At 42.0% G+C, this 144,179-nt stretch overlaps 1 protein-coding gene and 1 long non-coding RNA gene across 4 annotated transcripts; both read right to left on the bottom strand.

The window, feature by feature from the left end:
* Positions 1-13,806: 13,806 nt before the first annotated feature.
* serpinh2 (serine (or cysteine) peptidase inhibitor, clade H, member 2) lies at positions 13,807-31,993 on the bottom strand. Of its 3 annotated transcripts, XR_005446166.1 has the most exons (6): positions 31,415-31,509; positions 30,537-31,180; positions 23,614-23,706; positions 22,883-23,115; positions 21,909-22,173; positions 15,621-15,753 (listed from the first exon to the last, which is right to left on the bottom strand). XR_005446166.1 is itself a non-coding variant. In XM_038731692.1 (5 exons), the coding sequence occupies exons 2-5, from the start codon at positions 31,171-31,173 to the stop codon at positions 15,448-15,450; spliced, it is 1,269 nt and encodes a 422-aa protein (XP_038587620.1). In that variant the 5' UTR covers positions 31,174-31,180; positions 31,757-31,993; the 3' UTR covers positions 13,807-15,447. The 3 variants fall into 3 exon arrangements, 2 of the variants coding, with proteins under 2 accessions (XP_038587620.1, XP_038587619.1); XM_038731692.1 differs by lacking the exons at positions 21,909-22,173; positions 31,415-31,509 and adding an exon at positions 31,757-31,993 and having other exon boundaries at positions 13,807-15,753; XM_038731691.1 differs by lacking the exon at positions 21,909-22,173 and having other exon boundaries at positions 13,807-15,753.
* Positions 31,994-40,068: 8,075 nt separating this feature from the next.
* LOC119911579 lies at positions 40,069-120,993 on the bottom strand. Its single transcript, XR_005445915.1, has 3 exons — positions 120,931-120,993; positions 120,694-120,813; positions 40,069-40,345 (listed from the first exon to the last, which is right to left on the bottom strand). It is a non-coding gene; the product is annotated as an uncharacterized LOC119911579 (long non-coding RNA).
* Positions 120,994-144,179: the final 23,186 nt, after the last annotated feature.

Genomic DNA, 144,179 nt, shown 5'->3' with positions numbered 1-144,179 from the left:
GAGAGATGATGGAGGAACAAAGAGCCGAAGACACAAAACGATGAAAAATGTGGAAAGGTGAAGGTGAGAGGTGGCGAGCCCAGTGGCTCATTAAATAAAAACCTCTAAAGAGTCAGAGTCAGGAAGCAGATGCTGGAGCTTCAATGGTGTTTTGAACAGAGAATCACAGATCAAAAGATAAAGTCTGTGTGACCTTTTAGACAGCATCCCCAGAGAGACAAATGGAGAGACAAAAGCACCCTCACAAACACACACACACACACACACACACACACACACACACACACACACACACCCTTAGGCTTCTGTAGTGGCTTCTTGTCCTTGCTGGCCTCCTCAGGGCTGCGCTGTGGGCCTTCCTTTGGGATGTTACACAAACATTATCTGTTCAAAAATAAAAATATACAAAACATGACATATCACACAGGTGAGGCATTCACTGGATTACACTCTGGTATGAGCTAAATCAAATCGTGCAGAAAAAAGGTGTTGTGTTCCTCAAAATACGGCGGATACTGGAAAGTCATACTGTATATATAATCTCAAGAGAGCACTGCTCTCTGAGGTTTTTACAAAGTGCAAGAAAAGGAACTGCATAAAAGAGTGGAGAGTATCAAGAATGGCATGAGGAAAACAGCTGTTAGGTTACATGGAATTAAATATGCAGCTCACTCTTCGCAGATCAAATGGATTTCAATATGCAGCCCTCAGTGAGACAAATCGAAAGTGTTTACAACTCCACCAGCAATGGACAAGAGAAAGGCAAGAAAACACCCCCTTACTCCAGGGTGCAACCACATGTGCAGTATGTACCACTTGGGACTTGAGAAGACGGTGCACAAGGTGAAAAATAACATCATACACTAATATGAATCAAACTATTGGTCATAAATGAAGAACAGTTACATGAATGAAAGCAGAGGGGGACAGTGTGCCAGGTCATAATAATAATAATGAGGGACTTTAAAGGCCAGTGTGTTGGTGAGACCACAGCTTCCTGTTATTAGTTTTCACTAACAGTTAGGATCAGCATAAAGAAGATAGCTGGGCATCATCAAAACACACCAATGCCCAGTGGCAGCAACATACAGCCCTCCATTAGCAATTAAACAGAGGAGCTAAACAAGACAAGAAGTGGAAACGATGGAGGAAAAGAGAGAAATAATGAGCCAACTCAGTGCACAGAAGGTGAGCACAGCAGCTGAGGAGCACATGAAGAAAACCTGTGCGTGAGAGTGTGTTCTTTTGTCGGCCAGTGGGAATTATTTTATTCCCATACTTGTTTGCGCTCTATGTTGCTTCAATTCATATGTGCCTATGTGTATGTTGTATATGGTCACTTAACTTTAGCCTGAAGTGAATGGATGAAGACAAAGTGATTGCAGTGCAGCCTTGCTCAGAGCCAAATAAGTGCTTTGCGTGATTGCTACCACTCAGTCTGACATGGGAGTGGAATCTGTATACCTAGGAAGTATAATATTACCTGTGTTCTCCATTTACATACATATTTATGCTCTGCAGTCACAGGGGGGTAAATCATTGTGACGTCATTGTTATTGGATATGGAACGTTTGGAATGAAGTTTCTAGATAGCAAAAAAAAATTTACCCCACAGGCCTGATTTGGGAGTCTGGGGATTTAAAATCCTTGAAAGGCCTTTGATTGTTGGTGTATTGACTGAAAATGATATTGCAAAATGAGATTTTGCAGCGGGCTGAGGGAATGAAAAGGATTTCTGTCAGGATTATCCAATCTTTGTCTGATTATCCGGGAAACATGGAGCTGTGTCAGGTAGAGGAGGTTGTAATTGTGGGTGTGCAGTTTCTGTTTACTACCAGCGCGGGTGTGTACACGTGTTTGTGTGCCGGTGTACGAGTGTTTGTGGCTTCTTTGAAAAGCAGTGGCGTTTTGTTCGCTGATTGAGACAATTAGCATGAGAATTGAACCATCACAACTTACCAGTGCGCTGTGTGATTACGCCTGCGTTTCTCCCAATTCAACTAGTCCGTCAGCACTTACCTTTCTGGCTTTGTGAATAACAGAGAGCATCTCTTTTGACTGCAACATGAAAGAACAAGTCTATATTGTAGAAGCACTTGTCGTTCCACATGAAGCAGATCAATGGTTGGCTGTCAAACTGACTGACTGAGAGGATTGCACCGTAACCTTTATTGTGATGAACTCTGCTTTCAAGAGGGAATGTTTAGCATATCTGACGGAATTAGGTAGCTTTAGTGAAACTGATAAAAAGTGCTGCCGCTTTGGACATGTTGGTGGTGTTGTTGTCCTTGATGCTCTTTTCCCAGTAGGTGCTGAAGGCGAGCCAAGGGGGCATGCAAACAGGTCATCCTGCACCGCTCTGGGTGGGGTCGCCCTGCACTGTGCCAAACTGTACGGCCGCATCAAACGTCTCCTCTGTGATTACCGCCTCTGACACGTAGTGGGCCAGCTGCTCTGCCACCTGCCCATGTAAAAGAGTGAAGCAGAGGAGAAATGAATCAGAGTGGTGGTGAAGGGAGGAAGAGATATAAAAGGGAACACACGGATAAAAAGGAAGGGGTGAAAGACTAAAAGACAAGACAGTAAGGCAGAGGAAAAAAGTAAAAGGGAAGAATTGGAAATGACCGTTGAGAGAAGGAGAAAGCGCAAGACACACAGGAAAGACAAAGAGCAAGATCATAATGGGGATGCAAAATTTCCAAAAGGCGCAATAAATAGGCCTACATGCCGAGACACCCTGAAACATATAATTAAATTATGGCATTCAGTGATTCTCTTTTGTGATCTCTCGAAAGCAGGAAACCACTGTGGCCATGAAATGGGAGACATTTTTATTAATTCCTGTGGGTCTCTTTAGATGCAGCTCACTTGGTATTCAGGGACATCATTACCAAGATCTACAAAAGCTCTTATCAGTTATAATACCGCATAGCACTGCGGCTGTGTGTGTAGGGGTGTGTATGTGTATTTGACAAGGCTTGGCAGAAATCTCTGCTTCACATCTTTTGGCTTCTGAGAAGAATGGGCAGTCCAGCTTTTCTACAGTGTTTCTGACATTTCCATTAGCCAGGATGAAAGCTAAACAGGTATCAGAGAAGCTGGACAAGGCTGCATAAAGAGCCTGAACAGAGGCATTCAAACACCTCTCTCTGGTGGGGACATGCATACCAAACTAATGACACGCAGCCAATTAAAGAAGTCACAGCTAAACACAGGTTTCGTCCGTCTACTTTCAGCCACCATTTTCTTTATCAAAATGTGTTAGCTACTTGAAACTACTCATAGGAATTAAGCGCCCCCACCCCTGGGGTTTTCAATGTCAGAACATTCATTATAGGGCTCAATGGGGCACAACTCTTTCATTAAGGGCTCCATAACACATGTCTCACTGGGGTTCTGTCATTATCTGTCGGTGTAGCACTCCACTGCAGCAACATTTGGTTAGGGGGACAGGCGTCGGCTGCATCTGCGAGGGCAGGGAGGACTCCAGCTGCCGTAGTTGTGATGGAGGTGTCCTAGATGGAGTTATACAGCTCCCCTTTCTGTCCTTAAGCACCAGGAATGATCCACAGAGTTAATGACAACTTCTGGTGGATGGTGGATCCAAGGACAAGAGAGAAAAAGGTGGCTATTCTGTGTGATAACCAGCGTTATAGTAATATTATTACTTTTCCCAGTAACTAGTAGTGTAACTGAACACGATTTCCAAAACAGTAATATTATTACAGTGACTAATCCAAGTAACGCTGCGTTACTGAATGCTCGACTGCTCAGTAGGCCAGCGGCCATGGCGGATCAAGGTGGTCATGGGCCCCTAGGCTACCTTTTGTGTGGCCCCCTACTAAACATGCTGCAGAAAAAAACTTATTTAGTGCCATGTGTAAAAGGGTTGGCCTATATTACACGCCTCAAGTGCAACACTCAGGTCTACAGCCCAAACACATTCAGACATTAGCCTACTATAAACAGCAATGCCACAGAAAAAAAGCGTTCAAAATGCACCTGGAAGCTGGTAACAGATTTTACCTTTCTAAACCAACAGTTAGGCCAAAAATGTCTGCAGCAGCTCATGTTTAACTGAGGCAAAATCACAACATTTAGAAGTTCTCTTTCCTTGTTTTTCTAACAGAGAAGTCCTTAATGAGGCTGGTAAAATCCAATTTGCGCAGAATGTCACTTTCAATTGACATCAAAGACAGGTGATTCAATCTGTTTTGGCCCATTGTAGATCTCAGTCTATTTTTAACTAGTCCCAGTTTTGAAAAAGAGCGCTCCCCCCTGGCATTGGTTACAGGCAAAGTCATAAATAGTCGGAGTGCTATATCAACGTTTGGAAACACCGTCCTCCTATAAGTTGTAGAAGTGACCTTGCTGAGGCCTTTCTGTGCCTCTGTGTGTTCGCTTTGTAATGTTGGGACAAAGTTAGAGACATGTTTTTGGTTCACTCTCAAAGTTGTCAAAATCATCACGCAGGCTGGCCACATAATGACTCAATGAGCTGATCAAATTAACAGCATTATATAAATCCAGTTAACTGCCCGTAGAGCAGTACTAGTCTTGTGAAAACGTTGCAGTACGTTGTTCCACAAGTTATACAGAATGATATTCTCTAGTTTTTCCATTTTCACGTAGAGCGTCCTGGCTTCATCCCTTGACTTTGGTCTGAGTCATCATCTAACTTTTGCTGTGACTCTTGAATTCTGGCGTAGGCTAACTCTGGTGCACTGCTTTTGTTGCTTGCACGTGTGCTGACCATCTAGTGTCTGAAAGTCTCTATCCTGTGGTTGTCATTAGGCTCTAAACCTGCACTACTTGTCTGCCAAAGGGATGTGGATTTTGAGGAAAAATTAAAAGGTGTCTGTACAAAGTTGAAAAATTCCTCCATCACAAGGCAGCAGTTAACACTGTTCAGCCCCAATAAATTGAGTGTGTGCGCAGCGCACGGTACCCACTCCACCAAAGGGTTAATCTGTTTAATGCGTGTTTTCAGGCCACTGTAAATGCCAGACATTTTGGCTGCGTTATCGTAACAATGGCCTCTGCAGTTATTGATATCAATGCCCAAGAACAGACTGGCAAATTGACTTTCCTGACTCTCAATTGTCAGAAACTTCACAAAACGCTCCGTGATGCTGCCGTCAGGTGACACATATCGCACTATGAATGTGAGCTGGTCTGTGTGTGCAACATCTGGCAGTGGAATCGACACTGATAGAAAAGTACTTTGCCATTTTAATCTGACTTATTATCTCTGTGAGGACCCGCTCTCCCATCAGTTCAATAAACTCCAAACATGTTGCTGATGAGAGGTATGATGGTGTTTCCCCTGCCAGCATTGCCATACTTTTCTATATGCGCTTTCAAAAATGGATCAAACTTGATAACTTCCAGCACACCCATAAAGTACCCATTATCAGGTTGGTCAAAAATGTCACTGTGTCCCCTGAAAGGTAGTCCTCGCTCTGCTAAGAACTTCACCACGGCAACCACCCTCTTCAAAACCTCAGTCCAATATTCACATTCATTGTCAAATTGTTTGTTTAGTTCAGATTTTATACATCCAGCATCAGCACAGCGCATTATATTGGCCATTATAGTGACCATAGCCTTTCTGTGACTCTCTGATCCTTCGTGTTCATTTTTCCAGTCGCTGTAGCCTGCTGTGAGTGCAGACTTGAGATCATTGCCCCCAAATAATGTACATGCAAAATGAAACACAGTGCCCTTTGAAGGGGAATAAAGCAGCCATTCTCTTGGCACAGTTTTGCCATTTGCCAGCTTCCTTTTAAACAGTAAAGAAAAGTACCTCTTTTGGTGTTTATTTTGTCATTATGTTTATATTGTTGTTAAGTTGTTCTCTTGTTCCCTCTTTGCAGCAACAGATGAGGGCATCATGGAGGGATTCGTGGCAGCTGGGATGACACGGCTAATTCCCAGGGTGTTGGTGGTGGTAACACAGCACACCGGTGTTTTGGGTTGAAGTATAGGACCCTCTGTCTGTCTGGGTCCAGGTGACATTGGTTGTGAGGCATGTTCGTGGTCTGCTTGGGAAGTGTCTTTGCCATAAGTAGAGCTAGCTGCGGCTACAGCTGAAGATGCAGTTGTTTCAACCGCACCAAAGTCAGCTGTTAGCTGACAGTCCTCCTGTGCCTGTGGATCTTTACCTGATCGACTAGATGAAGAATCGGCAGCCTCGAAATACCAGTCAATTTTGGGATTTTCTTTAGAAGATCTTGGTCACGGGGTTCTTTCAGCCGTTCTTGTGCTCCACTATCGTGTTTTCTAACGGACATTTTGCCGCTTTGCTGACCTGTAGCACCCAGTGACGGATCATTTGAAGACCAATGATGATGATGTGGCCCACATCTACCCAGTCAGCCTTATTTTTCAATGTTTTATATGAGTAAATGTAAACTGATAAAAAAAATTTAAACTCCATTTAAATGAATATAGATACCCAATGAGTTACTTTTAATACCCAGTATGTAAAGTAATTTTACTTTATTAATATTACTTTAAGGAGTAATAAGTGTAAAGTAACTTATTACAATTTCTGAGGAACTTGCCCAACACTGGTGATAACATCAACATTCAACTGTGCACATCCCAGAAATGGCAGGAAAGGATTTTACACCCAATGATGTATCCCCTGATTATAACGATTGATTTATAACGATATATATTGCATTATTGGAGAATGCTGCATTCTAACTCCATGAAGCCCTCTGCCACCACCACCCCCAACCCCCAACCCACCTGGCCCCATTCCTCACCAGAAATTCAAACATACGAGCAGGTGGTGCCTGAGCTACCTCCAATATTATCCAAATTATATCACTATGCAGATTATACATGGAGCTGTCTTGTCGAATAGTGCTAACAGGCAGGTACAGCAAAATGTGCATGTGCCAGTATGTGATTGTAAGTGTGTGTGTGTGTTTGTGTGGGATCACTGCCCACGCTCAGGAGCTGTTATTTTCAAGGGGAAGGTGCATGTACACACACACAAGCATACATAAACACTGCAGAGAATGGAGTATGGGTCACTGTCAGCAGTGTGTTCCCAGGCAGAGAGTGGTAATTAATTCTATTAATTCCATTGATGAGTGGACATTGACTATGCAGGTTCACTAAGCGCAAACCAGCAATCTCAACCTGCTCTCCATATTCTCCAAACCTGGTATTTTTCTACTTTTTACCGCAATAAAATTTGTTTGCACAATCAAAATATAGACTTAGAGAAAAATACCAGTAAGGTAAGGTAAGTGGAGGTAAGGTATAGGAAAACAACAGGGAAACAGTAAAAAAATAACAAAAATAACATTAACTGGGTTTGGCTGTTAGTGGCTGCTTTGACATGCACTTCATGTAATCAGATTTGTCCTTGCCGTCACTGAATTTCTAAAACAAAAAAAATCTAATTTTGTTCATCTAGTTAAGAGATTAAGAGGAACCCAGTTAGCACAGCTGGAACAGAAACAGAATTATGTGTCCATGTACTTTTTACACAATAAACACTCATGGACAACATTGCTGTAACAGCAGTATAGTGTAATGAGGAAAATTTTGTAGATATGGGCAAAAACAGAACATTACAATATTTATTTTGATTGTTGCAATTTATAATCTCAAACTTTGTTTGATTGTTGTTTTGTTGAAATTAGCCTAATGTACTATGCTGCCGTATTAATTTGGATCTCTCTCTCTCTCTCTCTATATATATATATATATGTATATATTCACATTTGGTTACTAAACCACATGTTGCCTCAAAGTGTCATTTTTTGTTGCTAAGTAAAACATCTATATAACTGAAGCTGACAGAGAAATGTAACAATACTGGTCAACCCTATCCGTAGCATTGTTTTATGCTTACTAACATAATCTAAAATGTGTTAAAAGTGTTAATCTTCCTTTTATAAATTATAGAGTCTAACCATTAAATGAGCTGATTTTCAAGTTGCTTGTATGTGTAAATGCTTCATTCAATTCCCTGCCTTGGCTCAGAACCTGCAGCTGCACAGAAAAAAAAACAAGAACTATGAAATGAATCTCTGATGCAGGAATTTCAATTGAGTGACAAGATTCAACACATATGTTGTTCCTATGCAACAGAAACATTTAGTTTGTATTACTTAATTAACAATGTTAGAACAGGAAAGACTTTCTATTTAATCTCTGAAGTCATGTACAGTACATTTGAGAATCAATTAGGAAGAAAATGCAAAGAATTGGTTTAGAAAGTAGGGACAATATTCAAAGAATAAGGGCATACATTCTAGTTCAGCAATATAGAATAAAACACTCATTTGCTTGTAAATATTTTAACATAGGTTCACAAAAATGCAACTTTTATTCACTGTTTATGTAGCACTTCTGAGACAGTTTGGCAGACACAGCAGGTGAGGCCTTGAAGTCTGTGTTTTTGGCTTAGGATGAGAGTTGTTCATGTTCACAAACATTGATTGGACTGTATAGAACACAAGAATAACATATGGCTTGAACTGAGTGGTATTCCAGTTTAATGTTCATCTGCAATGTAGATAATGTAGCACTGTCGGTGGTCGGGAGACCTTGACCATCAATTCTTTTTGCTGACATGGTGTCCATTAACAAATTGATGGCTTTACCAGATTACTTATGTCTGGCATTTCTTCATCCACTAAAGCCTTCTGCATTCAAGTTTAGTTTTTCTGTGGTTTACAGTGTAAGCAGATACACAGGAATATAGTACTGTATATGTTTCAATAGATCTTTGAAATGGAGTGATATAACAACGGACACCAATTTTCACAATTACATCTGGTTCACATTTTCAGAATAATCTAGCTTCACCATTCTCGTTTTTTTCTTTTGTCATTACTTTTGACAGTAGTCTGGACTTCAGGGTTGATGTAATTGTGCTGAGAAATACGAAAATCTAAACTCACACAATTTCTTCCTCCCAGCGGTAATCACACAATTACATAATTACTTATTGGTACTCTGTTGTGAAGTTTGCGGATGACACCACCATCATCAGCCAGGTTTCAAACAGACTTCATATCAGGAGGAAATTCATAATCTTGTAGAGTGGTGCTCAGAAAACAACCTACTGCTCAACGTCAGCAAAACTAAGGAGCTGATCATTGATTTTAGGAAGAAGGAGATAAAGACACACGCTCCTGTCTACATCAGTGGAGCTGAGGTGGAGCAGATGAGTTTCAGGTTCCTGGGGATCAGTATCACAGAGAATCTGACAGCTTCATCTCACATCTCCATGCTGGTGAAGAAAGCTCAGAAACGACTGTATTTCTTGAGGAAGCTTAAGAAGGCCAAATTCCCGTGCCAAGTTCTTGTCAGCTTTTACAGAGGAGCAACAGATAGCATCCTGACTGGAAACATCACAAACTGGCATGGGATGTGCACAGCCCAGGACCGGAGGGCTCTGCAGCAGGTGATTAAAACTGCTCAGATCATTGGTACATTTCTCCTTAGCATCAGTGATATCGGTGAAGTGATGTGCCTACACAGAGCCCAAAGGATACTAGAGGACAGTACCCACCCAGCCACAGCCTGTTCACCCTGCTGCCGTCTGGGAAGAGATATACTGTAGAAGTTTCTGCTGCCGCACCACCAGACTGCAGAGCAGCTTTTTCCCCCCAAGCTATCAGACTTTTAAACTCTAATTCATCCTCAGGACTGCTCCAGTGATGATAGTTTATTTCTTCTTCTTTACCATTTTTATAATTGATTCTGCATTAATATTGTCTGCTATGCAGCAGAAGGGAGTTCAGAAGGGAGCAGAAACTCAATTCCACTCTATAACTTGTTATATTGTAACAATAAACCTACCCACCTATCTAATTAGACATTCTGGAGGAGAACGATACAGGATAATTATATGGTGCTTTTTAATTTTAAAGATTAGCTGCACACCAAATCTAAAAGAAAAATCCATGGAATCCAGATGTGATCAAGTGTAGGGAAGACACTGAGTTAACCTTGTGTGCATACAATAATAAAATATTCATTCCTTGTCAATACATCAAGAGATTTACTTGTACGTACATATTTGCAATGTGCGTATTATTCAAATCATGAAAAACGCTCTCAATTAATAACTGACTGAAACAGCCAACAACCATTACATGAAATATAGAAAATGAAACATTTACCAAGCTCTCCATCAACACATGGAGTTTATAATGTTCCTGTATGTAGCCATAATTATTATTTACCTTCAGACTGGACTTCCCGCAGGCGTCATGAGAGACTTCAGGCCATTAGAAGGGCTGTAGTCTTCTCGAACCCTCCTGAGTCAGCTTCAAAACAGAGGGGAGATGAAAGGTCAAAGAACTAAAGTGGAAAACATTAAAGGAAGTAAGAAGCGGTCTTGTCTAACTTCAGTCTTCACTGCTGCAGCTTTGTCTTCTTCCAAGTAAAACTGAGATGATTATATGGTACCATGATATATTATAATTTTATCAAGACCCTGGCAAGTATACACCTGAGCTCATGACAAACTTACAACTCCCATCTTCCCTACCAACTCCTAATCCTGGGATTGACAGCTGGGGCCTGCAGGGAGCACGATGAATAATTTGTGGGCAGAAAGAGCTGCAGGCAGGCAGAAAATTCAGAGACAAAAGTAATAAAATGGTGAAGTCAACAGCTTCATGAACTATTTATCTTTCTGGAACTGATATGTCCTCCTTCAGTCTCATTCTGTACTTTTCCACTCCAGCCACCTCACTTGTCAAAGCCCACAGCAGTCCAGGCTTTATTGAAACTTTGATTCAGTTTCCCAAGTTGTCACTTTCTAAGGACTTTGTGCAATAAAGGAGACAGGTTATTGGGGAAAAGAACAGACAACGGGACTAATGAAAAAAGAAACCTTTACTGGAAAGAAAAAAGCCAAGAAACCCCACCCTACAGGAAGCGCAAAAGTTGACAATGATCAATACCATTAATATGGGCTGCTGCAGACAGTCTGCTTCAGGCAGATTAACTATCTGCTGCAGAAAAAGACAATAGACAACAGTGACAGAGCAAAGCTATTGTGTGATATTTAGCCTTCAAAAGTCTTTTGTAGGGTTGTGGTTTTTTTTGAGTGATCCCACTTAAATTAATTAAAGTTACATGCATTTATTCAAAATCATACAGTTGTTCACATTTTGGCACAAGGGAAACCTTTATTCACAGTTGCAAATTCCTCCTGGAAAGTGAGTTGACGGTTAGCCAAACCATTCTGGTCAGGCTAGCCCAGCCTGTCAATGGTATTCATTCATACTGCAATGGGTGTATTATGGTTTCCCACCAAATTAGCAAGCAACACAAAAAGTAGTCGGCACCGTTCACCAAGTCAGGTAACATTAGCTACATGTTTGAAAATAGTTATGTCAAACACTGGGTGTTACCTGGAGTGATGCAAAAACTGAATGCACAGGATTCAATTTTACAGGATTTGCAGTTACTTGTGTCAATGAACAATACGTTGCTGTTTTTTCTGTGAACACAATAAAGTTCTCCCCTGAGGCCGATAATAAATGTTAGCCTTGGAATGACTAAGGGTACTTCCATTATCTGCCTATTTCATACTCAAAGTTTGTTCATGTGAATATTATGTTCTCACCGGAGGGAGACTGAACTTTTGACCAATAAGAAAAAAACAAACCTCTGTCAAGCAGCTGTAAAGTGATGAAACCATAGACCACAGGACTGATGAAACAATACCTTCAACTGTAGATGATTGATTCATTTTTTATTATGGCGCCATCTGTTGGTGGACTACACCAGACCAACACCAATTGGGATTGGGAATGTTCCATTTCTCAACAAACAATAATGCATTTCATCAGAATGCTTTGATAGATGCTATAATCAAATAAAAGTACTAAAGAACAAGCGATAACATTCTATTTCTAATAATGGATCTACCTTAAGATTGGTATCAAGTGCAATGTAAGTGCATGGAGTGTTTTTTTAGGAGGTCCAATTATTAGCAAGGTTTGGTCCCCGCCTCCACATGTGTAAGTGTCCTTGATCAAAACTAAACCACTGAACCCTAAGTTGCTTCCACTGGGCAGGGTGGTTCTCCTATATTACATTAGCATCATCATGCCCACATCGAGTAGGCCTACTACCTTATTTTGTAAATTGTTTGACTAAAAAATAAAACTGACCTGACTATTTTCAATGCTCCCACTATAATACATTTGCATCTTAATTTGTTAATAAATATTTTTCTAAAATTACACCAATTCATTCAAAATTAACTAGGTTTTCCCTGAGGCATCAACAGCACCATGAAGACATATCCCAGCTCTTGAGAGAACCTAGTGTCAACTCTTGCTAAAGCTATGTAAACACTTGTAAGGTTCATTCATCATGTCCGAAGGCCATTTTGATTTCTAAATAGCTAAGGAAGTGCATCTTTATTACACTCTCCCATTCCCCTTGTGGGTGTACAGCTGAAGCAGTTGGCTATCTGTGTGGCTTCTACATAACATATCTTTTCAAAATGCCAGTAAGTTGTCCCTGCGGTTGAACACAAGTATGAAACATCGCTGTTTTCCATGTCTCACATGCCTGCCTCTTACTTTTGACCTATCTCAAGCTTTTAACAAGAGCAGGGGTGAAAATGGAGGGGCCCCCGTAGCATCAGCAACGTTGACCCCCAGTTGACCAGAGCCACTTTTATGATTTCGTCTAAAAGGGTAAGTACAGTAGTGAGTGCTCTTTAGCTGTCTCGCCCTCTTTTCTGTCGCTTGGATTGTCCAAGGGTTGAACCTATCATGGCGCAGCAGGGGCAGGTTCACGGTTGCACTTTTACAACATGTTTTATTTAAAAACAAATTAAACATTAAATTCCTTTCAACCTTTTTTTTTTTTTTCATGTGAGAGAGCATCTCTGTGTAGACGTGTACTGTTGGTGATAGTGTCAAGTCATCACAGAGAGCTCATAAAGCAGTTCAACTCAATTACCTGTCTAAAATTTTGCTGCCAGCTATTACCAAGGAGTGCTCCTGGACACAGTGTGCGCTGACAAGACAAACACACGGTCAACAAATATAAAAAAGGATGTCTCAATAAGCATGATAAACACAACTCTACTGTCTTTCATTAATATATTAAAGCATGGTGTTGTGACAGCTTCCAGGATTGCTTAGTTTGAAAACAAATGTATTTTTTGTTGATAATTACTTTCTACAACCTATGGTCTTGCACAAATAACCTTTTCGTTGTGTGTCAGATTATGTCTGGCTACCTGTGAGCGGATGTGGACATGCATGTGTTTGACAGTGTTCTGAACGGAATGAAATGTGAAGGTGAGTCAGTGGGGAGCTGGTGTTGGAATGAGCAGGATTGATGTGCTCACAGCAGACGGCCTCGGAGCCATCATCGGCTTGTCTAAATTGAGCTCCCGGGTTTATTCAGTGTAGAGTATACCTGCAGTATATGGTGCCCTTTACAAGTCTCTGCTGCACAGGAGGCCACTGCAGAGAGGTCATTGTAGTAGCTTTATTCCCACACGAATGCACACGAGAACAGACAGAACACAAACGCATGCATGCACGCACACACACACACACTCGCGCGCACACACACACACACACACACAGGCATGACACATACTGTTGCTGAGCAGACCTGTGCAGAGGGCTAAATTAGGAAGAAAGCTGTAACCGGGGTTTCTGGAACAGATTTGTTGAATGCTGTCAGATGGACCAGCTGTGTGTCTAGACGCTGTTACTGTAACAGGACAGAACTTTGTGGGTTTTCTTTCTGAACTGGGGCAATGATTACAAGTGACAGGCGGGGGCATTTGTTTTTTCACACATTGCTATTTTTACTGTCAAGAAATACTATATAAGTATAAGTATATAAGTGTTTTGTGTGTAGACGCATGGACAGTCAGTACAACACAAAAGCATCCTGTCTAATTGGAAATGAGCGATATAAAACACTTTAAAGAGGAATGGCAAGCAAGGACTACTTTTTTAATTAACTAATATATTGTGTTTCTATTCATTGGTGGAAATACAAAAAAACATATTTTGCCATTGTCTGTTGGGAGGCAATCGCTGAGTATGTTGACATAGTTGTTGCTGTACTTTCTAGACACTGCGAGCCATTCATGTGTTGTTGCCCCTCCAAAATTCAATAACCGATGCTAGTTCAGGGCTTTAAATCTGCTTCCATAGACCCTTGAGGCTCAATGTCAGCCAACATTCAGTTCAGGGTGGAAGTAAAAAAAAGAAAAAATAGAAAAAGAAAGGGGCCTCCTGTCTTAGCCTGTATCAGTGCTGTCAATGAAGATGGATCTGTGGCAATCCACACATATAATATATTTATAGTACATGTTTTCATGATTGATTGGTTTGTATCAAGATCGGGTTAAGGAAGTGAAAGTGAAAAAAACAGTAAAAACAAGAGCAGACACATTTTTTAAAAAAATGTACCTTATCAAATATCAAACATACACAGTAGCTACTGTAGGTCATTCACATATCTCAACCATCCACTCGTGTGCTTCAAAAAAACAAATGTACAAATGAAAATCAATACCTCTCTAAATTGCTGTAATCACCCTAAATATTAAACTGTTTTAAGATTAAACTCAAGCGATGTCAGTCATGTTTGTTTCTAGCAGCATAACAGTGTCATTGATCCCTGATGGTATTAAGAGATTAAAAGGTTCCCTGTCCTCTCCGTGTTGTTGACAAGCGTTGTGACTCATTACGGCTATTAGCATTAAGCTGGCTCATCAATAAGCACTTGGCTGATCCATCAGTCTTCCTCAGATGTAGCCCAGGGGACACCGCCATAGGCTCCTGCCAGCTCCGAGAGCGACCGCATGGGCACCCTTGATCTGTCGGGTCACCACGCACACACATTCGCCTGCCCTGGTGTTTGCCTGGCAGGGAGGATTCAAGTGTCGCTGCGAGCCTCTGTTCGTTAAAGTTCTTTGTTGACGCTGCTGTAAGTGTTGTGTCAGTTTAACTACTTCTGCTTGTCAGCATGTTAGTGTTTGTCAGTGCACTCTTGTTTGTCATTTTTGGGTTGTTTTTTTTTTTGTTTTTGTTGAGTTGATCATTGAGGCCTTGAATGTGTGTGGGCGTGCACACGCGTGGGCGAGAGAAAATGCAGGGAGTCTCTTCAAGTTAGTGTTTTTGCTGCATCTGTCAACTTTAGTAATGTCTTGTACAGTATTTTCATTATGTATGCCATGTAGGTGTCGTTATGCCTGTGCGACTGTGTAAGTGTCGGGTATGGCAATGTCAGTGTCAGTCAGCGGGAGACTATGCAGTGTCAATGTGTGACAGTCAGCCGTAGTCTGATGTGATAGTGTGTCACAGTGAATGACAATGTCTCGCCTTAGAAACCGGTGTATAGTCTTTGAGGGGGATTGTGTAAGAGAAAGAGACAAAAAAGAAAGGCAAAAAGGATAGATGTTAGAGGGTGCTACAGTTCATCATGGAGGGCCTCTCCCTCTGCATGGTCCAGAGCTCCCATCAGCAGCAGGGCTCCAGTAGCGTTGTCTCTAACAAAGATGATCAAGGGGTGATCAGCGTAGAACAGCTTGGGCTTTTCTATGTTCTCCTCCTCTAGATTTGCGTCTCCTTCCCCAGCTTGAGCAGCCAGCTCCAGGAAAGCCCAATGGAGGACGCCACCCAGATGGAGTTTCCCCTTGCTCTTGTCCGACACCCCAGAGAAATCGGCCACCTTCTGGTCCCAGGCGTCGGTCAAGCCCAGAGCAGACAACTGTTTCTGGAATCGAAAAAAAAACACAGAGTGATGGAATTTATGGACTGCCTTGAATCAATGCTCCCAAAGCGTGAGGCCATCCTACTATAGAGACGTCCTGCAAGTGTATGCGAACAAGCAGCTGCCAGGACACTGATCAATTATGCACGCAAGACCAAACAACAAGCGGGAAGGGGAAAGCACATTTTAAAATTTCATGATGCTGTGACCTTCAGAAGCAGGAGGCATGCACTGCCCTTCCCAAACCTCCCCACATGATCAACGTAAACATAAATGTATCCTCCAAAACAGTCAATCGGTAACTTTTCTAAAAGGAGTTTTTTTTTTTTTAACCATAATGTTTATTTACTTTCTATGCCAAAAAATTTGAGATGAGAAAGAGGCTGACAGTTGCCCTTGTTGTGAGGTGGCAGAACAAAGTGGACGACAGGCAGAGAGGAGACGGAAGGAGGAAGCAGAGGATGAATAATTTAAGAGTGATGCCCCGTGACCTCGGCACCTCCTTTGTTTTGCCTCTGATATGAATTCCACAGAAAGTCGTCGCCATGACAGGTAGTTTATCCTCCCATGGCAGAGGGCCACTCACAGTGACAGGCTTCTCCAGGGGCCAGATGAGAGCATGTGTGGGTGTGAACGTGCGACTGTGTGGACTTGTTTCTGGATGTGCGGAAAGCCACGGCAGGAAGAAAAGTTGCGGCGGAAGGGTGTTTTTTCTAGCACTGTTTAAACTTTAGCCGATTAAACTCTCAATTGGAAATATCTTTTACATGAACAAGAGCACAAACTGATTTGGGTGAGTTGTCTGGGTAAATGGAAATGTTATGTGGGTGCTGCCTTGCTGACTTTGGCTTTCTTTCCAAAACCACAGAGTTACAGCGCCGCTCAGTTCTTGAAACCACATGCTAATAGACAACTGTAATAATCGATGTGTACTGTCTGCTTTTCTTTTTAAATGTTAAGATGTGCATGCAAGAGGTAGTTAAATCTGGATCATGCTGGCTTATGTCTGAACATGAAATAGGTAGATGTGTATACAGTTGTATGCACCTGTCATTCCCATCCCAGTGTTTTTATGCAAAGCTCCTTCTCCACACAGACACGCATGCCACCTCCTCCTCTAATGCACTTCTATTGTCCTCATCCATTATTTCTCCACTCTTCCGCTCTTCTTCAACCCGCTACCACTACATCACTGTCTTCCTCTGCTGCTCTGCCACTTGCCTGGCATCCCCATCCCTCATCTGCCCCGCGTGCCTCTATTTTATCTCCCTCTCTCTCTCTCTCTCTCTCTCTCTCTCTGCTCCCAACTCAGTCTTTTTCCTCCCCGCCTCATCCTTCTCTTTCTGTGACAGGCCAACTCGCTCCGGCATACATCGCTCTCTCAACTTCTCGATCTCCACCGGCAATCATTTCAAGGTTTTCGGCTCCTTATCTAACGAGGAAACAGAAAACAGATTCAAGCCGGTGGATTCCTCACATCGTTTAAGACAAATGTGTGTGTAAAGAGGTGGTTTCTGTGTCTCTCACCCTTCCTCATTCGCTTTACCAGTATTCCTTGACCTACAGTGGAGCAGGTACCACTATGACGCATATAAATAGTACCAACCAACCCCACATGGCCTAGCATTCCTCTCTGACTCTTAATCTGCTTGTAAGGCAAAAGCACTTGGTCAATTTTTTTGAAGCTATAAAGTGTTTAAAAATGTAGGGACCCCGTGGCAGCACACTGGGAAACAGGCCAGGGGTGTCAGAGGAGCCTATAGAGGCCTTGTGCATCGCAGAGGTGTGGCACTGCATTATATGGGGAGAAAAACCTCTGGGAGGTGCTCTTTGGCTGCCCTTTCTCTCTGAAGCACCACATGAATCTTAGATGGAACAGCACTGGGTGGACTGCTGATGCCTCGCACACAGCATCAACGGGCTATTTGTCTGCGAGTGAGAGCCACAGGCATTGTCAGCTGGTGGTTTCCTCTGTGTATGTGTGTGTGTATGGGGGGGGGGGCTTACGTGGCCTACAGTGGTGCGGTCTAACCAGGCCTGAGGTAGCATGGCATCAACCCCCAGGCGTGCAGCACTCTGCATCACATTATTTCAGCTCGATGGTTGAGCCCAGTAAGTAGCTTGTTGGATGTACCTGTGGGGGCTTTAAGGGAATAGGTTGTGGCAGCCAGGACATGTTACAGCTCTTTCTGTGAGGAGTCACTGAGGTTGATGTTAAAAGACAGAGCAGCCTTAATAATGACAATGGGAAAAAATAGAAAGATGAGTAGCAAGGCTGAGATCAAACAGAGAGACGCTCAGCTGCTGCTTTCTAACTATGGGACTTGAACAAATTGGAGCACATGCCAAGCAAGTGAGGTTTATTTAAAGAGATTTATATATGTATATATCTAAACACTATATATATATAAAAACACTAAGTAATCTCCGAAATCCCATGACAAGCCTTGAAGTGTGAGGGAATTTTACTTAGGGGTGGGTCAATGACTGGGCTTCAATAAACAATGCTTTCAAAGACATCCTGAGTTCTCTGAAACCTTGCTCTGAAATAAGAATTGTGTATTTATCATTTTTTATTGCCTTGTGCAACATTTTATGTATGTGTATTGCATATTGCATTTATTGCTTTTGGAAAAGCAGTAGAGCCAAGACTGATTTACCCAAAGGTACAATAAATTGCTTCTATCCCAAAACACCTCGAATATTTGTGTTTCTGTACAAAAACAGCAATGGACATCAATCAAAAATAGTCTTCCTTGCTAATTATTGCTGCAAAAAAACCCCACCACAGTTTAGATGAGATAGTTGATGAAGAGGCAAAGGCAACAAAGACTGTTAAGTCGTCAGAGAGAGCTGAAGGTTAAGTGTTGATTACATTCTGAATGAATCACTTGGTCTATGAAATGACAAAATACAACAAACTATGTCCAATCTGGTCCAATCAATTGTGATGCCTATAATCACGATGTAGGCATCACGATTATAATCAGCCCAAAAATCATAAGAAAGCAGGGCTAAAAACCTGCTTATCTCCACTGCTCCTGCACAATTTACACCTCCTATTTCATCTGGCTTTTACAAATCACACCTGCCAAGGGACTCTTTTAAGCTGTTGCCACCTTAAGCAACTACAGACGTGTTGTGCTTAATTCAATACTGCCCTTAACATCCTGCGTGGGTGGTTTCAAGTATGCAGTATGTGGCACTCTCTTTCTATCAGCTCTCTTGAGGCTTCAAAGCCTCTCCATCTCTTCATTGAGTCTCATCCGCAATGCCAGTATTGGTATTTTATTTCCACGGGCTTTTACCTCTTTTGCATGGTCAATACGCTCTCTGTGTCTCATTCACTTGCTCACATATACACATGAACAGCTTTTTACTCCACAAGGCCATTTTTTTTTTACCACAAATGAAAAAGGAAAAAGAAGCTTTAGCTTTTAGTTAGATATTTAACTAATGTCCATGAAATGCATCTGATTAATTCATATGATGCAAGGTTGCGGTAGCTGTGTTAAAACAGCTGTCCCTCGACACTGTATACTGTGGAGTGTGCTCTTGTAAATATTTGATGGCCTTTTGACCTCATTAGCCATGATTGAGCGAGCTCTCGGCGCACACTCATATGTCTTAGTCACCGACTGGAGATACAACCGGAATGGAGCTCAAGCTCGGCCATTAGTGTGTATGTGTGTGTGGCCTGGCCAGCACTGGATCAGAGACAGAGGAAGGGAGCAATGAGGGTGGTTTATTCAGTGACCTCTGGGCCAGGCTTGTTAAGAGGGTTCTCCATCTCTGGCTACAGACTCCGATACAGTCTGCCCTTCACCAGAGGAGAATGCCACAAATAGGGAGACGTAAAGAGAAAAAAAAGCTGAATTCTGGCACTATTTATAGTTCTCTGTGACACTTTCCACCTTGTCCCCAAGCAATCATTGACCCCCCTCATCCTCCTCCACCTCTCCTGCTCACTTACCAGCGAACGTCACTCCTATTTAGGTCAGCAGAGCCAATGCGCGGTCGCTGAGTGATGGCATATTACCGGCACACGTGAGACCGACAAAAAGGGATTAGATGAGACTGATACGACAGAGAGGACAGAGGTGAAGGAGGGAATGGGTGCGCTTGGATGTGGCAAATCCATGCAACATGACTCAGAGCTGTGCGTTTTTGTTTGTTCGGATTTGCCTCACACAGAGGACACGAGCGTTAGGGTTGACATACACACACACACTACTATGATCTTCTTTGTCCTGATGCCGCCCTCTAATCTTAGGAGTCCATGGCCATCCCAAGCACTGACAGACAGAGTTGTAAACAGTATTAACGCACAGTGATGAGCAATTATTTGCCCGACCCAATTGGAAAAATGATCGTCAGAGAAGACATGGCAGGCTGTCGTTGGCCAGAAGGGTTGGACAGACAGATGAAATGAGAACGGAGGTTACTGAGGGTTTGTTCAGAGCTTTAGCCCTTCCATAATGATTCCTCAAGTGCACTTCTTCTTCTTGAGAGCAAACGGAGGGAGACAACTCTTGACGAGTTGGAGAAACAGAGGCCAAAACATTCAAGTGCTTGTCCAAAATTAAGGCCCATAATGAGAGCAAAGTACATCTACTTTTAGTTGTTTACAAGAGTCAAAGTTTGTTTTTGTTTTTTTTTTTCAGGCAAACTCTCTTGCAGACACAAAGGAGTATTTGTGCAACAGTATGTTTTCTGCTCTTTCCCTGGCAAAGCCATAACCGTGTCAAAAGGAGTTGTTTCAAGCTTTAGTTCTAGATTACTGCCTCCTCCCCAGAGTATCCTGACAATGTTAATGTCAAAAGCTTGTTCTTCAGGGCATGGCTAGCAGAATAACATGGCAGCACAACTCTTCAGAAATGTTTTTTTAACTAGAGAGAGGGCAAAGTGGATTTCATCAGTCAATGATGAGGTTACAATGTACATCTAAAGAGGACATGGTAATAGGTTCCAGTCAGTGTACCCTCCCTGGGGAAATGGGTTTTACTGGCATGCCCTCTGTATCTGTCAGGTTCAACTAACCTCTCACTCGCTCTTTTTCTCTTACTATGTCTTTCTCACTCATTCATAAAGCCATACCACTAACTCCTGTACCTTTCTTTCACCCAAAGTGTGTGCTCAGACTGAACACAATGGCGGTCTGAGCTGTCATATTTACACACAGTGCGTACATTGCTAGCTAGTTACAGCTAGCTAAACGCTGTATAGTCTTTACAGTCAGTACACTCTACACACACACTCTATACATTTATCCAGATAATACAAGGTGATACATGTTTTGCATTCAGTCTGAATGCATCATAGGGTCTGAGTACTAAAGATGTCCTGAGCAGTATCATGGCCAAGAACATTTTAATACATCAGCATCGTCTTAAATGTCTATCCTCTCGTCTCATTTCGAGCCAGCTTGAATGGCAAACACTGCCCTTGGAAGCTCATATCAGCTGTCACTTATTTACATTAATTCCGTAAGTAAGTGATGACAGACCAAAAGTAAACTTGCCTGTTGTCAGTCAAAGGCTGTTATTTACATTTTGAGACATCCCTAGTGAGTGGCTGCAGCTAATATCAGTACAACGAGCTTGACCCACATCAGCAGGAAAATCTCAAAGGTGTGGAGGCCTGTGTGATTCTAGCACTTGTCTAGCAACTTGTCTGTGCCCTTGCCCCTGCTATGGACCCTGTGGCCTGGTCAAATACGCGCTCTTCCACTAGCTTTTCTCTAAACGTCCAGCCTCCGGTTTGGCCTGTATGAACCATAACAACCACCAAGCACTGACATTAGCATCAGAAGCCACTAAGCTGCTGCCTGTCTGCCTGGTGCTCTTCTTGGCTCCCTCTCTTCTAACTCAGGCCAGATACCTGCTGGCTCTGGGGTTAACAGGAGCAGAGATACAAGCAGACCACCAGCTGGGCTGTGGCATGACCATGGGGCTCCTGCAAAAGGAGGTAGTTGGGAGGCTTCAGAAGCCCACTGAGGAGCTACAGATCATGTTCCCTAGGCCCCTCTTAGCCTCCTACCAGCCAGAGTTTGATTCCCTGGTGAAGGCTGTTACACCCCAATGCTGTGTGTGCAGCTGGATGCCCATCACCTCAAGGAAGAGAGGAAAAGTGTGGGAAGGAGTGACATTTGAACTCACCTGAGTCAGAGCATCGGACTGGAAGGGGCAAGCCAGGTCTCTGCTTCAGTTACCAAGAGCACTAAAGAGGCAGAAGAAGAGGAAGGCAGAAAAGTAGGCAAGAAACAGAGGATGTAGGTAAAGAATGTATGGACGAAGAAGCGAAAGAGGAAGAAAAGGCGTGTGAGAAACACCGCACAACACGGAGGCACTAGGCCAGAGAGAGAGGAGGCGACAGAGAAAAGTGAGGAGGAAGAAGAACGACGTATGAATAGAGAAAAGAATACTTTTAAAGGGGAAGAGAAAGAGAACCAAGATAAGCAGAGTGCGAGTCAGGAAGACGAGGTGGCCAAGACAGAAGAAGAGAACAAAGAAGAGACATGGGAAAACCAAAGAAGAGGACAAAGAAGGCAAAGAAACAATGAAAATGATGCGGACACGGGAAATGAATCAAAGATAGAAACTAAAAGAAGAAACTACTGTCCAGGCTGCATGCAGGGCTCTGTCAATCTCCACTACAGTATTAAAAAGCTGAGGAACCACTTCTCCACTGCAAAGACTAAATAAAAACAATCAACCACTATTACTCCCACAGAAACACTTGCAGATCCCACCAGAACACCAGAAACGCAATTGTCAGGGAAGGTGAGGTGACTCTGGAAATTAGGCCAAATCAATAAGGGCTGGTGTCTGGTGGGGATGGAGCACCTGTTTGTTCACACTCACTCCAAGGATTTGCCAGAGCCATCCAAGGCCCTTCGGGAAAACTCTGGAGCTGCAGCCATCTGTGCACCACGGGGGAGGGGAAAAAGGATGCAACCACAAACCTAGAGGATGTACCTCACCTAAAGACCCCCCAAGTTTAAACTTACCTTAACTACACTAACCTTAAAGTTATGATTATAGTTGTGTGTTATTTTTTTTAGAACATATGTTCAAATATTATTCAAATAGTTCACCAAATATGAAAAAAGCAAAAAGTTTGTTGTACTAACCTGCAGACTTAGTGTGCTGGTGATGTTGGCCTTGGGGAGCGAGATGGCCACACTGGTTATATTTGTCTTCTCCAGCCACTTGGACAGCAGCTCAAGGGTCAGAAGCTTGTCCAACCTCGCCAGACTCTCGACATGGAAGGGCATCAAGAGCACCATACTGGCCTTGCCTCCCCATAAAGGCACCTCTAAAACCTGCACCATGTTTGCCATGTCTTCATGGTGACGATACAAACCTGGAGGAAAGGACAGGCAGAGGCATGCACAGAATTAAGCAGGAGCTCTCCACAGCAGCTGGTTCAGACGTGCACTTTCAGCCGTGCAGTTACTCACCTGCCTAAATGAACCGTACAACAGGAGAAAACAATGCAGAGTTGGATTAAATCCAATCAAACATAATGTGAATGCAACTTTAGACAGGATGGCAAAGGATCACTGAAATAATATTTTTCATAAATTGGAAATGGCAATTTAATATAACATTAAATAAAAAACAATGTATCCCTCTAACATCCTTTACTGCTGTCACAGCAAAATTTCACTCTGCTTCGTTGTTGTTTTAAGACAATACATAAAATATGAAAAGCGTGTTAAATAAATCACGAGGTACACAGTGATAAATAGTAGGGAAGCAGATTGAACCTTACAGATGTTCAAGCCATTTTAGAACTCAAATTGCTTTTCGCTGCATTTATTTGCTGGCAAGAGTACGTCAGCGACAGACTGTTATTTACCTGCTCTGTGCATCATCATCACTTTGGTGTATTTCTTCCCCAAAAAGGTACGATGATCTGTGCTCTCCTCGCTGAACTCTCTCTCCCAGAGCCCTGAACAAACAGCCAAACAAACACAAAAAATAGAACCTTTTGGATGCCTGTCGTGGAGAGGCTGTAAGAAAATACTGAATGATTGAAAGGACTTGAAAAGTTGGACACTAGGTTAAACAATGCCATGTTCATAAATACACAGTGACACTGGCTGACACTGCTCATGAATCATATATCATATCTATTACCCATTAAAATCTTCTTAAAGCTGCAGGGTTGACAGTGCTTAACTGAGGCAGTTATGAGGTCCTTAAGGCCACATTGTCCCATTCACTGTTCACTGCATCCCACTTGTCCCTGCTAACCGCCTGACAGTTGTCAATTTAGGAGGGGCTGAGAGTAGTGGAATTACTGTTGTAATAACCCTTTCGCAAAGACACTGGGACATTCAATCAAGCAGGGGACACTGGATGAAGGGAGGAGGTCAGCAGATTATGACTTGCACTCATGTCACTCTTTGTGACTGACACCCGGGGCCAGCTAGGGCTGCAACTAGTGATGATTTTGCGATTGATTAATGATTTGAAGAAATCACCTCAATCACGACACAATAGCAAAGTGCAAGAAGGCCAAAAAAATCAAATGGCTCATTTGCCCCAATGAAGGTCTAGAGACCAGTTGCTTGGCTTTATCATTAAATACTTGGACAAAGAGTGCATGGTCTTCTATTTTTGATATTGTTGATAATAAATTAGTCTTTAAAATATCAGAAAATATCATCTGTTAAGTTCCCAGAGCCCAAGGTCACATCTTTAAATTGCTCGTTTTGTCCGAACAACAGTTCCACACAGTTATAAAATAATCAATTTACAGTGATATAAAGCAGAGTAAAGCAGCAAATCTTCTCAAATGCCAAATACTCTCCTTTGAATGTTTGGCATTTTATGTTTGATAAACAAGTAATTTATCAAGAAAAAATGGCAAACATTTGAAAAGTACTAAGCATTGCACTTCCATCAAGTTGGGGCACTGGCAAGAGGCAGATTAAAACAAGCCTAAGGGTGCTTCTCAAGTCTCTTATTTGTCGTTTCCTTGCTAGTTGCTTGATCCGGAAGTTGTTATGCTCCGTTGCGCTCCGAGGAGCGAAGATCGATCTCTGAGGAGACATGAGCGAGGATACACCAGTGCATCCTTCGTGGAAGTCTTTTACTGACCGACACGCCCCCTTATTTGGTAGTCGTTATATTGACTGGACGCTGCAGCTGATCAGACTGATCTGATACATCAGGACTGATGACATTAAACTGCACTAATATCTCTAATGAAGCAAGCAAAGGAAAATTAAGCCTGCACATCCAGCCATCTCACCTACTGCATGTGATGAAAGCAGCAGGCGGCTCCGTGTGAAAAATCAGCTGATGAAAAAAAAATGCATTGGATTGATATGATGGAACGCAGTGATCGATCAGTGACGAGTGATGTGACTTGCAAATAAAATGTGTGCAGTAGTGTTAAAGGATATCAGAAGAGGAAATAAACGGAGAGCCCAGAACTGAGCGTTGACTTTAATATGAGTTACATCATTTGAATTTCCCTTAAACATTTTATCATATTTTGGGTTATTCAATAACAAATTCAATCAGAATCAATAAATATAAATGCAGATAATATAAGCATTGTGCCAGTAGAAATTATCCTGTGCCTCTGAGCAGGACAGTATAATTATTCATGTGCAGGTGTTTGTTAAACAGGTAACTGAGAATCATGCTGGTCTGCACTGATAACGGAGACTGAGTACCAACACCGTGTACATATGTGTAGACACAAACTCAAAAGTCTCTACAGCTGTTACAGCCGACTGACATCTGATCGAGCTGTGATTAGCTGGCGCCTTCATCAGAAACGGACGTCGCTTCACGTGAGGCTTCGGAGGAAGGGACGTCTCTAAAAACCTATTTCCTCGTTCCTTTTCTCCTGGCTTTGTTTCCTTTCGTCTCTGTCCATGCATCCACGGTGGGCGGGACTAAGACGCAAGGAAAAGACGCAAGTGATGCGCTTAAGAGACTTGAGAAGCACCCTACAGTCATGCTAGCGGCTCTGTCAGTCTGTACTTGCACAACGATGCTTTGAGCTAAATGCTGGACCTATATGAGTCCATTATCGAGGATTGTCAAACAAAGATTGTCCCCTAACATTTGTTATGCTGAGACCATACCAAGATACCCTGACATAATGCAGTTTAAAAAGAAACTTTTTTATTGTTAGGAATAGTACTTTGAACAAAAGGTACAACAAAATATATTTAAGTTTTGATAAACAGTAAAATGTATAAAAGTACAGAAAACATCTTAAAATATCTTATCTGATTTGATAAAAAATTATAGAGTACTACTACTAATGAACATTAAAGTAAATAGCAAATGGAAGATTCAATGCTTCGATGGGCGGAGCCTGATTCGACTGTCAATCTCACAGTCGTAGCTTCGCAGTGAAACAAGGATCACGCCATTTTGGCGACATGGGGGTGTTCAACGTCTGGTTTTACATAGAACTACCAGTTTTCTCCCAATAACTTAATATACAGCTAATTACAAAGAAAAAATTAAAAAGAAAATAACTTTGTAAAGTGCGTGAATAAATCCAAAATTGTAACCCTAACCCTGGGTCATCAGTGCACATGTGTAGGCGTAGCGTGAATGTGGTGGCGGAAGAGGAACACTTGCTGAAGAGATGGAGCCCCAGCTTCACTGGTGTTGTGCCGAGATTTTTATTTTATTGTTTTTAAATAGCCGACTACTTGAAATAGACCCGTGAGGAACCGCGACGTTCATGCAGTTGCCAGTTACCCCCCCCGCGCGCTCGCAATCGTTAGCTGCTGTAAGTGATGTTAAAGAATATTTAGAAGTAATGAATTAGGGAGAATGAGAGGAACAAGAACCGTTTCAGGAATAAATCTACAATCACATCTGTCAACAGCGTAGCCTCCTCCACTCACCTACTGTAACATTAAACGCACTGCTGTGACCCCAGAGAGGGCAGTGAGGGTTAGCAAGTCTAATCACGAATATTTTCAGGAGAGGAGAAGTATTTTTATTATTATTTAAGTCATATAATTGACGTGACAAATGACCAACTCACAGAGAACACTGAGTGTGAGAGCTACCATGAGCTACTCTTTGTAGTTGTTTCCACATGTTCCAGTAGTCTCCAGTCAGCTGATGTTTTGTTCTGTGATGCTGCAGTGCTTTGAACAGAGGAGCTGCAGAGCGCCCTCTGGCAGGCAAACTGTGCAATAAGTAGCTAATATCGGCCGATAATATCTGCAAAACTCGGTTGGCTCTACTAAATGCTTACATCGGCGTGCTGACATGCTCACAATGATAATGCTAACATGCTGATGCTTAGCTGGTATAATGTTTACCATGCTCACCATCATTAGTTTAGCTTGTTAGCATGTATGTGAACATTTCATTATTAGCAGCAAACACACAGAACAACTGAGGTTGATGGGAATGTTGTTAGTTTTTCAGGTATTTAACAAGTACTGATGGCACTAGATGAAAAGGTAAGAGATGAAAATGTCTGTGCTAAATGTCATTGCAATCTATCCGCTAGTTGTCAAAATATCTCCCCTAAAACACAAAAATGTAAGCCTCCCGCTGGAGTTTGATGAAAAGTCAAGGGATCACCAAAGTCAGTCGGATTCATCCTGTGGGGACCACACATGTCTGTCCAAACTCATGACAATCCATCCAGTGGACCAACGTTTGTAATTGTTAAGTTGAAAACTATAAAAACAGACAAAAACAAATTTCAGCAATAATCAGTGTTATTTTCTTCGGAAGCACGTATATAACGGTTTTCACGGGCTGACGGGTACTCCTTATGACAAGTACACAAAAGCTGATTTGTAAAATTGATGTTTAAATTGTTTAACTATTAAAACTGATGCTCAATTAATGGGCAAATTGTTTCAGCACTGGGAGTGGCTTTCCCAAAAACCACAGAGCCTCCATTGGACCCCAGCCAATCCCACATCACAGCAAAATGTCACGTGATTCTGCCTCACAGACATGCTAGTCACTGACATTTGCTCCACGCTCAAGGTTACCTGAAGTGGCAGCCGTGTTGTTGAAATGATGTCATAATGATTAGAGAAGATTTAGAGAAGAATTTCTCCACAGTGTGCGTACATTTGTGTGTGTGTGTAAGTGGTCTTGAGCGGGGATTTGATGGCCACACCAGCCTGCACAGCAGATTCTGTTGATCTCTGCGTGTGCCTGTGTGGGCTTGTGTCCAAGATAATGTACTGCATTGTCTTCTTTTATAAGACAGCACTGCAGTGGAGAGATCGTTTGAAACCTGAATCCATTAATATCCATCAACAATAAACAATGAGACAATTGCACAGCTAAGAAATCCAATTGCTCACAGACTTATCAGTTCATACTGTAAACTTCAGGCAAAAACCAGAGGAGAATCAATGCAACCGACCCACTCCCTCTCCTCCCTTATCAACTTTTGATTACAAATAGTTATGGTATTTGAGAAGCTACTGTATTATTAGAAGATAAATACGTGGGGACGTGTTGTTCTCTCTTGCCTTTTCTTTCCTCTTCTACTTCCCCATGTTGTTGTGTTATCTTGTGTATAAGTCTCTCTACTGTTTTTTTTTCGCTATCTTTTTTTTCTCCTTCCGTCTCCAGTGTTTGTTTGTCTAAAATGGGAACAAAGCCTGAATTAATTAACTAGCGTGGACTGAAACTCCCAAGGTAGGCCCTTTTGCATCCCTCCACTATGTCTGTCAATCTCTTTCGCTCTCTCAGCAGGCCACCCTCTCTTTACTTTTCTCAGTTTTTGCTCTTTACTTTTCCACCCATCTCTTTTACCCTGCATCTCTTTGTCCCCTTCCCACCCAGAAATCTCTCCTCACATTGCTCTTTCTCCGCAGCCCCTTTCCCCATTCTCTTCACTTTTAACATCTCTCTACTATAAGCATGTTCTACTGCTAATTGCCCCTGACCTTCCCTTTCTTTGAATGTTGTGTACTGCCCAGGGAAGGAGGGACAGCAAAGAGCTTTTTTAATTCTCCCCTTCAATAATTAACTAAAGGGAACAAAAGTGAAACAAACAAAAACGGGCAAGGAAGCAGATGCCTGTTCAGTGCCAAAAGAAATTCCGGCACTATCTCTGAAACCATTACATTATCACAGAGAATTGCTTTAAGACCCAGAAATCAAAGACAAATAAAAAAAAAAAGTTGCAACAAACCAGAGGCAGCTAGTAAGAGCAAGAAGCAAATATCGACCACTTTTAAATTATGAATCAAAACTAAAGGAATCCAATTTTCTGTAATCTAATTTGTGTTCTGCAATCTGCTGTATAATCTAATTTGTATATTTCCTCCACAAAATTAATGAACCGACCAAACGAGGGTCGGTTCACGGAAAAACTCATTTCGTAATGAAGTCAAAACATCAAACAAAGAAAATTAATTAAATTGCTTATCAATGTATAGTCTGTCAGGGAATGTTATTTTCAAAAGGCTGTCTATCTGTTGGCAACCTGTTTTCACTTGCCTTTACAGCAATGCCTCCTTTGCACCTAATAAAAAGAATACCTGCAGGAGGAAACAGAAGGAATGGAGGCAGATAGAAGCAGATAAGGATGTGAACAGGAGACACGTGGGAAGAAGAGGGAGAGAAGACAGGGGTAGATTAGACACGCGATAAACAATGACAAAAGCACAAAAACAGAGACAAACGCCACAAAAAGAACAAGTGAAACAGAAGGGTATATTTAACGCATCGTCATCTTTTGTGAAGACTGCAAACAAAAATGAGATTCTACGTAAGCAGGCACACGAATGTTGGCTGTGCTCTGAGAAAGAGAGAGATGGTAGATTACATTCCTGAAAAGTTCTCATGAAAACGAAAAATAACTCATTTGCTACTTCTTGACATTTTTGTACTAAAAGTCTAGCTGTGCAAACACAGACACCCTTTAACAGTTTAACTAATCTACTTTTTAAACGGGCACAATGATGAACGATCAACTTCAGATAAGGATTATGTGGATATGTTTTAGAGATGCAACTGTTAAATCACAGATGGGGCTTCTAACTGACTGCATTTGTACCAAAACATTGACTGGTTTCCACCACTGCAGCCCGTCACAAAGAACAGATCTGAGCCAAGCTGTGCCGGCGCAGACTTGGAGCGCTCCAAGCACAGATGTTAGGCATGACACCGAGGGAGAGAGTCTGGACACTTGTTACTCAATTATTTAAGATGACACATCACCCCCCAATGGAAGATGAATAAGCTCTCAGTGATAGACCCCAGAATCATCCTTTATCTGCTGTGTCCACCAGCTGGAGTCCACCGCATGCACGCACACAGACACACACACGGACATGCACACTGCACACGGGTGGGCACGCTGGCACACACAGTGTGGTGGGCAAACTGGCGTGCAGGCTCTCAGTGCTGTCTGAACACTGAAAATGGTACATGTGCAAGCCATATTAATATTCTAAAACTTCACTTCAGAGACACTGCATAATTACAAATGACTCAACAATTAAAAAGCACACAAGTGTGTTTCAGCATTACTCGGTCAGGGCTCGCTGCTATGTTACGTGTCTACATCCAACCAGTTATGTCCTTAGGTGCTCACCATAATGAAATATTAAGTCACCTCCATCTAATGTCACACCCAGGACTGTTTTGGACACACTGACAAATGAGGACATGTTTGCACACTATTACAACTATAATTTCCCATTACCCAACCAACGTCATATTTCATTGTCACCACAGACCAATGGTAGCATGGTGAACTGAGTACAGACCCACGTGTAAAACTACTTGTGTATTTACTGTGCTCACCTTTAAAGCGCATGGCATTGGCCAGTATCATGGCTCCAGCCTTAGCCTGGACTTCAGCTGCTAAAGGAGCTCCCTCCAGGCCACCAAGCCCAGCTTTGGCCCAGCCATGGAGCTGCTTCAGGTCCGCCTTGGAGTCTCCTTTCCCCAGCGGCTGATGCGGCAGCCTGAATCCAGCCTGGCTCTCCTTCACAAACGTCTGGCTGACTGGAAGAGCCTGCTTGGAAAACAGAGCTGAGGATGTGTGCAGGTGAAAGCTGGTCCCATTGGCCTCCGTGAAGCTCTTCAACGCCACGGACAGAAGCTCACCAGCACGGGTTCCAGCCTTGGCAGGAGATGGGGTCTTGAGGAGGTCTTGGAGTTGGCTGGCAGTGGTGCCTGCTGATCCTCCACCCAGCGCTCCCAGTGAGGAGGCCACGAGCAGAGGGGAGAAGAGGGTGTTTATCGAGCTTGAGTCAGAGCGGAGGGCCTGGTACAGGCGCAGACCCAGAGCCCAGCTGGGGTCACCCAGTGGAGGAGGCGGGCGAGGTGGAGGGCTGACTGGGACAGCAGAGCTCTTCTTGGATGAGCCAGCAGTGCTGCCTTGCACCAGGAGAACTGGCAAAGAAATAAGGATATAGACAGGAAGCCTGGGCTGCATGGCAGATCTACAGGAAAGCACAGGAAGTGGAGTCAGTGAAAGGATAAACTATTTGTGTGTGTATGACAATGAGAGGCATGAAGAGAATGCCTAACAAGCTACTAGCTCTGTTCAATACAGATATTTTGACACATTTTTAACTGTGTAATACTCATGCTGTTATTGTACTGTTCATAGACTATTTGAGATAAAGCAATATAAACACAGTCTTAACGTTCCATGTTTGCTGTAAAACTCCTACTTGTGCAAACAGCAGCCCCTGCTCCTACAGAGCCACAGCAGTAAACCTGAGTTTTTAAATTCCTCCCCACTTGACAACATGGCTATTATCTCACCGGCTGAGCGAAAAAAAACAGTGTGACAATTAACTTTGATGAAATTTCAAAAGAGGCTTTTTAGTCTACGACTGAACAAGGGGAAGAAAAGGAGAAAATAAAAACACGCGTCTCTATCTCGCCTGACAAAAACACCGACAGGAATGACGGGAAACATCTGTTGTCTAGTGCAGCCTACTCTGCTGTGATTGCCGAAGACCTCTCGGCGAATAAAGGAAAGAAAGAAAGCCTTGTTTGTTCAGATTTACCGTTAATTAATTCAAGTGTATCCCTCTCCTCCGCTGCTGTCCTTTAAGCTACGTGCTCCAGAGGAAGTGGTGCTGGGAGTGGGCTCGGACGTGGCAGCTCTCAGAGGAAGTTTGCCGTCTCCCCTCAACTTCACCCCCGGACAGCTCTCTGCTTTTCCAGAAACTTCCATGCGCCCCAGTGAAGCCGCTACTGTGCGCAGTCTGAGATTTAAACGGAGGAATGGAGGCTAACAGTTCAGGCTAAAGTTGGGGGAAACGACATTAAGCGTTTACCTCACACATCCAAAGATATTCACAGTGAGATGTCCTTATGAGTAGGCAAAGCAGTGCACCGTGGTTAAAACATGTAACCCCGTTTGATTTATAGGCTACATATCACAGCTTCTACGGTGCTGTTTTTTTTTTTTAAATGCATTATAGAAGCCTATTATTTATGAAAAAAATACGGTTATGTCGTTTAATTAAGTTGTTGTATCCAACTAGTTTATGACAGCATAATACATTTATGCTTTACAAAACCACAATTAAGTCCCCGCGGCTGTGCTGTAAGAGTTTGGCGGGGATTACGTGCATGCGGTGTTGGGCCTGGTATAGATTTTAAAACGAACAAAAATACCACCAGTAAATGAGGCGTTTCTCCATACATCCAAAAGAAAGCTCTGTGGGTTTGCTTGGATAATAAACCCTCTTGTTCTTGCTCAGTGGGGGTTGTAGTTCCCAAAGCCATTCAAGCGGGGTCGCTAATGGTCTTCTCATCGCCTCAGCTCAGTGACCCTGTGAGAGGCTGCAGCATGTGAGCCAGGGCCTCCCAAACTTGACATCCAGGCCTCCCAGTGGATAGGGTATAGAGACCACAGAGCTAGCAGGATAGAGTTTGGTCCAGACATATCTATATATTTTTTTACTATTTAGTTATTGTTTAATGTTAAATCTGTCTGCAATTTGGGTTGTTTATTAGGGGAAGGGCAATAACACTTGTATTGAAAATACCCCCCCCCCCCCCCCTTTTTTTTGAGTCATTACTGTGAAATTTGCTGGGGACACTCACCAACACACTCCCAGTCCACCCACGCCACCTCACTTTGCAGTAGCTGTACTAATGTGGTCTACTGTCAAGGAAAATTAGGGCAGACCACGCAAGCCTGTATTAGGCTACATCTGACCCTTCCAAATGTCCTCATTCTGTATTCTCCTCATTTCCCTGTTTTTAGCCTTCCTAAATTGTACGTGCCCCCTCCCTACAGCAGAACAAGGAGTGGAGAGCAGATAACTTGTAACACATGGCTCTGGGACAGGGATTATTGCCCAAATTGAAGGATGGAGAATGGTCATATGGGGTCCTAATCAATAAATGTAGAGATAGACTAAGGAGGCTAGAGAAGGATCAGAGAGGGATATGGAGGAAGATAACTGCTCGAGACCACCAATGCTCAGCAATCAGGCCGAACATGACAGCTTGTAGACCCAACCAATTATTTACCCCAGCCAAATCAATAGAGCTCTCTCCGAAAGATAACCATCAGCAGCACTATCTGGAACACATTCACAGCAGAAAGCGCAAACACACACTGAGCACTCTGCTCGCTGCCACTCTCACTCTCTGTCTCCTTTGGACACACACACACACACACACACACACACACACACACACACACACACACACACACACACACACACACACCATTTCCCAGTTATCAGACTTCCTTGGAAATAAGACACGAATCATCTATTTATTGGCCATCTACACTGAAAAGAGAGAAACATTAAATAGCATATGTCAAACCCTAGAAACAATTGTTTATGATGTTGAGGCTGTACCGACAGGCTCTGTGTACATGTTGGTGTTGAAGAGTTGATGTGACCGACCTCAGGAGGTCTTAACCCAGAGGTCATCCCCCCCCCCCCCCCTCCACAGCAGCACCGCTACACACCACAGTCAGTCTCATCAGTAATGAGCAGCGGCACACATTACAGTGCGGGTAATTCATAAAAAGCAGGGCTAGTGCCGCAGTTAAACAAGTCCCCGGGGAACTGGTTGGGATTAGTCAGAGGATTGTGCAACTAGGGATTTATAAAAAGATCAATCACAATGTACCTTCTACCCCCCCCCCCCCCAAGGGCTCACCTGCTTCCTGCCCTGCTCGCACTCACCTCTCAGCACCTTGTCGAAGCCCTGAGCCCTGATTCAGTTTTCCAGCTCCAGATGTCATTGTCTTAGGCAGTAAATGTTGTACTTCACCTCACATGTTATCCGTTTACGCGGCTGTTAGCCATTGTTCTTGGCTGTTGTCGAGGTTAAACGCCCATGGCTCAAGGGCTCGGTAACACAATCAACACCTCTCAGTGAAAGCCGTTACGGTCACTGCCAACTGGCCTAGAGCTAGACTAGAGCCAGATCCACTTGCCCCATGCCCTATTCTTGCTATCATTTTCACCCCACTTCTCTTCAGCACACATTCACTGTTTCACACACATTGTAGCATTTATTTTCTTCTACCCTCCCCTTCCCCCTTTGCTCTTTCCAGAAGGAGATATTTCACTTCGCACTACATTAGCTCAGCTTCCTTAGACTCCTTTTCACTGCATAACTTTCCTTTTTCATCCATCCCTCCATGTCACTGTGCCTGAGGTTTTTAGTAGCTCCCTCTATCCTACTCCTCCTACCCTCCTACCTCTGGGGGCTCCACGCACACACGCACACACACAATTTCCTCCTCTTTCCTTTAGCTAGAAGAGAACTGACATTTCTAAAACAGGACATAAAGCAGACAGAACCCCTTTACCATAAAACCTTACAAAAACAAAAACTCAAACTTTTCATATAATTGTTAAAGTGCCCTCCCACATGCAGCGCTCTTTCCTCCACCTTCTCCCATCTCCTCTAACTCACTGTCAACCCATTTCCTCTTGCCGTCTCACCTCCTCTCATTCCCTCTCCCTCACCCCTGCTCCTGCTCTTTTTCTCCATCTCTCCTCTGCTCCTTCTCCCTTTCCAGCACTTCCATGTCTTGCAGATTTTGGAGTCTGTACAGAACAAACAGCGTGTAACATGTGAGCCCCTGTTCTCGTCAGTTCCTGTCTGCGCGTCTGTCATCAGCTCTGGCCTGTTGCAACTAGTAGAGAGTTGGTTCAGACCCCGTCTGGACAGGCCCACGGGGTCCTGTTGGTTTACCTCAAGTTCCCTCGTGGTCTTTTCAAACTAGGGCTCTTGCTTAATGTCTGGCCAAGGTGCTAAGATGCAACAATGATTTACCTTAACTCCAGCTTCCCACTGGCTGGTAAATAAAAGGAAAACACATATAGTTATAGCATTTGAAGAATATTTAAAGGTCACCAGCTGTAGTTTTTATTATTAGCAGCTTGTAATCTTAGTGATTTAGGATTTAAATTATATTCAAAAATGGAAGCAAATGGAGACATATGCAAAAGGACAGTACAAATGTAAAGAAATAATTTCTGAACAGTGCAAAACAGAACTGCCAGACAGGATGTTTAGGTCTGCTTTGCTGAAGATTAAAAAAAAATCATTCTGGATGGGATTCGGCGAGTGGGAGATGGGTGTGTCCCTTGACTGGGATGTTCTGTCCCCCACTTTATAACGCAAGAGGAGGTATAGCCGGACAGATGGGAAGAAGGGAATATGTGTATTTAATCGATGCAGGGAAGAGCGAGGGGGCAGCCGCAGAAAGGTGAGTAGGGTCAGTGGCGGTTGGGGTCGGGGTGAACATGTTGAACAGCTCCAAAATCACAGACACATCTGCTGTTCATCTCGAATGTTTCCAATAAGCTTTAAATGTTTCCTGCAGCCCTGTGAAAGTGTACCGAGCTGCCAAGACAGAGAGGGGTTGGTGTTTGATTTTCTTTGTGTGTGTGTGTGTGTGTGTGTGTGTGTGTGTTGAAGAAATAGGAAGTCTCTCACATTCTTCTTTTTTTTTTTTGTTACACGTTTCTATAAATTAACCAAACTTGAGTGAAATGCATGAAAAGTACAAAAGCCAGGGTACACATCTCTACAGGCACATATCCACACAGCAAGAAAGGCAAATAAGTGGCTTTTAATGTGCTCAGTGAGTCAGGCAGAAAAGCAAATGCCAGGCACCCACAAGAGTACACAGCTGCTTCAAGCAAGTGTTGACAACTATCTTTATAGGAATTAAATATTGCTCTTAACACCACACACCTGTGACTCAGATCACTCAAGCTCAAACTCCATGACATTAAATCAACATGTTCGCTTTCTGACGCATCACACTGATCACACACAAACTCATATATAATGTGCCTCACACGCAGCCACATACACACCTAAGACAGAAATGTGGACACACACCTCCAAAAGACAGATATGCTGACACTCTTACCCACCCACACACACGCACACACACACACACACACACACACACACACAACTTCTATCCTCTGGCTGTGAGTTTGCCAGCAGCCAGCTGGTACTGTCATGTCTGATAGGCTGGAACAGAGACAGCGATGGAGATGAGGCCGGGAGAGGAAAGAGGGAAGGAGGGAGGCATGCTGGGAAAATGTCTACAGCAGAATGCATTAGTAAGATCAGGAAAACTGTATCAAACCCTGGCAACTCATAACACAGTACATTTTTGTTTGTCTGCTGCCTTCCTCCTTACTTCAGTGACCTCCCATTTGTCTTTTTGATCTTGATTTGTGAGGGCTTTGTTCTTTTTTAGTAATCTAAATATGATTCTCATGGTGATGGACAGTGTGTTAACACTTTGCATAAGTGAGTTTTTGTACCAGTTCATCTTACTGTGTATAAGCTATGTTGTTTTTAATAAAAAGGAAGTATGTGAGATTTCCTGCAAGACGAAACAACTATAATTAAAATGTTGTTGATCAAGACAAATCACTCAGCAATTATTGGGGATGTGATTTCTGGCATTCAAAAATAAGAACATGCTTCAAAAAAGCATCAGAGCATCAGAAAAAAGCATCCAGAACAGACAATTATTACTTGGTAATGTGAAAATGTGAATTTGTCGGTTGCTGGAAATATGGAGAATTTATGGCCACATAGTTAGAAGCTCATAAAGGTCATAGATATCTTAATGTAAAACCAAACGTCCATTGAAGACAAATATCATTATTGTTTTTTAATTCTGTTTTTCCAGAAAAAAAATGTTGTTGGTGGTTTTTCGAACGAGAAGTAAAACTTCTTAGGCACAGTGGTTCTCTGAGCTAAGACTAACATCCACATGCTAAAATACTCACAATGTAAACATGTATAGTGTTTATCACATTCACCATGTTAGTTTCGCATGATAACATTTGCTTCTTAGCGCTAAACACAATGTATGGCTGAAGTTGACGGGAATGCAAATAGTTTTGCAGGTATTTGGTTACAAAAATAAAAGTACTGGGCATATTTTGAGTTGATGATGATATTATGCACACATCAGGGGATCACCAAAGTGATACAAATTTATCCTGAGGGTAACATGAGTCTGTTCCAAATCATCTCATCTATTAGCTATTTCAATTTCACTTAAAACCACAAATATACCACGGTCACACAAAACATCATTAGGATTTATCCTCTGGAGCCCATGTATGTCTGTAAAAAATGTCATTCCAATCCATCTAAAAGTTGTTGACATATTTTATTCTGGACTAAACTGGGGATCCAACAGGCCAAGTGACTGACAGAAAGTCTGACATTGCCATCCATCGAACCATGACACTACCATGGCTAAAAATTTAAAGATCCAATTTCTTTTCAGGAGCAGTCTGACTCACTCAAAAAGAGTTGAAATGCTGCTGAGCAAAGCATTATATCATAATCTTATCCAGTGGAGATGATCAGTGGCAAACAGCAAGTTTCCCATTGCAGCAGCAGAAAATTTACTATGCATGATTAGCAAACATTATCTTTGGCGCATTAGCTTTCTTGGGAAATTAGCTTTCCAAATAGTTCCTATGTCAGGTCTTTTGACAAAAAAATTTAAATCAACTACCTTTTAAGTAAGAAATAAAGCAATTTTAAGATGTATTAGGGGCAAACCTTTATTTTCATTTCATCTATGGACACATCTCCATAAATCAACTCAAAATTCTAAATGTGAACAAGTATATGCGTATTCACCTCACTATTCAAGCTAATACAGATGTATCCCAGATATGTTAATCAGGTTTTTCATAACTGGAAGAAAAGCTTATCTGGGTCATTATAAGCAGAGAAGATGTTTACCTGCATCAACCAAAATACACAAGTCTATAAAAATGATTGCTGTATCCAGAATTACAAGTAGTTTGGTTGCAAATATGTGTGAATAGTTTTCTCATAAAAAGAGAACTCATGGCTGCCCTTTCATTACAGCAAAACTTTATTGCAAAACTTTTTATGGCTGATGGTTAAATTATATGATGGAACTTCTAACGATCGCCCTTATACAGACAGAATATTTGCATATTAAAATATCTAATCCCTTATATAAAGACTAATAATAAAGCACACATTTCCTTAACATGACCACAGAATGCAGTAACATTTGAACATGATATTGAAAAGTCACTCACTCACTCACTCACAATCACAGCCAGGTAACAGCCTCAGAGATTAATCAAGAGTATAGTAGAGCTACCATCACCTGTTCCCATGTTTTATTCACAACCTCTCCATGTGCGTTGCCATCCATATTTATAGAGATAACTACATTTACATGTACATGGACACCCTTGAGCATGTGCACACATACATGCACACAGAAGTTCAGCCTATCCCTTAGGGCAGAAGCTGTCATTTTAGTCCTCCACAGCAGTTACTGTACACGTGTATCCCATGGAGCACACCCATTGTGTGTGTGCGTGATTCAGGCTGACTGATAGATGATGGCTGCGGGGCAGGTGGGCACTGAGTCATCTGCAGGGGGCTGGGAGGTGAATGGATGGAGGGGAAATGGGTGGAAAATCTGGGGGCAGGCAGGGGTGGAAGGGATGAAGTTAGGTAGCCTGCCAGTCAGGCTGCCACTCAGCCTCATGGGAAACTGGTTACACCGCCGCTTAAGGGCACACTGATGGAGGACGGAAACCAAAATAATGTGGGAAAGGGAAGCAAGGCAGAAGGGGAAAGGGTAAAAGGTCAAAATATGGGGCACTGGGGAGGTTTGAGTAACAGAGATGCAAATGAACTGTGTCACTGCTTTATTAATCGCTCTGACGAGGAAATGTGGAGCGTGTGATAGACGTGGAGAAATCACAGGAACACACATAAAGATACATCTAAAAATAGAGGAATTCTGGTAAGCACCAGGCAAAAGCGACTGTGGGAGCAGATGAGTAATGGCAGAGGAATGAAAGACGAGGTGAGTGGCATGCACAGGCAGAATAAAAAGATCGTATAAAAAAGAGAGAGCGGTATAATATATCACCGGGGCTCTGCTACCAAATCAACAGGTGATGTCATCTGGTTGAATGCAACGCCGTCACACTGGGTTCGGGGCGGCGGAGTTGAGATGGGAGAGGGGGTATAACAGCAACCTAACCGTAAAAGAAAGGGGGGAAAAAAAACCTGCTCTCTACATTCTCATTATCCCATCATCTCTCCCTCTCTCTCCAGTTTGTATCAAAGCTTCTCTGTCTCTCTCTCACTTCCCCCCCGCGCTCCCACCTTCCCTAAGCCGCTCTGCTATTTGCTCCGGCGTGGCTTAAGATGGAAGGATTTTGCCCTCCTCTCCCTCCATGTCAGTTCATTTCTAGCACAGAGTGCAGAGTGCAGAGCATGCATCTATCAGCAATAGAGATATAAGCTGCTATAAATGTCAAAGGTCAACTTGTGATATTATTCTGCTGTTAATGGCCCACCGTGTCACAGGGCCTCGAATATCCCTGGAAATGACTGCTCAGACAGCTGCATAATGTGTGTGCTTGTGTGTGTCATATCAAGAGGCCGTGACACCACCTTGCAGTGAGTCATGTGACAGCGACTTATAACGCTCTTTTAAATCAGAAGCGGGCTTCAAACTTAAAAGAATTTTTGTGGACTCATCCATATCCAGCAACACACACACACACACAGTGACACATACAAAAACACTACTGGCCAACCAGCCAGCCTCTGCACAGTATTGACTTTAGTTTATAGTTCCACTTTGGCCCTTTACATTCTCTAAAGAACTAAAAATGCAGCGATGAAAAAAAAGAAGACATTTAATGGCATTTAGCTTAAGTATGCGGGCGTGTTGGGTATAATGTGACCATGCATTAATTCAGTTTGCATTCATCAAAATTACATCAGTTTCAGCATTTTCCAGTGTTAAGTGAAAAGATGTGCACTGAGAGGCTTGTAAATATTACTTCAGTTTAATTCCAAAGTGGCCACAGGTGCAGCCCTCATGCATTTATTAAATACATTTAAATTTTTAAACTGTTGAATTGCATTGTGTTGTGATGCCGTTCTGCAGATTCAGTTCTTGTCTCTCCCTCCTGCTGCAATGAGCAATAAGAGACTCCAGGATATGTAAGGGGGGCACTGTCCGCCACATCCACATTTTTGAAGATTCCCAGGAAGATTAAGAGCAAACCTTTTGTAGATCTAACCTGTGCATTCTTTTCTTCTTTAGACTGATGAAAGCAAGAGCACAAGATTATTGTCGTCATTTGGAAAATTTCAACATCAACAATTTAGTATCACATTAATTTGAGACATAAAAACAATCACCATAGCTGAGTCAATTGGCAGCCTTTACTGGCCTACAGGGGCTCCATTATACATTATCTTTGCAGCAGAAAGTCTTTGAAACAGCAATTATGGGAAATGTGGACTTAGTGCTGAAAATACTTGTGACGTGGAGTGGAGTTGTCTTTGCTATTGTTTAAACTGATTACAGCATTTATACCAAGGTACTGTCTCCATTTAAATAATGATTGAAGTCACTTTCAGATTTGTGCATGAATGCAGTCATTTAGCAGAGAAAACGATTATAATATTTTATAGTTTTTGGAGGACACTGTTCAGCCAAGCTATAAACGATGTCACAAGAAATACCTGATTGGGTATGATTCATTTCTTTTGCCTGTGGCCCTGCATTGTGCTCCATCCAGTTCTCATTTCAAAACTTCTGTTTTTCATTTCATTAATAAATGCAATTGGAAGACCAGTGGTTGAAAACAAAAATAACCCTTTCTGATCTAAGAGTAAAAGGAGCAAACGGAGCCAGTCAAAATGGAGCTAAATTTAAACCTGCAGTGTGGAACTTTTGTCTGCCCTTCTGACAGTGAGAGTAATTACGCAAACACTGTTCATGGGTGCTCATGATGTATGCCTACAGGTGAGCTCACCCCAGGCTCGTGTTCAGAAATAGTTGCTAAAAGACATTTCCACAGTTCCAAGACAATAATCCCTTATTTAGGTAGAGTAAATGTAACAGCTACATAGCTCACTCCAACATGTCCAAGGGCAGTAACGCGACATCTGTGTCTGCCCTCAGTCCCTTATCTTCTCTTACCGCTCGCCTGCGAGTTTTATTTTTACTGTAATCCAAGTTTCTTTCTTATCTGGAGCATCAGAAACTTTTCTTGGACACATCTAAGGTTTTCCCGTCATAGTCTCTGCCATACTCCTAGTAGCTGTAGCCTACTCTGTTGTTATGGTTGCTCCACAGTCATGTAGAGACAGTAACATCATCTCTGTTCAGTTTCAATTGAAGTGGATTTATTGGCATGATGGCATACAATATGTTGCCAAAGCATATTAACACAAACTATGCCATCATAATAAACAAAATAAACAATTCTCAACATTAGACTCTCTCTCTTTTTTTTTTGTCTGGGAGTGGGAGGATAAGTCAGAGCGCTAGTTTTAGTTGCCTGCCAGTTATTTGCCACCTAGCTAGGTGCACATGCTTCCTAGTTTGCTAATTTGAGGGAAGTAGCTAATGCAGTGTTAATCATGTGAGAGATTGAGAGGCATGTGGTGAGAACTTGTTCCTAAGTTACATTGTTGCTTGTGAAAAACAATGACAAGACAGGCCACATAAAGTCATGCAGCTAATGCGTGAGTAACATCCGCCTTAGCTAATGTCAGCTGCATACAGCTCCCAACATTAAAGCTACGCGCTGGTACCACTCCCTAATTTGTGTGAGAGTGCTAGCCTAGAGATGTGAGAGTGGAGCCGAGAATTTGACATATTAAATAGGTTGCTCTGCATGGCCATATAGGCCATAGTTTGAATTCACAGTTGCAGATCAAATATGGAAGATGAAGTCAAACAGCAAACCTAATGCTTGCACACAAAAAAACTGTATTGTGTTAGATGGATGGTAAAACAAGGAAAAGGACTGTTGAATGAAGACGGTTTAGTTGATTTAAGCTCTTAGTGTTTGTATGTGGGTGTTTTTATAGGAATGTGGATCTTTCAGATCAATTTAACAAGTGCCTATGATCATGTTCCACATTTTATCGTGTGTCTTGTGGTGTGGGGTACTGGTCTTGATCTTGACTTGGTCTCAACCACTGAAAGTCTTGTTCTTGCCTCAATACACTCTGTTGTGGTCATGACTTGGTCTCGGTTTGGGTGGTATTGACTGCAACACTAGCTTACAGACTTTATAGCAAACTAATGAAAAACTGAATTATGGTTCATGTTAATTGACTGTGTTTTTGACTAGCTACACTTTTCTTTATGTACAGCAGATCCCGAGACCACCGTGCAGGACATCACATGACACCCTCAGATAATGCAACCTTTTTAGAAAATGACACCAATTCTAGTTTTTCTCTGCCCTCAAACACCCTCATCCTGTTGCACTACCTGGCTTGATTTACGGTCGTCAAGGTAACCACTCCATTATAAGCCTAATAGCTTGCACAGAACAATGCATGTCATAATTTTGACAAATTTCTGTATGGCTCGCTGGAAAATCCTTGTCATCATAATTGCGATTACATGTGTGTGTACCACAGCTTGAGCACGTACCTGTGCACCTGGGATATATTTTTTAAATGGTCTTTTTCTGACAGCACAGACAAAGAGGGCAGAATAAGCGCCCCACTGAAATCGGTTCTATGCAGCTTTCTCTCAGACACCTACTGTTTGCTGTTTTTCTTTTTGAAGGCGATTAAATTTTTTTCCCCCTTAACAATTTCTTATTCAGACAGCAGGAGGCTGACAGAGGCACAAGAGAAACGTTCTGCGCGGTCAGGACTCTATGAGCTACAATGATACACAGCGGTGAAATTCAAAAGAAGCAGCTCCTTTGCAGTGGGATCATATTCCTACTTTGTAGAAGTGATGAGAGCAGCACAGAGACATGGTAATAAACCAGGAGGCTGCTATGCTGAGGCCTTTTGCATAATGAACAGTATAATTATTTTCTGTTCCTGTACTGTATTGTGTCGGGTGTTAATCCTAACAGATCAGCTCAGGTGGACAGACGGCAGTAAAGAGCGGAGAGGCTGTTGCAGGATTTAGCGTGCTGTGGCCTCAGCTGTAATGAAACAGGTGGATACAGTGGAGTTAGAGGAGGGAGCTGTAATCTGGGAGGCTGTCTGCTTTATTACCCCACTGTCTTGCCATGAGGGCGCCACACACACAAAAGCACGCATATGAGAAAAAGAGCAGAAGGGTAGAAAGAGAACGAAAGAGAGAGAACCAATCTGAATGTGTGAAGTACAGAACCAGAGGGGGAGGAAGGGGAAGCAATCAGCCGCCTGGTCCTAATCATGTTCCTCTCTCTTTCCCTTTCACTGAAGCCCTGCTCCCAGCTCCGCATTTGGACGCATTAAGTTGCCAAAATTATTTCATAAGCATCTCGGCCTTCACCACCAGCGAAGGAGGAATGCAAGGGAATGATGTACAAGGCACTGATTAGACCTAATTATGAATCCTGATTAAGGCTTTTAATTAGTCGAGCCAGCACTTCAGCTGGAGAGGGCGGCAGAGATGGAGAAGGCAGTGGGAGAGAAAGGGGGAGGAGAGGAAGGTGGAGGATTTGGGGGAAAGTATATGAGGAAGAGCCTGTGGAGAGGAGTATGGTGAGGAGAGAGCATGCAAAAGAATGTAGGAGAGAGAGGCAAGGTTGGAATATTAATATAATATTGCCAATACTGAATATTATGTAGAATACTATAATAATGAAAAGCAGAGAATATGTCACACATGGGGCAGAAAAGATGAGATAGGTGGGGCAAGAGATTGATCTGATTTAAGCCAAAACTAAATCAGCAGGTCATATTCTTTTTGTGAGCCCCTACTCAAAGTAGTTGACAGTGGCTTATGAAAGATAGCGATAGAAATCTTCTTCAATAATACTCGACAAGCAATTTCTGGACAGGGATATGCAAGAGGGTGGCCCAGTTCGATGTCAACCCAAATTAATGAAAATTATGATATCATGGTACAGCTATTTTTATACAGGATTGGAAACTGAAATGGTGTTAGAACAGTGCAAGCTACACTGCGGGAGAAATTACTAAGCTATAACAAAGCTGCCACCAAAAGAGACGCAAGTAAGTTTAAGCTCTTTCAAAACAGTAGCTGACTACTATTGAAGCTGAGCTTGACAGTTCTTTCTTGACCTGGAAGTCAGGAGTTGACAAAACAATCTTGACTTAAGGTCCACTTACTCACTTTCAGCTGTATCCCATGCTCTTCATCAGCTGATGGAGTTTACAGGTAGCCTATCCTAAATACATTGTAGAATTAGAGTTCTGGTTCATTCGCAGTATCTCAACTGCCCCACTTTCAGCAGGGGTTGTAGCCAGTTCAGTGTTATGTTCACTGACCATCGGTGGGGGACACTAAGTATATTTACTCAAATACTATACAACAAGTTAGAGGTATTTGTACTTTACTTTTCATGCAACTTCTACTACACTACATCAGAGGGAAATACTTTATACGATTTTCTTTGTGTATGTTTAAAAATTTTGAGGTTTGGACTGACAAAACGAGCATTATGAAGGTGTCACTTTGGGCTCTGGGCAATTGTGACAACATTTCTCACTGTTATACATTTTTTACAATCGATTAATGGAGAAAAATGTCATGTTAGCAGATAAATCCAAACTGAAAAAAGCCATTAATTGCAGTCAGATACAACATAGTTGAACCTCAACCAACTACAGCAGTAAAATCCTGTTTTTACATTAAGTACAGTTTCCTGATTCTACAATTATACTTACATACTTAAGTAACAATTTCAATGCAGTACTTTTACTTGTAACAGAGTATTTTTACAGTGAGGTATTATTACTTTTATGTAAAGGATCTGAATACTTCATCCATCACTGCTGACCGTGGTCGCTAACACGGACTACTGGTCACTACCACTAGGGGCGCTGAAGATAGTGGTCTGGACTTCTCTTTTTTGGCTGTTCTGCCATCCCTCTCTGTTGCTGTTGGCATGTAACAGATTTACCCTGCCTCTCGTCTTGTGAAAGCACAGATTGCACCTGTTGCCTATTGGCTGGAATAGTGTTGTCCACTTTGATTGTTTCCCCATTTACAGAGCCAGGGATGGGTACAAACACCAGATTTTTTTTCTGCGCATACATAGAACAGATAGCTAATGGGACCATGAGAAGTTATTTGATGAATTTGACAAAAAGTGTAGCGGATAAGCTTTCTCTAGAACTGCATAACCCACCTTTAACTTAGACAGAACCTGCGACTGTAATGCTCATACTGTAATAATCAATTGATCGGCCACAATGAGGGTGCTCGCACTGAACCACCTGGCAGTTTTGTCCATTGACAATTTCAATAAATTTTATTCAAACAAGACAACCACATCTTCAATGTTGACAAAAGAGACAAAGGCAGCATAGACATAATATCGTAACAAGCTCACTACATTTATAATCGATCATCCCAGAGCCTGATCAGGTGTTCAGGCAATTAATCAGTTGTCATGACTACCCTCAAACTGCACGTCCAATGACAACTGATCTGGCATAAATGTGTCTTGATTCTAGAATTATTTTTATATATATAAATTTTGATAAAGTTACTTCATATCAAATACTATAACGTCCTTTCTAATGATAGTCTTTGTTTTTGTTCCCCATAAATGCATTTAACTTGTGTGAGTGGTAGTAAGTTAAACAGTTAATCCATATAAATGTGTTTCTCTGCTGCTGGGGCTGTGTAAATTAATGAGTAGCTTCAATAGGTGGAAATTGCAGCTAAGCTACAGGCAACTCTGCTAATCCCCTGAACAGGGAATATAAATGTATTTTCATAAAAGATAATCTTATCTCTGTCTTCATTTTGGAATATAGTCACTCAGGTTTTTAATCAGTATCAGTACTTTTCAACCTGACCCTCTCTAGTGCATCAGATCTATTAGTCCCGTCGGATTTTCTCTGTGGAGTACAGGGACATATGTTAAGTATGAGAAACACATCTGTGTTTTTCAGCAGTGAAATTTCCCTTTGACTTTTCCACCAGTGTTTGCATCCATCCCTGTGATCTTCCTCTGAAGGAGAGCCCTGATTTGCCTCTGTGCTGTTGATCTTCACGTTTTGACAGATCCTCGTTACAAACATAACCTCTCAGTTGTTACGTTCTTCGCCTCTCATCTTCCTTCTTTCCTCATTTTCTTGTGCTTTTCCTTTGTTCTACTTCCCATTTGGCTTTTTTTTCTGAAAGTACTTCATACCCCCCCTCTCTACTGTAGACCATTTGGCACAAACCTCATCTTCCCTCCTCTCATCCCTCGCTCTCACCTCAATTTTCGGCTGTTGCATAATTAATTAGCAGCACTGTTCACTATCAATGCAATTACTCCAGAGAATGGAGAAAGAGAGAAAGGGAGAGAGGAGAGTGAGGGGGGAATAAAATGGGAGAACAGGGCCAAAATGGAGATGCCATGAAAAGCATGAAATAAAAAGCAGTAGCAAGAGAAAGGGAGAGCGATTTTAGCCCTTAAAGGGATGGAGTCAATATGGACAAAAATCAAAGTGGTCATTTTGACAATGCAAAATCCATTTGGAGGCTCAGGGATCCAGATGAAGACAACACAGGTTTGGTTCAAAACGGAACTTATATTAAAAATAGACTCTCACAAGAAAGATCAAATGACACACCTCACCACTGGCTGTGTACATTTGTGACTAAACATCTGCATATGCACAAAAGTTAAAACATCTAGTCTTCACAGCAGATATATCCATATAAGTATTGGGAAAGTGTTTGCATGTGAGCAAGCCTAGCACCCATTCCCAACATTATTTATGAATTTATGTCAACACTCCCCTGTTTAATCTTGTTTGGATACAAGCCAGGCTCATTCCATTCTTGATCTGGCCCTGGCGCTGTAGATTGTGTTACACAGAGCCATATGTACCTTGGCACTATACTTATAAGAATAATTATACATAAATGGTTCAAACCTATGTTAATTCGTATTCCCGCAATTCTGTATACTTTGGGTGGGTGACTATATGAAAAAACTATCTGCACATGCTGCAATAAAATTGTTTGTAGAAAGAGATATTTATTCACACAGCTATCAATGTTATCGAAACTGAGTGTGAGCCGTTGTTGAAAGCTCTGATGTCATGAAAAAGTCTGTGGTTTCAAATGAAGTGTCACATATGGTGTAAAGCATGCGTGAAGGTATGCACATTCTTAACAATAAATACCAGATTCTGCGAGGAAAAGTATTTTTCTTCAGTCCAAATAGATTATTCATACATCTGGCCGCTCCTATTTTTTTATATTACAGTGACTGGCCCAAAGGGAGGCTCTACAATTACAGGTCAAAACAAGGTGACGTATTTGTTAGTGATTGACCTAGATTAGTACAGCAGCATTTGCTGGAAATGACATTTCTGCTATTGTCTGGTTTGTAACAGGTCTATCGGCTTGTTATACAACAGAGAAGTCAATTTCAATTTCAGCAAAACTACTCCAGTAAAACCTACAGTATCACCACCTGCAGATGACAAATTATTTTGTCAACAGCACCATTTTCACTCTGAGACATTTACTAAAGCCCCTTGTAAAAAGAAAGACTTAAAGTGGAAAATAGCACCACAGCCCCTTGTTTCATTCCACGCAGTAACTTTGATCATTTACGTGCAAATGGCCTTTAGTAGGGATTTAGCCAAGACCCATTACTTACTCTGTGGCAATTAACACAAAGCCAGTGCATTCAAGGATCGATGCCATTTGTCTGTCATTAGTTTGTTAGCCAGACATCATATTACACTGTTGGGATGCTGGAGTCCAGTATTTCATCCGTGACTGAGGGATCTGGGGAGTTTGATGCATATGGAGAGGCTCAGCAAACCAAATCATCAACAGAGAGAAAATGTTCTCTAGGGTCTGACAACCCATAAATGACAGATGGACTAATACGACTTAATTCTTTCCGCCTGTAATTCTTTGTCCTGTTCTTAACAATGTAATTGCAATTCAAGGTTGGATGTATTTTCACATACAATGCAACTTGTGTCGTATGCTATTTTTGGCAGTCTACCACATTTCATTTCAACGCCCACACATAAACTGCCAAGTCTATTTGATCCCATTCAGATACAGATCTTCTTTATATTGGAAATAATAAACAGGATGTGTTAAAAGCAGGTCAAGTAAAGAGAGAGAGACATACAGAGAAAGCTATTTCAGTGTAGCCTGTTGCCCTATTCATCTGTAGCCCATTCAGCTTCATTTCATTGTAGTTTCTATGGCTTTACTTTCAGACATTCATTACAGAAATAGCAATTCTATGAGCATTAATGAGTGAGCCACACAAAATGCCAACAAAGTGGAAAGGAAAACACTTTTAAAAGAACGTATTAAGACAACACACATATACAATCATTTGCATGCATACACACACACACACACACACACACAGAAGTAACTAGGAAGGTATTCCTAATTACAGGCAAATGTATTCATTGATATTGTTGCAGCACTTTATCATTGGTGGATGTGATTTGCATTGAAATGTTTTTTTGCTGTTGTGTTAATTGTTTACTATGGGCTAATTAAAGCCGCCTGTCATTAATAATGATCACTGCTCTCTGCAGATGGAGGCAATGGTGACAGACCCTGACAGAGGGAGGACGGAGAACAAAAGGGACTGACAGAGAGAGAGAGAGAGAGAGAGAGAGTGTCAGTCACCATTGCCTCCATCTGCAGAGAGCAGTGAGGGGGGAGCACGGCTCTGGGGTTGGCAATGTCGGTCTATTATTCTGTCTGTCCACCACTTGGTCTAAACTGACTTATCTCAACAACTATTGGATGAAATACATTTTGTGCAGCCATCGTCCCCAGGGCGCTTACATTTTTAAAGTAAGTCAGTAAACTTTATTTGTAGGCTGTAGCACTTTTCACAGACACAAGTCACAAAGTGCTTCACAAAACCATTAACATACAACAACAAGAACACATCAAATAAAGTGACCACCCGAGCCTTGTGAAGAAAAAGTGAGCTAAAAACGCATACATATATATTTATATATAAATAAAAAGTAAATATAACAAATAAATAAACAGTAGGCCTAAGTGGTAAAAGTACACAATAAATACATAGTACGTAATAAAATGCACAAAATAAATACATAAGAGCCAGACCTGGTGCGTACCGAACGTCAGTACACAACTATTGCTTGGCGTGTTAGGCAAACACTGTACATACAGTAACAGAAGACAACAGCGCCGAGCTCTTCAAATCAGTTTCACTTTGTAGTTTTTCACACATATATCACTGAATGCACAAGAATAAGAAATCGCATCTAACGTTGCACGACACCACAGTGTACCATGTCACGTGACTGCTCAGAAACAGATTTATTACAAAACCAAACATAATAGTCCTGTTACACACTCAACTGCGAGGGGGTAATATCCATACGATATTCACAATGCTGCTCATTCCCTCACCATATTCACCAGCTTTATTCTTTGCATACATTCATCATATTCATTTTGGAAATGCTTTACACTATGATATCTCCAAGGTGAAGATATACTATATAGGCCTATAGCTTGGCAATATGTAATTCAGTGATAAACATCGAAGATTTGGCAGGATGAAAAAGATAACTATCATTTAAACTAATCACAGAAAGTGTGATTGCAGATGTTGTAATAAGATGTGTGGACGGTGTGTGTACACATTTTATGTGTCTTCTCATGCTTGTAATGTTTCTGCATCTATGGCCTGTTTGTGTGGGTGAGTGTGTGTGAAAGACAGACGAGAGCTTTGTGCAGGCTCATGTCAATCACTCTTAGCTGGAGTGGATGTGTTTGTTAGGGCATGTCTTTCTCCATCACGGAAAGTCTATCCACATTAGATCCCATGGCAGAATTAAGTGGCACTGCTGCAGGTACATGGCGGCCAGGAGTGGTTATATCTTCATTTACCGCTGGCAGCTGGTGATTTGCTCCTGTGCACATCTCACAGGTCTGTATATATGTGTGTGTGTGTGTGTGTGTGTGTGTGTGTGTGTGTGTGTGTGTGTGTGTGTGTGTGTGTGCGCGCAGGAGTAAATGGGGAGTGAAGAGATTTCAACTCAAGCTGATCGACTGTGTGTATATCACATGTAGCGATAGGTGTGTGTCTTTGTGTGTCTGTGAGAGACAGAATAGATGGAGTGATAGATGGTAAATGTGAGGAGATGGCTAATCTCTATTGATAAGGGAGGAAAGATCACAGGTGAAGGTTGCTGACGATCAGTAGAATGCAGACCAGGCTGGTTCTCTAAAAACAATCTGGGCTGGACACACTTGGGAATGCAACTCACAAATGAAACCAGATCAAATGAGCTACGCAGTGGGGCAGAGTGTTGTACATTGAGTGTGTAGACTAGTTTCACAAGTCAAGCTCCAAAAACACTGGATCCTGCACTTACAGAAATGCAACTCAATAGAATATTTTCAAATCAAAAACCCACATCTTTCAAACTTTATAACAGACTTTCTGCAATAAATATGCACTCCTTAAGCGCAAGCTAATTAGGGGTTACCCCAAACAGTGAAGATTCGATGATTCCAAAGGCGGAGCCTGATTCGACTCCCAATTTCACAGTTGAACCACTTTTTGCAGAGGCATTATGAAATGAGGATCGTACCATTTTGGCTATATGGAGGTGCTCAACGTCTGATTTTACATGGTAGTGATCGGTTTCCGCCCACTAAGATAATATTCAGCCTGTTATAATATAAATATCAATAAATATTGCCCTAAATAAACAGCAACAAATTGCTGTGAATGAAAAGAAAGAAGAAGCTTTTAATAAATCTTTTCAAAGTGCGTGAATATATCCAAAATTGTAGGTAGTGCGCATGTGTGGGGTAGCGTTAGGGAGAGAGACAGAGAGCGTTTCATGCCGGTGTGCCGATCTGTGCATGAACTTTGCAGGTTGTTCGAATAATTTATCACCATTGATGAACCACACAAAGAAAAGTTTCGATTTTTAAACAGTACTTGGAATAGACCCGCAAGGAACCACGACGTGCATGCGGCAGCCATGCACAACTCTACACAAGACCGGTGAATGGCAGGCAAGCAGAGCAGAAAGAAAATGGTCAACAATAAGCCTCAGGTTAGCTGGAAATGTACACTGCTAGTTGTGTTAGTGTTAGTAGTGAGTAATGAATAGAGACTGTAGCTCTGCAGTTTCTCAAGATTAAAGTGCAGCTATCCATGTGTAAACACCCCCAACCAACATACACACACACACACACACACACACAGATTCGATCAGTCGACTACAGGCATTTTCCCTTAGGGGTGCTGCACAGTAGAAATGCGCGCATTACACGATTGTGTGTGGGCACGCACTTACACACTTTCCTTCAACACAGAGTGGTTGCAAGCATGGTCATATGAGGTCACTGAGGTCCGGACCTCCGTAATTATATGTATGTAAAAATAAAATCATTCGAATAAAAACCATTGATAACACGATCAACTCAAATGAAGGCCACGCGGGCGCGGCTGATTACACCATCATTACCCTCATTTCAACTTGAAAAACTTGTTCCACGCTCAGTGTTCACATTTGAGGAAACATATGAAGCACATGACAGCCTTGTGCGTGCAATAACTGAGACATTTTGTGAATTTCGGGGTGGGTTAAACAGATTGAAGGGTCTCCCTATTAAGAAAGACTTTGTGCACAATTACGCTCGAGGCACAGTGGCATAACGTCATTTTAAATCTCCCCACACGCCAACAGGATCAGTCAGAATCTATCATTTATTAATATTTTGTGCTCTTCTCCACATCCAAAGGTCTCACACACAGTCCAGGTTCATACAGTGAAACTTTCTGGAGTAAGGCAGCCGTCCTCCTGATTAATCCTGAGCTCCATTAGTGCGTCTACATTTTTTTAGAAGCTAAAAGTTGAATTCTGTTTCCTCTGCCTGTCCTCTGAAGTTTATAACTACAGTTTTTAGTTTTGTTGCATAAATCTCCCACGGCATTGTTTCCATGGGTGCTGTGACATTACTGCGCCCATGAAAAAGTTTAAAATGACTAACAGCAGCCTCTCTAATCATTCAAGTAAATTGTTAAAGAAAACACTCAAACATCAACACAACACAATAAAGAAATCACCTGGAAAGTGAAATGGAGCGGTTGAGGTAGGATGTATCTGAGAAAATAATTTGTTGGGTTGGGGGCCGGTGGACGATTTGTACGGTCAAGCTTTTTCAGATAGGCCTATCCGCGCATCACAACAACGTAGCTCCTATAATTGTGACAAAACAGTGCAAACAGCTGCTGACGTCAAATTATTAGGCTGTATTATCAACCAGAGCACCCCCTGAATTCATCACTAACCTGCTGTATTTTATGCCCATTATTTAGTCTGCACATGTAATTTGCACACTGTGTTCCTCCCTATCAATAGGACCCCCCTACCCGTGCGCTTGAGCTTTAGAGGTAATGTTTCCCTGCGCTTGCAGCAATGCTAAGCTAAGCTAATATGTTGCTGGCAGTAGCTTCATATTTAGGCATACAGGCATCCAAGTAGTATTGATCTTGTTATCTGACTCTCAGCAAGAAAGCATCCATCTTTCAGTGACCTACAAAGCGCTCCAGCACACCAGCAGGATCAGTTAGAGTTGTGTCACTGTTGTGTTAGTACATTACAGAGCTTGTCTTTCCAGGACTGGCAAAACGTCTATGATGTTCCTTGAAGGTTTTAAGGTGACATATCCAGCAAGACAAAACAGGCATTCAAATGGCAGCAAGTGCTCCTGTTATTTTGCATGTGTGTATGCATATGCATCTTTAAGTGAGAAACACAAAGAGAGAAACACGCACGGATTGTTTTGAGCCATCTGCCAATTTTACCGCCCCCCGGCAAAAACAAAATGACTATACATAAAAATAAGCACAAAGGAATTAGACTCACTGATGTGGGATATAAATTACACAGTTTGCAGCAGGTGAGCCAACCCATGTTAATTTGGACCCAGCCATGCCTACCCATGTATGCCCTTCCTCGTCCGGGCTTACATTGCCAACTACCAGCACCTGCTACCTCCCGGCACCTGCCTGAACAAACAAAAACCCTTTCATATCAGCACTGGGTTATGCTTGACTTTTTCTTTCAAAGACAACACTAATAGACTGATAGCAATTGCAAAGAGGTTATCTTAAACAAAAAACAATAAAATACTGCATGAAATAGGTGTGTAAACTTTATTTACCAACTTAAAAGCTGGGTAAACTATGTGTGTTTATCCTCTAATGGTGCCAAACAGCTCTTTGTCTATCTCGCTGCCCCCAGGGTCCTGGCCCATGTGCCTGCCTGGTCACCAAGCCTGGTCACGCAGGTCAGGACCCTGCCAGCCGCACCGGGACAAGAGACTGTGTGTGTGGAAGCATGTGTGTGTGTGTGTGTGTGTGCGCGCGTCCATCTGTTACAATCGAGGTGCATCGTGTGACAGATCACCCCTGACCCCACCCCTCTGGGAGAGAATGTGTGTGTGTGTATGTATGCAGATTGCACTAGTTACACAGTACAGATGTAGAGTGTGTTCACATGCGTCTGCCTATGAACATACATTCATTCGTCTGCTTGCATCAGGCCCCATATTTCTCTATCTATCTTTATAAGCAATAGGCGTGGCCCTCCAACCACTTACATCATCACCGTCACTCCTTTCAACACCCCCCCCCCCTTCTTCGCCTGTCTGTGTATTCTGAACCAGATGGGGTGCCAGGGCCACCTCTGACCCCCCACCGCTCTGTGACTGATGGGACAGCCCAGCCCTGTCACCCCCCTCTATTGTACCCTGATGGGCATCTGACACCGCTTGGACCCATTTATTAAGAACACCACCACCACGCACCTGAGCTTCGTAATAAGTCTGCCAATCAGTGTTATTCTATAGGCAATGCATTTCAATAACTCTTTGTTGTTGCACATTCATCACAGGAGTATAATCAGTCATTTGTCATGGAGGCACCTGAGCTTTATAATAATGCTGACAATCAACGCATTAGGAATTAGAAAGCGACTGACCTGTAGTTAAAGGGTCCATTCACCCAAATGACCACAAAACATTTTCTCACCTACCTCTAGAAGTACTGACCCATGATGAGTTTTCAGATATCTTTCTCGGGGGATTTCTGCTTCCACCCCACACCAAACTATCACTTGTGGTGCTAAACTGCATCTAACAAATACATTAAATTCAATAAAAAGTGTCTTTGTCACTAAACAACAATCACACAGACCAAACCGTCAACTGTTTTATAAAGACTATTGTAATGTTCTTGTGCAGTGTGTGTAAAACACCGACTAAACACTCAGTTAAACCGTAGCCAATGAAGAGAGAGTTGTAGTAAGATTGATCCTTTACTGAGACACTTCTTCATACATGCTGTCTGTGTGGTGAAAAGGCATTGCCTCTACGACGTTCCAGAGTGGATGCAAGCAGATTAGTCTCAGGGCATACATGTCTGCTTTCCTTTCTGCATGTGGAGATAAACAGGAAGTCCCTAAACAGGAAATGACGTCATGGCGTGAAACGAAAATAATACTAATTTACAGATTATTTATTTTGAACTGTGAAGTAGTTATGTACCTCATTTCCAACTAAAAATAAAAACCAACGAAATAATTCATAAAAAATTGAGAAAGCCCTAAAGGCACCACAACTATTTCGTCAGCAGAAAGGAGTGCCTTTGAAAATAGTGATGTCTTATCCAGACCGTAACCCTACATTCGGAAAGATGGGTTGCTTCGGAATTTTTTCCCAATGTCCTTGTTCGTCTCTGTGAGCCATACAAATGAAACTTTATTCATGGGTTGTAGTCAATGTGCAGAAATTTTAGAGGTGTATATCTCAAAACATTGGCACATAAAACTAAAAGTATCTGCAGTCCAGTGGAGGTGAGCTGTTTATGATGGTTTCTACCAAAAACAGATACATTTTAAAGAAATTAACTTCAGTCTGTGTTTGATGATTCTTTATGGCACTAATCATCTCTGCAGTTTTTTTTCCATGTGCCTTCATGCTGTTCCCTTTGTCTGCCTCATGAACTCTTGCTGGGATGTGATCCATTGCTATTTTTGTAGTGTAAAGTGTACATGAAGGCCATAAGGAGGACGTGGATGTTTGTCTCATGGAATATGAGGGAATGCCTTATGCCACCGCTCTGACACAAATTAGCATACAGATTCAGCCGTGGCTGTTGTAAATCCATTTTTATTCATGCAGATCTGTAATAAACACCTTCTTTGGTTATGAGAACTAGTCTTTTTCCGTTGTGATGATGGCTTTTTGTGGGGGAAATACATCTTAGCAATTGCTACAGCGTGCTGCAATATTAAGTGTAATGCGTTTTTTTGTGGATGATCCCTATCAGTGTATCGTGTGAGATTGAAATCATATGGTTGCCTGGGCAGCGTGCAAATGTCTTTGGGGCAAAAAGATATTTCCTCCAAAATGCCAGGGAGGGATGAAGAGGTCAATCTGCTTCCCTTACAGAAAAAAAAAATATCTCTGACTTTTGGGAAAGAGATTTTGGTTTCCATCCATTACAAAAGTACAACTTTTAACAAATGTATTAGCTTCCATGTGGGCATATCCGGTACAGTGTATGTGGACAGTGTATAGTCATGGCCACAGCCATACCTCCAGTGTTTTGCTTGTTTTGTCCCCTTCCATGCATTCCCAGCGCTCCCCTGTCTGTCTCTGTCTACGGGCGCATCCCGAGTCTCTTAAGTGCATCCACGTTTCCCTCTCTTGATTCTTTGCTTTGCGTCTCAGTCCATCCCACCAGGGATGCATGGAGAGGCATAGGGAAAGCATGCGAGGAGAGAAGGAACAAGGAAACATGTTTTTAGAGAAATAAGACGTCCGTTTCTGATGACAGCGGCGGCTGATCACAGCTGGATCAGCTGTCAGACGGCTGTAACAGCTGTAGAGGCTTTTGATGGAGTTTGTGTCTGCACACATGTGCACTGTCACTAATAAAGGCACCCAGCAGTGGGGTTTTTTCTCTGTAGCTGTTACCTGTTTAACAAACACCTGCACATGAATAACCTGCATTCTGTATTTTTCAGAGGTACAGGATCATTTCTACTGGCAGAATGCCTTTATATTATTTATTCATTATTTTCTGAATTGATTGATTTTGTGACTTTATTATTGAATAGTCCAGAATATGAACATGGTGGTTTTGAACACTGGAAATTGTTTATCAGGCTAAATGTTTCAGGGAATATTTAAATGATCTAACTCATATCAAAGCCCATGCTCAGAAATAATCAGCCTCATGTGACTGAACAGAAATGACGAGAAATTATGTAAAAAGTGTTTCTTGCTAACAGACTCCCCGACTCTCTCTGACTTTAATTGTATCCATAATAAAAGTTAATGGGGGAAATAACAGGTCATGAAAAATGTCTTTTCTAATAAATTAAGAAAGTTGTTTGTGGTCCTTTTGTTGTTCAGACCTACAATGAACACAGATTTTTAACTAGATGGTGAATTGGAAAAGAAATTAAATAAAATACTTAGGAGCGATATCCTTACCTGTCTTCACTCTGGTATGAAACTCCAGTGATCTTGTAATGTATCAGATCAGATGACTCCTCAGAGCTCACGCCTCGCTCTTCGATCCTCGGTGCACAGATAAGACAAGAACAAGAACGACTTCCGGTTCAAGTGAGGAACAAGGAAATATCAAAGAAGAGACTTTTGATGTACCCTATGTGTATGTTTGTGTGTGTGTGTGGGAGTGGTCTCCCCTCTCGCACACCTGTCTGCTATCAGCTCGTCACCTCAGCAACACATCTACGCCTGCCTCAACTCCCACTTGTCGCTAGATCACTGCCCCAGCTCAGTGGTAGTCTAGCTCAGTCTGTTTTTGTTTTTTTTATTCGTTAGTTTTTTGTGATTAATATTCGTCTTGATTCCTAGCCTGTCACTAACTGCCTTTCCCTTGTGCCTCAGGATCAATCTCTCATCTCATGCCTGCCTCCTGCCTGCCTGCTTCCTAGCTACCTCTGCTGTCCGCACTCCATTGCCATTCTCCAATCCTCATTTGCCCTCTGCCATAATCAGAAATACTGTCTCCTCAACCCATCTCCATCTACAGTAATTACACTTTAAGCTTAACATAAGTCTGTTTCCTGCGCTCGGGTCCCCTTTTGAAAAAATAGCTGCCCTATTTTCATTTTATGTGAACAGACGAAGTAGGACAAATTGCATGAGACACAAACTGTGTGGGAAGCAGCAAAAGCATGACCATGTCACCGATAATAAAAACATGTGGATTTGTGGTTATTGTTTTTCTGAAGGATTGACAGACGACTTACTAGAAGGATTGTCATTATAGACAACTGACTCATGAGTTTAAGTTCAAGTTAGAAAAATCTGCTTTTGATTTGTCTTATTTTGAAAACAATAGGTTACAAATCAAGTTTTGAACTGGACTGAGCCCACTGGCTTTAAATCTAAAAAACAATCCAAAAAGCTATTTGCCATCTGCAATCCATATCCTTTGGGATAATGTGCATATGCAACAGTGAAATAACCGAGGAAAAACCATTTAGGGCTTTAAAGGTCAAACGTTCACTGTGAAGTGCTGTCCGTACTCAAATGAGGCCCCGGGGGCCATGTTTTGAAGTGAGCGTTTAAAATGAGTACAGTGAATAGCACAACCAGTCATCTCTCACATTCTGAAGGTTACATTATTTAAAAAGGGCACCTAGTCCCAGAATGAAGGGCTTTCAGGACTGCATGCCACGTACAGTAGTTCTGCATTTAGCCAAAGTGCAAGACCACAGTCAACTGCTCTGACTTGAATTGGAGGTGTCATTTCAGTGTGCTTCTTCAATGTGACCTTCTTCAGGTACACTTTGGTGTTAACCTTTACATTTTAATATTGGTATGTATTTCAGCACTCACAAATGAAGGAAATGAAATGAAAATGCAAGTGGTACAATAATGAAAGAAGACTTTCCTCTAGTCTGACTATAACATACTAATGGATGTAATCGTAACTGCAGCAATCCTTTCACAATATAATCCATCACAGATTATTGATTTCATACCAAAAATGCTAATCAGCATTCAGTGGCACATATTTCTGTTCTCTGTAACATCTGGGATACTTTGCTGTATTACTTTGCCTCAAAATTCAGATCTGCAGTATGAAATGATTTCTTTCCATAAGTTTGATTTTGCCTCATTTGCATTGGTGGAACAATGGACCTCGGATGATTTAGGAATCTAATCGACGTCTGCGTTTCATGTGTTGCCTTTCCACCAGAAAAAGTCAGTGTTTCACTCATTTAATCCCAAGGATTATCTCTGGAGATGACAGAAACATAATGGGTCTTCATGCTGAGCAGCTAGATGAGCCTCCTGAATTTGTACCCAAATTATCATCAACCTTTTTATTAGGAATTTCCACAGCAGATAAATCAAAGGACAAAAAACAAATGTGGGGGGTAAAAAAATTATGATGATGAATTTGATTTTTTTTTTTGGAAAACAAAATTGCCCAAAATGAATGAGATGCAGATTCACATTGGACAAAATTATCAAACGATAACTGCAGTTTGGCGCAATATGGTAATTTCTGATGGAATTTCTCAGATTACGGACATTGCAGATTTGTATAGGATTAAGAACACGGACAACTGGTGCAATTACTACAAATCCCAGGAAGGCCTGGGGTGATATAACTTTTGTGCAAAAAGCAAATTATTATGATGCTAAATAGACAACTTATTCCAAACAGATTAGTTTGAATGTCATGATCATTTTTGATAATTTTTATCTACAGCCATAATTAACCTTTATTCAGATTGTGTTGAATGACTGCAACTCTAATCTCACAATCAAATGCCTTTGGTGCCAGAAGAAAATTGTTGCCACAGTGACAATCAACATCATTGTTTAATGGGGCCCGATTTGGATCTTTGAAAAAACTTCTGAATGATGAAGAGGTTAGAGCAGTTGTTCCCAACTTTTTTTGTCTGACAAACCCCCACAGCTCTATCAGATGGGCCTAAGTACCCCTTTATCATACCCCTTTGATAGATAGGATGGCTTTTGTTGAGTGGTATTTTTGAGTAGTTTTGGCTAAGCTTTGTACTACTACCATTGTAAAGTGACAAAAAATGTTTGTTTCAACCATTTACAGTATCTTAACTTTTGTTGTTTTTTTCTTGTCTTTATTTTAACTAGTCTTTTTGCAGTCTTAAGCAATTTACAATTGACTCAGGTTGGTGGAAAACTGAGGACTTGTGCAGACCATCTCGTAACATAGTTAGAAAGTTAATGTGACAATAACTGTAAAGATCAGCATCACACAAATTTGTAAGCTTACTTGTGTGTTAAAACAAAATATGTGCATATACTGTATATTATCAAATCATAATGTCTACTTTTACAAATCAGCTGAGCTTAAAAATATTTCGAAACCCCCCCTGGAAACCGTGGAAGTACAAATTTCCCTGTTTGTGTAGTTGTTCAGTAAAAGTAGTGAGAAGTGGTGACTGAAAGGCAGCTATGAGTTTAATAATTTGACAGTGATACAACTAAATGTGACACCAGTTTCCTTTACAGCCAACCTAAAGCACTAAAGGGTCATCCCCACCTGTTTTATGACTGTCCTCCCCCTAGAGTTGTTTTTATGCTTCAGATAACTCTAAGTACCTTTCTTAAATGTTTGCTCAGTGTGAGAGGGACACACATTTAAAGAAGGCACTGGTGGCTCCCACTGTACAACTCTGGATGACCTTAACAATATGTGTCTCATTCAATATTCCAATGGCTGTAACGATTGTTAGATAGCACTTCATCGATTTGTATGTGCTGTTTGTAAGCACAGAGAGCTTTTACAAATGGTGCCGGACAGGAAGGCCTCTGGTCAATTAATTAGTTTGTGTCACACGTGATCAATCCTGACATACAAACTGACTTCCAAACTGTTCTACAGTGTTCATTAAGACAATGGAATATTGAATGTGACATAGTGAGGTTGTCAATAGCTACTTTTACCCTTTGCTGCTTGTGTACTTTGTGATGTGTTGCGTCTCAACAAGTGTAAAGCAGCGAAGTTTAAATGATTTGTTTCTGTTTGTTTGCCATTCAAACTGTAGCTCCATCATCAGCTCAAAATATTAGTTTATGACCCCGATACCTGCAAGATTAATTCATTTAACCCTTAACTGCATTGTGCTTCTTAATAATCAGGGTTGAGTAACGGATTACATGTAATCAGGATGCAAAAAAAAGAGACTGTATTCCGTTACAGTACAGATAAAATCGTAATCTACAAGTGTCGTAATCAGATTACAGGTTTGTAAAATTGGGGGTTACTCACAGGGATTACTTTAAGCACAAGGTTTCCATGAAACAAAAAATGTAGTGCTATTTGCCTCCGTATACAGTGAGGAAAATAAGTATTTGAACACCCTGCTATTTTGCAAGCTCTCCCACTTAGAAATCACGGAGGGGTCTGAAATTCTCATCGTAGGTGCATGTCCACTGTGAGAGACATAAACCAAAAAAAAATAAATCCAGAAATGACAATGTATGATTTTTTAACTATTTATTTGTATGATACAGCTGCAAATAAGTATTTGAACGCCTGAGAAAATCAATGTTAATATTTGATACAGTAGCCTTTGTTTGCTATTACAGAGGTCAAACGTTTCCTGTAGTTTTTCACCAGGTTTGCACACACTGCAGGAGGGATTTTGGCCCACTCCTCCACACAGATCTTCTCTAGATCAGTCAGGTTTCTGGGCTGTCGCTGAGAAACACGGAGTTTGAGCTCCCTCCAAAGATTCTCTATTGGGTGTAGGTCTGGAGACTGGCTAGGCCACGCCAGAACCTTGATATGCTTCTTACAGAGTCACTCCTTGGTTATCCTGGCTGTGTGCTTCGGGTCATTGTCATGTTGGAAGACCCAGCCTCGACCCATCTTCAATGCTCTGAGGGAAGGAGGTTGTTCCCCAAAATCTCGCAATCCATGGCCCCGGTCATCCTCTCCTTAATACAGTGCAGTCGCCCTGTCCCATGTGCAGAAAAACACCCCCAAAGCATGATGCTACCACCCTCATGCTTCACAGTAGGGATGGTGTTCTTGGGATGGTACTCATCATTCTTCTTCCTCCAAACACGGTTAGTGGAATTATGACCAAAAAGTTCTATTTTGGTCTCATCTGACCACGACTTTCTCCCATGATTCCTCTGGATCATCCAAATGGTCATTGGCAAACTGAAGACGGGCCTTGACATGTGCTGGTTTAAGCAGGGGAACCTTCCGTGCCATGCGTGATTTCAAACCATGACGTCTTAATGTATTACCAACAGTAACCTTGGAAACGGTGGTCCCAGCTCTTTTCATGTCATTGACCAGCTCCTCCCGTGTAGTTCTGGGCTGATTTCTCACCTTTCTTAGGATCATTGAGACCCCACGAGGTGAGATCTTGCATGGAGCCCCAGTCCGAGGGAGACTGACAGTCATGTTTAGCTTCTTCCATTTTCTAATGATTGCTCCAACAGAGGACTTTTTTTCACCAAGCTGCTTGGCAATTTCCCCGTAGCCCTTTCCAGCCTTGTGGAGGTGTACAATTTTGTCTCTAGTGTCTTTGGACAGCTCTTTGGTCTCGGCCATGTTAGTAGTTGGATTCTTACTGATTGTATGGGGTGGACAGGTGTCTTTATGCAGCTAACGACCTCAAACAGGTGCATCTAATTTAGGATAATAAATGGAGGTGGACATTTTGAAGGCAGACTAACAGGTCTTTGAGAGTCAGAATTCTAGCTGATAGACAGGTGTTCAAATACTTATTTGCAGCTGTATCATACAAATAAATAGTTAAAAAATCATACATTGTGATTTCTGGATTTTTTTTTTTAGATTATGTCTCTCACAGTGGACATGCACCTACGATGACAATTTCAGACCCCTCCATGATTTCTAAGTGGGAGAATTTGCAAAATAGCAGGGTGTTCAAATACTCATTTTCCTCACTGTAGATACAGTCTATGGTATATACGTGTTTCTGTAAAAACACAAAGCTAGAGAGGAACGTGTCGCAGACACTGATTGGTGTTTACAGTCACCAGTAGCACCGAATGTGCGTTTACGCCCCCACCCCATCATACAGCCTCTGTGCGGACTGGTTCCAGCTCTCAGTTAGTGAACACGGCAGCTGGACCAGGCTGCTGAGTTTTTGTTGCCTGCTCGCCCAGCTACGGTTCCCATTCAGGCGCCACACCTCGAAGTCAAATCACATATGAATACAGTTTCACCAAAATCAGTGAAAAATGTGTTTTTGTACAGTAATCAGTGGGGCCCGGTCAAAGAAACACTATGCTTCAGTAGCATTATATTGAGAAATCTTTTCATTAAGTGCAGAATGAGCATTTTAAAATGCTTTTCCAAATGACAAACTCCTATGAAGAATCCCTATGAAACACAAGCATGTCATATAAAAACATTTAACATTGGATTTTGATTTCATGGGAATGGAAGATTTTGTATATTTCTCTAAAAATACACTGAGCAGAAAACACATCATTGATACTTCTCTTGTCTTCATTAGCCTAATTGGCATTGTAGTAATCCAAAAGTAATTAAAAGTAATGAGGTTACATTACTTTTATTTTGTGGTACTTGGAATATGTTACTGATTACATTTTTAAAGCAATCCTCCCAACCCTGTTAATAATTGCAAAAGTTAGCATGCTAACACGCTAAGCTGAGATGGTGAACATAGCAAACAACAAAGAGTGTGTAATATTTAGGAGGATTTAGCAATATTTTCAGTGGTGTGTCAAGACGTTACATAATGAACCATTATGTTTTTATTACCTTAGAATGAGCCATTTCGATCAATATACACCGCAGGTTCTCTTACATGTTGCGCCGCCATGTTTCTACAGTAGCCAAATTGGACAAACTGCTCTTCAGAGCGCATTTTGTCACTGCGTTAGTAGTAGATATATTAGTAGTAGTTTAATTAGTAGTAATAGAAGTAAGAAAAGCAGAGAAATTTGGACAAATGGAGGAAAACCCATATTTGTATCAAGCCGTTTCTTTGTGTTTTCATAAGTGGTGTCATTCCAAATAAGAACAATTTGGCCACAAGCACAAACAGGTCCATCAATGTAAGCCATATTTACTGGGATGAGGAATTCCTAAGTCCAATAAAGCAGCTACTAGTCCATGTGACTTTGTTTTCAGCAGGGAGTAGGATTCTCGCTGTGCCTTAGCAAAGGACAACAGTCTGTGGGTTTCCTTGGGTGTGCTGGTTTATGAAAACAATACTGGTTTAAAAAAGGAAGTGTGTACACTGTCTGCCACAGCTTAACGGTAATGAGGCATCATCAACCTTAACCAAACAAATATAACAAAGCAAACTTTCTCGCTGTGGTTTCCTATAGTTCGAAGAAAGCAAACTCTAGGTGTGCTGTTACCCTTTCTGTTTTATTCCAACGACCACCTCATCCAACATGCAGTGCAGCAAACATTTCTGATCTTGTTACTGTCCTTGCTGAATACAGTGGAATAAACATGTATTCATACAGCCAGGGCAATTTCCAAGTGAGGGACAGCCGGTGGCTCAGGAGCAATAACTGCTCATACTGATGATATAGCCTGTAGTCAATGAGATAGAGAAGTAGCCGGCCTGGACAATGATTTGACTCATTGTTTGTATTCCAAAGACCTGCTATGGGAAATGTCCACTCTAAGGCCTCTTCTCATTCTGCCTTAAAATCATTGTTTGTCAGAGTTAGTCATTCTCTCGCTCTCTTTCCCTTACACTCATACCTTTCCTTGGTCGCCCCATTCCCTATCTTGCCATGTCTGCTTTCTCCCAGGCGACCCCCGAAGTCCTCCTGATCCTAAACAAAGGTAGAGCTCTTGAATTGGCTTTAGGGGGGAAAAGACTAAGAGAATGTAATGTATCTTTTTCTATCCAGGCAGCTAGTGGGAACAAATATTGACATGTAATTCTTTTCTTTCTCCCATCTGTCTGTGGCCAAACCTTCACTTCCATTACAGCTGTGAGGGAGAGTGGGAGGGAGAGCTCATGTCACTGGGGAGACCGACATGAATGATATATTTTTCGTTCTTTTCTCCCATTTCTGCCCGCGCCTTCTCTCCTCTCGGTGCTCTTTCTTTTTCGAGGCTTTTGCTCACGTCCTGTTGTCGATCTCTCCGGTGAGAAAGCGGAGCCCTTTCCAACAAGGTAAATAACCATTAGTGGGTGAGTGAGTGGGAAAGAGGGAGATGGCAAGGCGAAAGGATGAAACACACAGAGAGCGAGAAAGACACAGCGAAGAGATGAAACTTTGGAGAAGGTCATTTGTTGCTTTTTCAATATCCTCAAGCCCCCCTAGCCCACCTTTTATTTTATCCAAGTGCCTATTTGTCTTTGCCCGAATTGTGTCTTGGCTACAGCGAGACAGCGAGGGCCTTTTACTATTCACGACTTGTAATATAAGAACACAATAGCTGCTTCTCACAAGGTTGTAAGATTCCTCATTACATCTCTTTATTTATCTTGCCAACACAGAGACACAGAGAGAGGGCTGAGGAGACAAAGAGACGGAAAGTGATGTGAAGAGAAGGGAAAAGAAGTGATTTATTTTATTATTTAAACACAATATCCTGTTCCAGGAGGCGTAGTATTTTGCTGTGGGTGTCACTGATGCAACATATCCAAGGCCTGAGCCACGCTGGCACTCTGGCTCTGCATATCACACAGTAGACACGTTATTGATCACAGATGCTGCTGGTTGCCTTGGTTGCTTTAACTCCGTTTGCCCTCTGTCTTGCCGTCTGCCTTTCATCCTCTTTATGTGTACGTCTCCCTTCCTCTCAGTTTCTTTTCCCCTCCATCCTTCTGCCTTTCCCAAGCGCCCCACTTCTCATCTTCCTCCATCTGCCACCCCTCTCCCCATACCCTTCTGCTTCCATCCATCCAGCTCTGTCTCTTTGTCTATGGCAGCCCTCGCTCCCGTCAGACATCCCTCTTTCCTCCCTCCTCCGTCTCTCCGCGTGTCCTTAGGAGACACTTGTAGACGAGGCAGGGGCTCATATACTTGGAGGTTATGAAGGAGAAACAGTGAATCAAGTTCAGGGCTGCCCAAGTGTTTGCTCGGCATCCGAACACCCTTGCTCGTTTGTGGATTTCATGAATAATTGATTAAATAATGGAAAATGTAATGAGGGAGATGTTTTAAAATTCAAATTCAAATCAAACAACTAGCCGTGGCATTCGCCCGCTCTTCAATAAGCAGATCTGTCCGGTGATTTGCTGGAGGACGGGGCTGTGTGACTACAGTGTTCATTGAGGCATGCAGGAAGGAGATTAATTTGAGGATATTTTGGGGAGTTGCAAACACACAGGTGAGCTTGTGTGTGCACAAAACTTGCCCAAGTGCAAGGAAGTCAGCCTTAACATTTGCGTCTGGGTTGCTTCATCTTCAAGAGTAATCTTCAATGACATAACTGCCTCTCCCTATAGGTCTCTCATGATCATGATGCATGTGTTTATACTCAGTGTGTCATGCGCGTGAGCATGTAAGGGAGAGTCTGTGAGTCTGGACTCACACAAAAAAAGCATTTGCACGTCTGTGGTTCTGACTGGATCTGTGTATGTTTTGCGTATCTGCTCTCATGTGCCTGTTTTCACCATGCACGTCCATTTATGTCATGCCCCAGTGGAAATGAGTAACATGATAGATCCGACGCTGGTGTTGGCACGGTACTGAGGAAAAGTAGCCACATGGGAAGCCGTACCATGTGGAAAATGCATGTCTCATCCATGTTCACTCAGTCTCCCTGCAGCGCCATCCTTCACTCTACTGCACCACTTGGTTCATTTATCGTCCCCTCACTCTTTTTCCACTTACTTTTCTACTAGCTACTTCCTCTTTTCCCACCCTCCTTCCCCTTCCTCTGTCTTTCCCTGTTTCTTTTCCTCTTCATCACTCACTCCATAATTTCACCTCTGCTTTGCATCGCTTCCCGACTCTCTCTCTCGCAGACATTTCAGTCCCTCTCTCCGGCACTGCCACGGCACAATGCAGGGATCATTAGTGACTTAATGGAGGTAGCCATTTTCTGCAGAGGGGAATCACAATGGCAATGAGCAGTATCCACTACTCCTCTGCCCTCCCCTTCCTCTCTTTCTTCTATCCTTGCCCTTTTTTCCCCTGTTTCTATCTTGTTGACTCTCTGCTTCCTCGCCCTCTCTCCTCTGGTGACAGTGACGCTGAGTGCCGTGTGCACCCGCTGTAAGAGTGATCCTCCTGTCTCATTTATACTGATATTGGACTGAGTATCAGGTGTGTGTGTGTGTGTGTGTGTATTTTGACATGGGAGCAACCATCACTGCCAAATAACTGCATAAGCGTACTGTGGTGTGACACATTGGCACGGACAAATGCAGGTGGGATGCTTACACACTTATACCCACACATATACACACTCATGCACAATCCTTTCAGTTCAAATTTCTTCATCTGAGCAACTCTCTGACGGTTTATTTTGGGTGATGTTTTAGCATGGAGATGGGGAAGAAAAGATTCAGTGACACATAGCTGAGGCCTTATGGGAAAGAACAGGGAAATGTAATACAATCCCACACATGTGTAGCCCTGGTGTAAAATATAGGGATTAAAACAAGTTAGTTCCTAGTAAAATCAGAATAAGATAATTCAGTATGGAAATGAAACTGAAATAAATGTAATTTAATAAGGAAAGAAAAAGTCATAGTCATAAATGAGATGAAAATGTAAATATTTGCAATAAAAAACCCAGTAAGGTATCTTACTTAATTAACGGGATAGTTCCTTAGATGTAGCTCATCTGTAGTCTATAATTGAATTCTCCTAGGTGTTTTCACATATTTAGATAGATTATTTTTAACATGTCCAAACAATAGGGAGCCAGGGTGGGGGTTAATGACAGAGAAAAAAAAATCCTAGATGATATTTACAAGAAGAAAAATCGGAAATTCCCTGAAATTAATGTCATAAAAAAAAATACACGGCAGACGTGTGTGAGATGTTGCAGCCTTGCACAGTGAAGCTTCTCTCATAAATGTGTGACTATAATGTCAGAGAATATTCAAGTTTTTAACTTATAGATAAATCTTGGAAATTACGTTTTTCCTTGGATTATTCCCCCTCTCCGCTGGCTTCTATTTTTCTATTACAATGGACCTTATGTGCAGTTGTACTTTTACATCTTAATCATATTACACATAAAAGAAGAGTCCATAAAATACATAATAGAGATTTGAACTACAATAAGAACACTGTGAAGATAATTAGGCTACAAATTTACTCAATGTGATACCAAAAAGCCGTTAACTTGTCTTTACATTCATAATTTCCTGACACTACCAATGTGCATTCCTCTGGAGAAATGCGTGCGGCGTTGCGAAAAAACTCTGCCTGCACGGCCGAACACACCCCTTTTATGCGAACATGCACCAACTCCAATTAAGGTAACACGTGGTTAACACGGACTCAACCAACCAACATCTTATCCACCGTCGTAGTACCGTTTAACTCCAGTGTAGGCGTTCAGAGTTTGTCAACCCTGAGTTTGCCTGATAACCCCGAGTTAACTTTGAGTAGGTTGAACTCCCTTCGTAGTACAGGCCACTGGACTGACTCTGAATTGAGAGTTTGACTGTGTGTACTGTTACTCCGTTGAGAGAGAAGAAAAAGGGATTTTGTCGGCCGCACTGCATCCGAGCTACACACAGGCCTGTAGTTTTTTTTATTTTTGCGTGCAATTGAGTGTGTGTGTGTGTGTGTGTGTGTGTGTGTGTGTGTGTGTGTGTGTGTGTGTGTGTGTGTGTGTCTGTGTCTGTGTGCGCGTGCTTGTGTGGGCCCATGTGTTTTTGTCTTGCAATTAATTAAGTATGTGGAAGTATTTGGAGCTTGAAATTTAATAGCAGGCTATTAGTGTTTTGAAGGGTAAAATAAGGAGTTTGTTTAAGAAATGAGAGTAGAGAATCAAAGTTGTGTGGTATAATATTTTGGTATTGAGGCCAGGTTTTATTTAATTTTAAGGTAATTATTTGCTAACTTTTGGCAAAAGTATTTGAGTTTAATATTCTTTCTAAAACTAATTTTATTTCAAAGAGGTATATTTTGTGTTTTTGTTTTGTTTGTGTTGTTGCATTATCTGTAGAATCCAGTGGCTATTCTTTGTACTACATTTAAAAATAAAGCAGCAAGTAAAATATTATTTCTTTAATATAAAAACTATGTAGAGAGAATTTCATGCCAAGTTTGACGTTTTCTGTGTGCATTGGAAGGGTATTTCAAGAGTCACCCAAAACAGGTAAACCTTCATGGTAGCTACCTTTTGAAACACCGAACCCTTAACACCCCATCAGTCCAGTCTAAAGCTAATCATAGTCACTTAGGCGTTTATACAGGGTGGTGGGCTGCTTGACGTCAGCATTTTCCAAATTGTGATTATCACTTAACCAAAAATTGTGATATATATTAATAACTGTTACCAATTGCATAAGGGCCCTATAAGAAGCTAATTTACCAAATAAACACCAGAAAGTTATGAATATTTAGACAAATGTCCACTTGGCACAATGAACCCTTGTGGCCAGAAATAAATTACATTAGTGATTTGGTTTTAAAAATCTGCTAACTCCATCACAATGTTGCACGCATCACATTGCTGATTAAATCAAAGAATCACTCAGCCCTAACACACACATTTACATTTATTCATTTAGCTGACGCTTTTATCCAAAGCGACTTACAATTGCTATGCATGCCAGAGGTCGCACGCCTCTGGAGCAACGAGGGGTTAAGTGTGTTGCTCAGGGACACAATGGTGGATGGGTCAAAGTGGGTATTGAACCTGGGTTTCTCACACTAAAGGTATGTGTCTTATCCATTGTGCCATCACCCCCCCCACACACACACACACACACACACACACTACTGTAGGAAATATTTTCTACTGATTATTATTGAAATACAAAGAATTTTTGATCACCACTGATATACAAGAAAATCAGTGGTGAATCACGTGTTATTAGAAGTGCAGGATTTTGCCTGCAGCGTATCACCTTGCCGATCCTGTGTGGGACACGCACTGCCTCTCCCACACACGAGTGTACCCACCTGGACACATGCTCTGACGAACATGGGTCTGATAGACCTCCATCCTCTCTATGTTTGCAGCACATGAGCGGGCAAATTCTGATGATGAGTACTTTGTCTATTGATCTGATGTTACAACAAAGCTTTTATGTTTTAGAGTCTGACTTGGGGAAAAAGTGGCAGGTTGATCAGACAAGCAAGATATGTACATTATTTTGTTAGACCTCAGACAAGACGAGATTGGAGACCTTGCAAATAAGGCCCACAAAAGGAGGAGCAGAAGAGAGTATATAAATGAATGTCCAACAGAGCTTGATCAGTTGCTCTCTGATTCACATGTACATGTACTTACATTGAACTCAACTGGACTGGTTTTATTGAAAGGAAATTTAAAGTGAGTTTCTACCACACCATACATACAAGACTGTTCTCAGTGGAGTTTTTGATAGATTGTGAGTTTCAAATACAGATAGGTGACAAATACAAGGGTAAAAAAAACAAACTACCTCCATTTAGCGCACAAGGTGTTAATGAATGCTATGACGAGCCTGACAAACAGTGATGTGAATCATATGCTATGACCTTCACATTTGCCACATCTAAACCCAACTGAACAATTTAATTATTGGAGGTTTTGGTGCAATGTGTCAGAAGCACTCTCCACCTTCATCGTCGAAAAGAAAAATCAGATGAGGGAATATCTTCTGGAAGAGTCAGTCCCACTGATGTACGCACTGAAGTTGTCATGGAGGCCTGTGGTGGAACAATGCCTCACTAAGATGCTTTATGTTTACCTTGAATTTATCGCCCATCTGCATACATACCAATTCCTCCACCAATTGTGCACATTAATATACACTGGGCACCCAGTCACACATTTTTGGCATTAAAGTTTCATTGTATAGATTTGGTTCATTAATATGAATGAGGTCTGTTGTGTGTTTGCAGCAGTCCATCTGTGAGAAGATTCACGGCAGAGCCTGTGTGTTATTATGTGCACAAACACACACACACAAACACACTACGCTCACATGCATCATGCAGATTTACTGACTTAGCGCTGGTCTGTGAACTCACCAGTATGTAGAGACACAAGCATAAACACACACACACACACACACACACACACACACACACAGATGCTGGCACAGTGTGCATGGCCTGACAAACCCTTTATTTACCCAGCGATGTGCCCTGTGTCCCTCCACGCCTCTCTCTTCATCCATTCCTTTTCTTCCCCTTCTTTAATACAAGTCTACCCTACAGTTACCTCCTCCCATATCACTGCCTGCTGCCACAAATCACAGCAGCAGAAAGACTGAAAGGACAGAGGGAGGTGGTGAAAAGAGAGAGAAACAGAAAATGTTAAAGGGAGGGAAGGCATTAGTGCGGGTCTCGCTTTCTTTCTCTCCAACAAAAGACCAGTGGGCATCCATCTCAGGCCTATCTGTTGACACAGGGCCACAGAATGAGCAGCCAGTTGGCTGGATAAACACAGATGAAAAATAGTAGAATCACAGCAACAACAGCAACCACCACCACAGTGATGACAACTATGACAACAATTGACAACAAATATAAACAACCAAGAAAAAGCAGACCGCCAGCAACCGCTCAACTACTCAAGGTCAGCAATCGCGACAATAAAAGCATCCAACAAGAAGAGGAATCACACCACCAGCTATAACAACAACACAACAAACCTCTTCTTCTAGGACATCCATAACAACAACACAACAGAGGCAGCAAATAGCATAACCTGCTACAACTACAACCGTATAGCAACAACAGCAGCAAGAAAAAGAATCCCCAGCTCCACCGCTACCTCCAACACTACAACTGTTATTATTGGGTTTAATGTCAGTTTGTTATTTTTTCTCACATGTCCATTCTACCTCTCTGCGTTTCTCTCCCACATCTCTCTCTGTCTCTCTCTCTTGCTCTCATCCAGTTTGCGGCTGCGGCGGTGCGAACATCTGAAAACCCTAAATCCGAAATTTGTGCGAGGGGGCAAACAAGCACCCTGTCATTTCTCTGCTGCACTCGCTCATCTTCCCTCTCCATCCCGCGTCTTTCCTTCTCTCCTCACAGCCATCATCCACAGCAATCACCCAAGATCTTCTCTGAGAGCTGAACGGGAGGATGCAGGCAGCATGACGAGGAGGAGGAGGAGAGATGGAGGAAGATTAAGAAAATTGATGGTAGAGTGCAGCTGCTTGACATTTAAGGCTCAAACTAACTGGACGTCATGGCTACTGATGGCTCTGACATTGATTTGATTCAAGCTTATTTTACATGTACGCATCACACTTGAGCCCGACAACATTGTTAATATACATTTTATAAAATATCATCATTCTCCGGTTCATGGATTCTTTATTTTTTGTTCTCAACACCAAAGGTGAAAAAGTGAAAAGTAACTGGTGAAAGTGTGACTTCATACTCAACCTTAAATTAGTTTAAATAAACATCATTCATTCTCAGTCGTGCTTGTGTCAAATAATATGTATGCTTCCTCATCTTAAAAGCATGCCGAATAGAAAAACGCAATTGACCGTTCGCTAAGCCACGCCCCTCTTAGTTACTGTTACAAGTCCGAAAACTGTCGGACCTGTCGGATTTATCATGGTGCTGCCACTGTCTATAACTGCACTCCCTGGAGAAAAATTGCCTAGTGTTTGAAAAAACAAAAAAAAAGCAATCTCAGAAAGGAGACAGAGAAGTTTGCATTATACATTTAAGGGTTGTATTCAGGCTGTCAAACTGACGTGAAACAAAGACAGAAGCTAAAGCTTAACGATCACAAAGTAAACCAGTGAACCACCACATCACTTGACGATTTAGACAAAGGACAAAGATATTAAGTATAAACACAGTTCCTTTACAGCTGGGTAGGTCTATATTCACTATTGCAATCATTAAAAAGCATTCAGTAATTTTCTAGATTTGTTTTAGGTTTTGGAAAGGGAATAAATCTTACTTCTCCTTTCAACCTCTGAAACCGCAAAATTGGGTGATCTTTCTTGATGGATTCATTACTACTAACGGCGCCTTTCGAATTAAACTCAGTGATTCGATCTAATGCAGTAATGCAAATAAAATATTTCTGGAGGACAGAATTTTCCATCCATCGCCAACCAAACGCACCTATTTCGCATCATAAATTTTTTTTTTCTGTTTTGCGACATTTCAAAACTCCAATTGGCTGGAAACATGGCTTGTGGCTTAGCTGTTGTTTCAGAAAAATCGACAACTCTGAGAGAGAGCTGAAAGTTGCAAACAGCTGTTCCTACGCGCCTCCCCCTGTTGATTTTGACAGCTAAAAATATTTAGTGCGCTGGTAGTGCTGTATTCTTTGTGAGTGCTTTGATTAATGAATGTATTATTTGATTTTGTACAGTAGCCTTGTGTCCTGACCAATGTTGAGACCAAACCTATGCCCTTGATGTATTGATAATAAGAAAATATCGATTGGTGCAACTTTAAAAACTTTTGAAATGCTTAATAGCTTCTCCCAAATCCCCATATTTTCTCCAAACTTGCTGTTGATATTTTAAATCTCCACTATGAACCGTTCTGACCTCCAAACAGTAACAATGATTTCAAGGATTACCACTTCAGAAATCCTTCCATTACTGAAACATTGTTAAAAATGACCTTAACTCCTTTTTATATATTTCATTTAATCCCACTTACGAGCAAGGCTCAGCCAGGAACTTTCAGTTTCAGTCTAGCTCGACCAAAGATTTCAAGGCCGATGGTGTTGGTGGGGACGAGGGAGGTGACTGAGCGATGATCGAGCAAACACAAATCAGTGGAGGAGTGAGGAGGTGCAGAGGGGAATGGAGAGGGAGGACTGAGATAAGGCTGGTGAGGGAAGCAGAGAGGGCCAGAGCGGCGAGAAGTGACGAGAGCTGATCTCTATTGATCACCACAGACAGCTTCATTATCAGCACTTACTGGACACACGGTGAATTCACAACCACTTCCTCTTGTGTGTGGGTGGCTGTGTGCTCGTGTACTGGGAGTGTGTGTGTGTCTATGCAGTATTGAGCACATTACTTTCTAAATTGTCTGAGAGATTCTCACGTTGACACTATCCATCTGGTTATTTTGTTTGTTTGCCTCCAAACTCTTTATGAAGGAGACAATTTATATTAATATGAAAACTGAAGATTGTTGCCAGATAACTCTAATCCCATTACAAAGACATCTTTTTGTCGTAACCCTTAACGTTTGTGTGTGTTCATAAAGATTATGTGTACTTGCGTTCACTGCGAATATTATACCTGTAGTCCTCCACAACAGTTACGGTGAGCACTTTCATTGGTAGTACATTCATGAATTAATGAGCACGGCTCTCTGAGAGCTGGAGAAAGTATTGAGCGATCAAACATGACTGTGAGAGAATGAAAGAAGGAAGGAGAGAACAAGACAACAAAATGGTCTTTTGTGAGCAACAACAGCAAGGCCTTCCTCTCCTCTACGATGTTGTAGAATTTCATTATGAATAAAATTTTTGAAGGTCAATATCAATGTCAGTACAGAACATGTCGTACCATATCTTAGTATTAAGAAGAAGAAGAATTCTTATTTTAGAATTGAGACAGTAAAAACCAGCGGTGCAAAGTAATTAAATATATTTTTTCAAGTCTTTAAGTTATATTCTGGTACTTTAAAGGAATGGGTCAACATTTTGGGCAACCGGCTTATTCTATTTCTTGCTGAGAATTAATGTGTTAATGTGATGTTAGCAGCAGCTTTTTAGCTTAGCGTAGCATAAAAGCTGGAAAAGGGGGAAATAGCTAGCCTGGCTCTGTCCCCAAAGGCTAGTTTTTTCCCCCAACAGCACCTCTAAAGCTCACTAATTAACACATTTATCTTTGTTTGTATGTTTAATCGGGACAAAAAAATGACAAGGGGGGCGATATGCTAAATTATTTTTGACTGGGACTAGTAACTTCCTCGAGTCTCTGTTGGTTGCTGGGTAACTGCACATAGCCGAGAAATAGCACCTAAATCCCCATAAAACTACAACTTGCTTTTTATACTCTTGTTTTAAATAGATTTTTCTACTCCAGCTACATTTTTATATTACACAGACACGAGAGTGGCATCCACTTAACTAACTCTTGGTGAGAAATAGAATAAGAACAAGATAAGAGTTATTTATCATTTACAACACAGGGTAATATAATGAGATTAGTTTTAGTTCCCTTGATGCTACTCATAAAAAGCAAACATTAATATAAAAACACTATGTATACTAGATGGGTGGATAAACAACAAGTCATAGAAATAAAAGTATTTCACGTGGTGGAGTGCTGAGGATGAATTAAGGATGTCTCACAGCCTTAGGGAAGAAGTGTTCTTTTCCTATAACCATGTAATCTTAAGATATAAATTGAGCTTTGTTAACTTGTTACAAGCATTTTTCATTATTTTCTGAAGTTTTTATACATTTAATAATTACTTTGAAAGTATTCAACAGGGTAATAAAAAAATTATAGACATTTTTCACAGCAGACATTTTGACATGTCACAGTAGAAAAAGTGTTACTAATAACATCAACGGTGGCTCTGTTCTATTTTAATGTCCCAGTAAGGCACGACACAGTGTGACAGTGAGCCAGCAAGCACAAAACAGGACCCTGAAACTGACGCAGTTAAATAAAATTCGGCAATCATCAATTTTATTATTCACACCTGTACTTGCAGTAGTGAGTGTTTCTACATGGGGGTATGACCCTATTTTAAGTATAGGCTCTTTCACTACTATAACAGCAACTAGATACTAAATATATAATAATAATGTATGTAATCAAACATTTGATAAGCCAATATGTGGTATATTATATAGTAAAGAACTGTTCTTGTATAGCGCCTTACTAGTCTTCCAACCCTTGAAAGCGCTTCACACTAATACCCCATTCACACACATCCATACAGTGATGGCAGTGGCTGCCATGCAAGGCCAGTAGGTGAACTAACGATAGAGCCCAATATGACTAACACAGTACTCAGAGGAGTGAAAGGCTAGTCAGGGAAGGAAACATGCTCTGCATTAGCTCTGCTTATGTGTTTATGGGTTTCCTGCAATACACCGGGGGACAATGTCCACTCCACATCCAACCATTACATTAATGAGTCCACCATCTGAGTGCATTGAATAGTCAATAGGATACAGCACCAGAAACAGGGTATAATGCATGTTCACTTCAAATTGTCTTTTTTTCACCCTTTAAGCACCACCCCACCACCACACACACCGCTTCATATCTTCTTTTCATTACCTGGAGAGGAAACGGCAGTGGGGAGGAGGGAGGGAGGGGTTGAGATTGAAGGTAGTTAGTGGTTTCTGGAGTTAGAGGTGTGTGTGTGTGTGTGTGGGAAAGTGAGGAACGAAGGGAGGAAAGAATGAACGAAGGTTGGCGAGGAGTTGCCTTGGCAACGGGGAGCGGGGTCCTCGTTAGCCCAGCAGGTGCTAATAGGGATAACGAGGGGGTGTTGAGGGGGGAGCAGGAGGGGAAGGAGGACAGACATGAGACCTTTACCTCTCCCAGCATCCTTTGCTCCTGTACTCCCCCGTCTGCTCCTCTTCCTCCTTTGCTTTAGACCTCGCCTCCTTCCCCCTTTTTAATCCTTTCTCCCTCCCTCCCTGTAACATGCCCCCCCCCCCCCCCCCCATATTTCTTCTTCTCTTTTTTCCCCAGCTATTCCACTTTAAGCATCTCTTTCCATTTCAGCTGCACCGGTTGCACTCATTTCAACAACTACCGGCCCCATCTGCCCCCCCCCCCCCTCTCTCGCTGTCTCTCCGTTTCCACTTTTCTTCTCCAATCCATTTTTGCCTCCCTCTTTAAGCCTCGTCCTCTTTTCCACCCCTCCATCCTGTCCTCCATCCATCCTTACAGTATTTCAAGATGGATAGAAAATAAAATCCTCCAGCGGCTCTCTAGATGGAAAAAAAGGAGGAGGCAAGGAAATAAAAGCTGAGGGAATGGTGAGGGCAAAGGAGAGAAAGAAGGAAGGGGGAGAGAGAAAGAGAGACGGGGAGGACATTCAAATCAATACTTGTGTTTGTCAGGTTGTATTTTTCTGCTGCCTCGTGTTTTGTCCTCCCCCTATACTATTCTTTTTCTGTATCTCTCTTGCTACACACACACACACACACACGCACACACACACTCATGCTCTGGCCGTGAACCCAGCAGCCGGCGCCATTTCGGGTTGTTTTCTCTTGCTCAAAGCTCTTTCTCCTTCACCTGCCCTGGCCATTTTGCCGTCTCTGACAAAGCCTCTTCATAAGGCATGCTGCAAAAAGGAGAGATCTTACACCGTCGTTTCATGCATTTTGAGTTCATACAACCTGATGCTAATTAAAATACAAGTGCCCAAGGCCTGGGCACTTATCAGCACAAAGAAAACACAGGGACTCCGCTCAGCCACTCTACATCAATGCAGCCCGTCGTGTTGCAAATGCAAGGTGCTCTGCTGCAAATTTGTTCATCCTGTGGTACTGTACAACCTGATGGAATATAAAATCTTTCCACATTTTTTCAAGGTCAGCTTTTCTGTTAGGAGATGATTATTGTGATATTGCAGACTAGTAGAAAGTAAGAACACTGACCTTTTATATCTGATGCAGACTGAATGCACAGAGCAGACAAACTAGCCCAAGGTACACCTGTTTGTGTGTGTGTGTATATATATATACACATATATATATATATATATATATATATATATATATATACACCAAATAGTCGAAGATATGGGGGTGCTCAACATCTGATTTTACATAGAACTACCAGTTTTCTCCCAATAAGTTAATATACAGCCGATTATAATATACATTTCAACGTTTAATGCTGTAAATAAACATCTAAAAAGAAATACCGTAAAACTTTGAATAATAGCCCGGGCTTTTATTTGCTAAAATCACTGAATTGACCCTGCCTATATTTGGGACAGGCGTCCATATGGGACAGGCCTTTAATTCCTTTTGCACAAAACTGAAACTACTATGAAACAGTTTATTTATTTCAAACAGAATAATGCTTTAATTATCAAATAATATCAAATACACATCATTCATTTGATCTAGCTCTGACAGACGGCTTATGCGCTTTTATTTTGAAGTAACATCACGACAACAACACGGTGCAGGATGAGATAATTTAGCAGACAGAGAGCGATGGACTTCACATGACAGGATTCAAAACTTTGATTAATTTTTATGAAAAGCCGTTTTGATGGGTGGACCCTTACAGACTAAAGGAATATAAACAATCAAGGAACGGACACATTCGGGCTTAACGAGCGCTTCAAAGGTAAAGGCAGTCTGATAGGTACTGATTCGACTATGATAATAATAATGTGTTTATATTATATATACAAACCCAAGATGCTAAAAACTATTCCCATATGCCAGACACTCAGCCTCATCTGTTGACATACCTGTCAAGTCTCTGTTTTTACCCATGAAACTCACTATTTATGTCTTAGCTGCCATCTCAGGGCCATGAAAGGAAAATCTCATGGATCGTCACAGGACGAAAAACTCACAATCTTGGTTCAGCGACACAATGCTGTGAGGATGCACTGCGGAGCGAGCTTCCTGGCTTCGGTGTTCTCGGGAGAAGTGGCAATCACACTGTGAAGCAGCGTAGCGGTACACAGTATACAGCAGCGCGCTAGTGCTTCAAGGACTGAAAGGTCTGATCACAGGTTACACTGATTCTTAGAGGTTTTACATCACTCTACTCCCTATTTCCACTGCAGTTATGTTGACAGGTATGTGTTAAGCAGCAGTTAAAATGTTGTGCAAGCCATTAAAAGGAAGCCAGAAATTGATTGCCACCTGAAATTGTAAACTGACTCATTTGGTTTGATATTCTAAAATTGACCGGCTTTGTCCACGGTCACCTAGGTTTCTCCCAAAACTAACAACTCTGTGTAGGAGTCGATGAGTCTTTTCAGTCTTTTTAATTTGGTAGTTAGGTTTAACTGCCAATAGAAAACAGACACAGGGAAGCAGGACGTGGATATATCAGCATGTTGGAGTAAAATGAAAAATAGCACATTAACTTTAAGTGCATATGTCCTACAGAGAAGTTAACTGGTTTGGTCACATCTGTCATGGCTGACGATCCAGAAACGAGTCTGTTCAAAACACAGCAGGTACACTGGAAGCAACACATTTCACTCTATGGTCGTACTTTCACATGCCAACATTTAACTCAAAGGATTAATAATAAATTAGCTGCTACATTTTCAAATATTTGCAATAACTGATACAGTAGTTTGAAATCTCGAGAGACTGACAACATGTCACAGGTTTCAATTTAGGAATATTTTCCTTTTCTTTGGTGTCTTTCCTGCATTGTCAATTGAAGGATAAGTGAACAGTAGCTGAGTTTCCCTGGTCAAACAGCTATAGTTTAAGATGAGGGTAAATTTTATATGATCCTTCATTTTACTGGAGATAGGCGTCATAAAATTCAAACTATATAACATAGAATCATGGTAAGTCTTCCAATCCCATTAACATTTTATCAGCCCCACCTCCCCTCACCTGTTGGTTCTGATTGTAGTTTCCCCTGCAGAGAGGACAATTATTATTGTCACGCCCTATTTGCACTCTGTGCAGGCTTAAGTGTGTGCCGCAGGGCGTGATGGTCAGTATCTATTAAATTCACAAATTGATAAAACCTTTCCATATAGGTGGCCGCATGAGCATCATTTTGTCCTGAGCTGGTAATAGGAAGGAGGAGCAGGAAGCATCCTGCACAACCACTACCCACACATTTAAGATAATGATAATAGCTTATTATTACTGCCAAATTGTTGGCATGGCACTCTCGAATAAAAAGCGACGATGTTCACATCGTTAAATAATCAGCAGGATCTAAACTCCCATCCAGTCTCCCAAAAAAAAAAAAAACGTTTAAAAAATGTCTTTAAAGCTCTGGTGTTTACAGTGCCTTATGCTCAAATCATTGGATGCACTCATACTACTGCGAAGCACTTTGGATGAAACCAAATGGCATATTATGCATATTGTGTATGCATGCAAGATAGAGGACACATAAGTAAGTGCAGTGATGCACAAACCAACAAGGACACTGAAGCACACGCACACATACACACTTATGCAGCCGATCCTGAATGAATAAACCAGTGATGCAGAGGACTAACTCAAGGACTATCTCTCTCTCTTTTGTCTCTCTCTCTGTTTTCCTCTCCCTCTCTTCACAAAAATAAACCAGGTGTGCATCTGGCGTTCCCTCCTCCCTCTACCTGTCACCTCGGGGATCAAGGAATGAGTGAGAGAGAGGGGAAGGAAGAGAAGAGGAAATTCCCAGAAGAGGAGACAGGAGTACAGACATTCCTGGGGTGTGAATTGTAACAACCCCTCCCTTTTATCCCGCCCTAGTAGAATCAGGTCCAAAATGCCTGGGGGCAGACATGACCCTGAAACTTACACACGCACACACACACACACACACACACACACACACAGATTGCACAAAGTCTTCTGAAACAGCTGGATAAAGACATCATCTGTCATAGCTGTCAGCTTACGCCCCTCGCTTCTCAACGACAACGCCAAAACACTAGCGCGTGCACAGGCACCCCCCCCTAACATACATTGGCTTTAAATTGTGTGTGTGTGTGTGTGTGTGTGTGTGATGGTTGAAAGCCACCCTCCCACCTCCAGTAAATCACATGGACAAACACACATTCGTCCTTCGCTCTCATCTCTCTATAATGGTAGGATTGAGACGTCATCTGTCACACTCAACTGTCAACTGTCCAAACACAGCCGTCCAGCTGTCCACACACACATACATACACAAAACCAATACCTCCAACACACACACACACACACACACACACACACAGACAGACAACACAGATGCAACCACATCCCCTAACAAATCATAACATTTCGGTCTGTAAACACTTCATTTACCTGAGAGCAGAATGGGGTCTGGGGGGATATTGCTGCATCATTATCATAGCAGTTGTTATGTTAACCCACCTGTCAGAGTCATGGACACTCACACATATGTAATGAAGAGGCCACACTATAGGGCTGACAGCACCTCCGTAGGCGGACAGAGGAGATGAACAAAGCAAAATACATGCATCTACTATGAGAAGAAGGCATGTGCAGATGTTTTAGCTGTACAAATACAAAACGAAGAGTGTGTGTATATTTCTTTATAACGTCACTACAGAAATGCACAGAAAAACAATTCCACTTCAAATGGGAACACACTTGCAGACATCGTGAACGAGCTGCTGCCATTTTAAACAAAACCAATTTTAGTCTAACAATCACAGCTGCTTGTACAACAGCAGCCCTTCTCTGTAATGTATTGTCTAATATTCTGTAACTATGTTAAAGACCAGCTTCAGAGCGGCTAAGCTATTACTGCTAAGTGGCTAAGTGCTTCCTAACACACCTCATTCTGTGCGATGGTGGTTTAGAAGAAAAAAAACAAAACAAATCAAAGTAAGTCAAGGAAAGTGGCTTCAAAAATAAAATGCCAATTCTAGAATTGTTGTAGCTATCAGCTGGCGGACTGTTGTCTGTCACTGTTGGATGCTGGGAGTTTTTTAGTCTTGTTCACTTACTGACCAATGCTGGAGCTCTTCTATTCTATTTTTTCATGTTAAAATACTGTGCAGCCTCTTTCTGTATTTTCTTGCCACCACATTCACAGCCTCTTCATTAAATCCTGGACACCTGTGCCTGGTCAGTGCAGGTTCAACAGAGGATGGTTTCCCAGACTGTGCTCATAAAGCGGGCAATTTTGGACACCTTCCTGCACTGTGATTGGCCGCAGAAATATTCTCCTTTATTCCCACTTGAAAATGACTTTTCACTTGTGCTGGCGCAGCGTTCTAAAATAAAGTGAATTTGAGTGTAGAGAGAGCTATGGCTCAGCAAGATCTACTTTTGAGGGGTGTTTAGCCCTCTCTGACGGTGTTGGCTCTGTCATCCAGTCAACGGATTTAGCAGGCCAGACACACATTCAATAACATCCTGATCACCGTCCAACCCTAATATGGGCTCCATAAAATGCTCCACTGACAGCCCAGCTCATAACGCTCAACATCGCCACCGGGAGGACCAAGAGAACGCAAGGATCACATACTTTCATAGTCCCCTGACCTTGACGATTGAAAGTTATTTGTTTTAGGATAATTCTCAAGTGTATTAACAGGCCCAGCGTTTCACGAGGCTGGTGGTATAAACACAAGCTGTGTTTAGGTTTGAATGGGCCCGAGCATTCCTGAATGACAGGGAAAGGCAAATAGCGTGGTCAAAGCTGCTGGCAAGCGAGACAGTAGAATAGAATATTGAATCTGCCCAAATATGGAAACGGTCATAAAACAATCACATCAACAGCAGGACTCTTTCAGGACAAGCGTTTTTGTGGGCATCCAAGTGAGGGGATTGAAATGGCACACATGCTTCTACTCACACACACATACACTCATTTACACACACACTCACACAGTGTTGGACAGTATCTCCATTTAAACAGGGGAGTGGAGGGAGAAAGCACATAATGGCGAAACAAAAAGCACCAGAGAGACAATTAGCTCTTGCATATGAAGTCATAATGGAGTATGTGTGTACGTTTGTGTGTGTGTGTGTGTGTGTGTGTGTTCTCATGTGCATGTTTATGTGAGTTCGCATACGTGTGTCTGACTGTGCATGCATTGCAGCCGGCTGTATGTATGCATGCCAGTCTACGTGTTTGCTCACCAATCAAACACACGCCACTTGTGTGTGCATTGTAGCTGTCACTCTTCTCCAGCCCAAAATAAACTAACACAAAAACACACACAAAGACACACACACACCCTGGTTGGCATCTGGGTTGGCATTTGCCTTGGCAGCATGGCACCCGTGTCTGGTATCCACACAAAGAGGCAGAGAGCTGTAATCCAGACCCAGCCCTTGGCGGGTTTGTGAGTTTGTGTGTGTGTGTGTAGTGTGTGTGTCATCAAGAGACACTGTCGTCGTCCTTCGTGGGTTGCGTAACAGCATGCTTCAGCCTCGCTCTCCTCTTTGTCTGGCACAACATGCCACAGTGACAGCCAGACAACTGGGGCTCAGGCCTGGAGAGGTGCGCCTGGCCGGGACTGTGTGTGTCTGTGTGTGTGTGTGTCTACGTTTTTTATGTGATTGGGTGTGTAGCAATGCGGCATAACTGTATGAGTCTGAAATCCCCCCAGGTGTGTAAAATGTGTTCCAACTCAGACTGTGTGATATCACATAGATACACACAGCAACCACTGTTACACAGGTGTTGCAGTGCTGATATGCTTTTGTGTTCTCACACAAGGACATATTTATACAAGTTACATATCTTTCACACCTTAAACCACTCACTGTGTCATCTGTGTATGTGTATGTATGTGTGTGTCTGAAAGACTCAGGTGTTTATAATCAGGCTGAGGCTCAGGGATCGAGCTCACCACACAGCCACTCCTGGGGGGTTGGGTGGGGTGAAAGGGGTTAATTAACAATGGTTACACACGTACACACCTGCACAGAAACAAACACACATCTACACTTCCACTAGATGTGTGATTTATAGCGAGAGACCTGTGTGTTGGTTCATCCCCAGCGGAGAATAGGTGTAGGTTTAAGGAAGGCATGTGTGAATAGGAAGGTGTGTGATTGGATGGTACAGATATAGAAAGTAAATTGGGACTCAGACAGACAGGAGGAGAGGTAACAGGACAACATGGAAGACAGGTGAGCAGAGAGACAGAAAGCAATGGTCAATAAGCAGAGAGTAAGAATGGCAGAATGCAAACACAAAGGAGACAAACACAGGAGCAAATACGCCAAACTAGATTGAAACTAGAGAAAAAAACTTCAGGGTTCAAGATGTCATGAGATTCTGAAAAGGGCACTGATACCAAACTAACATGGGTAATCAGTAACAGGGACGAGTAACATAAACAGCACTCTACCAAGGCCAGACTGATTATTGGTTTGCTGATGTATGAGTCAGTCCTTTCAGGGACATCTTTATCTCAAGCTGATGCAGTTTAATTGATTAGATATTTGAATAATTGATTACACATTAGTATTGATGGGAAGCACATTTTCAGGTGAGGAATTTGTTTTACAGCCCAACATCTCATTCAGTGTCTTAATGTGCTTTATGCTGCATACACAGCCCAAGCTCTTGGAATGTTCGACACGTCTTCTAAATGCCTGTTTTACGCGGGTTACGCTTAAATTATTGTATTTCTCAAGATTAAACAGAAGACACACAGAGGAACAATCCACAAAACATATCCCCAGTGTGACATCTGTTCCAACACAATTACATCTCTCTGTATTCAGATAGAGGACCCTAAGTGGGCGTGGTTTGTACAAAACGTCACAACACAAACGTTGTATTTTTTAACCTAGTGTTTTCCCTTCAAAGCATCACATTGACTTAACACACTCTCTAATTTCTATTTTTAACTAAACTAGGTTTTATGAACAGTATTGAAGCCCCGCCCAACCTTTAACTGTGGGATACTACTATAAATAGAAAGATTTGTTTTGCATTGGAAATTGAAACTTTACAGTAAAGATGCATAAAAATAAAGCTTCAATCGCATTAAATGTCAACCCAATAACATTAGTGGAGCAACATTGTGTCGCCGAGCCCTGATGTCCAAACCAAAACCATGTCTGTGCATACCACTGATTATCAGTTATACATATTCAACAGCCTTTTTCTGTATAGCCTAGCTACAATTAACCAGAAAAGAGAAACACAACTTCTTTGCTTGACCATTCTCACTTATAATAACCAATATTGTAGTAAGTTGTCCCAGCCTGTCTGTCCCACTATAACCCATCGGCTTAGTCTCCCTGTCCCAATAACCCGTCCACCTTTTTCTGTCCCACTGCTGTCCTCAAAACTTTCAAACATTTTGCTCTGAAAGAAGCTCTGCTGCCATCACAGGGACAGAAATGGTCAGAAACAGCAGAAAGACTGCAATCAAGGTAGAAGGTTCTCAGAAACGTAGTAAATTTCGAGAACATTTAGCCAGACTCAGAATGCACCTGTTGGTCACGCTACCAATTGGGTGCATTTGATTTGTGTCACTTGGAATGCTCGGCGGGTGGTGCTTTAAATGAGTGATCAATTAAGATAGTAACAACCTTTTTATTTTTTATTTTTTTTTACTAATAATGCTAAAATATACCCACAATGACATCATCTTTCAGTATTATTATATTATCATATTTCAGTACATTATTGTGGCTACTGTTCACAAACAGCTAGGCCCAGCTCAGGTGAGACCTCATGTATCCTCCGGACGCTCCAGTGAAGCTCTCTGGAGCTCTGCCCTCCTGCAGCCGCAGACACACCAGCAGGATCAGCCAGACAGGCGGAAAGACACACCAGCAGCTTCTTCTCGGCTGCTGATTTAACACCTCTCTTTGATTCCATTATCACACAGTTTATCACATTCCTAAGCTGACTTTTTCCCCCGAATAATGACGAGCAAATTTGGGTAGGAGAAATGTTCTTTTCCATTAAATTTTTTGTGGTTTCTCCAATAATGTATTTGGATTCAGGTACACGCCTACCAAGAAGTGGACCAGATGTCAAGACTAACATCTGCATCAGCCCACCATGCACACTATACCCAGACGGTCATTTTCATATATTGTCCAGTGAAAACTATACATCTCCTGGTTATTTTATTTTTTTAAAGTTAGGGATTAAAAATTCCTTTATGATTTGGAAAAATATCCAGCTTTGTCGACTAAACAATGTTTTAGAGATCCATGGTTTTCATCGAACAGCAACGATAGTGAAAATAACATGTTAAAATTTAAGTAAAATACCCAAATACATAGTAATGGAAAACAGACCCAATAAATGATAGCATACTATGCTAGCAATTGAAGTTCAATATACCATATAATTACAAAAAATGACATTAGGCAACACAACTGACATCCCTTGAGGCAATTTACTATGGGATGATTATAAGGCCATATCTCAAAATAATTTTTTTTAAAAAGTTTGAAAGTTTGCATATTGTTTTGATAGGATGAAAAATGTTTCAGTGTGCAAGTTTTAGTGACATCTAGTGGTGAGGGTTGCAAATTGCACCCCCCCTCCCCTATCCAAGCGAGTTGTACAGCTACGGTGCCTGAGACAGGACAAAGATGTCATCTATGAGATGGCAGAGAGTTTCCAGTCAAGAAATGAGGTTTCTTTAGATAGATATATTAAGAAATTAAATTTACTTAATTATTCAGTAAAACTATGTGTTTTTTTTTATATTATTGTTATTTGTTCATTAATAAACAACAGCCACATGAAGAAATGAAGTGCTACAGGATGTCTCATACTTCTGTAATACAGTATTTTACAACTTGGGAGGGTTGGCTCATATGGACTAACATACCAAGGAAAATAAAGAACATCTCAAACACTATCACATCTAGTGCATCAAGTATGACCACTGACAGATAACAGGACAATGTAAGCCTCACTATAGCACCTGGCACTTTCTACTGTTGGGTAAGCACTTTATTAATGTATTAATGTATTTCTTTGTAATTATTCTTAATAATTGTGTGTGATGTGTAGGCTATTTAGGTGTGTTTTCTTTTGGAACTGTTCTGTTCTCTGTCATGTTTGAAATTCAATAAAGAACCTTTAAAAAAAAAAACAGTAAGCCTCACTGTTTCTGCACCACAGTCAATTATAAACCACATAATACATGAAGTTTACAAAGGCATAGTCAGGTGAGGATCAAGGCTCCTCTCACTTTGCTTAATTAGATAAGCAATCTGCAAATCTTACCAAAATGTCTTTTTAATTTTTTGAAATACAACAGAAACACAAAGTAGTTGTTATTTCAGCTTGTGGTAAAACACTTTTAATGGGCATTTAGCATGTGAAAAGTACAAATTACACATTTGTGTGCACAGTGGGACGCAATATCCAAAAAACACACGTTTTTTAATGCATATTCGGAAAGTATTCATTATTGGTCACTTGATAGGCACACGGTCTTGTTATATATCACCATTAGTAGTAAAAAGAAATACATGTTTTCTACCAGGGCAGTAAAATGTGAGGTTTAGCTGCTGATCTGAGCTTCGATGCTGTTACCATTCCATTAACAATAATATTCATCAGCTGTTTGTCTCAGGAAGTAACGGCACATTTCTGTCCACGTAACAAAGCCATAACAGAGCACTGGAGAAGAACTACATGAAATTACAATCCAACATATTTTTTCTACCAGCACAGCAACAATTTAGCTGGCTGATCTGAGCTTCATGCTGGAAGCTGCCATTTTATTGCCAATTAGTGATCAGCTGATTGCCTCAGGAAGGTAACAAAACCAAATCAGAGCGGTAGAGAGAGAGACAGTAACTACATGAAATTAATCCAACTAGCCTACATATTTTACACCACAAGCCAAAGCACAGCGCTGGAGAATAAACCAATCCAACCAACCTCACATGATTTTTCTACCAGGGCAGTAAAAGTTTAGTTGGCTGATGCTTCCATGCTCTAAGCTAACGTTATGGTTTTAACGTTACTGATCAGCTGATTATCTTGCTAACATAACCAGCAAAGCCAACATACAGGCTGGAGAATAAGTAGGCGACATGAAATTAATCTAACTACATGTTACACACCACTGACAAGGGAAACGCCTCACCTCTCTCTGTGATTATGGCCAGCTTCTAGCTAAAGCTATCAAACTATAGCTTTGCATCCCTAAAGTCTGACAAACTTAAGTTAATTACCTAATTATTAAGAAAGATGACGACAAAATATAGCGACCTCCACAGCAGGGGATGCCCGCGGTTATGTAAATAAAAATGTCTCATTGTAAGGTAATAAAAACATAATGGTTCATTATGTAAGGTCTTTATAAACCACTGAAAACATAGTTATGGATATTATATTGCATTTCTGTCAAAAGATCCTCAGAAATATTACTGAGCCTTTAAATCTCTGTCTGAATGTTGTCTTGCTCTGGACGTAAACTCTGAAACTCCCAGCTTTTGTTTTTGCAGACTTGTCAACTCTGTTTCAGAGTTTCAGAGTTTCAGACCGGAGCTACCAGACAATGCAACCAACAATCACGTGACTCTCAAGCTCCCAACTGTGTGGGTAGAAGTGGGTAATAACTCAACTCTGAAAGAACAGTCTGCAATACAAATGCAAATGCACATCCACAAATGCTTCAAAATAAAGATGCACTCTTTTGAAACTCAAGTTTCAACTTTTCATAACATTTTTGTCAATATATGCGCATCGGTTTTCAGATAACACTTGACAACTTTTCCAACCTAGAAAACAAACTACACCGGGAGAACAGTGACAAAACTGACCCTCTTTGTCACACTTAGAATAACAGCCAATCAAAACATTATGCAAGAATTCAAAACTCGTGTGAACGGTTTAAAATAAGTTTTAATCCCTACGAAAGATGGCTATTCACCAAAATTGAGTAGTGTCCAAACCGCAATGAACCCAAGTTGGGAGCAGGGTCACGGACTCAGGTCAGCTGACATGATTTTAATCAGATGGAACAGCACAGGTCTGAATTGGGTGCGAGAAGACAAGGAAACAGCCTTTGTGGAAAAGAACTGGAATAAACCTCTGGAGAGGAAATTTAAGGAGAGGTGCTTCATTCAACTGAGAGTAAAAAAGTAATATTTTAATCAGAAATGTTTTAATGTGCATAAATTAATTATGATTATGATTATCATTTTCTGTATCAGTGGATTTAGTGCAGTAGATTTCAGTGGACCATGTCTAATGCTGCTTCAGAGGCATTTCCAGTCTGGTACGGTTCTGAGGGAAACTCTGAATATTGATTGGATTTAACGTAGTGAATATACAAAATGTCAGCTATTGGCTTCATAGTGTTAGCAATTAGACAGCAGTTCAACTCTGCTCTTTTCTTTTTTTCATATTCTATCACTGATCAAACTATAGATTCCTTTCCATCCTGTGACGTCAGTGTAGAAGTCCGTGTCTGTAAAGGTCAGTAAAAGTAATGAATTGATCAGAGCTTATTAACAGTAGAGACAGACAGAAAGGTGAGGCAGCCTGCCCGAGTGACAGACACACTCGCTGTATAGACAGGAAGACCTGAATACGTACAGACAGCAGAAATGTGGTCGGTGGACAACCTATATGGAGGTCACGGCGACAAAATGGAGGTGATTCAGGAATACCATTTCATATAGGAGAGCAGAGATAGATGGAGAGAGCAGGGGAAGGCACATACAGGCAGATAGCAGACAGTCAGTGGGGAAATCAGTGAGGGGTGCAGAGCGAGAGATGCCGGCCTGCGCTCACTGAGAGAACGGTAAAATGTCAGCTCAACACACACATTATGAAACACACAGATAGAGGGAGAGTGAGAGAGGAGAGAGGGAGAAGAGACGGGGGGGGGTCATCCTTGCTATGGTAACGTTATACGCAAAAGCCATATATTTAAGTTATGGAGGCGTGTCTAACGTGAAGTGTCAGTCAAGACATATAGCACACACACACACACACACACACTCAGTGACAAACACACACGCTTTAATGGTAGCTCCAGGCGCTGCAAATGACAACGTCAAGAGCGCCCAATTACCACGGTGACTGATCTGACTACCATTTTGCCTTCCTCTGTCAAATGCGCTCTGTCACACAGCCACCTCCCCCAACTACAAACACAAACACACACAAACAAACACACACACAAACACAAAAGCACGAACACCCTGAGATGCAGAATGCATAATAAAAAAGACATGCCAGGATACATCCATATGCAGCAGGTCTCTCCTACTTTCTCTTCTCCTTGCAGACACACACAGAGGAAACCCTTCTCCGTCTTTGCGCCCACCACAGCAGCCTTGGCATGCCGTAAAGAGAGGCAGGAGGCCACATTTAGAAAACATAGGGGTGCTGTTGTTCTGCTTCGATGGAGAGCTCATAGCAAAATTTAGCCAAAATTCCACTTCTCGTCTCTTCTTCTCTTTCCCATGACAGTGCGCTGCTTTGGGGGGGTGTCTGTTGTACACAGAGCTGAGGAGTTCTGTGTTAGACAGAAAGGAACAGAATTTTGGATAGTAGCCTGTCCAAATTAGTTTGCTGATACATAATATCTTTGTTTTTCAACATTTTCTCCATCTTTGTTCATGAAATTCGATTTTCCGTAGGAGATGTTCTCTCCTTATTTGCAGCTCGCCGTGGCATTTACTCACGTGTTTTACTGCCCACTTTACATTCCATTATTAACATGATGCTTAAAAATAACAAACAAGAAAGACTTGCAACAAACAGCAAGTGAAAAAGCCCAATGTAGCATGAAGTGGCCAGAGCCTGGATCAACAGGTGTTACAGAAAATATTGTGGATAATTCCTTCAAGGCCAATTTGGGGCGGAGATGTAAGCCTCCACACCAGCACAGTGGTTACACCCTGTTACTATGGATAACATTGATGACCCCCAGGAAAACACTATCCGCTGTTCTCTAACTATTTCTTTGGTAAGAATACATTCACCTCCGTAGTGTTAAGAAATCCCCGAGACTGATCTCCCCCAAAACCATCTGTGTCGCTAGTGGGTGAGAAAGTGAGAAAATATGTTTGTTATATGGCTGAACTGATTAGAATACAGAATTCTCCCTTAATACAGCACTTATCACAAAAAAATGAAACTATGAGCCAGTCTCTTACATGATATGTTTTTTCATAAACAAATAAAAGCTATGTTGTGAGTGGGATTTGATGCGAGCCAACTCCCAAACTTAGACACCACTTGGATTTTTTGAATGTTAATAAGATGTTGAGTCACTGAGTTTGTGTATGCAAACTCAGTGAGCATTGTTATGGAAGTGGGTTCAGGAGAAAAATGTGAACATATGGAGAGTGGAAAATATGCCAGAGACTGGGGAATTAAGTGGACTTAATAATGTCCAGGGGTGTCATTTGAGACACGCACATCCCTCCAACCCAACCTCTAGCCCCACACACACACACACACACTTAGGCTGGCCTCATTTCAGTTGTTCGCCTCTTTCTCTCCATCTCTCTCTCTCCAACACACATGAACACAGATACACCGCACATACGCACCACACATCTCTCTTCTCTGGCCAGGCAGTCGAAGCTGGGTCAGAGTTCAACTCGGTAATGGAGTCTCTCCCACCTGGCGGTGTCAGGTAATACACAGAGGGGGAGGTGTGTGATTGCGTGCGTGTGTGTATGTGTGTGTCTGTGCGGGGCGGCTGAAATGGGGCCGAGCTGAATGACCCAAATTGTGGCGGCAACCTTGAAGAGCTCAGGTGGTACACGATGAAAAATAAAAAGCACGAGTTAGAGCGAGAGGGGGAGAGACAGAGAGGGGAGAGGAAGGGGGAGAAGGGGTGAGGAGGAGGGAGGCACACAAGGAGCGCTGTGGTAATATGTGTCCTTAAACTGATTTCAGTCGTTTTCAGAACGAGGTGTGGTCCTCTCATCTCTGCGTGGCACTGCTGCTGATTGGAGGCTGTGTGACTGTGTGTGCGCTTGTGCGTCGCACAGAGAAAAAGTAAGAAAGAGTATGCGCGTGAATGTCTTTTGTGCACAACGCATACATCATGTGCATTATACTTGCTTCCTTACCTAGAAGCAATCACATTTTTTTGTCTCTCTGTGTTTATTCTGCTCCACCCTCGTGTGTGTGTGTGTGTGTGTGTGTGTGTCTGCAGAAAGCTCCGATAGGCTGAGCAGCTGGCTGTTTCTTCTTCTCTGATTAGTAATCAGTCAACATTGTGCCTGAATGCAGATTGTTAACATTGCTGGCTGGCGAGGTGGCCTTAACACTATGAACCTCATCAGCGCCCACTCTAGCCTTTATTTGGCCTTGTACATTTCTGCTTGCGTTTATTCAAATAGATTCTAATGGGAGGTCACGTGGTTGGTCAACGGACGCCAAAATCATCTGTATCTGTCCCTGGTGTTATCTGTATTGACAGTTAAGCTTGCAATTTCAATGAGTGATTGTACAGCAGTTAAATAGAGTAACTATGTTAAGTCTTTCTGTGAGAATGAATAAAAAGGTACTGTACAAAAATTATATCTATTGACCAAATGTACAGGTGATGTTTTATGTTCCAGGTCCAAAAACAGTTCTTCATATATGTTTGCACAATTTTGACCCAATACTGTCATTCTGTTTTTCTATATTGTTATTTTTCTGTTGTTATTCCTGTCTACCGCGTCTATATGACATCTGATCGTCCTCTGAGGTCCCTCTCTCTCTTTTTTTTGTTAAAGGGTACAGTAAATTGGAATCAATTGTGTAAGTGATAGAAGGTGTCATATGTCGTGAGGATTATTAAGCGATCTGTTTCACCACACTATAGCTGTGAAGCTTGGGCAACCTATAGCTGTCAGAGCGCTTCCACATAAGCCTCCAGCGCATCCTGTTACCTGGTGTGAGCGTTTGCCATTAAGGATTATATCAGTCTTTAGGGCAAATCTGTGATTTGGTTTCCTGTATAAAAATAAAATTGACCATACCTGACTATATAATATATTGCAGCTGAACAACAGGTTTATTTTGTAGCTTTTATAGTTGCAGAATTTACCTAGCTACATTGGTGGTATATTGTTTCTTTATATATTATTAATTAACTGATATCGCATAACAGTCTGATTCCAGACTTTTTGTGTCTGCTCCTAATCCTTATGGATAATTGCGGTTTACTGTAACTTGGGTCTTACTGCCACAGCATTTGTCATTAAAGTAGGCGATGATTTTACTCTTACAAATAAATTTGTCTAACCTGGAGGTTTCTGATTGTCTGACTGCTGAATGTTTCTTGCCCTGTCAGACATCGTTTTAGCAGTATGTCTGTTGTCCCAGATCTTAGCAATTAACAGCTACAATGTCAGTTAGGATAGCAAGGTTGGTTAAAAAAATTACAAAAAGAGGACCCATCTGAAACAAACTATTCTTTAAAGAGAATATCCGAAGCAGCTCTCCACATCTTACATAACATGCTGCAACTCTCAATGCAGATTTGTTTTGGGGCTTTTTGAATGTACATAACAGAACATAGATATATGAAATACAAAGTATATGGCTTCCCACTGCCAGAAATAATCAGCTTCAATTTGGGCTGTGATGAAGTTTTCCAAACATTTGTCATGCATATTTGTTTTGAATACGTTTTGGTCCATTATTTCGGCATTTTTCACTGTTGAAAAACATATGGCCATATTGATGAATAGAACCTATTGTTGGAGGTATTATTTGTCATTCTGACTCGCTCACGGTGATGGATGTGCGTGTGTGTGTGAATGTGATTTATGGCACCGGGTAAAGAATGGTTGTGTGAGTGAGTATGTGTGTGAAAGCAGAAGTCTATTATGATGACCTTGAGAACTCCCAGAACTGCTGGTACATAAACCAACAATGAAAACTGAAAGTGACGAGCTCACGGAGTCTGTTCCTGTGTCTATTTGCATGTTTTTAATGTCTGGCAGGGTGTAATGTTAGGTGATAGCGTGTTCTGAATGTTTTGATACCTCATACTGTTGCAGTGATATTGAGACCTGCAATATTAACGCTGTAATTTAGACATTTAATATCAACACTGACTATATTCGCTTTGTCTGTATGCTAGCCTCTATGTGGGGGCTAAACTTGCTTTTATCTTCTACCTTTATTTTCCTTTGACTTTGTTCTTTAATCCCTTCTTTTTCTCTCCTTTTCTGTCATTTCACCTTTCCTCTCTTTGTCTCCCTCCTATTTGTCTGTCTGTCTATGATATGTGCTCTTGGTATATTGCCCAGGGAGGTCTGACCATTAACTACTGATCACCTGGTAATAAATACACTTCATTAAACCACAGACTCTCATTCATCAGCAGTCTGCTTACCTCCTCTATAGGAGCCTGGATTAGACACACACCAATCATTTACCGCTAGATGTGTGTGGCTTCCTCCTGGTGGGACTTCTGCACCCAACTTGATGATTTATTTACAATTCTGGCCATGTGCTTCCCTGGTAAATGCTTGACTTTGAAGGGAAGGATTGCTTTTCCCGAAGCAAGGGCACTAGGCAACAAGCCTGGGTGTGACTTGGAAAATGTTATAAGTCATCAAAAGTGCATAACAGATGATGGAGAAACCATCCATTTGAAATGTGTCTTGTTTATTGCCAGTTATTTTGACAAATAGCCTATCTACATGGTCTCAATATATTTGTTAGGTATGAATCATATCCCTAGATGTTGGATAGAAAAATAGTTAAATTAAAAACAAAAATGTCCATGTGTTTTGTTAAGATTTGGTTCATTATACCTTTACTCAGAAGCCACACACTAAATAAGCACACCTTTTTCATACTCTATCCAGAACACAATAAAGACATCCAAAAACAATGTCTTTTCCCACAGAAACGCTTCCCACAGAGACCACTAAAACAACTCCAAGCAGAAACCTACAGTGAATGATGAAAATAAATTATATTAAAGGAACAGGGAAACTTTCCATGAATAATATAGGAGCCATTCAGAGCACACAGATGGATTATGGGCTTGAGATTGACAAGCACGCCTCTCACCGGGGTTATTAGCTTAAAAGACATACTGGCAGTTTTGCACATTTGAGTCCATTAACTACAAATCACATATACTCTACGTCAGTGCTGACCATTTTCCAATGCACACTCTAAGTTTGAAGATTGATTTCCCATCGCTCTACTAATGCAGTTCTGAGCAGGTCTGCTTTTATAGTTCTTCCCTGTTGGTGCGTTCAGGCAAACTTTGACATTGGAAATTTGAGTGTAGGCTACCAAACAGACATATCTTTCATGTCTTTTCACGTTGTCCAATGTTGCTCATTGTTTATTTGGGTTTTGATTTTTTAACAACATAGCTTGTGAACATAAAGATACTCAGTCATTAAAGTTCAGCTAGCAAAATCACTGCAAGTGCATCTTAGGAGGGACGTTATAGAATAATCTGCAGATTAGTTTCTCAATTAACTGATTCACCGGTTTGTCTTTAAAATGTCAGATAATAGTAGAAATTTACTGCAGCTGTATACATCTTAGCTTACCAGACACCACAATTGAGACGTGTGCAGTTAAGTCCCTCTAAGACAGGAGAGCAAAGTTTATGATTGCTGTATTCTAGTAAATGTTATTATTGTGTTGGAGCTGTTGAGTTATGTTTTGCATTAGTGGTAGGTATGTTGCACTGTATGTGTTGTCTAGACGGTCTCTTATCTTTCTAATAATGTGTTTGCACAGAGATTTGGACTTGTCTTTTCAAACCAGGCTTTCTGCACCATTCACATTCTGACATGACGCATAGGCCTGCTTTGATTGGATAAAATCTGCCTGAATGGCGTCATTGATTGGGTGGGAAGATGGATGGTGGTCAGACAGCCATTAAACGTGACCCCACCACCACCACCACCACCCTCCTTCCCTCCCTGGCCCGTGTCAGAGTCAGAGCTCATAGTAAATCACAGACTCTGCTGAAGGCAGCATAGATCACCGCTAACAACACTGCATCAACAAGCAGACAAGCACAGAATAAATACCACAGGAGACAGAGAGCAACTTTAATAAACATGTTTTTCTTTTTTGATTTCTCACTGCAAAAATGTCAGTCTCTAAAGGTCATCTAATGTTTGGATGAGATTGTTTCACTTTATTTTCCAGGTGCTCTGTTCCACTCTGAAGAGTTTTACTTGGATCACATTAACTTAATCTTGAAATCAGTGTGTCTTAGATGGAGACCTTCAAAATCCTGGTTTGTTATTGTAGTTTTCTGTCCAGTTTCTTATACTACAATCCATTCTGTAAGCACTGGGATTCTGTAATCTCTCTACCTGCTGACTGACAAATCCCATTTTGAATAATTTGCTTTGTGTTCTACCAAGCTCGCTGTGTCTGTGACAAAACATTTATGTGCGTCATAATAAAATGTTATTCAAAAGAAAACATACCTGAGGTTGTCAAAGATGACGAAATGTAGTCAAAATCAATACTGGTTATGTTCCGTCATGTTTTGTCTATCTAAAGTCAAAAAACCATAATCAAATCACATCGTAAAGAGGTGGCTTTTTAAACCTAACTGATCGAATTACATCCCATTTAGTTTGTTCTGAGCAACATGGGAGCCAGACTGTAAGAGCCTCTCCCTAATACAATCCAAAGCTACTCATATGAGACAATGGCATCAAATGCTGCCACTCATCCATGATGCTATTGAGAAAGCCTTAGAGAGCGGAAAAGGAATATTTAGCAGAGGGTTTCTTTTTGTTTTACCAGAGTAGGTTTCCATTCCGTTCTCTTGGAAGGCAATAAAAACAAACTGTGGATGTTAGTGGGCGGGGGAGCCCCATCAATTTATCTTGTTTATGGAAGCGACAGGAGACCGCTCAGCTATTGTGTCTGCATCTCTGCCACAATTGGTACAATACTCAGGACAAGGATTTAACCAGCTCCATCTGCCTTCTCCTGCAACACTCCGTCTCACTCTCTAACTCCCCATCCAAATAATTTCTCCAATCCTGCATGTGTATGCTGTAAGTTTCTGCCTTTCTGCACTCGTTCTCTTTCTCTCATCCATCCTCTTCTCTATATCCATCTCTTTTTGATGCTCTTACTGCACCAACTCTATCCTGTCTTCCCCTGTTCCTCCCTCCTTCATTGACTCCAGTGGCTCCATCATCGGCTTCTCTGACCCTCTGACAGCCTTGACTTGACATTCAGACATCGTGTTCATCTCCTGTTTGTCTCCGTCAACACAGTCCAGGGTATTTGATCCATGCACAGAATGTCAATAGGCAACACAGAGCAGCCTGTCCACCTCTGCAGATGCTCTCTGGAAGACATCTATACTTTAAATTGGCAAGAACCTAAATCCTTTTTCATACAGCTGTGAGCTGCTGCGACTATGTCAGAGGCTCAGCTGTGTATAAGCTGAAGCTCTGGTTTGCTTGTATTTAATGTGCCAGTTCTTGTTGGTGAATTAGCTAGTAGGATGCAGTGCAGACTTGAATCAAGGCTGTGCTTTGTGTCAGCTTCTGTGACCTGTGATGTAGTGGAGGCTAAACGTGACTTTTTTATTTGCAGAATATAGTTTAACCAGCTTTTAAGGATGGTATACAGTTGGAGGCGGACTATAATTAGATATTAAACTTTGTTCTGCAAACTTCTGTTGACCAAATTAATGTTTCTAAGCAAGCTGTGATTAAAAAACAAATTAGACATGAGTTTGGTCTCAATACATTCATCAATGCAGCATCCAAATTACGTTAAGTTGTCTGTGGAGACATCATTAGAATAATTAATAATAAAGATTTTTCATTCCAAAATTATAATTACTTTTTGTTTCTTGTGAATGTAGAAGTTTTAGAATCAAATTTTTCTCTCTTTTTACCTTTTGTTTTTTTTCACCACTGTTGGTGAATATGGTGCATTATAGTTAGCTATGTATTTGTTACAGCATGTGGTTAACCATATTACACTGTCAAACAGTTTGATGACATCAATGAAATGAAAGATATTAAGAAGGATCATCTGCAAAAAACCTCTCATAGTTACAGTTAATGTAGTGATTGGCCCACAGGCAAATCACTACATTAACTGTAACTATGAGAGGTTTTTTGCAGATGATCCTTCTTAATATCTTGATAACATATTAAAGTTAAAGTATGCCTACACGTGAAATCTGACATACTGGGGTAGACATGATCTGCATGCATTACATGATCCGTCTGTCTTGCTGGATTCTTTCCTGCTCTCGACTTGCCTGTCAGCTGTTGTGCACCAGGAGGAAGAATGAGAGACGCCATTGACCCAGACTGTCCGCCCACAACAGACTCCACATTACACCATTGATTGACATCATCAGTGGCTGAAGTACCACAACCGTAGAGCTGAATATCAAAGGTGACAGGTTGCAACACGTGCCACACTCTTGGCTTTCGCCTTTAGCCAAAATATCCAGAGGGGATGCCGTTTTCTTGTGAAATGTTGTGTGTGAGTGGTGAGCACTGAGAAAGACAGACTGTTAGTCATGGCACAGTACACAGAGAGTACACTATGCAGACAGACTAATGCTTCAATCTTGTTTTATTGGACTAACTGTTGGAATGACCAACTTTATTGGCAAACAGATCACTCACATCATCGTGGTTATAGTTAAAAATATGAACTGTTTAGTCTCTGAGTGGACGCAAACTCGAATCTCCTGCTTGAAGGTTGGATGCTCTACACGACTGCTCACCGTGGCCTCCACTCTTACATTTCACCTTGCAACACAAAGGACTTTCTTTATTGGCAATAAACCGTATGATATAAATCATGGACTGCAGAATCGTCCAATATGACCGACATTTCTAGGAGACTGAGGAGGGAACACCACCATGCTTTAAAGCAAAATGTTTTTCTGCATACGTCTGCTGTCACTGATCACCTTTTTCACACTGAAAACACATTCACATATTAAAGAATATACCCAATATTCATAAGAAGCACAACATATTTTCGGGATCAATGAGGCACGGCAATTGTTAATAACAAACGTCAAGCTTAAAAAATGTTGTAAACCGATATCTGTGAGATATTTTGGCCAAGGTTCCACAAAACAACGCAGGCAGCTGCCAAGAACATGTGTCAACAACTGAACTCCAGCAAGAAGCTGTGCCAAAGTAACATGCATGACAACAATTGCTTATATTATTTAAACTCAAAATATCACTGCAAAACAAAGCTCAATGGGTGTTTATAGCTCCTGAATGCAGATGTGAGCTGTACTTCCAAGCAGGGAGCTTACACTCTATCTGTTGTCTTTCCCATACGATAAACTGCAGCATGATAAACACATCGACTCGCTGACTGACACGGCAGATCAGTGGCGAGACGGAAAGACATTTCTGCCAAACAGCCACAAGAGCTACAGGTAAATACACCCGAGATAACAACCTCTATTTCTCTCTTTTTTCTTTCTTTATTGCCACCTACTCTACCTCCTCCTTTCTCCCTTCTCTGCCTTGGTGTCGCCAACACCCCCCCCCACCACCACCACCACCACCACCCCTCACCTCCCTGTGTGTTGTCGTGGCAACACTGCGGCCGCCCCATTATAATGCCTGCGTGTTTATAAGTGGAGTTGCTGCTCTGCCGCTGTTGGTTTCTCCCTTTTTCTCTCTTTGTTCCCTTTGAAATCGAGAATAAAAAACAGGGACCGACAGACAGTGGAGAGGAGGAGGAGGAGGAGAAGGAGAGGAGGAGGTAAGGGAGGCAGGTCTGGAAGAGAGGGGGACTGATGCAGGGGCTCTAGAAATCATTTAGCACTTCCCTCTCTCGCTTTTATCTGTCCTTAGAGCTGCTTTCTACACCTCCTTTTGTCTCTGAGGTTGAAGACTGCCCGCCGCTCCCGTAAAAGTGGCTGTGTCAGAGAGCAGCCGTGAAGTTTATTAGGTTGATCACGCATGTGCACCCCCGCCACTTTTCTCTTTTTCAAACACACATACATAGCCTACTTTGAAACACACACAGGCCCTCACCATTACAGAGAGACAGAGTGTATACAGCTATTAGATGCATTGATGAGGACGCGCGTATCAAAGAGAATCCACAATGAGAACAAATATACAGAGCAGATGAAACACCTCCTTTGTGTTTGGCTTTAGGAACACAACACCTTCTAATGAGGAAGTGTGTGCAAAGGTGTGCGCACGCGTATGTGTGTGATTAGAAGATATCTTGTCTCATATTTCTGTACACGGTAAGCTCGTATCTGTTTGGAGTTGTATCTGGCAGTGTGTCTACATAAGAAGACTGACAGGTGTGTGTGTGTGTGTGTGTGTGTGTGTGTATGTGTGTGTGTGTGTAATCTCCCAGATAAGGTAGGCAGATAGAGCTAGCAGATAGACAGGGGTGTTGGGGATGAGATTGCAGGAGGGGCTTAAAGCTGAAGCTGTAAATCACTTAACCTGGGGCTAATGGGCTTATAGGCTGTACTACAGTACCCACACACACACACACACACACACACATTGATACAAACACAAACTCAATCTCACTTGCCCTTCCAAACACACGCACACTCCCAAAATAACTACATTTTTGCAATGTTGGGCCCCAAGGCCTTAATAAGTCTTATCTGAAATATTAACTATTAAATCATGTCCATGCAGAATGTCAAATTAAAAACGGACTGATTTTGAGTGTGTGTGCAGGTGATGTGTTACTCCACCAGGTTTTTAATCAATTTGGTTTGCGTGACGCACATTTTAGTGTGTGTGCAGGTAAGCTGTTTTTGTTCAAACTCTCCCGCATGGTTATTCATTATTGTTTCCATTGGTGTTGCATCATGACATGTGTGTGTGCGCGCACATGTGTGGGCATTTCACATGAATATGCAATGTAAGCTCTCATCCGCCGTTCGTGTGAATCACCGCAAAGTTCTGCCAGAGTCGGGCCTGATGTATTAGTCGGTGTTTTTTTAGGACCCACATGTGACTCATCAAGTTATACGCATTCCTCCTGAAGTACACAGTCATTTGAGCGAGAGCTTTTGAGGCTTTCACTTGCAGCCGCTTTAAAACCTGAGAGTCGAGCTAGGGGCTGGTGCAGACGCCAGGAGGGAGCACACACATATATAACATGAAAAAGGAAATTGCTGTGAAAAAAAAAAAAAGAAGCAAGGTGTGTGCAAGCTAGGGAACACTAGCCATCTCTTGCCTTTCCTTTAAACACGCCCATGCAGACGCACAGAAATAAGGTACACAAGCACGTCCTTCCTTCACGCAGGGTCACGTATGACGGGCCGCTCTGCTGGTCAGTAGCTCATTACATTTCTCATTACATCTTTGCACACATTTGGCCGATTCCTCTGCAGCTGTTGAGGTGTGATATACCGGCTCTCTGTTCACACCTGCTCCTCCTCCTCCTCCCCCTGTTCCTCCCTCTATTACTCCATCTCACCCTCCCGTCCTGCATCTCACACTTCTCTCCCTATCACTCCATCTGTCTACCTGTCTCCCCGCCTCATCATCCTCCCCATGTATCCGACGGAGACCACGCTGTTGCCAAGGCTACCGCAGCCATTGTGTACCCGGTTGCCAGGTGACTGGTCGCCGTGGCGATGATCAAGAATTCTGAAGCGCCGTCGCCGCGGCTGCCACCCCTCCTCGCCACGATAAATAAATCTTCACAGTTTTTGCCCCCTCCTTTTCTCCGCTCCGCCGTTGTCCTTCCCTCCCTCCGGTCGACTCGGGTTGGAGGAAAGCACGGCGACCTTTGAGGGGAACTGATGCAACAATGGAGGGACGGGATGGATGATGGCTTGTTTGTTTTAATTTCCCATGTCTCTCTCTCCCACTCTCTCTCTCTGCATTCAACTCTATTTTTCTTTTCCCTTCATCCATCTAGTCTCTGGCTGTCCAGCCTGCCCAGTTTAATAATGAATTGTCTCTGCTTTCCTTCACATTTCCCTCTCTGCCCGCTTGTTTGATCACCCCTCCTAATTCTTCATCTCACTCTTTCTCCATCCCTGTGTTTTATTTCACCAAACACCCATGAATGGCCCTCGCTCGGGCTCTGTCCTCCTTGTCTTTGTTCATCCTGGCACTCAGGGGTAATTCAACCTTCATCAGTCTCGTACCTCCTACTCCAGCCCCCCACCCCCTTTCATTTTTACAGCATTCACCTTTTTCCATCCTTTCCGCTCCCTCTGTCCTTTTCTCTCCCCATCACTGGACAATTTTGTCAGGCTTGTAGTGATGCTCTTATCATTTTAATATGCTTACTCTAATGCAATAGTTAATTCCTGTTCCCCATCACAAAGAAAGATGATGGCAGATAAAATTGGTGTGCACTCGGGTTTGAACATTATGTTGTTTTTTTTTTAAAGACTGATGAGTATTTTTTGGCATTTCCATTTCCATTAGACTGTATTTGGGCTGAAATGAATTTTACATTTGACAGTCTTCAGGCCAAAAAAGATAAGAAGTATCCAGTTTTTGCTCCCAGATTTGTATTTGTGGCTTGAAGATGATGTGACACCAACCTCTATTGCGAAGTGAAGACGGCGATGGTGAAGAAGAAGAAAAAGAAAACGAAGACATATCCACACATGTGGAAACTAATTAAACTGTGAACCATATCTTATTTTTCATCAAAGGCCTGGATTGGTTCTCAGCAAGCCGACGCGCTTGTTCAACGCAAGTGGGTATCAGACAGAGATGAGGCCAGATACAGCAATACTTGAAACATGAAGTATATTTATTTCATACACAGACGTTGTAGGTCTCATAACGCAAAGCTAAAAGAAGGCCAGTAAAGTGTTTACTGTATGTTATATAGTTTCTGGAGGTTATGCCACAAGAGTAGGGAGTTAGTTAGGTTGGGCAATGACGCTTGGCTTGCAGTCGGTGTTCCAACATGACACTGCATGGGAGAAATGGCATGTGGGAACAGGAACGGGCCTTCTCCAAACTGATGTCACAAAGCACACTAAAACAACACTGTATGTAGAAACTCATAAAGCAATAGCTGTTTTGTGTCACTTATTCACTTCCTTGTTGAGAGCTAGGAGAGAACACTGATACCACTCTCATGTCTGTACATTCAACATTTACTAGATGAATATGAGAATGGCATCGGTCTTCTGATTTCTCTTTAAAACCTGAATTGGGCCTCATGCAGATAGAGATGTCCACATACTGTTGGTATGTAGTGCACATCAACCTAACGGAGTAATCCGAACAGTTTGGCGTAATTAAATGGAATCTTTTACAAATGTGAGGTTTTCAGACAGTAATCAGTGCAGCAGATTTTACTGTGAAAGTAACCTTGCCTGCTCACCCATCCTCTAGATGTGTTAAATTCAGCCAGCTGGCTGGGTGTGTGAGTGTGTGCGTCGTAGTGTAAAGGGCAGGTGATTGCAGTTTCCTGTGCCTGCATGTTGTGATGTGATGTGATGTGTGCGTGTGTGTGCAGCTTCATTGCATGTGTGACCAAGCTTGTCCCCTGATGTATCCCCGAGCTTAGCCTGACGCTCCATTGATTTGTATGGAAATACTGCCTGTTCACACAGCAGGTCAAACGCCCTCTCTCTCTCTGTCATCAGTGCCCAGCTGTGGGACGCTCGCTGTGTTCTTTCATTTGATTGTGTGCGTGCGTGTGTGTATGTATGTGTGTGCGTGCGTGTGTGTATGTATGTGTGTGTGTGTGTGTGTGTGTGTAAGAGACTGTGTGATTGAGTGAGGGTTACAGTATGAAGCTGGACGGATGAGAGCACAAAGACTGTGTGTGCGTGTCATGCAGAATCAATGTGTTGCTTTTCTATGTAAGTGTGTGAACTTTTGATGACACTGTTGATCAATTTGAAATGTTAATTCACAGACACCATCTCTCTCTCTCTCTCTCTCTCTCTCTCTCTCTCTCACACACACACGCCCTGGCTTGCTCGGACAGAATCCATGGGTTGAAATATATTGACCAGAAGCACCATTCAACATCCTTCTATCAACACCCTTCGTCCTTTTGTTTACCATCTATTCTTCCTCCATCATGTCCTCCTCTTCCTCCCTCGCAAGATGAGTCAACCCTGCCCTTTTCCTTATTTTTATCCTCCTCTCAATCCTTCTGTCCTTCCTCCCTTTCTTCCTCTCCCCTCTCTGTCTTCTCCCCCTCAAAATCTCTCCTTCCTTCTGTCCTCCCCTTTTCCTCTCATATTCCATCCTTCTTCACAGCCTGTCCTCTCTCTCTGAGTATTTCTTTAAAGTCACGACCCTATTCTGTTCACGTGCTCATCACTAAATGACAAACCAGAGACAGCTTCCGCCTCTTAAAGGCCAAAGCAAGATGTGTGCAAATCTCTCTCCCTCTCTCAGCCCTTTTACCATTCATACAATGTGTTTTTTTGAGCCACCCTGGGCTTCACTCTGTCTAAAACTACAAGTAATGGCACTATTGACGGTGAGAGAGGACTACACAGAAAGAAAAGGTCTGGGCATAGCCTGCATGTCTGCTTTCTTTTGCATGCTAAAACCGACAGTGTGTTCTCCTCCTTTGCGGCAGCGGCGAGGTGGCAGCCATTTCAGCTTTTGATACATTTTGTTGTACACATCAAAATGAAACCCACCTAATCTCAGTATACACCTTCTTATTTGCAGAGTAAGAGTTTATGTGCCGTTGGAGGCTGCTATAAATATTTATGAGATAAATTTGTTGTCTACATCATAGTGAGTATCATCAAACAGATGCAAGTTATATGAAGATAGGCTGTTTTAAGGGGGATAAAGAAGAAATTGAATTTTGTTTACATTCGATGTTGTTAGTCTCATGCTGGCCAGAGTTTTCTTTTTTTCATTTTCCACTACATCACCACATAAATCATGTTGAAATAACTCAACTTTAATGTTGGTTTGTTTTTCAGTGAACACCATGATGTGCTTTTCAAATCTGAATCGAGCCAATATTGTTGCTTCCCAAGTGAAACCAATCCAGGCGATCATTCCTACAGAAACATTTACATGAGCGCTACATAAAATGATCAGATACGGTGTCCTTTCTACCTGATCCACAGTAGGTAATCAGGAAAAAGTTCTTTCTCATCTGCAGTTGTTTCCAGCCGTTCACTGCAGGCAAACCTTTGAAGACGATGGACTTGGATAAAGTGTTACTGGTTGACTGCTGTGCTCTGTGCTGAAGCAACATTTTGATTTGAATATGCAGTACAGCTACTCGTTAAACAGGAGAAGGTGAGCTCACAGCAGCTCTCACTGTGAATCTTGTGCGATCCCATAAGCCTCACGTGGGTTAGAAGGACGCAAAGCCTTGATTAATTATGATATGAAAGATGAGATAATTAGCTCCTGCTGGTGGCATTGCCACCTGAAGTCATCATGACGTCACCACATAGCTATGTCCTTCCAATTCCCTCTGCAGGCCAACGCTCAAACAACATGTGTTTTTATGCTGAATTCAGCCCGTGCAGCCACAGTCAGCCATATTTATGGCCATGCATGATGACATCAGAGAGAGATTCACTTTATGGCTCAATTTTATGCTACTCCTCCTCCAAAAACTGTCAAGTGTGCGCAATGGGATGAAGTACAAGACAAATACGACCCTACTTGGAGCTGTTTGTGGCTGTGCATGGAACTACATCATAAATTTGGTTTATTGTGCTGTGTCTATGTATGTTTGCTTAAGTGTGAGTGGACTGAGGCTTTACTTTCCTGCAACGCCAAAAAATGCCCCCATGGGAATAGATAACCCTAAAAAAGTGGTCGCTTGTGAGTCGTTTGTCCTGCAGTTTATTAGAAAAATGTCTGCTTTTATGGTTGAGTGTGCAGGTTATGGGTGAGGATAGTCCTTACTAGTAAATTAAAATGTGTGTGTGTTTACTTTGGTTAAACAGCAACATGTGGAATTCCGCAATTCCATGTGATCCAAAATAAAATGGGAAAAAACAACTTCACTTGGCCCTTAGTGTGTGTGTTTGTGTGTGTGTAGTATTAGTTGGTACTAGCTGGCAGCCATGTAGCTCAATAGTGGAATTAGGGTGATATTGGAATATTGGAAGGACTGCAACACATTACACCACTTCACTGTCATGGACAGCAGAGTGCTTATAGCAAACATCACTTACTGCAAACACTCAGGCATGCACTCTCTCAAACACACACACTCACACACACAATCACATAGCCTTTCACATGATAGCATCCATTTAACACACACACACACACACACACACACACACACACTTTTATGATATTTGGAGCTTGAAAGTAAACGACAAACGAGAAGGGCGTTAAAGGAAATGTGTTTTTTCAGGGAGATTTAGGGAAGGAAAGTGCCTACCGCACATTAAGCATGTTCTTTCCTTTATCCGAGCGTGCATAAAGCTCTTTTATATCATTTTAGATAATTTCTCGCTCGCACAGGTTCCAGCTAAAACATATTTCTCTCCTTTTATCAGCTTTTTTTATCGCTCCATCCTCTTAACAAGCATTTTCCTGCCTCTTTTTGCTTAGGACAGTCTTTTTTTCACAGACTCTCTCACTTTTCGTCAATCATCCCATTTTTCCAACTCTCATCACACATGTTTTTTTTTTGTCTTTTCTTTCACCATCAGTTCAGTCTTCTCTCAGCATTAATGTTCTTGCATTGCTGACATGATATAGTATAGGTGTAGCACACTATCATGACTCAATACTGACCTTTGGAGTGCATAATATAATCTTTGTGATGTTTTATGTGTTTTTAATGCATTCCTGCAGTTATTGCTGCCTGGGGAGGAATAGTGTTGATTGAATTGTAATGTTTGAAATTTAATCTCTTCTGTTTGTCTTCACATTCTCTTTCTCAGCCTTCCATCCGTCTCTAGAGACTCCTATCTCCTTTTTGTTGCGTTTCTCAGTTTCTATCTCATCTTGCCTTCCCTACTGCATCTTTACTTTCTATGCCTATCTCTATCTCTCATTTCACCTTTCTACAGGGTGGGGTTCAGGGAACTGGTTCCATTTCAGATCTAGTTCAATGTCGGCAAAATATGTGGATTCACAAAGCTCAGAGGGTAACAGAATATTTCCTTCCTGGTACTAATATTTATAGTACCAGGAATCTCATTTGTACCTGGCGCTGACCATTGCCATGTTATAAAGACAAACGTAGCAGGTGGCAGATTATTGCAGCTGCAGCTAATTGACGTAATTTATTATCAAGTAACTTTATGAAAGGACACAATGAAACCAGAGATTACATTCTATGATTTTTTTACATCCTGTGCCAACATTCTTTCTCTCTCTAAATGTTTTTCTGTCTATAATATCTGCAACTACAGGATGGTCAGTTCTTCTAGACTTTTCAAATGGATCAAATTGTGATAGTGAAACAAGTCATTTCGTGGGGCTTGTGACGCTCAAAATAAAGTATCCACCATCCTACAGCCGCTTGTTTAGCCACTAGTAAAACTGGCTTCAAAGCACAAAGCACTGCCTGGGAGCTTGGAGGACCGACCAATCACAGTTCTTTCGGTCTGTGTCGCTGCGACGTGTAGTTACATTTCTTGAGAGTCGCACGTCAGGCTACGCCGCAAGGTGCCGGGTGGAGGGTAACCAATGGCGTCGATCTGAAGAAGTACTGTAAATTGGCGGATCTTCACCTCTGATTGGCTCTGACAGTGACAACTAAGGTGTGTGTGTGTATGGGAAATGACAGAAGGTTAGAATATACTGTGATGCCGCTAAAGGTGCTGTGAAAAATGTGGGTGCACCAGTGCAACCAATACAAAAGGTTAGTCTAAAGCCCTGATAAGGAGCACAGTACTTCCTGCACTGGTCCTGAAAGTTGGCATAATGATGTGCAGAGTTGTCCAATGTGGATGTAATTGCTTGATTCCAGCTCTTTGAAAACTGGTGTCCACACTCAACCAAAAGATTGTTTGTTTGAGAATGAAACACCACTATACGATCAATAGTTTAATGTGTATTTTTGCAGTGCACTGAGACCAACTGAATGATGACTCTTCACTTAAACTTTCATACATATGAATCACTTAAATTGTGATCAACTTAATAGTTCTGAATCTGTTAATATGGTTTTTGAGACAAGTAGCTTGTGAAAAAAAAGATGTGAAAACATAAGTGGGCTACATCTATTGGGCTGTCTCATTTAAGTTACTTACCAGGGTACTCAAGTTAAATTTAATACTTTTTAAGACCTTTTTAATACCACCTAGGATGAAATTTAATACCAACTTCACTGCCGTATAATGAAAAATCTGCATGAATTTTAATGCCAGAGAAAGTTATTTACAAAGTTACATGTATTTAATAAAATACTTTATTAATACATTAATATTTAACACACTATAACTTTTTGGGGTGTGTTTGTACTTTAATATCAATCAAGGATGTCACTTTGTGTTGAAAAGTGGTGTGGACATAGGCAAGACAAGAAGATATTTTAACACTATTTGGATGAAATATTCAACACTGAAATATATAAATGCCATCAAACCCCAACCATACTTTTACAAAGATTATGCTATATCTTTTGCATAAACATACTTTGAATTTGGCCTTTAATGTCTTAAAGTGGTGATATTATGCTAATTTTCAGGTTCATCATTTTATTTAAGGGTTATACTAGAACAGTTTAACATGGTTTCATTTTCAAAAACACCTATTTTTTGTCATACTGTACATTGCTGCAACTCCTCTTTTCACCCTGTGTGTTGAACGCTCTGTTTTAGCTATGGAGTGATACATTTCGCCTCTACTAGATCTCTGCTGGGAGTTGCACATGCGCAGTACCTAGTTAAGAACTACTAGTCAATCAGAAGCAGAGTAGGGCGGGCCCTGAGAAGCCGTTAAACATGGCTTCAGTTCAGATGTTCCCCTTACCAGCTTGGCAACATGGACTGGAGCAAGAGTTTCAGAGCGGTGAGTTATTAATCTGTAACAAAAGTATCTTTCATCCATTAAGTTTTAACTGAGCTCTGTCTTTACATCACAGTAACAACTTTATGTCCACTGACTGCCTGGAGGGTAGCTAGTGTTTGGAAGGGAGAGGAGAGGTGTGTGCTGCAGCTCAGTGGTTTTCCACCGGTGTTTTTGAGGGCGTGTCTGGGGTGTTTTCTTGTGATGTCACAAGAAAGCGGAAGTAAAGGCTGGACTATTAAGGAGCTGTTTTCAAGCAGTTCAGAGCAGTGTTTAATGTGAAAGGTGGGAACTAACTTTGGGCTGGACTTTGGGCATTTTCACTTTGCAAACCTGTTACATGCACAAAAAAGGGATATAACTCAATAAAGGCAAAGCCAAAAGCCAAAAAGCATGATATGACCTCTTTAAAGTTTCTAAAAGTTTATGCCATGTTATATCATCATCTAATGGTTATACCCTCTGCATCTCCCCAAACTCTCCCTCCTCCTCTCTTTTACTTTTTATTTTATTTCTGGTTCTTGTGTTTCTCTCTCTCTTTCCTCTTTGATAAGTAATACACTGACCTTCTTTCCAGGCCTGGATCTATTGCGTGGCTTTTTCTCATTTGCCCCCCCCCCCTTCTCCTCTCTATCATATCTGCAGCAAGGGGAAGAAATGGGGGCAGACACTGCATACATTTACCATACTGGCACACACCCATAAATACACACAGGAAGTGACAGACAAGGGAAGCATGGCCACAAGGGATGGGGAGAGAGTGTGTTGTGTGTGCGTGTGAGAGAGAAAGAGACAGGGGGATAGCTGACACCAATATGGTGTTCTATTTGTCTGTTCATATTGGTAAACACCACCTCATCTGGCTTTAACGTTGTTTTCACGGTGACACCCTGAGCGTAATTATGACACATTGTCCTGCTTCTTGCCATTTTTCTTCAGCAGCTACCACATGCTCATCATGTGTATACACACACACACACACACACAAATGTACACACATGGTCGGATGGTGTGGAAAATCTGTGCGCGGACACACTTTGATAGAAATGCAAGTGCAAACACACACACACACACACAAACACAGACACACACCTAAGCAAACAGACACAAACACAGACTCACACAAGCATGTCACACTTGTCTTGCATTGTGTTTGCTTACTGGCTTTGTTCCATCCATCACACCATGACAGCCAGTCGCTGTTGATTAGAGCCGTGTCAGCCTCAACGGAGAAATCAATGGTGAAATATATAAATAAGAACACAATTAAACCAATTGAGTGGATGGGAGGCAACAAGTGGCCTGTTGAAGTGACACTTCCTGCCAGGAGAGGGTGCGGATGAGCCAGCCTTAGTGGAGGGAGAGAGGAGGGTGTTCTGAGGTTTTCTTTGTTAGCTCCACCATTTTCCCTCTTCTTCAACTACAATGTGTGCATGATTTTAGGGAAATATGCGTGCACATGTGTTGGCAGTGCATCAGCCTGATAATGACCTCACCCTCACAAATGATTTTCATCTGAACTTGAAAAAAAGTTTGAGAGAGTCTGCTACAAAAAAACACAATCCTGTTTCTCACCATCGATCATTGCGCAGACCTCAAACGCACAGTTGGCCCCTGGAGCCCCCAGCAGTGTCATTCAGAAGCCTGTCTTATTATGAATAAAAATGATTCATGTGTTTTGGGGTTGTTGAAAAGTGAAGCGCCAGGCCTTGGACCTCGGAGAAGCCGGAGAGTTTTTCCAAAGAGGGAAAAAAAAGGAGGAAAAAAGTCAGGAATAGAGCACAAGAGGGGCAGACAGTGAGGATATAATCCGGGAAATGCACAGATGAATGCAGAAAACTAAAAATAGAGGGAGAGACTTGTGAAGAGGCAACTAGAGTGGTCTGAAAAAGAGAGCAAAGAAAAGGAAAAAGAAAGAATGCCGCCAGCTGCTCCTGATTCCTCAGTGGAGGAGTTGAGTGGCGTTTTTATGAAGAGAAGGCACGCAAGCCAGGACGCCGAACTGCGCCCACTTCACGACAGCCTGGCACACACGCACGCGCACTATCCGGGATAGAACGGCCTGCACCACTGCGCATACTACAACTGCTCTGTGCATGTGTGGAAGTGGATGTGTGTTTGTGCAACTTACTAGGAGCAGGAATGCACTCAAAAATGCTAATGCAAACCACATCTCCATAACCTGCATTTGTGTGTGTCTGTGTAAATTTATGTTACTGGCATTTCAAAGCTTCCTGTTTATGGCTCTTAGCAAGTCACTTTCATGTCAAATCTCAAACGGACACACACACACACACACTCACTAAGTAACACCCCAGCGTGGTGTTGCTAATAGCACTAATTAATAGGCTAAATTCTGCTAATTGAACTCGCTTATGCTGAACCTCTCCCTTCCTCCTACTCCTCCACTCCTCTTTTCATTCTCTCTGGACTTCAAGACCATGCTGTTAGCTTTAATTTAAATTTGCATGGTGATTACATTACTGTTCCATAGACTATTGCAATCACTGTTCTTTCATCATTACTGTAAATAATTCCACAACACTAATCCCACAATTCACCTATTTTCAACATTCTCTCATTTTCCACATTGGCTCCCCCTATCTTTATGCCTCAGTATCACCCCCTCCAACACACACACACACGCGCGCACACACACACCCCTGCTACTGTTTGAAGCCTCGAGGAGGAGAGAAGAGCAGAAGAAGAAGAAGCAGTGTTCAGTTGAATGAGCAAAGTGTGGAGGAGAGAACAGGATCTGGGAGGGATGTGGGGAGGGACAGCCATTAGCCACACCAGCTGCTTCCCTTGCATATTAATACACAAGCAGGCAGGCAAACACACACACAAACACGCAAACTCGTACTGTAAAGACAAGACTTAGCAAGACAAGCCGAAAAATCGGACATACTGTACAATCGCATTAAACCATTGCAGATTTGTGACATATATGTGGACATGCAGACACACACACACACGCTATAAAGGTGAGTTCGGAAATCTGAAAAAGATAAAAGGGCATACCTCTGATTTATAACAGAAATGTCTATATTAATAAGACATCCACTCGCACACACACACACAAAAGCTATAAAAACTCGCCCAGGAATCAGGTTCCACAGAAAACAGATGCGTAAGATTTACAATGTCGAGACGTACTGTTGTGATTCATAACAGATACAGTGGAACACATGCACACACACACACACACACACACACACATGCACACAAACTAACCCAAGCTATCAAGACAAGCATGGAAATCAGACACACACACACATATATATATATATGCATTAAACCCGAGCAACACACTCACACAGGAGACACATGCTGTTCAGATACATTGCAGCTGTGGCAGCACACACACAGACGCACACAGGAGTCTGTAAGAGGAGGAAGAAAGCAAGCAGTGCAGTATGATGGGTAGAGCGAGGAAGAGAAACAAAGAGAGGAGGAGGAGAGAGAGGGCTAAGGGTGTAGATGATTGTGGCTGTGGCTCAAAGAATTCCCAGAGTGAGCATTATGTATTGAAAGGGGGATAAAGTGCAGAATTGCCTCCTTTCCGTTCTCTCTGTTGTGTTTCCACCAGAACGAGCAAACGCTGTCACATCCCTGAAAGCTTTTCACAATGTTATGTGCTATTTACTGCTATGTAATATTATTTACCATACATAATACTACATAGAACATCCAGTAACATAACATAGTAACATTTATGAAAAATGTACACTTGCAGTTTGTAGTGATGTTTAATAGTATTACTTCATGCTCAAAGGTATGAATGAATGAACAGCAACACAACATTTTACAAAACTTTCTCGACACAAACTATGAAGACATAATAGTTTTAGCTACTGTAGGTGAATATAATCAACTGTCTTATATACACTCAAGTTTATGCACTGTACTGCAGAAAGCAGCTTCTACAATAATAATGCTTCTTAAGATGACACTGCACATGGTTGCATAATTAAAAGTTTGGAAAGGAAGCCAGTAAAATCTCACTACAGCCATTTACTAGTCAAGACACTAAATGTGTTAAGGTTTGATCTTTTCATTATATTTAGAGAGAAAATGATTAGACATTGAATACAGTTGTTAATCCACAGAAAATGCATCAGCAACATTTTCAAAATCAATTAATCATTCTAGTAATTTTGTATGCAAATGTGAATATTTTCTACACCATGGTGCTCTGGGAACTTGTGGATGGACATTTTTCAACATTTTCTGACATGTTATAGACCAAACAATGAATCACTTATTAAGGAAAAGGAAAAAATGTATGGAGATATTAATCCAGAATGAAAAATAGTTCTTTGGACAACTTTGTTTCTCTGTTCCAGGAACAATATGTTCAACTTCTTAACTATCGCAAATGGGATCATTTTTAAAGTTCAAGCAGCCTTTGAGAAGAAACCAGACATGCAATTAAGGGTAACCAAGAGCATTTCATTAGGTTTTTTACAGTCCCTTTACTGTATTACGGTTTATCTTCTGATATTTTGCGTGAATTTATCGTTTACCAGTGTGTATTTTTATAAAGGGATATCTAATAATAACTAGCGTAGGCTTTTAATGGTATGTAACACTGGCAGATGGTATATATATCATTGTCAGCTTAAATGGTTATACATATTTTAATTCTCAAATCAAGTCAATATTGGTAGCAGCCTTTAAAATCCAGTATCAGTCAGGCTTTTCTATAAACATCTATATGACACACACATATACATAGGACACATTGCTAAGAGGTCGTAAAAAAAAAAAATCATATACACACTGGTAGCTACTGTAGAAATCCCCCCTCAGGCATTTTCCCCTGCATCTATAATGCATTAGTACAGCAAACAATTCTTTCATCAATGTAGTGTAGAGGCAGATAAGTTTATAGAAATATAAAAACGAAGCTTCTCTCAGCCTCCTATCAAGGCCATTCCTTGTGACTTCTGACAGCTGAAAAAGACAGGAAAGCCTGTTTTTACCAAGCAATTGCTCGTGGGGATGGTACAAAAGTGCAGCATTAGTTCAGATATCATGCGGCAGATAGCATCAAGGCCTTGGAGACTGTGAACCCTAATGGCAGGGATACCTGGGCAAAACAAGAAAACCAACTGGATAAAAGACAAAAATGGGGGAAGGTAGACAGATAAATATGGAAAAATAATATGTCATCTTATCCCAGACAACAAGAAGACAGGCTTATGAAACAAAGGACAAACAGAGTGACAGGGAGAAGAATTCAAAGGAACACAGATTCAGAGATTTGGAGTATGTTCTGAGAGAGATGCGCGCAAACACACACACACAAACAAGTACACACTCGTCGCAGAAAGCAATAAGTGTTGTGACATAGACACTGAAACCCTGAGACAGGTTAGAGAGATGATCATAATGCTAGTAAATACACAGACACACACTCTCACGCACACAACACACACGCGCACACGTCTCCAGTGCTAGCTTGACTTATGAAATCCTAACTGTGGCTCAACACTGCAATATTGTCTGAAAATGTCATGGCTCCGACGGAAGCCCCACAGGGACAAAATGTACTGTCAACACACACAGGGCTCAATCTGTTCTCGCAAAGACATATGGCTTTCATTTATCACATTCTATGCTGAGACAAATTGTTTTCCCGAAACCTCGGTGTGCGACACAACAAGAATGGTAAAGATGAGGTAAAGAAGAAATGTCACAACAAGGGAAAGGAGACCAGAGAGCCAAGTCAGACGCCAAAAGACGTCAAAAATATCAAGGTATTTTCTTTGGCTGTGCTGCAGCTTAATGTATATCAGAATCACAACCAGAATCAGAAATAGTTTATTGATCCCCGAGGGGAAATTCTTGAGTCACAATTACTCACATTGCACATCCAAATATGAAGGAATAGAAATAATCATAGAAAGTTGGTAAATAAAATATAAAGAAGTGAACAATATAAAAAAGAATATAAAAATATGAATAAGAGTGTGGAAAATGTATAGTATTTACATTATGTAAGACAAATTTCCACATTTGTGGACAATAAAGATCCTTTAATATTAGTGAATGTATTAAAAATCATTATGCAGTATATCCTGCATTAACTAGACTAGATTTCTATGTAAAGACATGCATGTCTATGATACTACAGTTCATTTTATGTGGTTGAAAACATCTTGGAAGTTTTTGTGTTCTTTATTTTGGTACAAACTGCCTAATTACAGGTGAACCAAGGTTTGAAAACACTAAACAAAAAAAACACAGACTAAATCAACTTCTTACTAGGTTGTATATTTGGCCCTAGGGAGAACAAATCTGATTCGAACCCCTTAAACTTCAGTTTAGCATAATGGGTTTGTGCTCTTATAATTAACCTTCTCTCCAGGACAAACCAATAAAACATACATACAAAAATAGAATCTGTGAATCAGCCCAGACTGCAATCTGCCCTCAGATATATTTTTTTCCTGTTATGCTTTCCAAGCATCAGTGATTTGGCTTTAATACGTTATAATCTGTCTCCATATACCCATAAAACCTTGCGTTCCGGAGCAATTTCCTGTTCAGATTATGTTCTCACTCCTACCACAATATGCTGCAGTTGTGTGGGAAGAGGAGAGAGAGAGCTGCGATTTAAGGTATCTCTGTAAAGTGGAATGCTTTGTTCTCACCTGGACAGACGAACTAAACACTTCAAGAGTCCACATAAACTGCTGCACACGTGCTTGATGTGAACGCACCCTAAACCATCCCAGTGATTCACCCAATCTGAAAATGAGGGTTTAGGCTTACTCAACAACAGGAAATCTTTGATCTTTTGTTTATTACATGCAGGAGACATGTGAGGTGTGAATAAAATAGCTGAACATATTCAGTACAGTAATTCTGATAGCAGTGATAGCTCCACCTGCAACACCACAGGGATTCAGACATACACAGTATGTACAGCGAGCAAAACACAGTCACGTGCACCATATGTGCAACACACACATCTTGACCCCCGGCTTTAATTACAGTTGCCTATATTTCTCTACTGTGTTTCACACTAATTAGACAGAAGTGGTCTGTCGCGAGGTAAACGTTCCCATGTGTCACCCTTATTTTGACTTTTATCACGCCCACACAATCAAAATACAGCAGTCATATTGTGCATCCACGCAAGTGTGAAAAGACGGACGCTGGACAGAGAGCATTGCATTGTACAGACGAGCAAGTATGCACGCATGCGCGCAAACTCACAGCGGATGCTAATTAGGACCTGCTGGTTTTGATGTTTATAAAAAGAGGGAAAAATTCCATCAGCAAACCTCAGCTTCCTGTTGAGAAGGGCTGTTGGATTTTAAAACGTCTTTACAGGCTCTCATGGCGGGGAGGTGCGACACGCTGGGTGCATGACGCCAGGCTCGTAAGGCTCACCGCGGCGCTGCCACTGTCGCCACCAGCCTCTAACCTGTGCCTTCTACACCCTCCACACACCACTCCAACGCTGGCCGCAGGACCACACCCTACCCTGGGCCTCTGTTTATAGATGGGAGGTGAGCTCTGGGTGCATGTGTGTATGTGGAAAAGGCTTTCACTTTCTTTCTTCGCCTGGGGCCCAGTCTTTCATTGTGACTCCCACTTATGAAAACCTGCAGTGTGGCAAAAGTGGGACACCAGAGACCCAGAAATGGCTCTGCCACTGGATTTTTATATGGCCTCAAATTGATCCAAGATGGCAGTGAATATTCCTGACTAACAATGCAGACCCACTGTTGTTCATTAGGAGAGGCCATATTAGTTTAGCCCCAGGTTAAGGCACAGGGGTTGACCAGGATATTAATATTGGGCTCCTTTTCACTGAGGTCTTAACCTCCCTTCACCTCCATCTCCCTTCCCTGTATTATATTCTTTCCTTTCTCCTGACCCCTCCCTTTGCCAGTTTCACTTCACTTGACCCCTGACCTGTCAGCTCCACCCAGTCAACGGTAGGGTCCTCTGTGTCAAACGCCGCCTGTGAAAACACTGTGCAGATAAGCTGAAGAGAGAGCTGGGCGAAACAGGAGGCATCATTCAGATGTGGCAAAGTGCAGCAGGACCCGGAGACCCAGCAAACCCTCCTCTAATGTGGACAACACAATGAGATAAGCCTAGTGAAGTATCAGCGCTGTGGCAAAACTGATTCAATGTTGAGAAAACATTGCACTGAGATAAAATGAACAAAGTACCACACATTATTACTGTGTTTATTTCCAAGCCTCAGATAACAAGATGCTGCTGGCTGGAAGATAAGCTGGTGCAAGGAGTCAGGCAAACATATAGCTCCAGGCCTGTATGCATAAAACACAGAGTACAGTAGAGTGCAACAAGAGGAGCTCTGGGCCAGTCGCATGACACTATACACTTCATTACAGACTTTAATCAACGCTTTCAGTTTCAGCTTACTGTTTTTCTTACCACAGAATTTCACCAAAATGGGATGTGGAAATGTTTCATCTATTGGTCTTTAGTTTCCCCCTAATTTCACAAAGGACAACCATAAATGACACTCTGTGCTGTGTGTCCTATGTAGTGTTGAAACTACGATTATTTTTTTTGCGGACAAATTAGTAGCCGCAGCTGGAACGTTTGATTGTGTCACACCTTCCTCAGCAGATGGAGTTTGCCCAGCTGCGATGGTGCAAATTAGATGTAGATGTTCAAGTTTCCATTCCTCTGAGCACCCTCCATCCTCATCTCAAGGATATGTTTTCTATTATTGATCAACAATTTGATTAATTTCCCAAGTAATTGATAAAAAATGTAGTCAAGAAAATTGTGAAGAATGCTTATCACAAATTCCAACAGCCCAAGGTAATGTCTTCAAACTGCCTGTTTTGTTTGACCAATAGTCCAAGGTCCAAAATATTCTATTTACAATGAAATATTAATGAGAAAAGAAGCAAATATTTACATTTAAGAATCTGGAATCAGTGAATCGTTGCAGCTTTTGCTTAATAAATTACTTAAATGGATTAAATTAATGGATAAAAAATGTTCTTAATGAATTTTGAATTGATCTTCTGCTATTGTTTCAGCACTAGTAATGTGTCACACACACATCATTTGTTGATGCAGTGTAGTATTTCTTTCATTTGTACTGTACAGTACTGTGTTGCAACAGTTTCCTATTTCAGATATCTGATTGAAGCTGAATTATCATTCTCCTCATTTTGTTCAGAATTGCCAGCCAAACTTCTCTGCTGGATTTCTATTGAAATAAAAAAAATATCCCTCCAAGGTTGTACTGGCAAAAGAACTATTATCACTTTTGAAATGAGCAAACAGAATGAGTCATGTGTCACTTTTTTCAGATTTACAAGCCCAACACCGCTCCCTGCTATCCCCTTTAAAAAGGCAAAAAAATGTCCAACTCTTTCATTCTGAATAAGGAGACTCCAACAGGTTTCTGTCACTAGGATGAAAAACCAAAGCTCAGGCACTCACCGCTCTCAAATAGAGAGCCTTTTAAATCCTCTGACAATGAGCAAGACAGATAAGGAGAGAGAGAGGGGAGGGAGAGAAAGGGAGACACACACAAACAGAGGGAGAGAGAGATAGAAAAGTGTAAAATGGAGAGGATAACGAATGAGTGCGCCGCTGAGAGGGAGCCTTAATGATGTCAATGTGATAAGTCTAAAACGAGGTGAAAATTGAAATGAGTGCTGCCATGGCGGTGGTCGGTGGGGAGAGTGAATAGGAGTTGCGCTGCCACCTCCACTGCATTCATTCGCTCTGATTAGCTGGGGGAGAAAATACAGAAGAGGTGGGAAAGATGTATGAAGGAGGAAGGAGGAGGCGGAGGAGGAGATCTGTAAACGGAAAAGGCAAAATGAAAAAACAGGTGACGAGGAGGGGACAAAGGGAGAACCAGCTAGAGATGGACAGTCGGTAAAAATAAAGAAAGCCAATAGATGTAAGAAAAAAAGAAAGAATGAAAGACAGAAAGAAAGAAAGAAAGAAAGAAATGAAAGAAAGAGCATGGGTGAGACAAAGACAGACTGGGAGCTAAGTTCAAGCCAAAGTCAATTGTACAACTAATGTGAATCGATTTGTTGCCTCTGCTTTTGCTCTTTCGGGAGAGAGTGACATTTTAAAGGCATATTTTATTATTGGGAGGAGGTGGGGCTGTTTGCCTGGCAACTGAACACACTGACAGCCTGCTGACAGCTGTACGGAACACACTGAATAGAAGAAATACTGCAAATGGCCTGTGTGTGCTCGGGGATCCATTGTGTGTCTGCAGAAGTGTGTGTAATCTGTCAGATAACATGGAAGTGTGTGGGAGTGCACACTTGCTTCTGTCTGTTGGTCTGTGTACATTCTTGCATAAGTAGTATAGTTTCTCTGTGTTTACCTACATGATAAATACTGCACATGGCCTGCGTTTTACTAGATGCATTGCGTCATTGGTAGGCATGTTGTGTGTGTGTGTGTGTGTGTGTGCATGTACAACGGTCATATTTTATTAGGTAGGTGAGCACACTTGTCTCCATATGTCCAACTGTGGGTTTCCTGCTTCCTACACGTGTGTGCTCATACATGTGTGTTTGTGTACAGGCATGTATTTGTGTGAGCATGTTCTGGGAGAATAATTCATGGCAGTGAGTGACTGAAATGCGGCGGCCGTCCACAGGCAGCCTGGAGTTCTGCCAGTATGGAGGGCCAGCATTAATAATTAAAAACACTTTTACAGGGAGGATCTCTGCAGCGTCTGTTGTCGGCGTCTCTCTTCAAGGGCACATTCAGGACAATCACACAGAGAAAAAGTTTGGAAACAGTGCCCAGAAAAAAATCTCATAGATAGTAGTGTGATACAGAGAGGTCACCAGTAGGCAACATTTTTAGTTTCTCTCCACAGCTGTCTGGCTAACTGGATAATACAACGACTTTATTTTGTCTTTGTAATTGATTCAAGGTGTTTAGTCTGTTCTTTCCCACCAAGCATATGATCATTTTTTTTTGTTCTGGACAATGAAAAGTCAAAGAGGCGTCTCAGGAATTCACTTAGTCGCAAGGACCTACATCCAAAAGCAGGGCGCCAAAATAAATAATTGAATCCGAGTAGTCTTAGCAGATCTCGGCAGACCTCAGCTCTCAGCAGTCTTTGGTCAGAATCCAGTGGGAAGTACTAAACTGCTTTTCATGGTATATGTAATCCTGTGGAAATTCTTCCAAAGAGCATGCTGTGCTGAGGAGCGGATGAAAACAAACAAACCAACATAGCTGTTCACCAGCGTGGCCACGTTCCAGCCCAAAGGAGTCATCCTTAAGCCCAAATGGCTGGCCAAGTATCTGCACTGGGCCAATCCACGGTTTATTGGAAACGCTAATGACTAGCAAGGGAAATCAGCTTTTGCATATTACAAATTCCAAACCACACACATTATCGCACATTGTGGACACTTGCACTTCAGTTTTTTGTTGATGTGCAGCTAATCAAAAATTAGGACATTTTCTCCACAAAGTCGTAAGCAAACATCTTTTCAAAGGTGTCTTGCTTCTGTAATCCAACATACTTCCATCTGATGTTGGGGCACATAATATAGAGGTTCCTACAAGTAGCTATTCAGTACATAAAAGTGACTCAGGGCTTTACACATAATCTATCCTAACCCCTATCCCTATCTGAGATGACCGACCAAGCCATATTAACCTTGCACAAGCACTCACTCTAATATATCAATATTCATGTCAACTCATGACATTACTACCATGACCAAACTGATAAAGTCACGATGGGGGGTCTAATCGCCAAAGACCCTTCACATATCTAATTTTATTGTACACCAATACACATATTTGATCACTCTACAACAGCCTCTCTCCTGATTGAACTGTAGCTAGACTTCTTTGCATTCTAATTAGACTAGCTGCCAAAAAGGGAGCTCTTAGCTTCGGTACAGGCAGGAACCGAAGCTAAGAGGTCATTACTGCCACTCACATGAGATTATCATTAGCCGATCATCAGGGATGCAAGCTTATCTCTTTGATCAGGGCCAACTATGCATCTACAGTATCCATTCAATCCCAAAACAGAACGTTATATTTAACACATCCAGCTACATATACACTTATTTGCTACTGCTGTTGCTGTGTGCAATTGCTGCTGCTAACTGTGCTTACTCTCCAGTGGCTGCTACCAAAAGCTGAAACACACTGCCCACCATCCAAGCATTTGGTCACGCTGTATGTAACTGAGTTTAAAGCAAATCCTACATTATAAAGTGTCCTAAATTAGCCTGAGGTATTTACCATTTAAACTCTTTTCTTTGCACAAATTGAAGAAAATGGCAGGATTACATTTCACTGTGATTGTGCCCTATATGACTACATGCAGAGCTGGCCCTAGACCTTCGGGGGCCCTAATCAAAATTTAGTTGGAGGCGCGGCCACTATATATGACTATATTCTTAAACCTGCCATGTTTGTATAGCACAAAAACACCAAAGCAAATTTCTTAAACCTACTTGCCAATAAAGGTGATTCTGATTAAAAACAATAACTGGACTATACTCTTTATTATTATATTTACTATGTTTGATGTCAAACAGGATACATATCATACCACCAGTGCCACTGAGTGTAATTGCAGTGCGAGGCCCGGTAGACACTGATGAACTTAGTTCTGAATAAAAAGACTAATAAACTGATTATGACTGAACCAAAGCTCAAATCATTAATAACAGCCAAAGAATTTAAGAGACAAAAACTACAAAAAGTTGGTAGCATCCTTTTTCTCGACCAGCTTCGTTACGAGTGATCTAAACATGTAATGACAGAAAAGACTTGTTTGAGTGTCTTTTTGGAAAAAAATGTCTCTGTCAACCTGTGTTGGTTTTACTGCTCACCCCATCAACGGGTAACTGATGGCCAGTCAGCTGGAACCACTGGCGGAGTAGAAACTGGAGAGCCAGGTGTGGTAGTAAGCACGATTGTACTGCTCTCCACTTCATTAGGCACAGGTAGACCTATGAGGGAGATTAACACATAAAATATGTAATCTTAGTAAGTTGACATGTTCATACGTTGGGTGTTCCTAGAGGTGAATAACTGTTAATTTATTGTTGATGTAGAACTAAACTTACCAGCAGTGTCAGCTTCTTGAATGATACCAATGATGGAGGTAGAGGCGGTGGTTAATGGACCTGCTATGAAATAATAAATATTAAATAAATGGATTGAAATGACTTGTGTTCTTTGTTTATATCTGGAGGATCTTATGATGCAGGATAATTGTTGGAGAGAGACAGTTTGATGCTGTCTCCTTTTAAAAAGTAACTTTACATAAAATGTCTTCTCAACACTGGCAGCTTTGGAGGAGGCACCATGACGCTGCTCAATAATCAGTCCTTTAAAACAGCTACTACTCCTTACCTGACAGATTTGATTTATAATTATTTACATTTACTCAATTGGCAGACGCTTTTATCTAAAGCGACTTACATTTATTAACAGTCATACAATACAATCATTAACAGAGCATCAAATACAGCACGCGATCCACAACAGACAATACATATTAATAAAAGCAGCAATAAATACTAGTAAGTGCTAATGGCACATATCACATCGAGTTAACAAAAAGTGCAATCAATACAAGATAATTATAGGGGATAGAAGAAGAAGAGCACAGGAAGAGCATGTTAGAGGTTAGGAGTTAGAGGTGTTATAAGAGGAAGTGTTCTCGGAAGAGATGAGTTTTCAAGAGCTTCTTGAAGTTAGAGAGGGACGCCCCTGCTCTGATGGTGTGCGGTAGCTCGTTCCACCATCGTGGTGTTACAGATGCAAACAGCCAGGACTGGGATTGCTTTGTGTGAAGGGATGGCAGAGCCAGGCGGCATTCATTGGAGGAGCGTAGCGGACGAGAAGGAACGTAAGTTTGTATTATGGAGTTTAGGTAGATGGTTGCAGACCCAGTACTCACTCTGTATTCAAGCATTAGTGACTTGAATTTGATTCTGGAGGCCATGGGAAGCCAGTGGAGGTCACTGAGTAATGGAGTGACAGGAGTCCTTTTGGGCTGATCAAAAACCAGATGCACTGCCGCGTTCTGAACTATTTGTAAGGGTTTCACCAAGAAGAAGAAGTGTAAGAACCACTAGGAGGGCATTGCAATAGTGGAGGCGAGAGGCCCTGATCAAGAAGCTGGGTGGCATATTGAGTGAGGTAGGGCCTGATTTTTCTGATGTTGTATAGAGCAAAGCGGCACGTGACATGACCGTGTTCAAACCTGGCCCATCTGTTATGGTATAACGTTAATACTAATAATATACCAATTTTATGCAGTTTGTAAAAGTTGTGATGCTAATCGCGGTTAGCATGTTAGCAAGTATAGCGTTAGGATTGTTAACAGTGCGGCTAACTAAGGCAAATGTAAAACCTTTAGTTCAAATTATCTTAAAATACAGGCGTAGGAAAATGGAGCCTGTGGGCTTACGTACATTTATCCTCTTCGAGTCTCTTCTGTTGTCTTTTTACATGTCCTGACAAATAAGATCTTCTCTTGTCAGACATCAAGCCTGACTGACCAACATAACGAGTGACGTCACAGGGTCAGCAAGGGCGAGCTGACCAATGAGAGCAGCTGATTTCCCACAGTATACAACTAAATTAAATAACCACATGCTTATTATGATGCGTAATATAGAGAGCTGTCTTTTTATTTTAATTTTATTATTTTACTAGCACGCAGAGAGTGTAGGGCGCCCTCTGCAGGCCACAGGGCCCTATGCCACCGCAGAGGTCGCTTAGTGGCAGAGCTCTGACTACATGCAACAAATAATCAGTTTGATCGAAGTATTGCAAACCCACACCAGCAAACATGGATTTTAGGGCCTTCAGGCGTTCTGCCCCCAACCTTTGGAAACCTCTCTCACAAGACATGTTCACTTTCTCTCACTACCTTCCAATCCAGTCTTAAAACACACTGCTCAGAAAAGTAGGCTATAGGTTTTTGATTTGACAAAATAAAATGATTTGAATGGAGGGATAACACCAAGGTGAATTGTATTTGCCATAATTATCAAAAAAAACCCGATTTAGATGGAGATTATGCATGCAATGTTTCTACTAGGACACCATGCTCCTGCTTCCTCCTTTTCTTCTTTCACCTCCACCCTTCACTAACCAACTCTTCTGCTTGACATCCTTCTGATGTATATAAGGATAAGAAAGAAGAGTGGCTAGATGAGTTTAAGGTCGTATTGACTTACTGTTATTGACACATCACTAAACTGAGTTAAAACTGCCTTGGTACATCTTGGAAACTCTGTCAGGGCCCTTAGTTGCATGTGTGTGTTCAGTCACAGGCACAGATGTTTGTCAAATGTGAATCTTGGGAAAAGACAAAAAAAAAAAACATGCCAACATGTCAGTGCTCAGAGGGGTGTGATAGAAAGGCTGAAAATGAATCCCTTTTGCACACACACACACGTGCACACACATACGCTCACATCCATTACCCGCCACCCCTTCCTCCCTCCCCCCATTCTCGTGGGTGTCGGAGTGAGAAATTAAATTTTTCTGATGAGAAAGTTTTTCCTGCCCCCATTCCTCTCCTCCCTCTCTCTCCTCCCATCCATTCTTTAATTTATTCGCTTATTTATGAACTATTAATTTATGCACTGAGAGAGAAATTAACAGTTGTGCAGTCAAGTGTTCGGGCTGCTGCCACGCTCACAATAGATGATCATCACCAAGGGACTGGCATGAGTCACACACACACACACACACTGACACATACAGAAACACATGACACCATACACTCACCCAAAGGGAAGCAAGACAGGTGCTGCATATCAATTGGTGCGAAAATAACTGTCCATCAGTTCTGCGTAGGAAACAGCAAACTTCCATTTGGTTTTAATTGTTACATCTAAGCATGAGTACTCCCAACCATTGTTCTGACAGCGTCAGAACAGGAGGTGTGTAAAAGTTTTAATGTGGGGAAAATTAATTGAATAAACTGTTTCTTCTACACCGTTCTATTACAATCTGCAGATAATGTGTTCACTATCACACTTAAAGCAGAGTAGTGCAAAAAAAAAAGCTCTGCCAAGACATCGTAGGTAAATAAAGACCAAGGAAACAGAGTAAAACTCAGCTTTTTCAAATTTGCTAAATCCTTTTTAGTGCCATGAAAAGTATTTTCTGAAGCTATAAAAATATTTCTTTAGTTGCACAGAATTAATTTTAGAAATGGTCTAATAAGTCTGATAATTTTAGACTAGTCAGTCCTACAGTAAAACTGTGTGTGACTACAGGAATGTTGAGGAAACATTGAAGGGAAAGTGAAAAATCCTATAAGGGCTACACTTGGTGTGTAGCGAGCAAATGCCTCTACTCTAACTCCACTATAACATATTGAGTCTTATAGGAATATGAAAAGGCCACGTCTTTCACAGCTACAGCACCGCTATCCATCCCTTCGCGCTCCAGTCTACGCCCACATGCTTCAATTCAAGTTCCCACGCCCACGCTATCCCAGCATGCTACATGTTTATTCAGTCAGTCATTCAGACGGTCAGTCAGTAATTCAGTCAGTCAATTATGTGAGCCAGTCCATCAGGCAGTCAGCGTGGGCAGGAATAAAACTGACACGCAGACAGGTCGGTCAGCCCCGTGGGGGCAGCGGAACACGACATGACCCATGCCGCCTCATTAGTAGGTTAACTGGCACGTGTGGGCTGCCAATGACTGTGTTTATGTGTGGGAAGGTAGAGTGGACGGGCGGAGCTGCAAGTGAGTGACAGCCGCGTGGGCGGTGGGCTGTGTTTCGGTGGCCGAAGCGCACCCCAGGGAAGGTGACAGTGTGTGTTTAAGTGTGTGTGTCTGTGTGAAATTGAGTGTGTAGCAATGCGGTCAGCTGCAGTGGCATCCACAAGGTTCTCGGTGGGAAAACACCCGTGGGTGGACAGGCTGTTTGTTGTACTCTGTATCCATTTAGCTTGGACAAGCAGACCGCACAATGCACCAAAATGACCACAAGGACTGAGCGCCGACCCCCCTGAGACACGCCTGGACCTGAGGTGTGTTTCAGTTGGGGTACATTTCAGTTTAATTTTGAAGCCTGTGTTGGTTAAAATTGTAATGAAAAACAGTCCTCAGAAATGCAATCTTCCCAAATTATTACCAGTTTCGGCCTTCCATCGGATTTGGCTTTGCACAAAGTTTTTCCCCTTGGCTTCTAATGTGGGATCTTTTCTGAAAGACTGAATTTCTCGTCACTGGGCTGACAGTACTAAGATTTCACACCTTAGAGGAGTAGAGAGTGAGAGATATTAGCTAAATGTTTCATCTAATCGAGACTAGTGTTGCAGTACTGTTGTAGACTGGTCTTAAGACCACTTTTTGATGGTCTTGGTCTCGTCTCGGTCTCGGACATTGAGGACTCAGGATTTTATTTCAAGTCCAGTCAAGACCATAACTTTGGGAATATCAATAAATTGCTTTTGCATTGTCTGATTTGTTTGTTAACATCCAAACTTTGATTGGATGTAAAACGTATTGCTTCAAATGCAACCAATAACCCTAATTAAAAATGCGTTGTTCCTGTTAACGACTGTCACCCGTCCCTGCGATGCTTATGTTGATTTCAGCTCTTAGTGTTTGTGTGTGTTTTAATAGGAATGTGGATCTTTCAAATCAATTTGAAAAGTACCTATGATCTCGTTCCACATTTTATTCTGTGTCATGTAATGTGGAGAACTGGTCTTGGTCTCGACTTGGTTTCTGTTTGGGCGGTCTTGACTACAACACTAATCGAGACATATGTGATTTTTGCCTGACAGATGCTATATTGCACCGAGCATTTAAATCAGCATCACTTTTACAATAACACTGACAGGGTGTTGCTATTCATCTGCCTCACTGTCGCTCGACCTTGAGTTTGTTTTGAAGAGCAAAAAGAAGGATAAAAGGTGATAACGGCCCTGCAGCCTTTAATAGTGAATATACATTCTGAGGTTAAGTCACTGTGCAGCTTGAGATGTGCAGGTGTAACAGTGGAAGCAGAATAAAATTTGAAGTCATTTGAAATTACAGTAAAAGAGTTCCTGATGTGCCTTAAAGCAGTCTTACACCTTAAATCTCAATGACTGATGTTAAAGTGTTATTCTGTACTTTTGAACAGCCTGAAAAGTGGACATATCACTTGTGGGATAATTAAACAGAAACCTTTGTTGTGTGTGTGTTTTTAGTATTCAACGTGTACAAAGATGCTGTTTTCATTATTTAATGTCTTTTAACCACTTCATAAAGCTGCAGGTGGTCACCTAATGGTTCTTTTTGTTCCAACCGTTCCAATTACTGGACCACATGGGAAAATTTGGATGATAAAATGCTCTAACCTCCCTCCACAATTAATGTCAAAGTGCCCTTGAGCACAGCGGTTAACCTAATACTCAGTGGTAGGGGATAGTGGTTGTACTGGGTGGTGACATCATCTAGCCTGGTGTATGTAGGCTGTTTCCCACTGCTGCAGTTGGCCTACAAGTCAAAAGTATTTCTTAAGTTATCTTACCTGGTTAAATGAGAATTAAAGCAACTTCCGGATTATTGACACCAACCCACCGATTATGTCGGAGTGCCCTTATTGGTGGGGATAACAAGGAACATCATCTAATTGGTACACACAAGACAGATGGACCAATCAGACACATAATATCTCATCTGCATTAACATACACACACACACACAAACATAAGCCCCCTCCAGTCTCCTAGATAGGCTGGAACAGACTGGACCTGTCCACAATTTGATGATTGACGGCTCAGCCTAAATGAACTGCTGCAGAGCTCTGTGCATGTGTATGTGTTTTTTGCAAAGCTGCCAGGGGCTACCTAAGTCACTTATTGATCCACAGGGCCCCTTAAGACCACTAATCAAATGAAGTGGATGCTTAGGGGACTCAAGAGGCACATGAAAGTTTCTCAAGTTTCTTAGACTTATCTTACGTCACCCACTCACACACACATTGTCACAGTTTGCCAATCTGTTGTTCAGTTTGCTTCTTTGTGTGTGTGTGTGTGTCTACATGTACCCCAACAACCTCCCCTTCTGTCTGAGCCATCCATCAGCCCCAGTGACTGATGGTTTAACTCCAGCAGGTCCAGCTCCACAGATGGACTTTTCCCTGCCGCTGAAGCCCACAGGGAGAGGCCTTCATGGGCCAGGCCTCTCAAAGAGACTGGGTGTCTGGACAGAAGCCCTGGAGCTTTGTGGGGGTGACAGAGAGAAGGATCAATGGTTCACTTTAAGGATCTCAGGCCTAATAGAATAGATGTGATGTGTGTGTTTTTGTGTACGTGGGGGATGGTTGGTGATGGATGGGGACATGGTATGGACGGAAGGGTAGGATGGATAGATAGACAACTAGGATGTTGACAGCAAATCTATGAGTAAAAAGCATGAAGAGGATTGCTACTTGAAAAGCAGCAATATATTAGTGTGGTGACGAAGGAAATAAAAAACAATGCCAGCTAAATACAAATACGTCACAGGATCAAATGTAGCTCATGACTCAGTTCCGAGTCATTCCATTTTTCCAACCTCTCTGCAACAGAATAAAGAAGAAAAGATTTACAATAATCTTCAGAAAGAATAGCAAATTGCAGCCATTTGGAAAGGACTACCCAGTGTGTTGCAATATGCCTGGGTGCAGAACAACAATACAGCACAATCACTGTTCCCACATCTGTTGCTGGGGTTAATCAATGACTATACAGTGACAGCGAATAGACTGCTGATTCCATATGCCCCGCAAAGAATAGAAAATCATTGACTAATCAGAACTTGATAGAAGCCACATAGGGTGGAGAACAGCTGCTGTGCCCAGTGAGCCCGACTGTAATCACATTATATATTATTGATCTGCTAAACTGAGAATTATGGGTTCTGATATTTCTACAGTCAACGAGAACAATAACAGTTTCCAAGGTCACTGGGCAGCGATGGGACTGAAGCAGCGACCTACTGATATAAAATATATAAAAACCGAGCTACATACACTTCTACCCGGGCCTCATAAGAGAGGAAAATTCTAAGAACTTCACAACTTTCCTCTCAAGCACCGTATTTTGCAAAAAAACACACACACAACGTTTACACGCACACACAAACATAGACATTTGGATATTAGAGGTGGTGCTTCGGGCATTAGAAGTGTAGCTGCAAACTGTCCACACTGCACTGCAGAGATATTGATGTCTTAATACAATAAAAAGCAAAATAAACATTATTATCCTGATCGTTATAATTATCTTCAGCCCAGAGGCTCAAACTGAATTATTCATGGAGTGCTTAATTAAATGGGTAGACTAGGCTGTGAGCGCGTGTGTGTGTGTATATATGTGTGTGTCTCTGTTGCCCAATGTCTTTTTGGACAGTAACATTAAATGAGAGTAAATATTCAATCATTCTGGAGGGACTTACAAAGAAAGAGATGATGCCGTGACTGAGACAGAGTTGGGGAGGGAGGGAGGGAAGGAGAGAAAGAGAGAGGGGGAATGGATTACACACGCATCCTCGTTCGCCCTTCACTGTGGTCCCTGTCGAGGAAAAGGAAGACAGACAGCCGTTTAACGTTTCAGAGCGACAGGGCTTTTTTTTATACACTTCTTTCATTTAACTGCACAACAAGCAACCAGCACTCGACAGTTCTACTCATAAGGCCATAAGACACACACATAGAGGCACACAAGTGTGTAAAGAAGCTGAATGCGACGCCTTTAATGCAGTCAATAGTGAAGTCAAGGCCACAGTAGTTAAATGGTGGCGTAGTAGACAGTTATTACTTCTCCGTCACTGTGATTACTGTATCAACCACTGAATGAAAGCACTTCCTTTGGTCGTGCCACTGATATTACTCTTGGAAAATGTAGATGGTGTCACAATGCCAATACACAGACACACACATATAGTATGCACACACACACAAATGGAGGCAAGCAAACTTGGCCAGACAAAAACTTTTAGATACACTAATGCACAAAGTACAGTCATGCACATCTAGTGCATGATATTTGCCAACACATCACATGTATACATAGAGAGTATCAACACAAATACAGCAGGCACACACATTTATATAAAGAACATTTACTTTGAACACACACAATTGCACACATGTGAGATCTGAGATGAAAGGTCCAACTTACTCTTTCATTCTTGTCTCTCTCTCTCTCTCTCACACACACACAAAACACACACACACACACACACACACACACACTGTTGGCATTCTTTCAGCGTTGACTCTGTTTCCATCATCTTTTCCTCAGACATTTGATGTAGAGCTTCTACACACACACACACACACACACACGAGTACAAACCAGTGACATGCTGATGTGCCAACAGACGTAGTCTGGACACTGTGGTAATGTCATTCACTTTATTATGCATTAGTACCTTTTTCATTACACCCAAATGACATTTGGTAGGGTCCACTAATCAGTCTCATGGGACCCCTACTGACTCCCCAAACCTATTTACCACACACACACACACACACACACACACACACACACACACACACACACACACACACACACATTTACAGACTGAACATTCAAGCATACATTCATATTTCTACACAGACAAATTAAATACTGGATGTGCTGCCTACATGTGCAAATGTGTCTTTGTAGGCAGGGACGCACACATACAGGACAGATGCATTTATGCTGTGTGTATGCATTGTAAGTTATTTTATTTAAAAAAAGCATTTTTGAACTGTCCTAAATCTGAAGTGCACCTACTGCATATAATGAACAGACCCACACAGGGGAGGGGGAGGGTGGGGGACTTGGGATGACTGGGGCCCCTGGGCTTGTGTCATTATCCAGGCCCTACCTACACCATGAAATGATGCATTACTCCATAAGAGAAATGCCATGCCAACAGGAAGGCTATGTTACTGTATGTTAATGCATAGGCTTTCAAAACAAAATCCAAGCTTAAATTTGAACTTATCATGCCCACTACACAACAAGTCACTAATATGCCCCAGAAACACAGCAACAGTCAAAATAATGTCCATAAAATCACACGTTACCTTTTAGACAAGCTGTGTTCTGCATAATTCTTAGCAGTGAAGTTAAACTTCACCTTCCGAAGCTAGTTCCCCTCAAGCGTCAGTTATCAGTCAGTTATTTAGCCGCATCTTCTTCCAATGTGACAGACGCTGAAGCATCTAAGACCAAAAACAGGTCAGTTTAGCATTTTTTTGTATGTGCCACTTTTACTTGAATATCTTTTTGTTGTTTCTTTATTTTGCTCTGCTATGATATTTTCTTTGATCCGCCATAATGGCCCACCCGCATGACCTTTACCCTCTAATTGGCAAACCCAAACCAATAAAGAAAGAGTGATTATGATGGAAGAATACACAGTTTTATTTACAGAGCGCCGAACAGAAGTTTTCTCATTGCAACTTTTCAGGTCTAGACTAGGGGTGCACGATTTGGAGAAAAAGTCATATTGCGATTATTGTGGATAATATTGTGATTTGCCATTATGATTCAATTATAATGGAAGAAATGATACTATGAGTCTATTTTCTTAATTATTAAGGAATGCACGAAATACTGGCATTCTGAAATATGTATTTCTCAACTTGAGTTGAGCAATAAACAATATTTCTGCAATAACAAGTAAAACAGATGTAAAGGAGCACAAACCAGCACACCGGCACACCGGCACACCGGCACCGGCTCAATGTACAGCTGTCTACTGCAGAGTCTCTCTCCACAACCTGGAAGAGGAACTGTACATGAGTGTATTAATGTTTCAGAATCAGGATCAGAATCAGAAGGAGCTTTACTAGTTAGTATAAGTTCTGTTTTACACATACAAGGAATTGGCTTTGGTGTTAAGTTGCTACACGCAGACAGACATACAGCTGACATAAATAGATGTAGAAATATATAAATATGTAATAAACAAATGCAAGTTATATAAGAACAGAAAGAACAGAAAAATAAAAGAAAAATAATACTGACAATAACTGACAATATAAAAAAATAACAATGGAACAACAACAATTTACAATTAAAAACAAATTAACAACAAATATGTGCAGTGCAATGTGCCAGGTTCATGCATGATATGACATAAAGTGATATTTACATGTGCAAAGACAATTGTATTATTTGAAGGGGGATGTGGGGGGGTGGAGAGTCAGTGGGGCGCCGGGGCCTTGTTGATGAGGCTAGCTGCAGACGGGTAGAAGCTGTTTTTGTGGCAAGAGGTTTTGGTCCTGATGGACCGCAGCCTCCTGCCAGAGGGGAGAGTCTGAAACAGTTTGTGTCCGGGGTGGGAGGGGTCAGCTGCAATCTTTCCTGCTCGCTTCAGAGTCCTGAAGTGATGGAAGATTGCAGCCAATCACCTTCTCTGCAGAGCGAATGATGCGCTGCCCTTGTCCCTGGCAGTGGCAGCAGCGTGCCAGATGGTGATGGAGGAGGTGAGGATGGACTCACTGATGGCGGTGTAGAAGTGCACCATCATTGTCTTTGGCAGGCTGAACTTCTTCAGCTGCCGCATTGTTGGGCTTCTGTAAATAGCATCATAGAGTACGGTCTAGACCTGCTCTTTTATGAAAAGCGCTGCGAGATAACTGTTGTTGTGATTTGGCGCTATATACATAAAACTGAATTGAATTGAACTGAATTCGAGAGCCTGGTGTGGGCTGAGATAATGAGCAGACTACAGCACACAGAAGAGAGCGTCACCCACTTTTTCTGTTGTATTAAATCGCACGCTTTAGCGGTTATGTAATCGCACATGACGACATCGCGGTTGCGATTAGATTAATCATGCAGCCCTAGCTGGACCATACTGTTTACTTAGATATGTTCAAAACAAGAAGGTGCTGAAAACCTGTAATAGTTGTTAATTATGCTATATGCACATAGTGTAAAATCTTCATTCATTTCTTGTTGAGGAGCAACATACAAGCATCAACAGAGCATCAAATACAGCACGAGAACTACAACTGACAATACATACTAGTAAGAGCTCATAGTTCATATAACATCAATGGGGTAAATACCTAGGGAAGGAAGTAAGAGTTAACAAAAAAGTGCAATCAATACAAAATAATTGTAGGGGATAGAAGAAGAAGAGCACAGGAAGTGCATGTTAGATGTTAGGAGTTAGAGGTGTTATAAGAGGAAGTGTTCTCGAAAGAGAGGAGTTTTCAAGAGCTTCTTGAAGTTAGAGAGGGACGCCCCTGCTCTGATGGCGTATGGTAGCTCGTTCCACCATCGTGGTGTCACAGATGCAAACAGCCAGGACTGGGATTGCTTTGTGTGAAGGGATGGCAGAGCCAGGCGGCGTTCGTTGGAGGAGTGTAGTGGCCGAGAAAGAACGTAAGTTTGTATTATGGAGTTTAGGTAGATGGTTGCAGACCCAGTACTCACTCTGTATGCAAGCATTAGTGACTTGAATTTGATTCTGGAGGCCACGGGGAACCAGTGGAGGTCACTATTACATGATTAATGATTTTCTATTTACATTTTGATACAGGTATGTATCAAGGTATTGGTTAGCCTGTGCTTAACTCCAGCCTTGCACACACCTATGTGCACAGAAGGATCCAACCACAGACGCATACACTGCATGTTTTACCCATAGGAAGGCACATGCAGTATTTAAACTCGCATTCCAGCACTTTGCTTTCATGCTTCACTACACCGCAGCTCTAATATCTACACGCAAGAGTGGAAGATTGAAACTCAAGCACACACATATGCTTCTCTATTGTATATACATAGAGACATCTGCTCATATGTCAACATGCCCACCCCCTACACCCCAAAAGACGCAAGAAAGAAATGTGTGGAGAGTTTAGGTCGGTAATGCAGAGTACGGGAGTGTTGTTGCCTGCGCTGAGTACTGAGAGATTAGGTTTAGAGTTTCAACCTTGGGGCAACAGTGTGCAGGGAACATAGGAGTGTGTGTGTGTGTGTGTGTGTGTGTTGCCTGAGGCCAGCAGTGTTATTGTACTGAGGCTGGGTGTATTGTTTCAACCCTGAAGTGTTTCTGTACATAGCGATCTGTTGACCCCTACCTGAAAGCTCCTAAAATTGTTTTCACCATCTAAAGCTTTGGCACGCTTTCCCATAATCATCTAGAGAGAATGCATCATTTTGAGGGCAATTTCACCCACAGCGAGGACCAAGGACGTTCTCTTATTATGCTTTTATTTCTCTTCGCCTGTATTTGTTGTTGTTGTCATTAATTTTGTCCTGTTACTAATGCCCATGCCCACTGACAGTAGTAGCACCCTATGATGTATTAGCTCTGTTGTCTCTTAACTTTGTTACCTTATCACTTACTTTAAACATACCTTTATTACTAATTACCTCTATCAGCTATCATCTTTATTACCTATTCCCAATGATGTAGTGTCTAAAGAAAAGGCAGATAACCAACCACATTTAGTTAACCATCATCAGGCAACTTTTTCTAATAATGACTGCTTTTTAAGTCACCTTGAAGCTTTTTACCATTGATGAATTACAGTAAAGCCATAAAAAATATTCTGCGTATCAGCCACAAAATGGGCCGTTACTCTTTTCTGTAAAATATAATGGCAGTTGAATTACATTTTGCTCAGTTTAACCCTCCTCACAGCTTTTAACATTCTTTTTTTTAAACCAAAATGTTACCCTTAAAAACATAAATTACAGCTGTAAATTTAGTTGTGTGTCAACGGGACAGAGACAATGGCCACCCCCAGTCAATATAATCACTTTCTTTCCAGTCTGCCCAGAATGCCCTTTCTTTTTTGACTCACACAGTGCTATGGAGCTAATTTAATATTAGCTCTGCTCAATGGAGGTAGATGACCTTTGAGTCAGGGTACTTTTAAGTCCGCCATGGCCTGATCAACTAATGGTGTATGTATAGTCTAAGCAAGCAGGCACAGAGAGCTTCATTTGCTACTTAATGGTGGCTGTTTAATCTAATTCTTGTTCCCCATCTTAATTCCCTGTGTCTTTTTTATCGGTAATGTTTTTCTAAGGGAAAAATTCACTTTGTGTGGAGAAGAAGGCGGAGGAGTGAACCAGATGTACACTCTGTGTGTGTGTCCGTGTGTGTGTCCGTGTGTGTGTGTTTGTGCATGGGCCCCCATGGCTCAAAGGATAAGACATGGATAAAACAATGGTGTTTGCTGCTGGCACTAAAGGCTCATCATGAGCGGCCCCTCCTCAGCCGGCACACACCAACACAAACATGTACACAAAGAGAGCTACACACTCCAGCTGGGACGGTACCCAGTGACAGGCACTAGGACTCACAGATGCCCAGGTGGTGCAGGAAACCCTGGAGCTACGCCCAGACTGGCATAGGAGAGACTGCCTACACACTTAAAAGAAATGAACACACACACAGACACACTCACAGAATTGCACACATATACAGTTACAACGGCTTACACACACCTATGAAGCTCATGAACCCGTGGACTGACACACACACACACACACACACACACACACACACACACACACACACACACACACACAAAAGCACACCCTTGCTCACTCCCCACCTTCTCGCAATTAACACTGCTCCTATAGCTCGAGGCACAGAGGAAATGAGGTTTTGGTTTTGTAACTGTGTATGTGAGAGAGGGAGAGAGAGTTGTAAGAGGTAGAGGGATTAAGGAGGAGGTGGGTGGAGGGTTATGGTTGGCGAAGGAAATATAATGTGTGGCATGGAACTATGTACTCAGGGTACGGTAATGAAAGTGCATGAGAAGTTGTGTGTGTCAGCGTATATGTGCGCCCGGATGTGTGCATTCCCGTGTGTGTGTGCAGATGTGCGCCCACGTTAAGTCGTTCCCCACCCATTCTCTCTCTAAGTATCATGTTCAGAGGCTGCAGTTCATTCCTGTCTGTCTGATTGTGTTGTTGTGCAGTCATGGCTAATTACCCTGATAGTCTGTTGACAGCGCTGAGACAATTAAACAGCCAAATGGAAAACAGGAGGGGGAACTTGTCTGAAATGTCCTCTCTGAGAGTTGAACTAAAGAGTGATTCATCTCCAACATGTGTTTATAATAGGAAATCGTTTACAGGCAAAAGGGATGGAGTTTGTTTAGCAAATTGTGGGACGCCTGCTCCGATGTTAGCTTCAGAGTCTAAGCGTTTGCTGTTTTCTTTGTCTTGCTGTTTGTCTTACATCTCAATGTATACATCTCAAGCTTGTAGGAGAACAATATATTCAACATTATCACAAACTCCTGTATAATCTAGTGTTACCCAAGACATCATATCTGTATAGATGACCACCAGAGGAGTAGATACAGGCTAGTAGTAAGGCATGCCACAACTTGTTTAGGTAGGTTCACAGCATCTAGTTTGCCAACAGGTGATTTTTAATATAGAAAATAAGACAATTGTTATATATGGACTAACAAGAACAAGCAATACATTTTAGCATTCCATGTATATATTTATAATACATTTTCAGACTTTTATTTTAGTACGAAATTGTATGTCATTCCATTGAACACCTGCTTCTGGTCATATATTTGACTGCCAACACAGAATGATATTCTAATATTATATATATTAAGATGTCTGAATGTTTTGACTCCTTTGTTGCAGTCCAGCCATAAATTGTTTACCTTTTTCTTTGCCTCACTAGCAGCATGGAAGATGATTCCTCTGCCCTGAGTTTTCATCTAGTGCCAGCGGCAGGTCAGAGGATTCACTTGTCCACTGAAATATCTCAACATCTGCCAGTTAGTCGGACAAAATATTCTAAAGACATTCATGTCCCCCTCAAAATGATTTGTAATCACTTCTCTGACCCTCTGAGTTTTCCATCTAGCACCATCAGCAGGTTATTTTTTATTTTGTTAGGCCTTTTGAACTGCAAAATTGAATGACATTATCATCATCCTAAACTGTACTTTTGTGCAAATTAGCAAATGTTAGCATACTAACACACTAAACTCAGATAGTGAACATGGACAACAATAAACATTAGCATGTTAGCATTGTCATTGTGAGCCTGTTAGCATGCTGATGTTAGCATTTAGCTCAAAGCATCACTGTGCCTTAGTACAGCCTCACAGAGCCACTAGATATTGCTGTAGATTCTTAGTCTTGTGTTGCCTGGTCTTACGCCTACACAATTTGAGAAGTTTTTGAAAAAAGATTGTGAGTGATCATAGTAGCAATACGTTAACCAAATCTTTTGGAGTATGATTAATTTTGCTGAACTATCAGCACCTCAGGTTACAGTACAGTCTTTACAAAATTAGATTTAGAAGGCTAGCATTGCCTGAAATATCAAAGAATACACTGCTCCCATCTGCAGAATCCATACAGTATGTTATCTTTATCAGCTTCCCTGTAATCGAGAAACCGCCATGCTGTGTATATATAGGGCAGGTCTGTCCCATAGGTGATAGGAGCATCCATTATGTACACACATTACATACAAATGGAATTTGCATAAACATGATGAGGGAATTAAGAGGGTTAGGGGTTAGTGCTGCTTGGAGGCGGGGGGCAGGGCTGACAAGAGGTTTAAAGATGCATTATGGGATTCTCACCAATGATTTGAGGCATTTCTCATTAAATAGCGTGCATTTGATACAGACAGGGGAAGCTAAGAGTGGGGATAACATGAAACAAAGGTTGTGAGCAGAATTTAAATCCATATCATCAGCTATAAATGGTAGTACACGTGTCAGCTGAACCACCACTTCACCCATGGGATTAAATAAATTGCAGGTGTGTACACAAAGGTTCTCCGAGGCTAATGGTTGCCTATGGAAAACAATCTCTTCACAACTTACTGCTCCCAGCATTATACAACATCCAGATTGATTTTGCTCCAGCGTTTCAGAAGAATACAAATATTCTCAAAGAATTCACAGCTTCAAAGTGCATTTCAGCCTCTAAGCACTGTGATGTGTGATCAGTCTTTGTGTCAAGAGCGCAGTCAACCCACGTCTCTAACTCAGTGAAATATACACAAGCAGGGCCGGCAGCAGGGCAAGCTTGGCACTAGAGTTGTCGCTGTAGACTGATTCCAGATTGGGTCTTCAGGGGTTGTGGGGGGTGAGGGTGGATGGGTGGTGGTACAGTTTGGCAGGGTTGTTCACACACTTAGGGCCAGGCCTTGGGGTGTGTGTGCATCTGTGTGTGTGTCTGGCTCCTGGTGTGTGTTGGCAGGATGTGTGCTGGCAGCACCCCTGTCTGACACCACTACAGTTGGTCCCCTCTGTATATCCGTCACACCCCTTATTCTCCAGCTCCACAACCTGCCCACCCTCTTCCTGCTTTCTTCCGGGGGAGGAGGCCTGGGCGCCCTTCTTCCCGCTTTTCATCTCCTCCTCCCTTTCTTCCTCCTCCACCTCCTCCTCCATTGTCTGTCCATATCATATTTTCCATCATCTCTAAACCTGATTCTGTACATATGAGTTTTGAAGGCCAGCACTGATATTTTGAGACTAAAGATATCATTATCCAATATTTTGTGCGGTTATAGCTGGCATTTAAATAAAAAATTAGTTCAAAAAAATATCACGGAACGATAAAATAATGAAACATAGTCTGAACAGAAAATAAAAGTTTATTGCAGGTTTTACAGGCTGTTTTCAGGCAGCTATGGTCAGAGAGGAACTGCCATCATATTGGCAGAGGATGCCAATATATGATATGTCATAAAAAAGCAATAACTGCCTGATGTAAGTGCAGATCATATATCTGCCTAACTATAACCAGATCTGCACAACAGACACATCCTCCCTGTCTTTGTTTCTGCTTGAGAACTATGCCTGTGCACCAAAAAGTTTCCATGAAACATCCGTCCGTCGTCAACCACTTATCCTACGTACAGGGTCGCGGGGGGGGGGGCTGGAGCCAATCCCAGCTTACATCGGGCAAAAGGCACCCTGGACAGGTTGCCAGTCCATCACAGGGCCACACATAGACAAACAGCCACTCACACCAAAGGACAGTTTTAGACACCAAGTGACCTAGCCTGCATGTTTTTGGATGGTTGGAGGAAGCCAGAGCACCCGGTGAGAACAAGCAAACTCCACACAGAAAGGCCGGGGAAACGGGAGTTTGAACCCACGACCTTCTTGCTGTGAGGCGACAGTGCTAACCAATGCACCACTGCACTGGCCCATGAAACACCCATGAAGCCAAATTTCCTTTTGACTGGTAGAGATTTTCTAGCAGTATTTCAAGCTTCTAAAAATCACCAAAAGTGGAGATGGCAACAGAGAGTTCCTCCTTCCCCCATTAGCCCTCTCTTGCCTCTGACATCTTTGTTCCCTCTCTGTAGGTCTTTTGTTTTACATTCATGACAGTAGTCAGACTGCTTTCCTGAGCAGTCTTTATTTTAGGAAGCCTGAGACGGCTCCAGTTTTAAGGAGACACTGGACAGGAGGCTCTAGATAGATCAGCCTTAGGCTAACAGGAGTACATTTTGTTCCTGAGGTGTGTGTGTTTGGTGTATGGGTGTTGTGTTGGTAAGGAGAGGGAACATGGAGAAAGAATAGGGGGGGGGGGTCTAAAACCAATAAAACTTCTCCGGGCACCAAACAGCACATCTGTGCAAAAGTCAACTCAAAATTTACCGTGAAGACACATTCTTTCTTTCCTCTGTTCCGTCCGAAGTGGCTCCCGTTATGCCCACTCACCCAACCCTCCAAAATCCAACTTCCCCCTCTCTCAAGACACCCCCACCCTTGTCCCCTCCTTCTGTGTCTCTCAGTGGCAGATGGGCACTGTGTGTGACAGCAGGGTCATTGGGTCACACCCACATGGGGTAGGGCTCTCCTTTTGTGTGTGTATGTGTGCATGTGTGTAATTTGACCTTTAGCATGCACACATGTATTTGAGGGTTATTTTGTGTGTGTGTGTGTGTGTGTGTGTGTGTGTGTGTGTGTGTGTGTGTGTGTGTGTATGCTTAGGTACATGTTTATGGGTGTCTAGATTTTTGTGCTACTTACTGCTACTTTCTTAACATGTTCGTTTCATGTTTTTATGTGTTGTTTGATATATTTGTGTGTCACTGTATCTGTGGTGGCTATTGTGAGTGTGCATATCTCCAACTTTGTGCGTGTGTGTGTGTAAAGAGGTATCCTGTGCAGCCATGTACAAGGGAAATGGTTTGTAACCTTAAGCAGCCCCTTTTAGCCTCACCACGCACAGAAGTTTACACACACACACACTCCCCTGCTGTGCCTCCAGTCTCAGACATGATATGCGTGACTGTGTCTGTGTGGCACGGTCACGCATGTTTCCATGAGTGTCTGAGCATGTGTGTGTCTGAGAGTGTGTGTGGGTGAAAAGAGACACAGACTGAATGGATGAGAGTATTTATATGTGTGAGTGTGTGTGACAGTGTGTGTATGTGAGTGTGTGAGTACCATTGTGTGTGAGACAGAAGCCTGAGGGCATGCTCATCAGCAGAGAGACACAGATTTGCATAATGAAATTCCCTCTATCGCACCACCGCAGAGGACAAAATAAAACAAGACCCTTAACAAACCCTTTAAACACCTAGGTGAATACAACTGAAGTACACGCACATACACACATACTTATCCTTTAGACCTTCGATTGTACCTCAAGCCTGCCAAGAGGCTTTGAAAGTTTGTTACTATAGGTACCATTGCTCTTGTTGTGTGTTTGAGTGCGTCCCTTCTCTTCTGTATGATGCTTGTTTTGCTCAATATGACAACAACAACAATGCTGTTCTACTTTGCAACTCCTCTCCAGAACTGTATGTGAATAGCCTTTGTGGTGTGTGTGTGTACGTGTGTGACTGAATCTTTCATAACCCAGACAGACATGTGGAATCAGGAGCTCATCCGACCTTTCATGCCTGGATTTGTCTGAAAAAAAGAAAAGAAATCTCATCACTATGACCCAGTCATTCAGTTGAAGAATCTGCTCCAGATTGCACATCATGTGAATGCCTCAGTCACGTCTGTCTGTCTGTCTGTGTGTGTGTGTGTGTATGTGGGTGAGAGAGGGAGAGAAGGTCTGTGCTTTCGTGCACCGTGGTGCTATCAGTGTATCTGTCAGGCGAGAGGATAAAGGCAACCTGGGACCTTCACATGTGCACGCCTGGCAGACAGGAAATCTCCCATCACCACCGTCCTCTGCCTGCCTGCCTGCCTGAATGTAATGATGTACACGCTTCAACTGCAGAGAGAAGAAGGGGGAAGAGGTGGCTGAGGTGGTGGTGGACAGGGGTTAACTGGTCGATAGAGGAGGGGAGGGCTGGGTGAAGGAGGAAAAGGAGAAGGAGAGAGAGAAATCAGTTGTTTTGGACAAGCATCATTTTTCCTCCAAAGGACCCTGGCAGCTGTTGTGTGTAATGGTGAGTGGTGAGGAGGAGGGGAGGGAGGCAGGCACAGGCAAAAGAGAGGAGAAGAGAGAATGGGGGAGATGGGGATGCCGAGAAAGCACCGGGGAGGAAAAGCATCCTTTAGCTATTGTGGAGAAAACCTGAAGGGAGTAGGAGCGTGTGTGTGTGTGTGTGTGTGTGTGTGTGTGTGTGTGTGTGTGTGTGTGTGTGTGTGTGTGTGCAGAAGGGGTGGAAGGGGGGGAGCAATCGGATCTATACAGAGACCACCTGTTTCATCAGGGGAAAGAACAAAAACATAAATCGAGTATGTCGGCAAACAAGGACAGAAGCAGCGGAGGATTTCACAGGTCTTATGGATGTTATGCCTCTCCAAGCTTAGACACTATAGACAGAATTTAACCACTGCTGGCAACAGGTCTGTTAAATGAGGCCTTCTATACAAGCTCAGCTGGCATTTTTCAGCCCCTGAAATAGTGCTTTTCTAAAACGCTCTCCACAGTGGATACATTCGCATTGTAGTGTGGATGGGGGAAACCTTTTTAAAACACTGTTGTACAGCTGTAAACTTTCATAGACATGATTAGGTCCTTGTGTGTAGCAACCACACTAAGCCAGGTGCAGAAGGCTTAAGTTCAAACTGGCCAAACTTTTGGCGCAATGTCATCTTGCAAGGCGGCCAATCAAACACACGAAAGATGATAGAGTGCTTGTGAAGTGCAATGTGAGAGTGAAACAAGGTATCCCCAATTGTATTCTTAAAACACACAGCTTATTGCAGCCTGAATGCCTGTTAACTAGTAGTATTTAGGATCACATATTCTCATACATGTTTAATGTCAAAAAATAAATAAAAATGTGACAATGAGAAACTGTCTGTCGTGTGTTCTGTAATACTGAAAGAGAAGTGGGAGAACACAATCAGAGGCGTCTGGATGAAGGGATGAATGATTAAGTAGTTTTTTCTATTGTTGGCCTGTGAGGTGATTTTGGTGTAGGTTCAGTACAAAAGAAATAAAAAACAAGGACAGCATTTTTCTGACCTTTGCAAACAGTCTGGAATTTTGTGTTATCAAAAGTTCAACCGTTAGATCAAATTAAAATTAAAAGTGACTAAAAGCTGTATCAGTATATTATTTTAGTGCCATTCTTGTGTGTGCTAGTCGGCAGGAAGTCAGCTCACTCTAATGTGCTATAAGCCCAGAACTGCAAAAGCCTGGTGAACTGGTTTGTGCCCTAAGCGTGCAACTTTTATTGCTTTCATTGAGCCACCTTGGAACTGGTTAACTTTCTTCTCCATTTCTCTTAATGCATCTTTAATTTTAGCCTTTATGAAATATCTGATAATGCAAGTGTGGATGGAACATATTACACCTCACAGAGATTTGATTTAGACCTGTCTCTGAAAGTATGTACATGTCACTTGACATTTATATATTCTGGAGGTGTAAAATGGATGCTTGTGTTTACCTTGTGTGTAATTTGCGTAAGGAACTGTGTGTGCATAATGTGCCTGCAAACGTCGTAGTAAGTATGAGCATTTGCTGACTTTACCACCATGTGTTTAGCATGTGTATAAATGTATGTGTATACACAACATTTGCAGGTGTGTAATGTGTTCATGTTTTTGCATAATGTATTTGATAGCACTGCATTGTAATATTCCCTTGCTCCAACTGTGTGGTATGTTTGTACATTCTTAATAATTGTGTGTCTGTACTTCCATGTGTGTTCAGTGTTTAAGAATGCATAAGTAGTGTGTGGAGTTGTGTTTGTGTTGGTGCATAATGTGCTGCATGTATACACTTGTGCAATACAGACATGTGCATTCCTGCATGTGAGTGTTCACAAGATATGTGTGTGAAAGTCCATTTTTTTTCCAGAATCAGAGTCATACATGTATGTAGTCTGTGTGCGTATTATAAACGGTGCCTTTGGAGATGCTTTATTTCAGTGGTTTTTCACATTTCTCATCCCCATTTAGAGACACTGGAGTGTTTTTTGACCCCCTTCCATCTCATCCCATTTACGCTGCCCCCATCCCAGAGATAAAAACTCTACCCAGCAGCCAAACTTCTTAACCTGCACCACTTCACAAAACTCTTCTCCCGCTATTACCAACCACTTACCACGCCTCACACACCAGCTAGAAAATCAATACTTTTACTGTGTGTGTGTGTGTGGTGGGGGCTTGCTGTCCCCCCAGTTTGCTTTCAAAGCAAAACACCCTATCATTGAACCCCCCCCCACACACACACACACACACAAACACACACGAACACACAGCATTTAAGGTCTCCACTCAGCTACCAACACCCCCGCTCTCTCTTCCGCCCCTGCAACTGTTCAAACACACACACTCTCACGCACGCACGCTTGCACTCACATCTCTGACACAAAGCACGGCGAACACCTTTGTCTGCCGCCAGCTGCACGGTGTGTAGTCTGAAATGTGCGTAGTTTGAACGCAGGGCACGCACACACACGTCGACACACACTTGCACAGATAAGCTTAATGAGGACTTGGTGAATGTAAAGCGCTAACCATACTGATGTCACTGGTACAGTGAGGAGCAGGGCCCCTTTGGTATGCTGACCACACACACACACACACACACACACACACACATACACACACACACACACACACACACACACACACAACACACACACACACACGCACACACACACACACACACATATGTCACAATACTGGGCCTTGTGTTCTGTTTCCTTTGGCAACGGAAGTTCAGTATTTAAGAGTGCTGCTAGACAAAACAAATACCCTTCTGCACTCCTCTGTCTCTTACTCCCTCTCTCCCATCATTCTCCCTCTCATTCTCCCTCACCCTCACACCGTCTCCCTTATGTCTGTTTATGTCTTTCTCTATCTCATCATCTTTCTTTCTCCTCCATAGTCCTCTCATCTACTTTCAATCTCCATCATTTGTCTTTCTCCTTTTCTTTTTTTTTTCTCGCTTCTTCTCTTTCGCCTTCTTTCTTATGCCCTCTCTCTGCCCAGTTCGCACACTAACACGGCTCAGTGCCTCCCTGGACACACACCATTCTCCATGCTTATTGTTCCCCCTGACAGCTTTTGTAGTAGGGAGAAAAAGCGACCTCTCCCCTCCTCCCTTCTCCCTCCATCTCCCAAATTCACCAACTACCCCCTCCTCTCCTCCCCGCCTGCCTCTACCCCTCTACTCCCCTTTACCATCGGCGCTCACCACCACTGGTCCACACACACACACACACACACACACACACACACACACACACACACACACACACACACACAAACATTCCACAAGCATAAAGGTCAAAGGGTGCAGCTGCCTCAATAAAGAGATGGGGGAGGGAGAAATGGGGAGCGATGGAGAGGGAGGAGGGTGACTCATTCACTTTCCTCTCTTTCTGCAGTGGGCAGAAAGAGAGTTTGAGCATCAGGGTAGGGGGGATACTTTTGGGGGGGGATTAGTGGGGGTTTGAGGATGGAGGGGTGGTTGGCTTGTCTTTTGGCTTGTTTTGCAGCGTTTGTAATAGCGGTGTTGTACCTCTTTCTCACACTCTGTTTACTCTCTTTGGCTGCGGCAGATGTAAACACAAACGGTTGGTTACAGCTATTTACCAGAAAGGATTCTTGGCCGTGTCTTCTTTGTTTTTATGACGACCAACATGCTGGATCTGCCATTGGGTAATGGCCAAAAGCCTCCACTGCTTGGTGTGTTTTAGAGTTGGACTGATTTGTGGGACTGATATTGGCCTTTCTGTGAAATATCGGAGAACAGCCAGTCATGTCATCCACCTCCAATATCTTGGAGATTTCTATCTAACCACAACTGCTTGAGAGCCATCTATAAAATCTACATTTTCTATCTTGTAGTGAGCGCAATCAGATATTTACCTATAGCTATAAGTATAACAGAATTGCATTAGTTGACGTTCCAGTGTTTTAGATTAGCAATAAATGGATGGCAGGAGA

Source organism: Micropterus salmoides, unplaced genomic scaffold (assembly GCF_014851395.1).
Source record: "Micropterus salmoides isolate LMB-PRFRI ecotype aquatic unplaced genomic scaffold, ASM1485139v1 Ms_hic_scaffold_2, whole genome shotgun sequence".
In the NCBI taxonomy this organism is placed as follows: domain Eukaryota; kingdom Metazoa; phylum Chordata; class Actinopteri; order Centrarchiformes; family Centrarchidae; genus Micropterus; species Micropterus salmoides.
This window is presented reverse-complemented; position numbering and strand designations above follow the sequence as displayed.

Excerpts from the sequence above, each read along its gene's own strand:
- serpinh2 (XM_038731691.1), bottom strand. The coding sequence starts at position 31,494 with ATGTTGTCAAGTGGGGAGGAATTTAAAAACTCAGGTTTACTGCTGTGG. Across the intron at positions 31,181-31,414 it reads AGGGGCTGCTGTTTGCACAA|ATCTGCCATGCAGCCCAGGC; the intron begins GTAGGAGTTTTA and ends GCTTTCCTGTAG. Across the intron at positions 23,707-30,536 it reads CAATGCCATGCGCTTTAAAG|GGCTCTGGGAGAGAGAGTTC; the intron begins GTGAGCACAGTA and ends CTGTTTGTTCAG.